This window comes from Crassostrea angulata, chromosome 8 (genome assembly GCF_025612915.1).
Source record: "Crassostrea angulata isolate pt1a10 chromosome 8, ASM2561291v2, whole genome shotgun sequence".
Taxonomy (NCBI): Eukaryota; Metazoa; Mollusca; class Bivalvia; order Ostreida; family Ostreidae; genus Magallana; species Magallana angulata.
In genome coordinates, this window is record NC_069118.1 from 48443635 (window position 1) to 48565530 (window position 121896).

The 121896-nt window shown below is 32.4% G+C and overlaps 3 protein-coding genes and 1 pseudogene across 3 annotated transcripts in view; 2 read left to right on the plus strand and 2 right to left on the minus strand.

The window, feature by feature from the left end:
* LOC128161045 (uncharacterized) overlaps positions 1–15120 on the minus strand; it is a 17233-nt gene extending 2113 nt beyond the window's left edge. The window contains exons 1-8 of the mRNA XM_052824299.1: positions 15105–15120; positions 12455–12582; positions 10228–10354; positions 7140–7294; positions 5480–5536; positions 5296–5365; positions 2413–2535; positions 1787–1858 (exon numbers count right to left, since the gene is read on the minus strand). Coding sequence (XP_052680259.1) covers positions 1787–1858; positions 2413–2535; positions 5296–5365; positions 5480–5536; positions 7140–7294; positions 10228–10354; positions 12455–12582; positions 15105–15120 — 748 coding nt within the window. The remainder of the gene's footprint in view (positions 1–1786; positions 1859–2412; positions 2536–5295; positions 5366–5479; positions 5537–7139; positions 7295–10227; positions 10355–12454; positions 12583–15104) is intronic.
* Positions 15121–19884: 4764 nt separating this feature from the next.
* Positions 19885–25600, plus strand: LOC128158857 (prostaglandin reductase 1-like). The gene is made up of 8 exons (XM_052821831.1): positions 19885–19943; positions 20692–20751; positions 21007–21174; positions 21532–21649; positions 21942–22100; positions 22683–22788; positions 23181–23299; positions 25391–25600. The coding sequence occupies exons 1-8, from the start codon at positions 19939–19941 to the stop codon at positions 25499–25501; spliced, it is 846 nt and encodes a 281-aa protein (XP_052677791.1). The 5' UTR covers positions 19885–19938; the 3' UTR covers positions 25502–25600.
* A 19849-nt stretch (positions 25601–45449) lies between these two features.
* On the plus strand, positions 45450–51327 carry LOC128161046 (ficolin-2-like; annotated as a pseudogene).
* A 9690-nt stretch (positions 51328–61017) lies between these two features.
* On the minus strand, positions 61018–117205 carry LOC128159771 (uncharacterized). Its single transcript, XM_052822960.1, has 12 exons — positions 116949–117205; positions 106575–106641; positions 95499–95609; positions 79966–80093; positions 76192–76318; positions 73989–74143; positions 69672–69728; positions 69486–69555; positions 65729–65851; positions 65126–65197; positions 62991–63091; positions 61018–62094 (listed from the first exon to the last, which is right to left on the minus strand). Exons 1-12 carry the CDS (start codon positions 117069–117071, stop codon positions 61114–61116), a joined length of 2115 nt encoding a protein of 704 aa, XP_052678920.1. The 5' UTR covers positions 117072–117205; the 3' UTR covers positions 61018–61113.
* Positions 117206–121896: the final 4691 nt, after the last annotated feature.

Genomic DNA, 121896 nt, shown 5'->3' on the forward strand with positions numbered 1-121896 from the left:
AAAGAGGAAAACTCTTGAGTGTACGTTGAAACAACAAAGTACTTTTGATCTGCGGTTCAAGATATATCTTCTGGTAAGACATTAAAACCATACGAAATTGTGTCAGTGTCTGGTCCCATGACATATATTTGATCTAGGTCAAGTTTTGTAATTGGTTTAGTTTATCTAGAAGGCATATGCTGTATGGTTGCAGACTACATGTTAAAAGGGAGTAAGCGGTTGCATAACTATTGCTACTAAACACTCCCTAACGAGCCTTTGGCCACAATGGCATAAAATGCACATGCACAGCTTTGCAAATGCTGCAATGACAGAACTCTTCTTTGATGTTGGAGAGTAAAGATGACAATTTTCAACATAATAAAGATGTTAAAAGATCACGACTACATAGAAAAAGTAATTGAATGGTCTTTGTGTAATTGTTGCTGAGGCTTCATCTGATGATATAATAAAATGATTAGTAAATGCTGAAAATACTTCCTGGAAACCAACGTAGCATACTCTTATGTTACAGAATTATAGCACAAGGTCTATATATACATGTATCATTCAGACACATATCAACATGTGTTAACCACATGATGCATTCTAGAAATGGTTAGAGAATGGTAAGTAATAATAGTATATCCAACACGCTGCTAAACAAATAGCTACTAAGTATAACGAATTAATATATACTTATTTGGTGATATTTTGCACCATTCATTGAATTCAGTCTAATGATTAACAATTCATCTGGTAATTATCAAAAATCTTATCTTATCAAAATATCTAAATGATATGATTTTGTTTTCAAATTTATAAAAAATTGGTTCAGAAATTAAACCTTATTGCATATGGAAAGTTCTTGCCTTATTTTCTTTTGATAAAATTAACAGCAAATCTAAGAAAAACGGCAGCTTATTCAATAGACAAATTAGTCATACAACCACCAATTCGGGTTTAAATATAATGACATTATGTTGCTTAAGTCAATTACAAGAATTTTAACGAAATATAAGCATATGAAAAAGAATTCTTTCCCTGAAATAAAGATATGTTCGCCATTGAAACAAGTTGCAAAATTTTTGATTCTGTGTTGTTTATTATTTCTAATTCTGCACAATGATTGACTTCTTCAAGAGTGCCTTTTTTATAACATAAAACCCACTTCACTGTTATACCACAGTAACTTTGTGACTCAAATTTAGGTGGATGTGGTATTCGGCAGATTAAATTCGCCCGCTGACAACGGGGGCGAAAGGGTGAAAATAAAACGGGGGCGATTATTTTCCTTATGCAGTATCTCGTACTTAAAAAAACACTGCTATTGAATTTCACCGTTTGTTTACCCTGGACAGTCCGATTTTGAAGGATATCAGTACTGTAACCATTAATAAAGGTTTAATATTTTTAAAAAAGCTCACTAAAATCGGACCGTCATAGCTAAAACTTTAGACTGCTAGAACAAAGGAATGACCCCACAACAGTCTTTTAATGGACTATAACTGTTTAAGTTGTCAAAACTTTTGTAGCAGTGTTATATATGTAAACAACTGTAAATGTAGAGAAAGAATCGTAAGGTTACAGTGTCTGGTTGAAACTGATGAACTATAATCATTTTCCATTGATTTGGTATGCTGATGGTTTTGATATGTAGTAAACGGTTAAAACAGAGAAACTGGTAAATGTAACCTGCATTGCTATATCTGTTGGTAATGTCATAATCCATTAAACAATTGATACCAAAACTCTCGTATATTTAAACATTCGGATTGGATGCTTCCTTTAAGCTGATGAACCATACCTGCGTTGTTTGGGGTTGTTTCGCTGCTATCTGCTGGGCTGTAGTGTCTTCGTAGTTTACAGTCAACACTATCTGTCAAATCAAAGACCACAACAAGAAAAATCATTATTAGTGTTTTATTAAATGTTATATTGCATTTCTTTCATAATTTTTAACAAAACAATAATTCATATACTTCAATTCATGTTTAAAGTTTAACATTTTTTTAATAATGAATCGAAATCTGAAGAACCAGATTTATAAATTTGTTGATAAAATTCACTCAAAACGCTTAGGATAAAAGAACATTGTAAGCTTATTAAGAAAAAAAACCATTATAAGACCAAGGTGCTAAAAAATATGATCCAGGAACAGTAACGATAGGGATCTGATTAATTTGGCGCCTTTTTTACTGTCAACTCTGACGGAAACTTGACTTCCTAAACGTCATCACACATACATGTAAAGTGTCTGTTAATATATCTTGTAACATTTCCTTGTTCCTGCTTTTAAAAAATCATTCCTTCCAACAGCATTAAACTTTTCACCCCAAAGCATTGTTGTATGATTAAAAAGAACTAATTGTATCAGCTATAGAGAGAGTTTGAATATGACAATTTACAGACAACAGAGAAATGACAAGGTACCTCTTCTGAAGAAAAAGAAACCAGTGATGGTGCCAACCACCACCAGGAGAACAGGAATACTGACGAGGGTGACCAGCTTGGACACCACCGGCTCTGGCTGACGGCTGACAGTAGCCACACAGTCTGAAAATGATCATCTGTAAACCTGTCATTAACACCTAAATTCACAAATCTTTTAATTAAAACTAGATACAACAGTCCAATCCACACCAAGCGAAAGGTGAGTTCAATTGTAGTCCTTTCTAGGGTCAACCAAAAGTTCAAGAGGGGGAAAAACATGTTCTCTTCTTTTGTGATACAATCGGGCATCCTGGGAATCCGATGTATTTTCTGTTGTTTTCATCCTTTTTCTTTTTATTGCAAAATTAATAGAAATATTTACTGTTTACAGACCCAAAAGATTACATAGGAAATGGTAACGATCCTATAAATTTTCCGCAAAGTTAGTTTGCAGGAGACATAACATTAGGTAAGGTTTAATTATTGTTGGATGTCTTTTTTCCAAACCATATTTATTGACACATGAATGTCTATAAGACTAATTATATAAAAAGAGTCTCTTCTATTCAAGGTGTCTTTCTATAATTATTTATGAACATTGATTTTTGTTGTCTTTTAAAAAATAAATGATATTTTACATCATCTTCATGTCTAAAAAACAAAACATGATACTAAGTCATTTTATATTCATTTTCTCTTTTTTTTAGCTCATTCCAGGTCAACATTTTAAGTACAAAAATTATCATCAAAAACTTGTCAAGTTAAACAGCAATGTTAAAGTTTAAAATTACAGTACTCCAAGTACTTTGATTTTCTATAGTTATTTTATATTTTTTTCTATATTTTACAATGAAGAATTTTGCTGATCGTGGGGCATTTGTTTAAATGTCAGACAAGGAAAATAAAGGTCTTTTATATATATTTCTACTAAACACCTTTCGCATATCTAGATCTTTTCATAAAATGTAGGCGGTGTTGGGTGTAAGGGGACATGAAAAACTGGCTGAATCCAAATAAATAAATCTCCATATCTGTCTCAAGGTCTTATCTACAAAAGCTTTATAAGCTTTTTTATTTTACAGCAAAATAGACAAAGATAAATTAGACAATTTAATTAATAAAACAAGTATATACTTCTACAACAGCTTAGGTCTTAATTAAGTTTTGAGGACCTAAAGGCCTGATCGAAATTTTCAATCTCTTTAATGTTCAGTGAATTGATAGTTAATATGGTTTCAGTTATATTGAGACATATTACCAGATGCCACTGATAAACAACCCCACTTTATTCTCAGGATGACTATACAATGATCATGAACTTTAAGATTATTTATAAATGTGCCAGTCTGTGTTTGTAAAAGTGATATAAGACCTGAATTGGTTAATATCAGATCTTTATGTAGTACGTACAGATCCCCAATATTCACAGATGATCCTAAACCAAGTGTTTAATACAGGAATACTGTAAATATATACTAAACATCTGGAGCTCTCGATATCCTATTTAGCAAATTTTTTTTGCCAAAAGCCTACTTCTACTAAATCGAATTTTAATTACACATTGCAAAATGTTGTGAACATATATTTTAAATGGGTAATTTTAAAAATCACATCTACACTAATTTCTTTGATAAAAATTATACACGATAAGTATACTTGCAGTACTTTATACAGAGAAAATCAATCAAATGTTCATCCATGTTTTATTTACGCCCCTTCTGCAGTTGTTGACATGAGACGAATTTTAATGACTAGGCAAATCAAATGTCTCAAATTATCTCTCTTTAAATACAATGGTGTCTGGGAGAATTCAAGATGGGGCAAAACCATGTACATGTTCAAGTAAATTTTTAAGGGCGAAAATGCCATGGGGCAAAAATAATACGGAAAGGAAATAAACGTGAATACAGTATGTTTACTATAATTGATACCTCGCTGTCCTTTATATCTGATAAATGTACCCAATAACTACACCACACTGTACAATTGGACCATCACGGCAGTTTTAATGTGTTTGGTTCATTGTATTTTTGTCCATTGTGTATTAAAAAGAAAACTAATTATATGTATTAATAAACATACTGTAATAAAGAAGTCAAATTAAAACCATCTTACTGAATCTACAATTAAAATAATATAATGTGTTGTGATGATCATGCATCAAAGAAGATTTTTCCATGAAATCCAAATTTTTTTCTGTAATAAATCATGAATTCCTGCAAATACCAGTTAATTAATTTAAAGGTACACAACAGGCTTCAATGAAAAAGAGATAAAAGAAAATTCTACAAAAGACTCATTATTCTTCTTCAGCATGTGAATGAAGATCACAAGACCTTCTAGAAATAGTCCAACTAATCAAAAAGGTAATTTTTATTTTTATCCTCGGCTATCATAACTAACACTGTGATTGTTAAGCTTTGTCAAAATCCAATTTTAATGGCATCTTAAAATCTAAAGCAATGACACAAAATATACATAAAATGTATAAAAAAGAAAAAAAAAATTCTCCTACATAGCCATCCATATAATGAAAGCAGATCGATTCTTTTATTGGTACACATTTCTTTATATTTTTATTTTGGAATGGAGGATTCTTTTTTACTAAGTTTTTATTTTTTCGATCTATTGCGGCTTAAAATACTGTTATTCTCTAATGGTTAGTACACAACTACTTGTACTCATTTTAAAAACATTTAAGAGTGTTTTAAATAAATGTATATGAACTTTTTCTATACTAAATAACTATAGTTTATAGCTAAAAACATCATATCTCCAAAAATGAAGAAAAATCTGATGGCTAATTTGTTGACCAACCAGCCTCCCTAAATCATTATAATATATGAATGTCCAGCTGCCATTACATAAGATAAAATTCTGTACCTCCAACTGCAACAGTCTTTGATGAAAAATAGTGGTCTAATAAAGCCATTTGATTGTCATATGGTCTAATCTGCAATAATAAAACAGGGTAGTTTTTTAAATAGTTTTAAAACAAAACACTGAGCAAAACTTTAAATGAATATTTTTAAAAAAAGTTAAATTAAAAATTTATCTCAATACTAACTTGAATTTTGTAATTCTTCTTACAAGGCACATTTTCAAAGGTGAAGTTTCCTAAAGGCTGAAAAAAGAAAACAATATAAAATTCATGTATATAAATATTAATAAGTGCTGACTAGTTTTTATAATGACAACTTGTTTGAATACCTTAATTAAAGTTATAATATATCTTATCAAATGACCATTGATTTTGCCTTGCTTAAATTGAAATTCATATCAGTATTCTTAAATGTTTCTGAAAATTTATTTTTTTATATTAATGTTTAATTTAATTCCTCTCAAAAAACAAGATCTATAGCTAGGGGCCTTGAAATTAATAATTTGATTCAAAGGCGATTCAAGCAACATCTAGTATATGTTAGCTTAACAGTGTAATATTCAGTGGTAATTCTACATACATAATTATATACATCTAATATAATTAATGACTTGCAAAATATAAAAAAAAAGAATAGAGGATATCTTGGGACAGAGTATAATTATAATACAACATCTATCTTTGCCATTTATTTAGTGCCAACATTGTCTTATCACCTTTCAAAAGGCTGGCATACACAATAGATTCTTTCTAAAGACTGGCATACAAAATAGATTCTTTCTAAAGACTGGCATATAAAAAAGATTCTATCTACAGTATTGAAACATCTTTCAAAGTACAAGGAGCTCAATTTAGTTCAAATGCCTAATGCAGTATAATTTTTTCTTCGATCGCTGCCATTATGAATTCACAACACATGTATGAATTAATGCAATTGTATCAGTTTGTGAAGAAATGGGCTAGATGTTTCAAAAACTATATAAAGTTTGATTAAAAATCAACTTTAAGGTGTATTAGTACCATGTGTACTGACAGATCAGTACATTAAAAAACAATAATGATGTTATGAAACTGAATACCGCTAATCATTGTTTGGTTATATACGCTACACCATGAGTTGTCTTTAATATCAAGCTGCCTGGTCAAATATCACCATGAGTTGCATAAACAAAGCAAACGTGCTAGATGTAATTAACAGTATCTTGTCAACAACAGATGAAATATTAAATAACAAATATCAATAGTCTACCTAATTTCATGCTATAATACATCATACATGCTGTTATGAAGATGGCTTAACACTTAGTCATCTGATCCCAACTCATAACTTGCTTTCTGATTCGCTGGTCAAATGACCAATCACTTATGAGTAAACAAGCAATTACTTTATTTGGCTTAAAGATATCATCTTTCAGTTAACCAGAAACTCTTTTTGCGGTCTTCATCTACTGAAAGATACATTGATATAATTATCCTTTTAGCACTGAGGAGATCAACTCTTAAGTTTGATTCGCTCAGTGAAACTTTAACATGCAGATAGCAAATGTAAAATATTTTTAAATTTCAGTTGCTTTTGACATTTAATACTCTTAAAAATACAATTTGAAATTCATAGACAAGGCCAAAGATAAATGACTTTAAGGTTAAAGATCAGAATTTAAGGTCAAATCAATTAAATCATATGTATTCATATATAGACAAGTTTGAGTACCAATCTATACGTTTGAATGGGGTTCAAGGCTATTAAATAATAAAGAAAAATATATTTTTATGTGACTCTTCTATAAATGCTCAGTTTACTGCAAGGTCAAGGTCATAATACAACAGTTACTATGGTGATACTCACTGCTGGTAGGTCTGTACTGTTTTCATGGCGATCACTGTGAAGCTGTACTTTATGGTACTCAGCCCCTGGATACAAGGGAGAGAACCAGAGGTGGACTTGATAGTTGTTGTGGCTAAGCGTCGTCCATATTCTAATCTCTGGCCTCCATGAATAACCTGGTTTTAACGGTTAAATAAAGCCAATCAGATTGTTGTTTGTTTGGACTTGCCTCGTTGAAATAACCCTTGCTGATAAAATTTTATTAGCAAAAACTACAGAACTCTTCTTTAAATGGAGATTTTAATTTTTTACTGATTTTTAATTAATTAAACTTCAAGTTTTAATACATGAAAGTATAATAATAAATCATGTTATTATATGCAGTTTATATTTTATGATTTTAAACACCTTTAACCTTGTTTTTAAAACCTTCTATAGAATTTTAATTTTGGGGGCAGTAATGCATAATGCCGCAATAACAGTCCTTCTATACTTATTAAAATGCAATTAATGGCATAAATTACTAGGTCGGGTTTTTTTTTTATCAGTTTTGAAATAAATGTTTTGTTTTAAATGCTAATAAACTCAACAGTCTTTGAATCAGAAAGAAAAAGTGAGCAAGCCACATATCTCCCCCCCCCCCTCTATTATTTGACAATGCTACACATAATGTATGGCAAGTTATGCATCAAATTCACCAAAATAATTTGATAAAGGACATAACTCGAACAAAAAATCATCAGGCTGAGCTTATGCAAAATTGCACTATCCATTCCTTCGTCTTTTTATAGGAACATAATTTTTTTGTAATATGAATATAAACACATTGTGTCCTTAATACATACAATGAAAGTTTCACTAAATTCCATGCAGCGGTTTAAGAGGAGTTGTGCTAATATAAACTGTTCATTACTAATACATTCAATATATGGCCACAACTCAAAGTTGAAAAGTGCCAAAATTCCAAAAATATAAATTTTGGAATCAAAATAATTATGGTTATATGCACAGCTACACAACTGTGTCATAAATACCTACAAAATTTCTTGAAATTCTGTGCAGGAATACATAAAAGGAATATCATTCTGCATATCTGCGTGGGGTATAATGAACACTTAATTATCAATTCTTTTGATCTTGACTGTACGAAATGTGCATCCCTGATTTTATCTCTAACCACAACTCGGTCTATTTTACTGTCTATTTATCCATAATATAGGTTAATGAGCATCTTATACAGTTCAGAGCAGTGGGACAAATAACAAGTTTTGCTGATCCAGCAGAATAATAAAAATGCAGCTTTTGAGTTTCAAATGATTAAATTAGTGCACATGCACTATAATACTTGTTATTGAGTACTTAGATACCTTCCTTATCTACCATAACTGCAGAGACCCGGACCAATTATCGTCAGGTGCAAAATATAATGCGGCATGACAATGCACTGGTTACTTAGCTACCATATACAAATCAATCTTCCTGCTTGTCTGCGGTGCCAATGGTTATCCTCCCTTTGGCAATTACACGACTAATTCAAACTTCAAATAAAAAATTAAGTTACCTGTAATTTAAATCCAAAAAGTTGTTTTGCCAGTTTAAAGGAAATAAGGTGGAAAAAAACACACAAGAATCAGATATATTTCTTTGCACTATAAGTCAAGCTTGAAGGCACTTAAAGTGTACTAAACAGGATAATTCTATTTGTCTGCATTACACCTCCATCATCCCAATACCTTCTGCTAAAACCATTAATTAGGTGTACATGTGCTATTTGGAGACATAAAAGCCAATTTAACCTTTAAAAACTTGAAGCCGCTTAATTTGACTGTCTTAATTTGTCATTTAACATTGTACATGAACAATTAGAGGTACTCCTAATTTAACTAATACCAGTCATAGCTTAATTTAGTCCTTATATTTGTGTACAATATGAGAACAATGTCTGTTCTACTGAGTCAGCTGAATTAAGAGAATTAAGGAAGAATGATTGCGATTTTGCACAATTTCATTACAATCTGGACCAAAATGTCCGTTTTTAGTTTCAGTAGGAAAACTATATCTATACTATACAACTAAATCAGGGACTGCATGAAATAATCAGACTATTTGTTTGCATGTTTCTTTTAAGCTTAGCGGTAGGTTGTTTGTGTCAAAAAAAAACTCAGACTTCGCTGTAAGCATGTATTTGATATAAGCATGTTAGCTGTAACCTTGTTTAAGGAGGCCGACTTTAGTTTGCATTGCGCATGTTTTTGTGCATTCTAATATAACACAGTTGATTTATACTTCTTATGAATTTTTTTCGATATCATTTATAAAATTGAAAATTAAACAGAATTCAGATAAAAATATTTAGATTTTTAAAGGAAATTTTTATTTTTTACATGATTTTTACGTTGTGCGGTAGGGGAGCATAGCCATTGCGCTTTTATGACGTTATGATAAAATGAAGCTTTGTAGGAGTACGTTATAAGAAATAACATAAAAGAAAAAGTAAAAATTGTACGCTGTTGAAATTTTATATACAGAATGATGCTATCCTCGAGGACGTTTTTGGAATGAATCCATTATACCAATCATCATTCGTGATAATCCAAATATATAGCAAAATTTGGTACATTTTAATATTTTGTGATGGCCCCCACTAAAAACCAGACGGTAGAATTTTGTGTTTTTTACATATAAGGTAGGAAATAATATTGCTAACCATATATAACAATTTGAGAAAAAAAGCTATTGTAGTAATTTTTTTAACTGCTTTGATGTGCGGAAAATGACAGTTTCCTATATATTCCTATAGTAAATGTACCTCTATTTTGAGATGGTCCCTAAAAAGAACCAGACGGTCGATTATCATGAACCTTCGCAAATAAACTAGAGTTGGTTTAAATTACATAAGGTTAAAAAAAAGAGTTATGCTATTGTGGTTTTTCCGCAAAAAAACCCAAATCGGCCTCCTTAAATGTATATTTACCTGGGATCAAGACCAACTCAGCAGTGATTCGTTTGCGTCGAAATAGAAATAGAAACTCAGACTTTGCTTTAAGCATGAATTTGATATAAGCATGTTAGCTGTAACATTGTTCAACAGTTACTGTAATATTTTTACCTGGGATCATGACCAGCTCAGCGGCGATTCGTTTGTGCTTCTTGCTGGGCATTGGAATGCTAGTGACGTACACAGTCACTTTGGCAATCTCTGAGGACTCCACACAGTTAAAGACGAAATCAATATCCTACAAAATAAAAAATCTGCCAGCTGACATGTTCAGCTCAACTATAGCTAGTATGATTAGAGCTTCCATCAAAGCCTTCAAGCTTCAACCATTGTTTTGAGGGGTTTAGTATGAATTTGCACTTTTGGATTCAATTTTCTGTGATAGCCCAACAGGTTATTGAAAAAATATGAGTTGATTTTCAGTCTAGTAAATGTTAATCAAAAAATTTTTTATCAGCTAGTTCACAAAACTTACACCAAAGCCACACATAAAAATCCGGCATTAACCATTCCCTCAAAAAAGAATTAAAAAACATTAGAAATCAAAAGCTTGAGCAAAACTTTACTTATTGTGAGCGCACTATCAATTGCAACAAGTTTAGTTTCAGAAATTTTAAATTTTGCAAAATAAAGCATAACAATACATCCCAAAACTGTTGTTGTTTTTACTCTCTCAATAATGACCACTAATGAAGGAGCATTAGGCCTTGCACACTTATTTTCTATTCCCTTCCTCTTTCTTCCACTCCCCGTCCATGAACCTCTCCTTCTCTCTCTCCTTCTCCTTCTCTCTCTCTCTCTCTCTCTCTCTCTCTCTCACGGCCAGATAAGCATGCATTTTTTTCTTATTCCTATGTTCTACTTTTATTGTTGTTTTTTTTTTCAAATATTCCTACAACAAAAAAATTCAGGCCAGTACTTGTGGCTTCTTGTATCAGGTATGATATAAAGACTCAAAATCTTTAATTTATTAATAACATAGCTGAAAGAGAAACAATTTTCTTTAAAAGAGTTTTATTGATTTTCCCTGATCATCAACATACATCGAATCAGATAAGAGGACCAGGTTCTAGAGCTTACAGTTATTTGATGTTCCTACTTATAAGTCTAGTTCAAAAGAATTTTTCTCTCTGAGATTTCACACCTTGATTAATAACAATATATCATTTGATTTTTTTCAAAATAATATACTGTGTTCACATGTTAGAAAGCTGTGTGTAATACATAAAAGGAATATCTGCATATTTTTATCAATCATCAAAATTTTGAGAATATGACTTGAGATCATCACGATCATGCAGCTTGTGGAAGAGAGTAATTTTTACAATGATTTAATACTGGCCTAAGAATGACTTGCAAATTTGAAGAAAAACAACCCAGAAGGGAGAATAAATGGACTGGTCACCACACCGTCTGAACAAGAACGTTTCAGTCTGATAATTTTTTTTTCCATTTCCTGAAACCACACAGTTGGATATATAATTACATGTACTGACAGTTCCAGGGAAGTGACAGCTTATATAGACCCATGGTAGGCAAACTAGTTATGATAACAGTGGGCATATTGTGGGCAAAGCGTAATAATAATTTCTGTAATTTATATCCTATCAGCTGTCCTATTATTTCCATTTTCATTAATGATATCATGCAAGTTGGAAGGAGAACTAATGCTCAAGACCCTAAATGGGTGGGAGTGTTTTCTGCAAATTACTTATTTCCTTTGCAAGGCTGTTTAATATTTTACATCAGAAAGTCTACGCATTTCACACCTAGCATCACGAAACATATTGCAATATGATTTCTGAATCGATAAAATTGAATATGCATGGCTTAAATAGAATTCATTCAACAAATGTATTTAGGTAATTGCTAATCTCACTTAACCTCATAAACTTGCATTGAATATTGATAAAATGAATTATACTGGTACAACAAATATTCCATTTTGGTTAATACTACGTCAGCTTAATGCAAGATGCAATGTGACGGTAACTTATTTGTCAGTGGTATACAGGGACTTTAAAATTTAAATCATAAGTATTAATTAAGAGACATTAGGAGACTGTAATAGAAAGATGCACAAGAAGAGAGAGAGAGGAGAGAGAGAAAGAATAGTGGGAGAAAGTCAGTGGGAGACAGAAGGACAATTGAGATAGAGGGAGAGAGAGAGCAATAGAGGAAGAAGAGTGGGATGGGATTGAGGGAGAGGCAGTTGGAAAAGGAGGGAGAAAGAGTGGGATAGAGAGGGAGATTAAAAAGGTTAAACAGTATCCAAGATATATACAGTGATTTAATTTACTGCTAATTGATGTTAATTGTTTGGTAATATAAGACTTACATGTATGTTCGGTAGCTGCGTCCAGTTTGTGCCACTGAGATTTGCAAAGAAGCAGACGGGATGTGAAATGGATGTGTCTTCTTGAACATTGACTTGGATTTGGAACCCGATCAGTTCATCTACAGAGGCTTAAAAACAAAACAAACAAAATTATTGAAGTGAAAAACAACACCTGATTCATTCTCCTGCAATCTGTAATATTCATCTTGAGACTATCGAAAGAAAAAATTCCCAAAACGCAACTTTGAATCAATATGCGTAGATGAACACCTTGGGTTTTACAATACACTGTCTGGCTGTCGTAATATTTGTTTAGGAAATCTCTGATTCCTAATGAAACCCTAGAGAGTTCATTGTTCTGAAAAACAAGTTCCCCTGTTTTTGGACTCAGTGGCAATGTATTCTCAATAGGTTATTTTATTTAAGGTAGATTCACTATAAAGATGCTCTTATTTTTTCTTCGCATGTGAATCCCCAGTGTAAAAATCATACATGATTCTGGTCAATTGTAACATTTTCTTCAAAGAAGGAAATCTGAAACTTTTGATTATTTTCTATGAAAATCATTATATTCTTTGGGTTTTTTTTTCAAAGGAAATGGAAAAAGTGTTTTGCTTGCAAATATACTGTAGATTGGCATATAATCACGATGGTTTTAATTTCACTATGTTCACAATTTAATATTTTCCCGCGAAATTAAACCCATCCTGAATACTATCATTAGTTTTCAAAAACGTTTCAATGCTTATATTCTGATCAATTGATTTTTAAGCAGTGGGAAATTAAAACCATCACGATTGGTACTTTAATAGAAATCGTGAAAATTTAACACGGTGGAATTAAAACGACTTACAGTATGTCTTTTTAGAGTTTATAATTTGCTGTCATAATCGTAAATGCATAGTCATGAGTAATAAATATCAAAGAAAAGATGTTGATAAAGAATTTTTCTGACATCTTTTATAAAGCTTTACTACATATCCTGCTACAGCTGACTTTTAAGGTCATGATCATCACAGATTATCATTATATTTCCATATTAAGATAGCTTAATTCTTTGATTTAAATGATGATGAATATTAATTTAACATTATAACGTAATAATAAAATCAGCAGACCTGAATCAGCAGAGATTGTATCTAAATTAAGATATATACCCATAAAAACATCAAAGTGATAAAATTTCAAACAAAGACAATCATTTTAATTGTCAGATGACCCAAAAAAAAGAGAAAATCAAGTTTGCCTCAGGCATTCTGATAAGAGAAAGTGAAAAATTTTTAATACTTGACATCAATCATATCAATGACATCAAATCCCATGAAAGCATTGAGTGAATACCCGTAAGAGCACCCTGTCTCCCCTTAATGCTTCCTTAAACTGAGTATCAATATTTTTTTTTCAAAATCTACAAAGATTGATGTCCTCACATATAGAAATGAAACCAGAGCACTGAGGGCAAAAATTTTTTTTCATCTTATCTGCTGTTTAATTATGATTTTATTTCTTTGAAATTCATTAACAAAGCAGTAGGAGGCAGCATCACAGATCTGAGTCATATTTGTTCTCAAAATATTTGTAATAATAATGTATCTGATGTTAAGAACCAAAGAAATACAAGAGACAATAGAATCGTATGTCGGACTTTGCCACGTAATGACAACAAACAATACATTTGGCTTGACTGCACCTGAGCAAATTCTAGACATGCAAGCAGTATCCAGACTAATAATATCCTTATTGCACCTGGTTGTTATGAAAATTCTTGTAGATTTCCTTTCTGGGTTTAATATATTAGTCCACCTGGGTTATAACAAAATTCCATGGAAATGAAGAAGCTTTCATATACCGTAAATCTGGAAATTTTTACCGTAGATAAATTTTTAGCTAATTTGCGCGTGCTCTGCATTTGCAAAAATTGTTTTCCTAAAAATTAATCAAAATTCTATATAAAAATTCGCAAAAATAAATCGACGTAAAAGTTTCCAGATTTACGGTATTGACTGCCAGTTCGATGTAGGGTTCTGTTAGTATTATGGTTGCCTATCATATCAATAAAAAAAAGGTACTTTAAAGTTTCTTAGAATTTACTGCATGTAAATTAGAATTAATAATGCATTTATTAATTATGTTCAGATTGTACATTTTATGTACATTCATTACCAAAATACGAAAAAATTTAATTTAATGCACAAATAATTCATCTATTGCCGTTATGCCTATAAACGGTATTACAGTCCCTGAAAGGTTCTACTCTCCCACTTGAACGGTGATTGAATGGTGAGTGCATGGTGAGCAAATGGTGAGCACATGCTAAATAGAATGATGAACAAAGTGGCAAAGAGCAAAGAGCGCAAGTGAACGCACGGCAAAAGCATTGCTGTTAGCGCACCGTGAGTGCACGGTGAATGCATGAAAAAATGGGAAAGAACGTTTTAGGGACTGTACGTAGAAGGAAAATGGGAAACAAACTGGATGAGTCAGATAATGCCAAAAACCTATTGTTTCATTTCTTCCAAATATATTCAGGAGAAAACAATTATCAAACAGACCAAACAAATGAGAATTACATAAAATGTGCAGAACAACAACCCTGTACAAAAGAATGGAAAGAGTTTGGGAGATATAGACGTAATCTTCACATACATACGTTCTACTTTTACCATTTTTTCATGCGTTCAACATTCATGCACTCTTGGTGCGCTAATGGCAATGCTTTTGCCGCGCGTTACCTTGCGCTCTTTCTTACACAAACACAAACAATCAACATATAAGCCTGTCTTGTGTTTGCCATCTTAAAACCAGTCTGGACAGTGAGTCCTCCTATATGACCATTAGAACAAAATCTTAGGATCTTCAACACTATAGCCATGTAAAGCCAGTATTACTATATGGATCCAGATGCTGGAAGCTCCCGAAAGTGACCTCACAAAGAAATTGAAAGTGTTTATAAATTGATGCCATAATGCTCCATATTTTAAGGTGGCTCACTACACCTTGAAATATTTTCTCAAATCAGCAGAAAATTACTTGATTATGATAGATATCATAATGGATAAGAAGTATTTAAGTCAAATAGGAAGAAAATGTGCAATTTTGGATGAAAATTACATTTTAAAAAATCTAATTCAGTAAACATGAACAAAAACTCCAGGCAGATTTGAATTCATGATCTGCGGTTCAGAAGCCCACTACAATAACCACTGAGCTACGACGATATACAACCCAATCGAATGATATAAACAATTTAATAAAACATTTAAATCACCATCTTGTGACACAGTGTCTTAAAAAGTACGCGTCTAGGTGTATAGTGATGTACCTGAAGATCGAATATATATTTCATGTAATATCTAACTATGACCTCAGAGATATGGCAGGACAGGAAGACATTGCTAAGATCTGAGAACAGGAGGGTGCATCTCTGTATGACAGAAAGACGGTTATGATTGGTTATTATATAAAAATTAACATCTCTGCGTCTTTGACGGTGGGTTCCGAGCTGATCCGGCTAGACTTATTTAATGACATATATGAAGAGAACAAAATTCAGGCATTAAAAAGAATATACACAGATTGTGTTTTGGTCAAATCAAAGTACAATTCTCTTCTAATTAAATAATGGAGATTCTTTTTGGAAGGTAAAAAAATATTGTAAAAAATTGTAAAGAGATGAATTTACTAGTGCATGAAACATTTTTTATTCATAGACAACTTTTTTCTAACTTTTTCAGTGATAAACTGATCACCATATATTAAATAAGTTTTTCATGCCATGAAAGACATTTTTTTTTAAATATAGTATATACCATGCAAAAGTTTAATTGCATCTTTAAATTGCCAAAAAACCCAAAACATAAGTGGTTTCTAGACTAAACATTCTTTACTTAATTTCAACCAAGGCTATCAAGTGACCTTGACCTTTGACCTTGAAAATGAATTAGGTTCTTCAAATTTGATCATTCTGACTACTCCTGGTTGATGGTTAAAAGGATGATATGTCAAATTTCCATTTATTTTCTCTCTAGTAATGCTTTATATCAGGTTGCTCACTGCACCTTGAAATAGTTTTTCTTGACTCAGCAAAAAATTACTTGAATATGATAGATAGCATGATGGATAAGAAATACAGAAGTCAAATACGTGAAAAAATGTGCAATTTTCGATAAACCATTATAGTTTTAAAAATTCTACTTCAGTAAATGTGAACAAATGCCCCAGGTGGATTCGAACTCATTATCTGCAGTTCACAAGCTTGATACTTTAACCGCTGAGCTATGACAATACTCATCCAAGTTGATTGGTACAAACAATTCAACAAAACCTTTATATTGCCGTCTTGTGACTAAGTGTCTTAAAAAGTATAAATCTACAGGTGTAGTCCGGTTGTTTAAGTGAAAAAAAAATCTAAGCTAATAACCTGGGACTAACATGTATAAACCACAGAAACAACAAAATGAAACAACACGAAATACATAACTACAGTTACGTCGTAGCAGTATTATCTTACAGACAAAACGAAAAATGCAATAAACAAGACGGAAAGTGTGCAGTCTGCTCCTCTGGTTCTCCGAGGATGATTACTAAGAAGGAAAAGGATATTAAACTCTAATAATGTATTCTTTCAAAGAAAACAGAAAACATTTTTTTTTTTAAACCCAAGGTTGTCGAGATAAATGAGACTGAACAGTCATACCAAGAATGCCAATGCTTGCTCTAGATCTACGCGACCCTGATCTTACACAAAAAGTTAATAACAAACAAATTGTGTAACACCAGCTTTTTTTTTACACTTTAACATTCAAGGTCACAATCTACAATCTGTGTAAAGACAAATCAACGTGACTAAAAAACAAGTGTTCCGCAACATACAATTTGAATTTTTTTAAATATCAAGTATTCTGCACAAGGTGTCATCTGAAATAATAGTCACAAATTAGTAAAGCAATGTATACCCTAAATAAGAGTGTTTCCTTACCGGTAATTCATTAAACAGCCTACTGAAACTAAGTTTACATGTCACCTGTTTGATAAGCAATTTTAATTGATGTACTGCAATTATATATATATATATATATATATATATATATATATATATATATATATATATATATATATATATATATATATATATATATATATAGAAAAATGTTTTCAGTAGACGATAACACAATAATCCATTTCTTTCAAATTTAATCCAGAGCGCTTTCGCCTGATCGGCTCTTCAGTGGATTTCAAATTATAACTTGAATAATTATAATTTGAAATCCACTGAAGAGCCGATCAGGCGAAAGCGCTCTGGATTAAATTTGAAAGAAATGGATTATTGTGTTATCGTCTACTGAAAACATTTTTCTATATCGTTACCTATACCAAGGACTTATTCGTTTTTTTATATATATATATATATATATATATATATATATATATATATATATATATATATATATATATATATATATATATATATATATATATATTTTTATTTTTACTTGTTTGTTTCAATCACATTATTATTAATAAACAAACTTTTTTTTATGATAAAAGGGACATATCAATGACAACAGATGTATCATGTAATAGTCAGAAAAAGAAGACAAGAGGCCTGTGGGCCACAACATTCACCTGAACAACCAAAGGGAAGTACAAAATTATATTGCTAATTTATAAGCTTTCAATTGTAAACTACAATACAACTGCACTTCAAAACTTCATACATTTAAACAAATAAGATTATTTATCCCTAAAAAAAATATTCATGTGATTTCATTTTAAGCTTCGTCAAGTCAGTCACCAGCTTGACATACACAAAACCAAACATGCAGAAATTCAGAGAATATTACCCTCAGAAAATATTTTAAGCATTCACATATAAATACATTGCACATATAAATTAAATGTAAATTGTATTACATTCACCTAAAAAAAAACACTAATAAATGCTAGCTAATATTCTTTTAATATAAAATTCTAAGTTTGGTCAAATTAAATTTTCCAAATGGCTTCGGAAAAAGTAAAAAAATGTAAAATATTTACTGATGAATTAATTGAAAAACATCATGATGTAGGCAGACTAAAACAGGACAAAAGTTTACTTTAAAGCTTTCAGCTCTGGTAAGCTAAAAATGACATGACACTTGTAAATGAATGGGGTTTTTTTATTTTTCTTTAAACCCCCACCCCCTCCTTCAACCCCCACTCCCAGATCTGCTGAAAATAATTAGAGCATTCATTTATTGAAGTGAAACTGAGGGACCTATATTAGAATCATTTGTTGCTGCAGAAATTTATAACATAAACATGATAAAGTTATATAGGGCTTGTACATGTTTTCATATTGAAACAAATTGCAAAACAAAGTTATACACAAAGGTTTTCAGTCTGTAAATCAATTATCATGCATTTCAATATTTCCACACTGATCATTTTTTTCCTTCATTTTATTTGGTTAATTTCACCTTGCATTTCAGCCAATCATTGATAAATGTCAGACTTAGCACAAAATAAGTTCATGAATGAAATTTACAATCCTAAAAACAATGCCAGAATTATCATCTCTATTTCTGAGTTCCTGTGACAGCAGAGTCAGCTAGCTTCCATGCTTTAAAAATGCCTTCATGCATTATTAAGACTAAGTATTCCAAACATTCACTTATAATGTCTTTTTTTTAATGGTTTTGGTTTTTATTTCTCTCTTTTTTACTTTTCTTTAAACTAATTCTTTTTTTAAATTGTGGTATTATGTCTCATCATTGATTGGAGGTTGAAGTCAAGGGGAAACCAAAGAGGTTTGGTTTTGCATGTACAAGCAATTAAGCACTTCCGTTGGCGTTCATTAAAACCTCTGATCAGCGATCCCTATCATTGCCAAGTTTTTCCAATATTTTTTCCGATCAAGCAAAAGCGCTATTTAAAATACAAAGTACAAATATATACATGTAGTTCGTTTACAGAATTTATTCGAACACGTTGACCGTTAAGCATGTATATCTTGTGAATGACCAAGTCTCTCATTATTCTTTTTTTTTTCCTTTTTTTCGGTTGGTTTCATTTCCTTTATTGCTTTAATTAATATGTTTATGTGTATCTATTAAACATAATCTAGTCATAATTGAGAAGAAGCTTTAACGATAACCCGAAATCAGGTAGTACTATTAATGCATAATATTGTGTTTCTTGAAATGATTGGACCATTAAACTTGAGAGAGAGAGAGAGAGAGAGAGAGAGAGAGAGAGAGAAAGAGAGAGACAGACAAAGAGACAGACAGACAGACAGACACAGAGTGAGAGAGAGACAGACAGACACATAGTGAGAGAGAGACAGACAGATACATAGTGAGAGATAGAGAGAGACAGAAAGAGAGAAAGAGCATGAGATACAGACAGACAGACGGAGAGGGTGCAGGCCGTTTTAATTATGATTATTTATACCTTTCGTTTCAGAGCTGTTGTGCGAAGCAGTTTATTTGACTGTTGATCCATACATGAGGTAATTTTCTTAAGTTAGACTGACATTGTTCCTCGTGGTGTGTACTTGATATTAATAAGTTGTCATCCAGCCAAAAGATTAATCAATATGTGTAAAAATATACAAATGTATTTAGGGGGTTTTTTAACACTACATTTTATTATACTTTCATGCTAAATGTTAGTGAAATCTGATTGGTTTAGACGCAGTTGATAATCCGTTCTATTACCCTCAGTGTTAGCAACACACTTAGCAACGGCTAACACAACAAATTGTTACATGCGCGTAAATTATGCGCGTACGGTTCGCCGTAGAATTCACGTTGAGCAGTACAAAATTCTCTTACGTTAAGACATTCAGTATAATAAAATAAATAGTGCCTGTTTGGGAGGATAACAGTAGAAATTGACACCCCGAAAAAACCATTGGCAACCTCCGCTTCACGTCGGTTGACAATGGTTTTTTCGGGGTGTCAACTTCAACTGTTACCCTCCGAAACAAGCACTATTTATATAATAGTGATATTTTGTTTTACACAGGAGTTTTAGTATATTGTTATTTTGTTTGCAATATCAAAATCTTTAAACAATCAGTCATGTTACAGTTTCAGTAGAGTTCAAACTTTTGATAACTAGATTTCAGGGCATTTCTTAGTAAGACATTAAATTAGTGGCCTGTGTAGTACACTGAGTATGATTTGCTAATAACATAGTATCTTCTGGAACTATAGGTTTCTTTAACTTATTTTATTCATTTAAATTTTCTACAGAGTTGGAGCTGAGACCGGAAATGCTGTAGGCAATACACTTTTCGGAGAGCAAATCGCAAAGTATGCAAAATGTGTGATCAAAATACTTCTAGCAATAAAACAGACAAACAAGTAGTTATATCACAGAAAAACCATGCATTGAACTAAATCTTACTTTCTATCAGAAAAATAAGAAAAGCTTTACAGAGAGTGGCAATGGTATGTTAAAGTTTGTTTAAAAAAAAAAGAAATAAAGAAGGAAAGAAAATAAAAGTAACTTTCATGATCGTAAAAGAAATGTGTGGGATTTTCAGCCCTTATGACATTTCTTGGTAGGGTAATTGTCAGCAAGAACGCCAAATACCCCGTGGGGTCGATCGTACGCATGCGTGCAGGATGGCGCACACACACCTTGGTAAAAGACGCAGAGAAAGAGATCTCCCGCTCAGCGGAAATGGGTGACCTCCCCTTGTCTCTCATGCTGGGAGCCATGGGTATGCCTGGGTAAAAAGAGTAATTATTTAATTCTACAATTGATATAATCATAATAACATTAATAATACACCGATGTCCTCTCACCGTGTCTTGCAATATGAATCAATGCTATTTGCCACAAAGACAAATCCAGTGTTCCAAACAAATCTTAGTATACAAGTGACGTGGTACACTTGTTTGTTAGACATCTCAACTTATTGAAGGTGCATACGATTTTTGTAGTAAATATGAAAGCAAGTATATCTCAAACGTCAATGCTTAAACGTTTAGGATTATTTTCATTCTTATATGTTGAATTAATACATGTACGTGTTTAAAAAAATTCAGTGCATATCAATGTACGAATTGTTATTTATTTCGTTGCAGCATGACGGCTTATTTTGGCTTTTTGGAACTCTGCCAACCGAAAGCAGGTGAGACGGTGGTGGTTAGCGGTGCCGCAGGGGCGGTCGGGAGCTTGGTGGGACAGATCGCAAAAATAAAGGTCACGTGTCAGTAAAATCATTAAAACTCGTTAAGACTCAATTTTCGAGAATATCAGGATGTAATCAATACCCCCAAAATCAAATTCAGAATAAAAAAATACTAATAAATTTTTATTCTATAAAGTATTGTTTCCAAACACTTTCACCATAAAAAAGCACCAAAAATACCATTCACGAAAATCGTTCATAGCGAATTTAGATGATTTACAATATACCTTGTTTATCATTTTTATTCCGACCCTCGTTGATTTATTTAAATGAATGCAACCCCCTTATCTTTGTTTTCTTCAGGGATGCAAAGTGATTGGATTCGCCGGAACTGAGGAGAAGTGTAAGTGGATCAAGGAAGAACTGGGCTTTGACTTTGCCTACAACTACAAGAAAACGGATGTCGACACGGCTCTGAAGGAAGCTGCTCCTGACAACAGCGTGGACTGCTACTTTGATAATGTATGATTTAAGGGACTGTTCGGGTATTCGTTGTCTTTGTATGTTATTGTGTATTTTTTCAATTCTGTAAATTCAAAACGCGTTAAGTTTGCAGCCGTAAAACTGGTTTTTTTTAATTCAAAACGTTTTATCAAATTACTCAACGGTAAATGCATTTCCGTGTTTACTTGAAAGAAAAGTTAGTTCTTAATGTTACTTAGTATAAAAACTTGGTCTTATTTACTTAATAAGTATTTTTATAGTTGCTCTTACAGGTCTATACGATATATCAGTTTTATTTCCATATCAAACTTTTGTATGGTTTCCCTCATTATTTTCAAAATTAAGTCCATTATACGAATTTTTATAACCGTGTTTTCAAGATAGACGTCAAAAATACATACCCTCTATCTGATCCTCGTATAGCGACAATGCAAAAAAGAAGCGGATCGAAGATTGAATATTAATCAGATTGTACATAAACCTCAATATATTTAATGTCAGAATCCTAAACTTGGATTTTCTTATAAATTAATCCTTGATTACAATTTTAATTGAATTAATATTTTTAAAATAAGAATGTTTTATTTATCTTTTTTTCAGGTTGGTGGTATGTTTACTGTTAAGGTCCTCACCCATATGAAGACATTTGGGAGAGTTTCAATTTGTGGCTCCATTTCCAATTATAACGACACCAGTGTACCAACAGGTTAGTGTATCACTGCACGAGTTATCTCTCTTCTGTTAAAATATGCCTACTATATTGATAAATATCTATATTAACTGTATGTATTTCAAACAACAAAATATCGTTTGAATTTCCTTTTGTGCTCTTTTCTTAACAGTAAAAAAACACTTGTTTAAATATATAGATAGATAATTATATTGATGTATTTCCTCTGAGAGTTTTTGACTATTAATTAATTAGACCATTTTTTAAATCAATGTGTGTTCATTTAATATTCAATACTAATGTTAATGAGCGCTGAAAGAGGATCAAATCACATTATATATAAAAGCTGGGTTTTCTGCATTCAATGCAAAGCATGATCAATTTGAATTTTTAATTTAATATTAAAATTGTTTCTTCTCTTTGAATAGGACCACTGCCTTTCTTTAGCATACTGAAGTCCCAGCTAAGAGTAGAGGGGTTCATTGTTTTAAGGTGGTATTCAAGGTGGGAAGAAGGGGAAACCGCAATGCGCCAATGGATTAAAGAGGTGAGGCTGTTTGAGGTGGAATAACAGAGTCACTAAAGTCACTAAAGTCACTGAAATTAAACAGTAAATTATTTGATTATGAAAGATATAATGATATATAATGAGCGAAATATTTGCTGTTTGGAAATTTAAAAAATGAATATCTAAACAATTCGTGCAGTAAGTAGCAACAAAAGCCCTGCGGGGTTCAAACTCGGGATGTACGGACCACAAGCCCGACACTTTGTCCACTCAGCTATGTTGTAAATGTTGCTGTCGATAAATTTTAAATAAAAAACGAATGTGATGATGTGTTATTCAATTTCACATATCAATGGTTTCACTTCACTAAATATTTAAGGCAGAGATTAGTTCTAGATATACATACTGAAAAAATTACACTTTTTCTTTCATTAGATCAAAAGAACTTCTGACAAATCACTCTAAACTTAAAATTTCAAGCATATTATATAAATAGTGCCTGTTTGTGTGGGTAAGTGTTAAAATTGACACCCCAAGAAGCCCATTGTCAAGCGACGCAAAGAGGAGGTTGACAATGGTTTTCGAGGGGTGTCAATTTCAACAGTTACCCTCCCAAACAGGCACTATTTATTTTATTATTCTGAATGTCTTAATTTAAAGAAAATTTAACTGCTCTTATATAGAAATGAAGGGAATTCTACAGCGAACCGTACGCGCATAATTTACGCGCATGTAACAATTCGTTGTGTTACCCGTTGCCAAGTGTGTTGCTAACGCTGGGGGTAATAGATCGGATTACCAACTGCGTCTTAACCAATCATATTTCAGTATTCAACATGAAAGTAAAAAAAATCTAATTTTCACATGTCGGTTATACTTCAGTAATAAAACGACTATAGATAGCAACGCGAATATCTAACGTAGTTTAAGGTGAACTTGTAAATGATGGCATTTAATTAAAAAATGCGCATATTTTACCTGTTTCTGAATAGAACCACAGCTTAGATGAAAACAGTGACGTTAAAAATTCATAATGCTTGCTTGGAAATGGAAATGTACTGCGTTCTGTGAATAGACATATTTGCATGTATCTAGGAAACATACAATCACAATGTTCAAAGGCCCTTGGACTAAAAAACATATCATTACACTTGAATACATTATGGAAACATGCCACTCATTTTCAATAACTTCTAAGGATAGAAGTGGATGCGCAAAATTGAAAAAGAACCAAAAAGCTTCTTATTTTTGCAAGAAATCATGTCTATTTGAATGCTGATATAACTTAAGACTTCTGCAGCTGATTTTTTTTTATCTTAATCTAAGATTTGAAAGAAATAATTTAAAGATTCAGAGTGTTGGGAAATTTGAAACGGCTTTTTAGATTAATGCAAACATCAGAAAGCTTAAACATAAAATCTTAATAATTAGTTTTTTTTATAAACAGATGAGATAATAATTTCAATCTGTACTTGTTTCTTTCATGGATTTTTCTTTTACTAATCAACAATTTTTAATTGTCAATGAGTCCATGACTAATTAGACAACTAAAAATTGTTAATGAGTAAAAGACAGATTTATGAGCACTGCAGTTTAGACAAAACAAAAATGACTTATCAGACCGACTTTCAGATTTACCGCCATACCTTTTATTCATCACAGAAAAACTCCGAACATCTTACCTTTAAAAACTGAATATTTCTGAAGTTATATCTTTATATCTACATCTACCGAGTATGATTCCCTCTATTTCCTACGAAAAACTTATGGTTTATTCATAGCTTTATAGAACAGCTATAGAAACTGACAGGACTGAAATCTATTTGAATCCGTTTATCGATTGGTCGAAACCTAAAGCGACCTAAGGAAAATCATGAACTGCACGAAATAATCATGAAGATGTCGGACTCAAATTCCCATAGGAGACGTTTTGACTGTTTCTTTTATCTAACACACTGATGTACATTTACAGGAATTAAGTAAAATTTACTTATATTTTTTACAATCAATTAATAATTTGTTAAAAGAAAAAATTACATAGCCAGCTAACGCTACCATCCATCCCTATTTATTCACATTTTGATATTAAATCGAAAGAAATATACATGTGTCCTGTTTATTTCCTTTCAGGGCAAAATTAAATACAAAGAACATGTGACGGAAGGATTTGAAAAGATGCCTGATGCTTTTATGGGTTTATTTGAAGGACGCAACACCGGAAAGGCTATTATAAAAATGTGATGAGACATTTTTTTAAAATAATATTGTACAGGTACAATAGTTTGTTTGTTATTTTAATAATGCACTGTAAATGACGTAATAAATATTCAATGTCCAGTAGTTCACTCCATTTAATGCTTCTATGTGGAAAGTTTTGTTTGGTTGTTTGTTTGTTTGTTTTTGTTTTGGATTTTATTTATTAATTGGATATTTTTTTTAATAAGCATTCAATGCGAAATCGGACTCAATCCCTAACTATTCAAAAGCATATTTAAATATATCTTGTTCTAGCAATAGTTAATAAAGCTTATTCGAGACTCGAAAAACGAAATTAGAAATTCAACAAATCTACAAAACCAATCATACCATATTGACTATACTCTAGCGACACCTAACTATAATCTAGCGACACCTAAATGTTGTAAACAAAGATAATGAAATTAATTCCTTTTGAAGATATTTAATAAATGTCTTTTCTGAGTCGAACGGATAATAAGCACTCCATTTTGAAATATCCATCTTTATGAGTATGTCGCAAGTTTATCGCAGTATGCAAGCAAGACATCAACCAGAAAACCTCGCCGACGAATCGATATTCAATTGGGTTTACCTTTAAAGTAAATATCTTTGACAATTTATTTTCTTCCACATAAGAACTAAAAAAAAGAAACAAAGGGATTGTCCTTTCTGAAGGACCTAGCTTCAACTACTTTCAGTTCTTAGATGTTCTATTTTATGCCGAATTTGCATATTGCCAGAGTGAATTTACTGTAACCTTCACAGGATGAACCTCTGCCATTCAGTCAACTGAAATGTGACTGAAAGGTAACTGAAAGGTGGCTGAATAGCACAGATATGCCATTCAGTCACATTGCCAGACCATTCAGTTAACATTCAGTTGACTGAATGGCAGAGATTTATCCTGTGCTTGACATAGCACAAAAGTCATATCTCTCTAGACTTTTACTCAGATTTTATGCTTCCTTTTTTGGATTTAAAAGCAATCTGTTACATTGTATGCGTTTTGAGTTCTTTTACAAAAAAGGTGAACAAATCAAGGGCTTAGACATAACCAAGAGCAGTCTAGATTGAATGGTGTTAGTTCAAGTGAGATGGAAACATGTTTTATCTTAACACGGGATTGGTCTTCAATAACATCGGATTGTGATATGCAGTCATATCTATAAACATCTTCATGGTATTTTCTTGACTTTAAGAATAAAACTAAATGCATAATACACACAGAAGTATTAATTAACTGCCAGAATGATACAATGATACAAAAACTACATTTTAAATAATTCAACTATTTTTGCGAACTGTAAATAAATTTAAAAAACTGATGAACATAGACACAAACATCTTAATTTGTTTTGCCTCGGACTAGAATGTCTCGACGTCATTGGATGAATCGCGTCACGTGGTTGCCTCATAAATTTCTTTACAGGGCAAGCGTCAAGATTTAAACGGCAACATGGCGGACGTAACGTTATCTGAGCTGATTTTTTACACAAACGTTCAACCATACCTTTAACTTTTAAGCCCCAAAATATTTAGAGTGACCTCCCTTTGCCTGAGACGTAATATTATGATCCTACAATAGCATCGAGGTTTGCACAAACGACTGACGAGGAAGGTAAAAAATTTTAGAGAATTAAGCTATGAATTTAATCGTCATATATTATCTTTTGTTTGTTTAGATATCAGACTGTAGGTCCTTGACAAAACAAAACACTTATTAGGTTCGTTACTGACTGTTTACAGAAATGTGTGGGGTCGGTAAAGTCCATAGAAGGTTTGCACAAACGACTGACGAGGAAGGTAAAAAAATTCAGAGAATTAAGCTATGAATTTAATCGTTATATATTATCTTTTGTTTGTTTAGATATCAGACTGTAGGTCCTTGACAAAACAAAACACTTATTAGGTTCGTTACTGACTGTTTACAGAAATGTGTGGGGTCGGTAAAGTCCATAGAAGGCTCGGCTCCGCCTCGCCTTCTATGGACTTTACCGACCCCACACATTTCTGTAAACAGTCAGTAACGAACCTAATAAGTAATATTAAACCATCAATCTCTTAATGATATAACAACACTGTGTTCAAATAAATATTTTGATGCTAATTCATTGCCAAAACATCAAACTTTTCAAAATATATAGCATTTTATTTCAATGAAAAATGAAACACCCCTAACCGATTTTACATGCATAAATGACATTAAGATATTGTCAAATAGTACAATTTCAGTGGTATTTTCTTTTGCTATAATCTCCATATGGAAAGCATGCCGATATACCAAAAAAAAAAATACCAAAAAATAAAATCTGATTATTCTTTTAATTTACTTGTCTGCAAAAAGATGAAAAGCATGTTAAACCATTTTTTTTAAATAAAAAAATATTGTACAAATTTAGCTAAAAAATATTGCGTTTATATTTCAAAAGAAGATATTTTCATTTCAAAGATAAAAGGAAAATCATAGGATTGTGCTTTTAAAAGAATAATTAAGTTTCAATCCAACTGTAGAATCACCCTCACTATCATAAATAAATGCGTGAAAAGAGGATGCTGGTATTTTTTCATTTTATTCCAAATGTAGCATCTTTGATTGCTAATGCATGGGAGTTCATTGCCTTTAGATTTCAGGGGGATAAAACAGTAAACTTTAAGACGTCACTACTGCATTCCAGGAGTAGTCTTTTAAGAAACTTTTCTTTGAAATATTAATCTGTTTTTCTTTTTTAATGGCAAAAAAACAAAACAAAAATCAAAAGCAATTGCTTACCATTTTTCTTTTGATGTGATGGTTTTTCAACAATTTCAAATCGTTTTAAATGTATATAATATATATTCTAAATCGATGGAAATTTTGTAATCTCGTAGAGTATACAATATCGCTGTAAATCGATAAGTCTGAGATTAAAGAGGCTGAATGATCAAGTATTTGTCCATTAGTGCAATCTTTGATTTCAGGATGTGACATTTTCTGATCGTCTTCGGCTGATTACAGTTGTGTCCATATGAGGCATCCGGTAAATTTTACTATTTATTTGCGCACACATTGCGCCTTGTACTACTTTCTTTACTATGCAATTAATAAACCAGTGCCATATATCTTTTTTATTATGTTTGTTGTATGTATGTATGTAATGCATTCGCATTACATGAACAGGACTGACCAATGATACTAAATGCTGATCGTTCCTTTAAAAGAAAAACTTCTGAAGTCATTCCGCGCCGTCACAATGTCAAAGCACGCAGTTCTATGCTAAATTTTAGAGAATTGTATAAATAGAACAAATAGGGAAAAAATGAATTATTCTAAAAAGGCAATTATTGTTGCCTTTGATTACACCAAGACTCAGTTTAGAGACAGAGACGACTTTTATGGTTTCTGGTTTTAGTCCTTTAATGTGGTAAAAAAAATCGTACTATTCAAGCTTTAAATATGAATAATTATTAAATCTGTACAAAGAGATTCCTGCTAAAGAATGTAAACTGAGAATAAAATTGCCAAAATTGATATAAAATACCTAGTTTCTTTTTATTGCCCTAATATAGGTTTTGGTTATTTTATTACTTTGATTTTTTCCAGCGCAAGATGTGTTTGCATGATACAGGTAGTAGTTTAAGTACAATACACATAGACCATAGTAATGCCGTATATTCAGTTCTTGTCAAAACTAAAAGAGATTTCAATATGTTTTCTACTTTTGCAATAACAAATAAGATTAAAGATGATACATCGCTTTAGTCAATTTGTGTGATTTATTTTCAAATTTTGGAGAAATATAATTTAAAAAAAATGTCTTCTCAATTTAAAACAATTAAATAATACTCTTAATGGGAAACACAGAGCGCTGTGCCTCTTCAAAAAACACTACAGTATAAGTGATAATGTAACATTTATGTTTTGTTATACTTTAATGTTAAATACTGAAATCTGATTGGTTTAGAGGCAGTTGATAATCCGTTCTACTATCCTCAGCGTTCGCAACACACTTAGCAACGGGTAACACAACGAATTGTTACATGCGCGTAAATCATGCGCGTACGGTTCTCCGTGGAATTCACTTCATTTCTATAAAAAAAAAGCAGCAAAAAAATCTCTAAAATTAAGACATTCAGTATAATAATATAAATAGTGCCTGTTTGGGAGGATAACAGTTGAAATTGACACCCCTCGAAAACCATTGTCAACCTCCGCTTTGCGTCGGTTGACAATGGTTTCTTTGGGGTGTCAATTTCAACTGTTACCCTCCCAAACAGGCACTATTTATATAATAGCTCTCAATATATTTTTTTTCTTAAAAAATCTGCTCAGAAACTGGCTTTGGATGGCCGAAATCAGTTTTATAGTACCATAAAGCATTTGTAGCTAATTTAAAAATCAAGGATAAAATTCATGTTGATATTAATGCAACCAACATAAAAAATGAAAATATACCCCAAAGGTGCTTTCTACACAGTCCTTTTGTCTTATCATTAGATATCCATTTTATCTTAAAGATGCAAACTGTTTTAATGATTGGATAAAATAAGTAAATCGATTTTAAACTTTCAGCATCAATGATGAATCAATCAGTTCGTATGCTTTATAAGATAAGTGTTGAGACGATTTCCCTTGTGACTTCATTTCAACATGAAATCCTTTACTAGAATCGTCAGTTTTTCTACGTGTCTCTTAATATTTACATTTGCGGAGCAAAATCTCTTACAGAATGCTTTTTCGCAGGTTCCGAACATGAACAATATTATTCCTGACACGGATCCTCTGTTTGAGGAAAAAGTTTCCTTGCTGCAATGTATGTCTCTTTGTGTGACCTTATTGCCCTGTTTATCTGTGTTTGTCGCGAAGAGAGGATCTTGTAGAGGATATCAATTATCCCATCGTCATCTTAACGGAGTAGGGTTTCTCAGTGCCGAAGGCGAAACCTATTACTACAAAGGTGAGCTTTTCGGGAAAAATGATTTTCATTTGACTTTAATTGATAATCTAAAATCGCATTTTTACTATTGGTCAATTATTTGATTAAATTCATTACGTATATTTCATAACAAAATAATTGTATTTCTTGCACGGCAAAGAATCGGGAATACGTTCTGTTAATAGATGTTTTCTAAAGTAGTGTTTTGAATTGTTTTATTTAAACATTTTATGCAATCCCGCAAGCTTTTTTATATCACAGCGTTGTTTTATTTAACAACGAATGGTGCCTGATGATATTCAACAAATTATTAAAATATTTGACTTCAATCTTCACTTTTATTGTAATGTATTGCAGAGCACAATTGTTTAACAACGGGTTATATATGGAATTCAGCACACGAATACTGCTACAAGTACCACACTAAGTGGAGAATTCCCAGTGGGGCCATTAACCGATGCTATATGGAAGATCCAAGAAGTCATCTTTTTCTTGTCGACTCAGAAAACGCGCTTGAATTCTTGCAGTAAATAATTGGTATTCAAAAGATTTTATTGCAAATATTTTTGTCTCTTGAATTTTTAATCTCTTGTGGGGCTTTTTTCTCAAGTTACATTGTAATATTCAAAGGCCAAAAAGAGCAAACTTTTGTCCTATTTTTTTTCTCAAGACCTTTATGGAACAATTGTGTACCTACAAGGAAAACGAAAAGACGGATCTTCTCCATTCCTGGACGACTTTGGAAGAAATATCACTTTTTTAATTGGAAAGAAAATGAGCCTTCAACACATGACAGAGATGTTTACATACGCACAACTGCTGCAAATTATGCACTCATGGAAGTATCAACTGGCTCAACTTATAAAAATTTCATTTTTAACATGTAACATGTAACATTTTCTAATCAAAGACCGCGATGAAAAACAGTTACATCCTTACAACGTTGAAGTTATACTCACAATAAAAAACTATTTATAATAATTAGGAATCATCGTTTTTTCCTTATAACAGTTCTTATAATCATAAGACATATCTACATAGTTGTATAAATCGCTTGATGCTTGATATTTTTATAAATCTATAAATGATTATTATAATACACAAAACCTGTAGATCACTTTTATTTACATAAAATAGACATTAGATTCTGAATAATAATACATTTAACTATAACAACACAAAACATGTAGAAACTTAGATATTATTTGTACAAAATAGATACATTTATTCAAAGGGACATTGTCACGATTTTGGTCAAAAATTATTTTTCTAGTTTTAATGTTTACAATGTTTCAGAGAGGCATTTTTAATAGGCAACCGATATTTGAGTGTCATTTGTTGAGTTATAAAAAGGTTACAGAGGTTAATACAAAGATAGACAAATAAGCTGAAATAAAGATTTTTTTTACTGGTATATTGAACCTATGTAAAAAAAAAAAAACAGGACACGAGCCTTGTTTACATGACAGAGAACTGTGAGCCCCGTATCTTGCTAATAAATCTACAAATGACTCTCAGATTTTATTTGATTATCAGATATGCATTTCTTATGCATTGTAAATACTAAAAACATAAAAATAGAATTTGATCAAAATCGTGACCATGCCCCTTTAAAGCGACTTTAACACGATATGAGCTCAAAATTTTCTAAATTTTTTTTTCAATTTTTATGTCTAGAATTGTTAATATAGATGTTTTCTATGCTTTGACAAAATTTTAAAATCAAATATCGAGTTACAAGCGAGTTACAGAGATAGAATTCTTTGTTTTTTAAAAAGAGCTCGAGTCCTGTAAATGTTTACATATTTGTTGTATTGGTATAAGTTTCAATCTAATGTTGCTGTTTAATGTGATGAAATAATTTATTAACCCATTGAATAAGTCTGCTTTGTTTCCACAAGTTATTTTGATAAGAAAATGGCAAAATTTCTTTACTTAAAAAAACAAACATAAGACTCGAGCTTTGTTTACATGACAATGACTTCGTTCATCTGTATCTCGCTTGTAACATGACTTCTAGCATTCAAATTTTGGTGAATCATTCAAAATACATAAATTATTTACTTTTTATACATAAAAATCAAAAATAACATTTTCATCTGAAATCTTGTACAGGTTCCTTTAAAAGAACTGGCAACAAAATAATGCAATATCTGGTTTAATATGGTTTCATGCTTTGTATGCTACTTGCTAATAAAACAAGTTTACCAAACATGATAACAATTATCATTTTTGTATGTATTTCATGTGAGCTGCGCAGGCCTAGCTTTTTAAACTAAATATGATAATATGATAATATAAGAAGTCGTATCATTGAAAATGAAAAAAATACTCCATTTTGACACAAGGAGCCTTCTTATAATTGTACTCAAGTGTTAATGAAATTTTCATGTATACTTAAACAGCAAAACCTAACATTTTGAATACCTGAATATTTGATGTTTGCATGTATGTGAAATATATTAAATTCATACATTTAATATCAATTAAAGCAGATTAATATAATATTTCTTGGTCATCAAATAAATAGTAATATGAGAAGATAAAAAGACTCTCTCTCTCACTCTCTCTTTCCCTCTCTCTCTCTCTCTCTCTCTCTCTCTCTCTCTCTCTCTCTCTCTCTCTGTCTCATTATATTACAATAAAACTGGAAGAATCTAAGCATATTTTATCCGATTTACAAAATAATAGTAAAAAGAAACTTTTTACCATCAACGACATCTGCTAGAATTGTTTTAACAATTTTTTTTTTTGGGGGGGGGGTGGTTTGGGGACTAAATATTTACATTACTCCTCTAACTAAAATCACGACGCCATATCATCTACTTATACAAATCAGAGCTGCCACCATTTAGGGATATTTTGTTATATCACCCCCCCCCCCTTCTCATTTGTAAACACACTTAAGTGTACTGTAAATAAACTATTTTTCCCAACGCAATTCTATTTGGCGATTTACTCAAGATGAACCGGTTCGTTGCGACTATATTTCGCGATCAAGCCCCTTTCGCACATTTTTTTATTAACAACTATATGGCAATGAGATATGGTCCGACCGAGAAATATTGCAACAACGAAGTTCTCGCGAACCTTGCGAAAATTTCTCACACGCGAATGAAAGTTGGCTCACAGTATGCTTTTATACTGTATGTGTAATTGTTGTGTCGGGTGAGTTACTAGATTCGTGGCTTGATATTGATTAACCAAAAAATAATGCAATAACTTGCCAAACAGTAAACACATTGAAGTTTGAATCTTTCGGTATTGGTATTGACATATGTTATTACAATGTTTCTGAAGTAAAACCAATCGAAAATACGTTTGTTGAAAATTGAAATCCTTGATTTATAAAAATCATTGAGAACACAGTGCTGCTATCGTGAAAAGTTGACAAAACAATCCTATTCTGTATCCTGCATCCTATCCTGCAAAAAAGCTTTATTCTATCCTATCCTATCCTATCCCATACCATCCATTTGTAGGAATAAGAGTGAAATAAAACGAAATTAAGTTCTATTGGCAAAATACTGAAAGAACTCAAGATTCCATGTACAGATTCAACTGACGTCGCAAACGTCAAACTATGACGTCATTGATAATGCACGATGTAAGCATGATTACACAGTATAAAATTTCTATATAAAACATTTTAAAGTTCAGTGTATATGCATTTCTTCCTCAAATATTTAATAAAATGATGATTTTGTAAATAATCACAAATAATTCTTTATCAGTATTAATTAAAATCTGCTATTTCAGTAAAAAGTAAGCAAATAATTACCCCAAAATAGAGTGGTCTGTTTTATGTTCTGTTACTAAAATTTTCAAAATTTGTAAAATACATAATGGCCACACTTGAGTACCTTTACAAAATTTTGCAGGCAGAAGCATTTATGCAATATCTCTCATTTTTAAAAGTTTAATTTTCAGCTATTTTTGACGACCATAGTATGTTTAATGATGCGCATGTGCTAAAGGGTGCGGCCGAAGTGAAAAAAATGCACATGCATAGAAGCAGAATATTGTGCCCTACATTATACGAAATTACAATTTGTATTATTCCAAATCTGAGTTTTGTGAAAATTTAAAGGCACACTTTGATGCTTCGTGACTCTGGCTCTTTAAACTTAAACCTGATTTGCTACAGGATGCAGGAAAGAATAGGATAGGACAGGATAGGATAGAGATTGACTTCATTATTTCTATCGAGTATCCTGTATCCTGTATCCTATTCTATCATTGTCACCTTCAGGATAGCAGCACTGTATAACACATCTTACACAGAATACTTATACATGTCTTTTGATGCATGAATTCGAAATTCGGAAAGATGGCTCCTTTCTTATGTATATTCATAGTTTGATATTATACAAATCCAAATGTTTGCAGATGACATCTTCTGGTATTTAAAATAGTTCAACCCCGTGATCTTGTCCTTGAAAAATTGAAATCTATTACAGTCTAGATAGTAGAACTTCATGGAATATTCTATAAATGCCGTGATATCATAAGAATTCGTGGTGGCTCAATGTTTGTGGTATTCGTGTATAGCCCTCTAACAAGAATTTGTATCCTTCACGAAAACAAATGATTTAGTTTACTAGCTCTGAAAACCATTCCATCCAAGAAGCAAAAACACAACAATCCACGAATATTGGTCCCCTCAAATTTAAATAAATCCATAGAAATATGTGGCAAAGTTATATCTAATCAGAATTTCATTTACGAAACACTGGGCTTTTTAAAGCCATTAGGAAATTAAAACTATTTTTGTTTGTAAAAGTAGGGAATTAAACATTCCAAAAATCACATTTTCCTTGGTATACGTGCACTGTATTTTTATATAGTTTAAAAAGTCGTCATTTTGAAGGCAAACAAGAAAAAAAACCTGAACGCTACCATTAAAGATAAAATTAGACATAACACATCATTAAACATTTTCGCTAATGAAGATTTTTTTAATCATATAAAAACCATTTTATATCAATCGAAGATTTCATCAAGATTGAAATTTCCAATCAAACAAAAAAAAAGTCTTTGATCGCCCAGCACTAGATTATTATACACATATGTACGTATTATATTAAAAAAAAAACTGTCATTCTTCTGATCCGCTAGTTTGTCAGACTAAATTGTTTTTGGTTCAATTCAGGTTTCCTTCAGAAATTGAATTGCAGATCGAAAACACTTGCACGATTGGTGTTTTAGTTTAAAAACGATACTAACGTTCATTTTATTTGGAAAAGAGTAGCCGAAGTTCTAATTCAGGCCTTATAAATTGAATATTCTTCGTACAAATATGTATGTGTCGCGATCTGTTGAAATGTTATAAGATTAACTTGAATAAAGATAGGGATGGTTCTGATGAAAAAAAGTTTTCAGAAGGCCGTTTGCAAGCATTTTGTGTGTATCTTTAAAAAATTCAAGATTCGTGCTTTAATGCACCGTAATATTAGGAACGAAGTGTACAAACAGATCGCAAAAGGTATTCAATATTCATTTGAAAAAATTAAGAAAAAGAAAATCACTCCTTCAGTATTATGAGGGGATTTCAGCTTGAAAAGGCTTAAGTTTATACATATAATTATATTTTTGATCACACACGACCGTATTTTGATCAGCTCGTTATATTAAAAGGATGGTTACATATTAGTAACTACTAGACTTTGACCCGTGCATGCACGGATTGACATTGCATATCGGACATTTACCGGCGACTGAAAAAGGCACATCGACACACCATATTATTGACATTTAAATAACAAAGCTTAAGCCTACAATAATGCTACTAATTTCACTACACTTTCCTTAGTTTGAATAATCTGTGTCTCGGGGAGGGCCCTCACTCCAATTACAATGCCTCCCATATACCCGTTATGTAGCAGAAAATTGCAAAATCGCTTTGAAACGATTTAGGAGAAAATTAATGAAGTTGCCTTGAAAAACAACCCAGTCAAATTTATTATAATAAACCTTTTTGAGACTGTAAATACCTTTCATCTAAAAATTCGAATCCAAGAAAAATGGAAGAATGCAACACTTTTTCACCAACGTACATGTATTTTCTTTGCTACAGAGACAATACACGGAACGCATTCTATAGACTTGGTCCGTAGGACAGAATTCGTTTTTACGATAAAGCATATTCTATCTTCATTCTCCTAAAACATACAATGTGAATTTTTTTGCATGTAATCAAATATTTTTTGTCATCTCGATAACAAAAGTAAGTACATGCATGTACTTACAAAAATGTTTTTGAAATTTATATTTGTTAAAATATGTTATACTTTCTCTCATAAGAAATCATTAATATATTCACAGAATATATAGCAAATTTCCCATTAAATTTGCCCGTATTTGTATTATCATCTCTGAGTTTATTCATGCAAATATGATATTGTGAAAACATAGACTAAGGATCCCGTTAACAGGAATGTATTGCGCAAGCGCAAGATTGTAAAATCCAAAAAATCCAGATGATTTCCGGGATTTTTTTAAGGAATTTTCGTTCATTATTAATTAGCGAGGCTTAACTGAGAAAAAATAAAAACAAATTGGTAATCTTCAAAGACCAATGATGTTTAAAATATATAAAACAAAAGACAGCATTTTCCCGATTTATCGGTATTAAAGACCAAAAATTTGAATCTATTATTTTAATTTAGTAGAATAGATTCTATAAAATTCATTCTGTGGCTAATTTTTTGTAGCAATTTTATTCTTATGCATATTTGTATCCATTGAAATAATTTTTTTAAACGAAGCAAGCTTTAGGGTCTACAAAGATACCGGTATGCACGTACAATAGTAAATGATGTTTTAGCCAAATCAAACTAGAAACCTATTGATTTGGTGCCTCTTAAGATCAATACAGTCACGTAATTTGTATATAAAAGACAAAATCTCTCACTCTTTCATTTTTTTTCAACATGAAACTCTGTTTTATCATTTCTAGATTATCTGTTTGCCTCGAGGCAGGTGTAATTGCTTTGCAGGGTTACCAATCTAGCGTTTTTCGGCAAGCTGTTGAAATGAACAATGTTTTACCGGAGATAGCACCTTTATTTGAGAAAACAATTCCGTTATTGCAATGCTTGATAAGTTGTATTGCTTTGCCTTCATGTCTGTCGGTGTTCGCCTCAAAGCAAGGAGAAACTTGTAAAGGATACCAGTTCCCACATCGCCATAAAACTGGGATAAATTTTCTACACGTCGAAGGAGTAACATATTATGCTAAAGGTAGGTTTTCAATAGGGAAGATGTCGAAATATTTTCAATTGCTTTTTTTTTTCTTTATTCAGATTACTTGATTTATAAAATCAAATATTGTGTAGAAAAGAAATCTATATTGTTTGAAAGATCTCAACATAATTTATATCGTACCATTCAGTTTGAATTTATATATCAGAAACATTGAAGATATTTACTTTATGTGAGAGGAAACTTTCTTTCGCGTTCATGATTTAGTCAGGATAAAGTCTAAGCGGGCTGGATTGCCGTGGTTAATTTTAGACTAAATTTATCTTCTTTGAAAGGAGAGTTCTATATTATAATATGGGAAATATATACATATACGCTAACTTTACATCTCACATACAATGAATTTTTTCTTTACTGAGTAATATTTTACTACTAAATCATAAATATTATAAAAATATCAAGTAGATATAATTCTTTATTTATCAATAATTTAACCCCCATAGATAATCCGTGAGAAAATTACAATTACAATTTTTTTTCTTTGTTGAATTAGACCATTGTTATTGAATTAGACCATGTTTTATTTTGCTTACAGAAAATGTTAACTCTTATGATTGTATGAACCCTCTGCTGTATGTTCATTTGCTTTAAAATAAAAGTATCATTCATTGATAGATTTTTTTTAAATGTATAAAATTATTTGCAACTGTGCAAGCATGCAATCAATTTTTTAAAATTTGTAATCTTAACCTTGGAGACTTTAGGTTTATTTTACGTCGCAGTTCATGAGTGTACAACGCCTGGTTACACCTGAAATCCCACACACCTGTACTGCTATAAATATCACACGTTAGGAAAGACGTGTGAGGATGCAAGCACAGAATGCAGAAAAGAAGATTCCAGAAGTCACCTGTTTCTTGTGGACTCGAACAATGCACTTTCATTTTTGCAGAATATAATTGGTATCTTTGAAATATAATTAATTTTTTTCATTTTATACGTTTTGTATTGTTATACCAATGTGCAAGAAAATATGAACTAGAAACTTTTGTGTTAGGTTTACGCATTAATTTGGGCAGTGATTCTTAAATTTAATTGTCGCAGTATTTCAACGGTTTTATCTATTTTTTAGAGAGAGAGCATCTTCTAATATCTCAGACATGCAATGTAAATGCTTTTGTTTTTTGTTTTTTTTTTTTTTATTTCTAAGTTTAAATTAAATCTTGAGTATTCTTTAGAGTAAAAAAATTTACCTACTTTTGAAGTGCTTCTTGTTCATTTGTAACAATACCTTGTATTTTTTTCTAGATATTTATCAACGGCCTATGTATCTTCAAGGAAAGAGACAAAACGAATATTCACAATTCTTTGATGACTTTGGGAAAAGAATGACATTTTTTAATTGGACGAAAGGAGAACCTAAACCAATAATAGATGCTCCCTACATTAGAACAATCAGTCGGTTTTCAGCGTTAATTGAAGTATCAAAAGGACATTTAAACCGGCATTTCATGAGTTTCATTATGTAGGATTTTTTTTCTTGATCTATATTATGTAACTTTAAAACTTAGAGAAAAATACGGTACCATCAATATCTTCCACTTATCAAGTTAATCTTTTCATTTTTGTATTAAACAAAACGACAGTTTTGCATAAAAATACAAATAGCTTAGTAATGTTATATATTTGAATATGATTATACATATATGTTGAAAATATATCTTGTTGTTTTTCATATGTATTTTGTGTCGACAAGTTTTTTAAATTGATTTAGTTCAATGTTATTTTCACTTTGGGCTTTTTTAATAATTTTTAAACAAGATGTGGAACTTTTGTCAAATCTTTAATGTAATTTATTAAAGCGTTCAACTTGATGTAAGTTTTTGGGAATATGTGTAAATAAATTTAATTAAGCTATAAATTTTATAACTTTCTTTTTCTAGATGCGCTTTTTAAGCAGTTAGTGTTGTATGTATATACGGACGTATTATATGAGTATACATTAAAAAATTAATGTTTCAAATTGTTTTTTTTTCCAAATCATTTTTAGAAATAAAGCTGAAACACATTGGTATTTGAGGATATTACGTTGTCTTACACTGAAATGAGGATTTTTTAAGCTTGTGTTACATTAAAAGTTTAATATGAGAGATTTCTAAACGTTACTAGTCTACAAATTTAAAACGTACCAGCTGTTATGGGAATATAACTTTTGATATTTTTTCTCTATTGCATTAGATGTTTGAATTTACCTTAACATCTATATATGCATGCTAGTGTTTATTTTTATGACTTGGTTAAATAGAACATTTGCAGAAAAAATCATTTTTATTAGATTTTAGATTTTAACTGTCCCACCATTAGTCCTTGCACGGATATAACATGGTCCACCACGTGCACGTGGTCACCTATTTAAATATCGAACAACGTGGCATAATAAGTTTTCTTCTACACATATTTGAAATTAGATACATGGATTGACTCATTAAACATACAGCTGCACTAATTACAATTCTGGGCTACCGTAACATAACAGCTGTTTAAATTAAAATTACACATACCTCTAGTCTAACTCTACTCACAATGCAGAATTAATATAAACCATAAAAATAGAAAAAATATACCACTTACTGGGTTGTATCTCTCTCACACAAAAAAGCCCACACAGGGATGCTGTTCCCAAGATCACAAAGCATGGGAAACGCCCAAGATATCTCAGCAAGAGTACAGACACGTCCACACAGCTTGTCGCCCAGAATACATCTTACCTCACTCTTCAAACCACTAAGCAAGTTGATTTAAAAATAAATAATACCTGTTAAACAGGTTTTCTCCAGTAGTATTACTACACCCAGTGACCACTCATGCAAGCAAAAATATATAAATAACTCAAAAGTATGGAAATACATTTCAAACAAAATTTAGATACCAGAACCAACCAAAAGTATGGTAGTATGTTTGGAACATAATTGTGACAATATTGAATTCAGTTAATGTATTCTAACAATGTTACTATAAGAAACCATCGATGTTCAAACTGCTTCAGTCGCTTAAAAGTGAAAATGTTAAAAATACATGTATCTGTAACCTTGGGAAATATACAATTATACTTTTCTACAAAATGAAGAACATTCTCCGTTATTAACTTTTGTTGTTGTTCTTTTATTTATTTCTTAACTAATTTCTTATTTATTTATACATTCTGTACTAAAATATTGTTTTGTATAGTATTTAAATGCTTATATGCATTGCAATAATTGGTCCGGTCAATTAGGCAACATTTGAATGAACACATGCTGTACAAAATTCGATTATATACAAAACAAATGTTACATTTTTAGTTATTCCTGTCCAATCAAAAGTGCACGGAATAAAGTTCCTGAATGACCTGGATAACAAAATTATTTTCATTTAAACAACATGTTATTACTAAATATGCTGAAACAATTCTTTTTTTCGGAAGCATGTCAACATGACAGACGGATTTAAACTTCTAAACGCCTGCAAACATAAAAAAATTCAGTGCTCATCCGGCACTGACTTAATTGGTATGTGTAATTGTGGTACCTACTTTTCCCGCTAAGTCAGATCAAAACAGTAACGAGTTACATTTATCTTGGTCTTTTTTATTTTTATTTTCAAAGGACGCGACAGCGTACAACTTCGGATGGACCTGTCAAATTATGCCATAGAAGGTGTAGATCTTTTTTTAAATGGTATATGCCTATTGTTGCTTTACCTGTTTTAATTGTACTTGACTTACTAGTACTAATAGTCTGACGAGGAGAAACTGAAGGAAAAGAAAGGAAAACTGTGTTGTCATCTGTTTTGTTTATGCAATCTAAAGTTAATAAAAAAGCAAATGTTTCAATCTCATTTTTTTCTGTTTCAATATTAAGATTGAAGTCAATTTTGAATAAAGTGTATGTGGCAAACACATCATTTTTACTGTACAACTGTAGCAACCCCGTGTCTCTGTTCATGCGTGGGTAGGTTAAGGGAATGTATTGGCAATTTAACGTCTTGGTTTGACTGTAACATTACAAATCGTATGTTTTCATAATTGTAGTCAAGCAGACTAAATACTTAGTTTTTCCTGTTTAAATTGATGTCGATGCAAAAAAAATTCGATACTGTAAATTCCTTATATTACGCGAGTACTTAAATCCGCGATCCTGCTGTTTTGTATCAAATCGCGAGGGATGCTTCTCGCGATTTTACGCGGATATAAATTCCTCGCGTTTAATAAGGATTTTACAGTTATTCATTAAATTTGGATAGTTCATTACTACAACCTTTCTACAGTATCATGTGATACAATGTAATTATTAATAGCCTACGTATATTCCTTAATATGAAATGAGATAGAACTACACTTCACCCCGGTTTCTAAAAATTTTAAACAATAAACAATAAACATTAACACGTGAACGCAAAACATCTCAGTTTTATCAAAACGTTTACTAGAATTTGCTGTGCTAATCCCTTTTAAAAAGTTATTTCTCCAGTTCTAAAAAATCTTCCCAAATTTATATAATTTGCACGTAAAACGGTGTATAATATCTTTCAAACACATAACACAGGAATCTAGCAGCATTTTTCCAGCTTAGCTTTGATCAAGCTATTGTATTAATTTGTGTTAAATATGAAGTTTATGGCCGAGGAATAACCGAATATTTGATCAAATTAACCTATGTTCTATTTTTCTCAAATCACACCAAAATACTGTTTATTCGCTTTCTTAGATTTCTTGTATTTTACCAATGCTCTCTAATTAAGTTTTCACGAAATTTTATTTTTAATCGTGACCTCATCTTTGTATAAATTAACATTATCTAAAATGTTATATTTATTTTCGTTTCGCAAAATCACTCTGAAATTTATACTCAAATATGATTGGCTACGGGATGCATGAAAGGATAGGAGAGTATATAATTCAACTTACGTATTTATATCGTGTATCGTACAACCTGTAACCTATCTTATCCTTTCCTTCTCAACATTCAAAATGACAGCACTGTATCTCGAGTGCCCCATATGAACACTAATCTACCACTCTTAATTCATGTGCTCCGTCATGATAACGAATTTTCCACTTTAAGCTCGTGTAATCGGACATAGAAACAAATCTTCCATCATTACCTCGTGTGTTTAAATATAGACAATAATATACTAGTCTTACCTCAAGTTCTCGTACATTGACACTAATATACCACTTTGATCGGACATGCACACCAATTTACCAGTCTTTCCTCGTCGATACATCCGACATTGATACTGATCTACCACTCTTACCTTGTGTGTTCGGACAAGGACATTAATACTGTAAATTCCTAATTAAACGCGAGGAATTAATATCCGCGTAAAATCGCGGGAAGCCCGTCTCGCGAATTTTAAAATCTCGCTTTTAATTTTCAGACATATGTAAACTACATGAAACTATGATAAAATTTCGGCATTCGCGATTTTATGTTCTCGCGATTTGATGGAAAACCGTTGAATCGCGGAATTAAGTACTCGCGTAAAATAAGGAATCTACAGTACACCACTACTACCACATGTTTTCTGACTTAGACATTGATCAAACACTCTTACTTCGTGAGTTTGAACATGGACACTAATCTACCACTTTTCCTCGTGTGTTTCGACATGGACATTAACATATCACTTTAAAATAGTGTGTTTGGAAATAGGCAATAACCTACCAACCTCACTTTGTTTGTTTGGACATGGGCACTAATTATACCACTCTTATTTCATGTGTTCGGACATGAACACAATTATTAAAATCATTCTTTTAGTTTTGAATAGAATACAATCTGTTTAAGCAGCTTCACTTTATTTCTCTATCATGCTTTGGTAAAATATAATGACAATGAAATGGTTATGTAAAACATGTTACATGTATCATGTGTTTGTTTATTAACAAACTTTGGAAATCAGTTTCATCTTGTTGTTGCCTTAAAAAAGACAAGGAAATATTTTTTTTCTTCAACTGTACATCTGGAAAATAAAATATTGTTTAACAATGTACAAACAAATGATGTAGAAGCTTTATGGATTTTTCTATATTTTAAACAGCCTTTGGAAAATATTATATATGTAAAAGAAATAAAAATAATACATGTGTAAACGTTTTGTAGTTATTTTGTAGAAAATGGGAAATTTTCGCCCCTGTTTTCTTTCACCTATACGCCCTCGATGTCAGCGGAGAATTTAAGACTGGGAAATTTAAACGAATGATTGTTTACAAAAAGTGTCTTTTTTATTGTTTGTTGGCGAATTCAAGAGTGGGCTAAGCGATTTGCAAGTGCAGAAGAGCAAAAAAAAGCACGAGGCAAAACTAGCCCTGCATACAGTCCATTAATGTGTACGTTCTACTTGGAAAAGACTGAAAAAGTATTAGGCAGGAGATACTTTGATTCTATTCTTCTCTGTTTAATATTAAGAAAAACCGAAGATTTAATGTCTACATAGTATTTGTGCGGGTTTTTCAAAAAGGGCTTTGTTCGTACCGTGTTGTCTAAACGTTGACTTCTGTACCATTTCCTTTTTACTTACTACATCAAATGAACTGGCGTTTCCGATATGTTTGATGCCTCATAAGAACTTAAAGAAGCTTAAATATAATGACGTATTTGCATTTCTCTGAAAACAAAAAGAGAAAATTTAAAAAGATATGATTTTTAATTGTACGCAAATAAAACAAGAATTACATATAAAGGAGATTACAATTAGCGTTACTGATAACGAACAAATATTTATTTGATAAGAATATAAAATATAAGTTTTTTTCACAATTTAAACCTACAATTTTTTAAGCATTTTTGAGTTGCTGGTTGTTATTTGAGGAATAAGGAATTACTGATTTTTAGTATTATGAGGTGATCAGATACGATCAAGGGAGATAAAATCTTATGAACCCTGAAGGGCTTGATGATAGATTTGATCACGCCAGACCTTGTTTGATCACCCCATAATATTCAAAGAATGATTCCTTATTACGTATATTTATATGTTTTTCAGCAATTTCACGATTAGATAATTTTTATGAAATTTATTTGACTTTCATTAAATATAATGAATTATTGATTACTATTTTATAAACATATTTGTATACTACTAACTCTTTAACATTGCCTTTTAAATTTTCTAACAGACATCAAATTAAAGCATCCTGTACCTCAAACCAAGATTTTCTAGGGAGTTCAAAATACAACTATAACTTACAATTTACTACACAATTTGAAAAAAAGGGTTGCACAAACATTTTGTAAACATGCTATCTAGCATTATCCCCGCTCGTATCTCTTTGCATAAACTGTATGCCAATAATTGCTCTCCCCACGGTCAAATAAGATCATTTATCTGTAATCAGTATTGAATTTAGACACTTTTATAAAAATATGTTCAATTTCTTTGTTTCAAATCTATCTGTCATTTCAGGGGTGGAGGGAGGTGTTTAAATTTATAGAAAGTGATATACAAGTGATGTAACAGAGAACATGTGAAAATAAATAAAACATCACATCCTGTTCACGATGGTAACTATTATTTGAACTGTATTTCCGATCTTGTAATCTTATATTCCCGATTTGTCATAGTCATTGCATGCAGACTTCTTTTTTTTTTGGACGATATAAGGCACGGGGTTCATAGGTTTGAAATTCGTTTAAACTTGCATCAGTAATATTCAAAGAGAATTCATTTGGTACTTATAGCTAGAGAAACAACACGCAGTATTCAAGAACATTATCGGAAAGTTCACTTGGTCGTACAAGAACCATTTGATTTTCTTCTCTCTGATACAAAATATAGGTAGAACTTTGTAAGAAATGTCTTTAACAAGGCTTCTGTTTTGTTTATTATCGTTATATATGAGGGTGACGTCTGCGACTGTTCACGGTGAGAGGTATATTGGTCCCGTTGTCCGTGTGATGGGGATCATTGGGCAGCAGCAGTGTGTCCGGGAATGTAGACACAGACCCAAACTTTGTCGTGGAGTCAACTACCGGAAACAGGAACTGCTGTGTGAACTCGTGTCAGTCATAAACGAAACGGAACCCAAATCTGACTATGTTAGAATTGAACTCGACCAGGTCAGTTTCTTTTTATTCTTTATTTCGTTTTCTGTCTTTCCTGATTATTTATAATACACATTGTACTTACAGCTTTACTTTTTTGGTGGATGTAATAAACCGGAATAGTAAAAACATTTATTTTTCAGCAATTTACAGTGAACTAAAAAGTTATGTAATAAAAAGTTAAATAGTTAGATAGTTATTTAATTATAAAGCATTGCAATGCTGAACTTATCACCTTTACTGTAAAGAAGTCGAGTAATAAAGTTAACATGTTTTGTATTGAGCAGCGACTTACAATTATATAATCTTTGTTGAGTTCAACTCCTTCATATCATCTGAAATTATTGAGTATCATCAAATCTTCTTAAATCCAACTTGGATATTCTTTTACATAACCTTCGTAATAGAACACTTGAAAAACAGATACAATAGATAATAAAAATATGCTAAATATATCTGTTTATGGTAATTATCACATATAAAATCAAATCATCGTGGCACTCTTGTAGACTGCGAATATCACTGATGAATGCCTGGCATGCTCAATTGATGACCTGTGTGTGACGCTCTCCAGTAATAAAGTCCACTGTATTAGAGGTCAGTTTACAAGTTGGATACCATAGTATTTCAAGAGGCAAACATTATACAGTTGTTGACTGGGGTCGATGGCAACAGTTGATCTGTCGGACCGGCTCGCAAACAGTTGCCCAAGGCCAAGACACAGTCAACAAATGTTTTGTTATACCCCTTCTAACAAATAACACGTTTTCGCGGAATGTGACGTCACCGGTCAACAGTCTTTTTTAACAGTCGATTTTAACAGTTCCAATCCAACAGTTCTAGTCCAACAGTCAAAATGCTGGACTTTTTTTCGTAAAGATTTATCATAGGATGAATCTCTGCCATTTAGTCAACTGAATGATAACTGAATGGTCTGGAAAGGTGACTGAATGGCATTTCAGATACCTTTCAGTCACCTTTCAATTCACTGAATGGCAGAAATTCATCCTGTGTGTATAGTAACTGTCTTACAGGGGTATATAACAACATACTTTATGACTTCTTCCCAAACATTAAAACCAAACCTTCTTTGACATTGTGTCTAATAATTAATAAGTATCTCTAATTGTGTACATAGGTGTTTTTCATGCATACAACTGAGGATAAACTTGTACGGTAAAAGAAATATAAAGCTGTAATCTTTTGTTCGCTTTCAATTACGATTCAGCCGATCGACAGACAAATCTATACATCGGGATAAATCTACTATACCGTATACCAGAGGTTATTTTTGTACAACTAATTTGTTTTAACAACTCATTATTATATTTTTTCTATGAATTACGCGGGTATGTTAAGGAAACTTTCAGCGATCGATGGAGTAAAAATTTCTCTGATCAATATGGCGTCACAATAAGGAGCATGATGTCATATTTTACCCAAGAAACCTGTCAATTTTATCTTTATTTCTTGTCCAAATTTTAAATCCACAGACGTAAAATGTCAACCAGAAACTAGCTATATCTTCGAATTCTCTGTACTACATAAAAAAAATGATCGTTGACTTCACAAGCATGTTTAAAAGAGAAGACCAAGATCAGGAGGCAATTCATAGGAATGCAGTGTAAACTATGCCGAAATAAGATTTATCTAAAACAAATACCCAAAATTAATATGAGTGTCAGTTGGGACATAATCAGTATGATACAGGCATTGATATTTTATTTTATCAGCAAGAGAAAAAATTTAATCAGGTGGACATTTATATGGCTTGACAGACCTTTCCTCTTTCAGTGTGTGCAGGAAAAAGCCAAACGTGTACGTACTACACTAATCCTACTATACTATACTATACCATACCATACTATTATGAATATAAAGTAGGCAAATATCAGAAGAATATGACCTAAAATACTTGAAAAATGCTGCTAAAATCCTTTGTTTCATTGTTGTTAATGAAAGTAACGTACGTAGTATTTTTTGATAAAATTGAAATGGTTGAGAGGGTTCGTGACAAATAAAGATTATTTTTTTTCATTGGATATAAAATAAGATCATATTAAATTATGCAAGCAAATAAACTTTGTGGTAGAGTTACACTTTCTGATTTTCTGTTATTCTAAAATAATGTTCTATTTTTAACTGTCACGTTATACAATTGCGCGACAGCTTCAAAAAGAAATATAATTCCCGAGAGAACACATTCACTTGAATTGTTTTCTTACAAATAAACAATTCTTCAAAAAACTACCATAATATCGAGGATCATTAAACACATAGTTGCATTAACACACCCGCGTAAAACCTAAGATTATTTGAAAAAAAAAATCCTTCGAAATTCACTGAAGGAATGAATCCAATATTTATTTGTTTTATACGATATAAAATGGTTTGTGACAGTTTACGCTTTATAAACCGCGAAGCGTTTATAAAAAAAAGAGTTAACTGTTTCAAACCCTTTTATATCGTATAAAACTAATAAATATTGAATTTATTGCTTATAATTTATTTTTTTTTTAAACTCTTCATTGTATATAAAAAGGGTTATTTGACCTTTAAAATGACGTAAAATGTACAAAATTCAAACGTCACGTCAGGCGTTTTGATACGTTCTTGACGTTAGCCTTACTATGCCGTAGGCAACATTCTTTATACGATATAAAATAATTTTTTAGCCAATCAGGAAGCGCGTTACAACCCGAATTAAATTATATACGTTTGCGACACAGCGAATTAAGATAATCGAATTAATTCAAATGTTCGGAACATGTCGATATTAATCAGTTTATCTTTAAGACAAAGTTCAAACATGATTAAAACTTTGGAATGTTCATATTTCACAATGACAATACATAAAAAATTATCTTAATAAGTAAAGATTGTAGGAGATCGAGTTGTGTTAAAAAAGGTTTCAAACATAGCTAAATGTGACTACTTACTTGCGCCTCTTCATGGCACAAGAGGTAGCCACACAATCTCTCCACCCAGACCAATCCTTTATTTTGCCATTACTGTTCTCCACAATAACTTTATTTTTTTAGCTCACATTTTGCTGTTCTTAAAATGTTAAAATGCCAATGTCGACAAAATGAATATGCACCATTTTCTTTTTTAGACAATGACATTCCAAATGACTGCACTTCTCTGCACAACATTAACTGTGGCCTACCTAGTGGACTTTATACAATAAAAATACCATTCCTAAATCACGTGACAGTTTTCTGTGACATGGAGAAAGATGGCGGTGGCTGGACAGTACGACATTAAACTATTATTATTAGGGTCTTCCGTCTTCAGCGGAAGACCCTTCTATTATTCTTCGGTTTCTTTTTCACTTTTCTTATTATTATTATTATTATTATTATTATTATTATTATTCTTTTTTTGTCTTACAAATTTTGTGCAGGCGATTTCTCAGAGATGGGACGATCGATTTCTCTCAAATTTTCAGGACTGAAGCCTCGTTATCTGAAATTTATACCGCTGAAACAGATTTTGAAAATTCACTTCCGGTCGGAAGTTATCGTCCGTTTACGATTTTAAAAAGTCAATTTTGTCGCTCAGGTTTTTCAAAAACGAGCAAAGATAGAGAGCTGAAAATTTCAGAGATGATAGATCTATCGATTTCCTGGTGCACCTCGGTATAGAGAATGTTCGCCGTCACTTCCGGTCGTCACCGGAAGCAAAATTAAAAAATGAAAATTTTCAACTTTTTATTTTTATATGTTTTTTTCAATAAGATGATAGTGACCCTTTTACTGATTCAGAATATGTAATTTGTTTCAAAATCGATCAAGGCGTTCTCGAGAAATTAAGCGTCAAAGTCCTGAAGTGAGAGTCCGAGTAGCTCAGTCGATATAGTCGTGGACATGGCCCAGGCGACCCGGGTTCAAGCCTCGAGTGCCGCAAATTTTTTTTTCATTTTTTTTGCTTAGATCAACGATTTTATCTTTGAATTGATAAGTTTAATCTAATCTATTCAAAAATCGGACGGAAGACCCACTCGTTGCTCGCAACGAGATCGAATCTAGTTATTATTATTATTATTATCATTATTATTATTTATTTAAGATTTATTTATTCATATATCATTATTATTATTATTATTATTATTATTATTATTATTTTATCCTTAATGCTGAAATGATGAAATTGAAATTTGATCACAACAAATATTGTTTTTTCAAGAGAATATTGTGTGCAGACATATCTATAGGGTATAATAATGGTATCTAAAAAGCCTCAAAATTATTTTTACAACGCTGTATTTATTAAGAAGACACATCGAAGACCTTTAAAAAAAATACGTTATTGTTTCCATTATTTTCAAGGTGTTCCAGAGACGACAAGACGGTTCTGAGGATTTTTACAGAACATGGATAGAGTACAAGAACGGATTTGGAAATTTGAGATCAGAGTTTTGGCTCGGTATTATTCTGGCTTTGTTCTAAATTCAGATTAATCAAGAAGATCGTAAATTACATTTCTTTTCAAACTAGTTGATTTTAAAAGACTGGTAAACTTTTAATTTAACGTACAAAATATATTACAAAAACAAAAGTTAACATCATTCATTTTATGTCTAGGTGAAAACATATGTAGGTTTGTTGCATATTTTATTGTGATTTTTGTCATTGAAGGAAATATAAGGATAAGCCCCATTTCACTGCTCAGTAGTTTTTGTGGGTTTTTTCCCCTCATTACTGTTATCATTACAGGTAATGACAAACTACACCACCTACTGAGTCAAGGAACATATGAGATGAGGATGAACATGGAGGACTTTGACAACCAGACGCGTTAATTCAAGTACAGTAGTTTAAACGTAGGAAACGAATCAACCAAGTACACCTTCACGGTATCAGGGTTCTCCGGGAACGTTGGTGAGAGGTTTTTTTCTATTAAATGGGTCTCAAAAATTGTGTTGACTATGCTCTGTGTTTAAAATCAAGTTTAATGCTGGAAAACATTTTTATTTCACGGTTAGGAAATTGGATCATGATAATACCCGCCCCTACAAAAAAATTCAGTTTTGTAAGCGGCAAAATTATCCGTTATCTTAAACCTAAAATATATATCAAAGTTCCTCCGATGCGTCTATTTCAGTAACACTCTTTTAACAGTGATTTTTCTATAGACCTATTGGGGAAAAAATTGCCCATCATTTTACAAATGTACATATTTACTTAGAAATAAACCCATTGTTTTACAGCGTTTATACAATTTCAAACAAGATTAAACCTAGCAGTATCAAATAAAAATACGAATTGTGTTTATGGGGGTTTTTTTCTTTGTTTTGTTTTGGGTGTTTTGGTGTTGTTTTTTTTTTTTGTTTTTTTTTTTTTATTTGTAGAAGATTGTTTTTCGACATCCACGAACAATATGAAGTTTACCACATGGGACCAGGTTAATGATGTTGTTACACAAAACTGTGCCATTACAACGAAGTCTGGATGGTGGCATAACGAAGTCTGGATGGTGGCATAAGGGTTGTCCCTGTGCAAATGTTAACGGCCTCTACTTGGCAGGGAGCAACGATTTGTACAATTCAGGGGTCACCTACGTGCCATGGCGTACCGTATACTATTCGTTGAAATCGACTGAACTCATGGTTAGGCGAGTGAAATAAGCCCCGGTAAAAGCATCTTGTGGTTTGGAATACTGGAATATGTGTAACGTGCTATATATAAAAGTGTGTGTATATATATATATATATATATATATATATATATATATATATATATATATATATATATATATATATATATATATATATATATATATATATATATATATAATTTGAATATGATTACAATTGGTTGTTCTAATATGTAATGACTTAACTAGAGCCCTTCTTGACTTTCATTTCTAACTGCTAGTTCACGTGTCATTCGTTGTAGTTGAAAAAAAAATTTCAAAGACGAGAGTAACTGCCAATTGTTTACAAGCAGAAAGTAACGATATCTCTGGTATTCTGACTTCAAACAATTCACCGCCATGTGGTCAGGTAAGGAACACACATACCCTATTTTTTTCTGATAGAGTCTTTGAAATATGCACAAAACAATTATTCTCTTTGTTGATAACTTTAACAAGAATAAGAATATATAACGGTTGGTTTACAAATATCTATAAACATGTTATTATCATATGTGCTTATACATTTATATTTCGGGAACACTGCAGACACGACCGAGTAATATACTCATCTCGGGAAACCTGCAATCTTGTTTGGTGTGTGTGATTGTGGTACCTACTTTTCCCGCTAAGTCAGCTCAGAACAGTCACGAGTTACATGTATATAACTTCTGGACTGCGTTTTACAAAAGAACTTACGACATAAGACCAAATTAATGAACACTAATTAATCACGAACTAATCAATTTTTTTAATCTATTGCCTGCAAAATATAATAACTGAAATCGAAATAGTGTAAAATAAATGGTTTTATACAAATTTTGTTCTTAAAAATTATTCCAGGAGACTAAAAATATTGATGACTTTGTCGTTAGTTCTTTTTAAAACGCAGTCCTGATTTCCAGAGGACGCAGCAACGTTTAATCGAGAAGGACTCGTCCAATTAAGCTAAAGCATGATTAAATCTGTTTCAAATGGAATATGTAAACTGTTGCTTGTCATGTTCAAATTGTAACAACAGCTACTTCGATGAAAAAAAAACTGAGGAAAAAGAAACGAAAACTGTATGTTGTCATTTTTAAATGCAATCTTATGAAAATAAAATAGTGTATGATTAGATTTTGTTTTCATTTTGTTTTTCTCAGCTACATGTATGTTAAGGGCGTCCATAAAAAATTGCAATATCTAACACAGAAAATATAAACCTTTGAATAATTTTGATATTCTATTCCAAAAATCTGTTACACAAAGCGATATTTTATTAATATACAGCTATAGATAATTTGCTATCGCATGAGCAATTTTTGAGTCTGTTGAGAATCCCCTGTCACGTGATACTGCTAAAAATAAATGAACCAGGATTAATACCCGGTACGAAAAAGCATAGCAAAGGCTTAACATAAACAAACATATTTATTTCTGTTTCTAACTTGAAAACTGAACATTTTAAATTTTAAAATGTGCTGGGAGCTTTGAATATTCAAATAAGAAGAATTATTAAATTCAACGTAAAGAGTGTATGAACAAAAATTTGCCACAGTTAACGCTTATTTTTTTTTTTTAATGCGTATCGATTTTATACAGGTCCCAGCACGTTTTGATATAATGAGGATATACTGATCACACATGTAAAATTTCAATATACTTGATTAAGCATATGCCCTTGCTCTACGGCATTTAATCTGACTTATTTCATTTTCGGCGTCATTTGCGTGAAATTCAAACGCAACACTATGCCAAAGTGACGTTAAGTTCTTCTCAAAAAACTATTCGGCCCAAAAAGCTTTAACTTATATGAAGGCATCCTCAGGTAGTGTAAATTCAAGTTTGTTCAAATCGTGGTCCCCGGGGGTAGGGAGGGGCCACAAGAGGGGGGTCGAGTTTTACATCGAAATATATAGAGAAAATCTTTAAAAATCGTCTTCTCAAAAACTATCAGGCCAGAAAAGTTCAAATTAAAGTGGAAGCATCCTCAGGTAGCGTAGATTCACGTTTGTTCAAATCATGGTCCCCGGGGGTAGGGTGGGGCCACAATGGGGGGGATCAAGTTTTGCATAGGAATATATAGAGAAAATCTTTTAAAATCTTCTTCTCAAATACTATTAGGCCCGGAAAGCTCAAATTTGAGTGGAAGCATCCTCAGATAGTATAGATTCAAGTTTGTTCAAATCATGGTCCCCGGGGGTAGGGTGGGGCCACAATTGGGGGATAAATTTTTATACAGAATACATAGAGAAAATCTTTAAAAAAATTCTTTTAAAAACTATTTGGCCAAGAAAGCTCAAATTGGCATGTAACCATCCTTAGATAATGTAGATTCAAGTTTGTTCAAATCATGATCCCTGGGGGTAGGGCAGGGCCACAATGGGGGATAAATTTTTATATTTAGAGAAAATCTTTAAAAATCTTCTTTTCAAAACTATTAGGCCAGGAAAGTCCAAATTTGAGTGGAAATTTGTTTAAATAATAGTCCAGGGATGGGTGAGGCCATAATGAGGGATGAATTTTTACATGGTAATATATATAGAGAAAATCTTTAAAAATCTTCTTTTTAAAGACTATTTGGCCAGAAAAGCTTAAACTTGTGTAGAGGCATCATTGGGTAGTGTAAATTCAAGTTGGCAAAATCACAGTCCCTAGTGGTAGGGCGGGGCCGTGATTGCAGTTTGAATTTTTACATAGGAATATATAGGAAAAAATCTTTTAAAATATTCTGGGAAAGTTTTCGGTCCAAAACTCAGTACTTAGTGTGAAAGCACAGGTTATGCAGATTTACGTTTGATGAAACCATGATTCCCTAGAGAAAAGTGGGGCAACGAAATGGGGGGGTTATATATAGGAATAGAGAAAAATCTTCTTACAGGTACAACAACAAAAGAAGCTTGGTATTTACCCAAAAAAAAGAGGTGGATAAAAATTGGCAGATTTTCAATTTTATTTTAGCAAGATCACTTAGTTGTCAAGATATTTTGATACTGTAACGCTAATTTGATCAGAATAAAGGCAATTGTTGCTCAGGTGAGCGATGTGGCCCCCGGGCCTCTTGTTTCTCAATAGGACAATCAATTAGTTGTATAACATATAAGGGCTGCTGATAGAAACCTATGGTTGCTATTTTGGTTTCAATTTCTGTTTTGACATGGTCAGTTACTAATTCTATGAAATCTTTGCTTTATTTCTTAAATTATTTCCTTGTTTAACTCATTTTTTAGCTCATTTATTATATATGTCACTTTATCTTTAATGTCAGACTTTTTCACCATTGTTCCTTTTTTTCGCTTAACTACATGTATACTGTATTGTCTTAATGAAGTCTAAATCGCCGTCTGGGGTTTGATCACTACTGCTTGTTCTAAGTTACTTGGGTTGATTTTTGTCCGAGACCGCTAAGTTTCCAAATTATGAAGGCGCCGACTTTAATTCAACTGAACCATTTTTTCCGCTTAATTTTGTCAGTCTTTAGGGTTTAATTTACAAATTTTCCCACCTTTGTTTCCTACCTTCGTCTTGTTCGCTCGATCTCCCATTGTAAGCGACTACTCACGCGTAACAAAAACAAACTAAACACTTTCTTAGCCCGCTATACGCAAAAACATTCAATCCTTTTACTCACTGCTTTGAGAAATTGATATTCTTGTAACTTTTCTCCTTTTCCGGGTATGAAAGGTCGTGAGTACCAACCTACAGTAGAATTTAGCGAAGCCAATAAATCTCCGTGTCACACCAATACCGTCACGTGACCCATCAAAGAAGCTGTGAAACGTGAGATCGCTAAGCAGCAATTCATCAATTGAAAGCATTGATTTCGAATAGCATTAAATTATTAAAAACTAACATGGTTTCTGTTGTACCAGCGTGACAGGAGTGATTGTACGTACAGTTTTAGACTTAGATTTTAGAGCATAAACAAATATATGCAATCAAGTACCTGCTTACTTACTTGGGCCTCTTCGTGTAACTAAATCGAAAATTACTCGTATCCAACAGTCAATAAATTACTTTCAAGTTCAATTGAACTCACACCATAAAAAAGGTAAAACATTAAATGAGTTTTTTTTTTATTTTATAACATATACAATTTTTTCATTCATCATGATACATGTTTTGTTTATTACAACAATGCCATAACAACAAAAATAATTTGTCATCAACAATCACAGATAATTATAATAGATAACAAAATACTTTTCACGTACATTCTAATAAGTTCCGTGCCTTCATCTTATCTTAAGCAATTAAACAGTTTAACCCTAATTCGTTTAGATAAAGTTCTTCATATAACAAATCATGCTTGCCTTTTGAAGTTCTCCAATTTTTTCTGAAGCAATATACAGTACAATCATTCAAATTCGTGGGTGCCAATTAAGTGGATTAAGTTTCTTTTGCAAATTTGCGGGAATGAAAGGACTATATTTGGTATGGTCAACTATCTGCCCCCAATTTTAACTAATTTTTAAATACTATCACATAAAAATCAAATCTTTATAAATCATTGTGCAGAGGATGCCTATCACTTTAATCTTGATTTTAGTCACCATTTCTCATTCGCTGTTTATCTATGACGTAACATAAATGACCCAATTCCAAAAACATTGCAAATAAAACATCAATATGACAAAATAAGACTATCTTCTTGACGTGATTTCTACATTATGACGTCACTGTTATGAAAACCTTTTACACACTTATTTTCAATTTAATTTCAAATATATTTCATCTCATATTTAAGCTCTTTATAAAACTTTAATTTTGGGGGCAAAAAATGCATTATACCGCACATAGTCCTTTCTAGATTGTGTCGGATTTCAGTTAGAAGGATAACTCTTTCTAAATTTGTTTTTGTCGAAGATGTAAATTAAGGTAAGGCAACCTAAGTCAGAATACTACGAACGTTTAACTACAATCAATTCTAATGATTCCACAGTATTTTCTTCATTTTACTATCAAATTTTGTTTAAAAAATCAATGTAAGCATTTTTAGCATTCAAATATGTTATTAAGTACGAAAACCTGTGTACAAAAAATATATGTATAACGATCACACTGATTCCGTTAATGAAAAATGCAGTGACGTCATACAAATAAGTGTCTATCTTTAAAAACCAAAAATAAAGTTCATTATTGTTTATACGCCAAAAAAGTCATATTCTACGCCAGTATCTCAATCATATCTACATCGTAAAAACCGTATATCCGGATTTCGTAGAGTGTTAAAATTTGCAAAAATAGGAAAGAGGTGGTACGATTTTAATTTGCTTCAGTCATTTTTTGTGATTAAAAATGTTTCTTATATATAGCAAAGAATACCGGATATAATCGCTGCGTTTTGAATATCTAACGATTTAAAAAATATCGCGAACATTAGTTCAACGCGAAAATAACCGGATATACGAATACCAGCCAAAACAACAACATGTGCTTACTAGCCATAAACCAACTCATTGTAATTTTTTCGATTCCTTTAAATACTCGTGCCCTATTCCAAATGGTGCCTTAATAGTAACATGAAGTAAATCTGATCAATCGTTGTCAAGTATAAAACTAAATTATAAAGAATCTAATTACTGTGTAAAAAACAAAATTGACTGTTCGAAGCTATTTTGCGTTGCACAACATATAACAATAAGCTTACAATTTATCATCAATTAAACCAAATTTGTATCAAAGATTTAAATTTCTTACAGCCAGTAGAGTTCCACGAAGAAAAACACATTCAAAACATAAAAAGCGATAAATTAGATTCCGAGTTTGATTTAATCATGCACTCTACGATCCCATATAAATACATATGGTCATGATTTGGGGTTTTTTTGCAGGCTTAGAAACGCCGGGGGGGGGGGCTTCAATTTTGTAGCACTTTGAATAAAACATTAAAAAGATACGTGTAAACAATATTACAAAATATGCTAACGAGGTATAGTACAGTTCGAGTGCGCATGACTTTGCGCATCTTTTTTTTCCCCCATGCAGCCGTAGTTGCAAAGTTCAAAACTTTCTTTTAATTTGTGTTTCTTTACAAAAAATAACGTTATATGTAATGTTATAAATTAAAAATTTTTGATTTCATGGCTTTGATAGGCTAAAATGCTAAAATGGCGCCAATGTTTCCCGGTGTTTTAACTATGCATTAAAATAACGAAAAAAAGTATTTTTGTTCGAGGCGGTGACGATTTTAAAATAAGGATTGACGGAGCATTAAAAGAAACATATTAGCATTTCAAAATTGTTATTTGGTTAAAAATTATTTTTTAAGTCACTATAGACCACAATATGCTAATTTTCAGATATAAAAGTCATCTTTGATATTATTCAGGACTAAGCCACGAAGTATACGTGTTTTTTTTTTTTTTATTTCACCATTTGGTGATATTTTACAATAGTTTCCATTTATTTGAAAGAAAAAGAAATCCTTATGGCAGAAATACAAAACATATGGGGAAAACGTGAAAAATTAGTGCTTTTTCAAAAAATTCACATAAGGTTCCTAAAATAAAAAGTGTTAACTTTCGAGACAACCCCCTAGGAAATCCGAAAGTTAAATAAATAATTTTTTTATCTAACAATATTTGGTACAGTAGTAAAACTATATGGCAGAATTTTTTTATTAAAATATCAAGGGTAGGTTTCGTTAATTCATAAATTCCTAAGATGAGGAAACATCAAAACGTTAACCAGGAAAAAACTTATTACAAAATTCATTTCAATTAATACTGTTCATTACAAAATGTCAAAACATAGCAAACGTGCCAAGGAAACATAGAAAATGTACAAAAAAAAAGACAAAAGAAAATGCTAGATTCTACAAGAGGTTGTATATGTGAAAATAATATATTCACAAAAAGAGACACTTACAAGAAGAATTCCTGAGGAGACAGGGGAAATATCTCAAACATCGTCACGGGGAAAACAGTAAACATTTGTACCATTGAGCAAGAAACAGAGATGTAAACTCTGCTTAGGAAATTAATGGAATCCTGGAGGAGCTATTTCTGGGTTAAAACAAGATTTCTCTTAAAGGCACTCCCAAACTACACAATATCATATACAATACTGGCAAAAATACTACATATACACAATGGACTACAAGCTTTACTTCATGCTAAGTTCCGTTTTCAAATGCATATGACTTGTATGTTTATTATGAACCCTGAATCTATTGTCATTTAGTTGTTCTGTTTAACAATTAAAAAGAATAAAAATTTTATGAAAGTAGCGTTTCAGCTAACTTAAGATAACTGTAAATCAAATAATCCTGTAATACATTGGAAAATTGATTTAAAGCATTACGTTTCGATGGAGTAAAAAATCATTAAATTGATACATTTTTAATAGACTAGCAAAATGCATTGAATATAATAAGTACAATGAACGTTTTCTTTTCTATATCGTTCGTCAATAACATTTGATTTTCAGTAACATCAAGCAGCATAACTCATTAAGCAAATGTTGAAGATAATATAATGCCCTATTACTCATCACATTTTAGAGTAATGGACAAAAAAAATGTAAAATATCGAAAGTAAAATGTTGGATTAATTATCATTTTGATAAGTTTAGTTCCACTTTTCTAATCTGCATCATAAAAACATCCTACAATTTGAAGCTTTTTTTAATATGAAACCGCGACTGGAAACATTCTTAAACATGAATGATAGTAAAAACAACAGGTTCTTTAATAGAAAAAATATTACATTCGTATGGAAAAAGCAAAACCAAAATATAATAAAAATTTTTACGCTCTTCTTTAAATTAAACATAGAATTTTTGGAACTAACTACATGTATGATAAGACTGTTTTACTTTGTTTCGTTATGTCTTCAATAAATATAAAGGTACCATGTTTTCAATAGCATATCATGTGAACTAATGTAGAAAAAAAATTTAAGAGTGATTTGAAAAATCTAAATTAGAACCGCCAAGATTAAATATCACTTATTACAAATTATACACCTGCATGCATCTTTATAATTTGAAAAAAGAATTAAAAATTATTCTCTCAAATCATTAAACAAAAGAAATAACATAAATGCGCAGAATAGATATGTGTTTTCCCTTGGACTGAAATGTCACATTTTCATTGGTTTAAACATAGCACGTGATTGCCTCATATATCTCTATATTTGTTCTGAGAAATAATATTTGGCAATATGGCCGTCATTGGTCGACGCTTCGCTTACTCATTTCGACATTTCATAGTATTTTTAACATAAACCACATGCCATAAGTTCTCAAAGTATTTGGAGTAGTTGCCCTTTGAAATTTTTTAAAATTAGAGTAGTTGCTCTTTGAATATTGACGTCACATTGTTTTGTCTGGAGCAGAACAAAATGGCAGCGTCGAAATTTGCTCAAATCTCTGCAAAGGAAAGGGAGAAAACATTTTAAATTGAATAGCAACAAAACATTGTATGTAAACATGTGTGAAGCAAGGATTTTTAAAGAGTATTTGAAAGGTGAGATTGAAAATTTTGAAATGTTTAAATGAGTTAAATTGGACGAGATGTTAGGCATCTTGTACATGGCTTCATCGCTATTTGTGAATATATACGTCGCTTGATAGTCCTCGGGAAAACAAGACACTTATTAGGCTAGTTACTGACTCACTACGGAAATAGTGAGTCAGTAACTAACCTAATAAGTAATAATATACTAGTCTGTGTAAGAAAGCTTTTCAAGTTTTAATAAGCCTTTAGCCTTTTATGTTGTAAACACAAACTCTCAATGTTTTCACAAGATATATATCAAAAATGTAAAAGTTATGGATTTCTTGTAAAAATAAGATAGGATGAGCAGCATTAGAATAAAAATTCTGCTCTTTTTAAAGAATGTTTTAAAGAGTTATAACAAAAAGTTTCAACAATGTTTAAGATAGTCTGCATGGGATTATAACATAATATAAAAATACGCAAATTTACCACGTCATAAAAAATATTCGTCATTTTAAGTAAAAGCGCCAAAATTATTCCCAAATATGCGCATTTGGAATGAAAATAATTGTTATATATGATTGCATTGGGAAACAAAAAAAAATCAAAATATATCATTAAAAATAATTGCACCAGAAAAATCTACTTTTATAAATAATTGAGCTCTGCCAAGCTACAAAATAATCATATATAATACAACCATAAAATGCAAGTTACATGTATCATTTCTTTTAATGGCAAGCATAAAAATACATGTATGCAAACCAATAACAAAATCATTAATGCCCATTTAAACAAAATTAAAAATATTCTTTAATGTCAACAAAATTCACTCTTTAACAAAAATTAAAATAACCAGTAAGAGCATGGAATGTATGTAAACCATGTGATATAAAACTTACCATACTACAGTGTATGTATCAATTGTAAGAAAACTTTGGAGAGTTATCCTTTACAAACAAATTCATTGAAATACAACATCAAAGACATACAATATAAAAAACAAAGACATTTATAAATACTGTGACAACAAAATAAAATTTAAAAGTACCTTGTCAAAAAACTTTTGATACACATCAGTTGGTGACTTCTATATATCTGAATGTATATTAATGCCCTTTTACATACAAATTATCTCAGATATATTTATGAAACATCCTTCTTTTTCAGCTTATTTCATGTTCTAAATCCAATAAAAGGTATAAAAATATTACAAATAACAATACTAAAAACTAAAATGCTCAAAAAATTCAAGACATAACTTGAATTATAAAACAAGTATTTGACATAATGCCCGAGTTTACCTCTAAAACCACCAAAATGTCATCATTTAATGACTGAACTGATAACAACCTAACTGGTAACTGCATTCCACTTCGTCAAATTTCGTTGATTAAACTCCAACATTTTTTGGCAAAGAGATTGATTGTCGACACTGTCAGTATCCGACTCCAGGGGAGGGATAAAATCTGCTACATTACCTACAGTGAAAAAGCATCGCTCCTGATCGGACTGAACCAATGAAACATATCCGCTGTCAGGGTGAATCCTGGAATTGGGAAGCGAGAATTCGCCCTCCATGTATGTGTGATGGTGGAACTGTATGTCATATGGATCAAACACCGTTTCTTTTGGGTTACGCTGCAACATTGGCCAAACTGCAGGATTAACATCAATACACCTGTTGTCCCCATGAGCTGATATATGATAGTTCATAACCGTCTCCCGATTGTTAACCAAGCGCCTTTCACTTTCATCCTCCCCAATAAATGTCTTAATGGACTCCTCTAATCTTTTGTTGGGTATGTTTCTCATTTCCATTTTATACAAATTACGGAGCGCTTCACATAAGTCCTGAGCTTCCGGCCTAGAGGAAGCAAATTCCTCATGAAGTAGAGTTTCGTCGTTATCATGTAAAAAGTTGACCAATTTACGGATTTCAGCATCTCTAATAATACATTGGACATTGCCATTCATATCAACTACATCAGACAACACAAACTGTTCTTGAATGTCTGGATTTAAAATAGTTGTCTCGATATCTGGGAAAAATGAAATAAGGATGGGCTTCCTAATTCGTTGCTGATTTGAGGCTACTGCGGTGTGGATATTATCCAAGGACGAAACACAGTTCAAGAAAGCCTGACTTTCTCTTGAAAGATTTTCATTATTATGAACATGTAAATGCCTGGGAACTTGAGATCGATTTTTCTCAAGGGCAGCATAGATTTGAATTAAGCTTTTGCTAGATATGATTGCCACTTGATAGAAGCTGTTAGATTTTAGATAATCACTTGAGAAACCTTCCATCAGGTTTTCTTCTGCAAACTGGGCCTGAAGCAACAAAAGTCTAGAGTTAAAATATTTCAATAAGTTTAATCATGCTTCAAAATCCAACATGAAGAGAACTTGAATTTGTTTTCTTAAAAGGGTACATTAACAGGTGAATTTCTACTTTAAACATTTTTCTTCTGTATTTACACGATTTTTCTTCCTTTCTTAAAACAACTTTTTATAGGCAAAGCTTATTTTCTACAACCGGTATTTCATTTCAGGGTTTGTTTTAAAAGTAATAAGACATTCTAGTACGCAAACATACACATACATATCTCTTGAAAAAAATAATTATGCAAAGAGTGGTAAATCTTGCTTAGATTAGATCAACATCAAGTAAAGAATTCAATCTGCTTTATCACATATGAGATATGAATTCCTTGTTGAGGCTTAATATGCACAGCATCTACAATTTTTCAGATAAAAAGAAATTTATATAATCTCAATCCATTCTTTAATATTTAATCGAATTTATCCCAACTAAATTGTACATGTTTTCAAATGGAAATTCAAAAGTACAAAGGAAAGGGGTGATTTTCTACATGCAGTGTAATTAATTTAGAGATAAAAAAAAAATGAAAAAAAATGACAATAACAAATTTTGTGGAAAAGATAAAGTACACAAAAATGGGATAATTATAAATCTAGCATTTTAAAAAGTGCAACTTAAGTACAAGACTTTAATCATAAAATTTCTGATGGTGGAAGATTCAAGCTATAGAATGACTGGTTCGTTTAAATTTAGGTACTCCAATTTAAAAGAAATAGCACACATACTAGATGTTGCATTTGCAGGCCATATGTTGGCCTACATCATCACATATATTTTTATCTATGTTGTTTTGAAGTATATCAGATTAGCATGGTGATTTATTTGATTTTAATTTCTATTTTACCTTGCATCCTCTGATGGCGTGTATTAGATTTTTCAAACAAAGGACAGCGTTTCTGAGCTGTAGACTGTCATCGCAAAACACAGGTAATACTATGGTACAGTCTAAAAAGGACGAATAAACAATCAAAGTAAGGAATTACCCAACACAAGAAAAACTGGCACAATTAAGCATCAAAATAAAGAGGAAAAATCTTGAGTGTTCGTTGAAACAACAATGTACTTTTGATCTGCGGTTCAAGATATATCTTCTGGTAAGACATTAAAACCATACGAAATTGTGTCAGTGTCTGGTCCCATGACATATATTTGATCTAGGTCAAGTTTTGTAATTGGTTTAGTTTATCTAGAAGGCATATGCTGTATGGTTGCAGACTACAGGTTAAAAGGGAGTAAGCGGTTGAATAATTATTGCTTCTAAACACTCCCTAACGAGCCTTTGGCTACAATGGCATAAAATGCACATGCACAGCTTTGCAAATGCTGCAATGACAGAACTCTTCTTTGATGTTGGAGAGTAAAGATGACAATTTTCAACATATGTTAAAAGATCACGACTACATAGAAAGAGTAATTGAATCGTCTTTGTGTAATGGTTGCTGAGGCTTCATCTGATGATATAATAAAATTATAAGTAAATGCTGAAAATTCTTCCTGAAAACCCACGTAGCATATACTCTTATGTTACAGAATTACAGCACAAGGTATATATATCATGTATCATTCATACACATATCAACATGTTTTAACCACATGACGCTTTCTAGAAATGGTTAGAGGATGGTAAGTAATAATAGTATATCCAACACGCTGCTAAACAAATAGCTACTAAGTATAACGAATTTATATACATGTATACTTAACGATATTTTGCACCATTCATTGAATTCAGTCTAATGATTAACAATTCACCTAGTAATTATCAAAAATCTTATCTTATCAAAATATCTATATGATTTCAATTAGTAAACAACTGTAAATGTATTCTAAGAATCGTACGTTACAATGTCTGGTTTGAACTGATGAACTGTATCATTTTCCATTGTTTTTGGTATGCTGATGGTTTTAAAGGGGCATGGTCACGATTTTGGTCAAATTCAATTTAACTATTTTTAGGGTCTTCCGTTTCCAACGGAAGACCCTCTTGTTTTTCTTCGGTTTCTTTTTATTATTATTTTATTTTTTATTTTTTTTTCTGACTCCTTCTCGGCTTTATATCTCAAAAAGTTTTCATTTGATTTCAATGAAATTTTCAGAGCTTTTGTGAAGATACCGTGCCTCAACGATGTTAAAGTTTCAGCATTTACGTCATTTCCGTTCAAATTTGGCGGCCATTTTTAAATTTGAAAAAAGTGATTTTGTCCGGAAGAAATCTCCGTAAACTTTTAAGATACCGCTTTGAAATTTTTACTGATGATAGATGTATCAATTCTATAATGTACTGGGGGGTTTAAAATTTTGTTCATTAATTTTGCTCAAAACCTGAAGCAGTTCAAATTTTTGGAAATTTTCATTTTTTTGAACAAAAAAAGACAATACTACAGTCTTATAGAAATTGCCATGGTGAATTCAAATCTGAAATCCGTTTGAAAATCCAACGATGCATTACAGAGATATCGGGGTTTAAAAATTGATTTTTCCGGAAATTTTGATTCCGCGTCCTTGGTTTAAAAAATAGCGTAATGTTCAAAGTAAAATTAATTCGTACCAAAAATAATTGTTAAGTCGTGCTTGAACACATTCGGATTTTTTTTTGTCAAGTCGTTCTTGAAACCAGAAGGGTTTTTGTTAATTCGTACTTAAAATTATTCGGATTTTGTTAAGTCGTACCAGGAATAATTCGATTTTTTTTCATCTTGTTATTTAAATTACTCTTGTTATTGGTTTAAGAGCTCTGCTTCTTACAGGAACTTCCAGCTTTACTTCCGACATTAGCGGAAGACCCACTCGTTGCTTTGCAACGAGCTTTGCTCTAGTTATTACTTACAATGCTTTAGGAATGTATTTCTAATGATCAAGATTATAACCTGCATTGCTAAGTTTGTTGGTAATCTCATAATCCATTAAACAATTGATACTTAAACTCTCATATATTTAAACAATCGGATTGGATGTTTTCTTTAAGCTGATGAACCATACCTGCGTTGTTTGGGGTTGTTTCGCTGCTATCTGCTGGGCTGTAGTGTCTTCGTAGTTTACAGTCAACACTATCTGTCATATTAAAGATCACAACAAAAAGCCAATCATTATCAGTGTTTTATTAAATGTTATGTTGCATTTTTGTCATAATTTTAAAAAAAAATTAATATTCTTCAATTCATCTTTAAAATTTTTACATTTTTAAATAACAAATCGAAATCTGAAGAACCAGATTAATAAATTTATTTGTAGATAAAAATCACTCAAAACACTTAGGATAAAATAACATTGTAAGCTTATTCAGAAAAAAAAAATACATTAAAAGACCATGGTGCTACAAATATGATCCAGGAACAGTAACGAGATTAATTTGGCGCCTTTTTTCCTGTCAACTCTGATGGAAACTTCACTTCCTAAACGTCATCATACATACATGTAAAGTGTCTGTTAATATACCTTGTAACATTTCCTTGTTCCTGCTTTTAAAAAATCATTCCTTCCAACAGCAAAGCATTGTTGTATGATTAAAAAGAACTAATTGCATCAGCTATAGAGACAGTTTGAATATGGCAATTTAGAGACAACAGAGAAATGACAAGGTACCTCTTCTGAAGAAAAAGAAACCAGTGATGGTGCCAACCACCACCAGGAGAACAGGAATACTGACGAGGGTGACCAACTTGGACACCACCGGCTCTGGCTGGCGGCTGACAGTAGCCACACAGTCTGAAAATGATCATATGTAAACCTGTCATTAACACCTTAATTCACAAATCTTTTAATTAAAACTAGATACAACAGTCCAATCTACACCAAGCAAAAGGTGAGTTGAATTGTAGTCCTTTCTAGGGTCAACCAAAAGTTCAAGAGGGGGAAAAACATGTTCTCTTCTTTTGTGATACAATCGGGCATCCTGGGAATCCAATGTATTTTCTGTTGTTTTCATCCTTTTTCTCTTTATTGCAAGAGTAATAGAAATATTTACATACTGTTTACAGACCCAAAAGATTACATAGGACATGGTAACGATCCTATAAATTTTCCGCAAAGTTAGTTTGCAAGAGACATAACATTAGGTAAGGTTTAATTATTGTTGGATGTCTTTTTTCCAAACCATATTTATTGACACATGCATGTCTATAAGACTAATTATATAAAAAGAGTCTCTTCTATAATTATCTATGAACATTGATTTTTGTTGTCTTTTTAAAAATAAATGGTATTTTACATCATCTTCATGTCTAAAAAACAAAACATGATACTAAGTCATTTTATAGTCATTTTCTCTTTTTTTTAACTCATTCCAGGTCAACATTTTAAGTACAAAAATTATCACCAAAAAACGTCAAGTTAAACAGCAATGTTAAAGTTTAAATTTACAGTACTCCAAGTACTTTGATTTTCTATTGTTATTTTATATTTTTTTCTTTATTTTACAATGAAGAATTTTGCTGATCGTAGGGTATTTGTTTAAATGTCAGACAAGGAAAATAAAGGTCTTTTATATATATTTCTACTAAACACCTTTCGCATATCTAGATCTCTTCATAAAATGTAGGCGTTGTTGGGTGTAAGGGGACATGAAAAACTGGCTGAATCCAAATAAATAAATCTCCATATCTGTCTCAAGGTCTTATCTACAAAAGCTATATTAGCTTTTTTATTTTACAGCAAAATAGACAAAGATAAAATAGAAAATTTAATTAATAAAACAAGTATATACTTCCACAACAGCTTAGGTCTTAATTAAATTTTGAGGACCTAAAGGCCTGATCGAAATTTTCAATCCCTTTAATGTTCAGTTGGATTGATAGTTAATATGGTGTCAGTTATATTGAGACATATTACCAGATGCCACTCATAAACAACCCCACTTTTTTCTCAGGATGACTATACAATGATCATGAACTTTAAGGTTATTTATAAATGTGCCAGTCTGTGTTTGTAAAAGTGATACAAGACCTGAATTGGTTAATATCAGATCTTTATGTAGTATGTACAGATCCCTAATATTCACAGATGTTCCTAAACCAAGTGTTAAATACAGAAATACTGTAAATATATACTAAACATCTGGAGCTCTCCATGTCCTATTTAGCATTTTTTTTTTTGCCAAACGCCTACTTGTACTATATCGAATTTTAATTACACATTGCAAAATGTTGTGAACATATATTTTAAATGGGTAATTTTAAAAATCAAATCTACACTAATTTCTTTGATAAAATTATACACGCTAAATATACTAGCAGTACTTTATACAGAGAAAATCAATCAAATGTTCGTCCCCGTTTTATTTTCGCTCCTTCTGCAGTTGTTGGCATGAGGCGAATTTCAATGACTAGGCAAATTCAAATGTCTCAAATTATCTCTCTTTAAATACAATGGTGTCTAAGCGAATTCAAGATGGGGCAAAACCATGTACATGTTCAAGTAAATTTTTAAGGGCGAAAATGCCATGGGGCAAAAATAATACGGAAAGAAAATAAACGTGAATACAGTATGTTTACTATAATTGATACCTCGCTGTCCTTTATTACATTTTATCTGATAAATGTACCCAATAACTACACCACACTGAGCATTTTTGCATGACCTGTAACAATTGGACCATCACGGCAGTTTTAATGTGCTTGGTTCATTGTATTCTTTTCCATTGTGTATTAAAAAGAAAACTAATTATAAGTATTAATAAACATACTGTAATAAAGAAGTCAAATTAAACCATCATACTGAATCTATAATTAAAATAATATAATGTTTTGTGATGATCGTGCATCAAAAAGATTTTTCCATGAAATCCAAATTTTTTTCTGTATTAAATCATGAATTCCTGCAAATACCAGTTAATTAATTTAAAAGTACACAACAGGCTTCAATGAAAAAGGGATAAAAGAAAATTCTACAAAAGACTCATTATTCTTCTTCAGCATGTGAATGAAGATCACAACCCCTTCTAGAAATAGTCCAACTAATCAAAAAGGTAATTTTTATTTTTATCCTCGGCTATCATAACTAACACTGTGATTGTTAAGCTTTGTCAAAATCCAATTTTAATGGCATCTTAAAATCTAAAGCAATGACACAAAATATAAATAAAATGTAAAAAAAAAAATAAAAAAAAAAAATCCTCCTACATAGCCATCTATATAATGAAAGCAGATGGATTCTTTTATTGGTACACATTTCTCTATATTTTTATTTTGGAATGGAGGATTCTTTTTTACTAAGTTTTATTTTTTCGATCTATTATGCTGCTTAAAATACTGTTATTCTCTAATGGTTAGTACACAACTACTTGTACTAATTTTAAAAACAAATATATATACCGGGGTGTGTGTATATATATATATATATATATATATATATATATATATATATATATATATATATATATATATATATATCCTTTTTCTTGGTATCGGGGATAAATAAACACAAAGAATAAGTCCAATTTTGAAACAGATTTTGAAACAAATCTACTGAAGAGCCCGGTAGGGCGAAAGTGCTATAGATAAAAGTTGTTTGAGCATTGGACTTATTTTTGTGTTTATATATATATATATATATATATATATATATATATATATATATATATATATATATATATTGAATCTCTAAAAGATTTGTGTTTGGAAGTGATTATTTCCTCTATCGATGAACACTGGCGACAGGGGAAAAAACTCTATTCATGCAAGGATTATGCTAGATCCCTTCATCAGGTGTTTTTCTTTTAAATCTAAATCATATTTGGAATGCACACTTTGAGAGTTATCATTCTTGTCAAATGGTTCAAGCACCTTAAAACCGAAAAGACATAAATAAAATATCCATGGGAGACTCTTTTGAAACAAAATTTTTTACATCATTTAGTCTCAAAGATGATGATTAAGGAAAATATGAAAATCAAGAGAGCTTGAAGATCGTGGCCATTTTTAGACTGCAATGATCTCCTTTCAAAGGAGAACTCTATATATTAAGAACATAGGGAAAAGCCAAAATTTGAAGGTAGAATACAGGAAAAGACACTAATAACAAACTGCCAGGGCTGGACAATTTTGCTTCACTTTAAATGTTATTTGTTTTATCTGTCTGCTTCACAATATGTTTAAAACCTAAGAAGAATTAATATTACATCATTATAAGCATCAATTCATTATAAGAGTGTTTACTTTAAGAGTGTTTTAAATAAATGTATATGAACTTTTTCTATACTAAATAAATATAGTTTATAGCTAAAAACATCATATCTCCAAATAATAAGGCAAATCTGATGGCTAATTTATTGACAAACCAGCCTCCTTAAATTATTATAAAATATGAATGTCCAGCTGCCACTACATAAAATAAAATTTTGTACCTCCAACTGCAACAGTCTTTGATGAAAAATAGTGGTCTAATAAAGCCATTTGATTGTCATATGGTCTAATCTGCAATAATAAAACAGAGTAGTTTTTTAAATAGTTTTAAAACAAAACACTGAGCAAAACTTTATTAATAAATGAATATTTCAAAAAGTGTTTAAATTAAAAATCTCAGTACTAACTTGAATTGTGTAATTCTTCTTACAAGGCACATTTTCAAAGGTGAAGTTTCCTAAAGGCTGAAAAAAGAAAACAATATAAAATTCATGTATATACATATTAATAAGTGCTGACTAGTTATTATAATGACAACTTGTTTGAATACCTTAATTAAAGTTATAATATAAATTATTTGATGAACAATGATTTTGCCTTGCATTTAAATTCATATCAGTATTCTTAAATGTTTCTGAAAATTTACTTTTATATTAATGTTTAATTTAATTCCTCTCAAAAAACAAGATCTATAGCTAGGGGCCTTGAAATCAATAATTTGATTCAAAGGTGATTCAAGCAACATCTAGTATATGTTAGCTTAACAGTGTAATATTCAGTGGTAATTCTACATACATTATTATATACATCTAGTATAATTAATGACTTGCAAAATATAAAAAAAAGAATTGAGGATATCTTGGGACAGAGTATAATTATAATACAACATCTATCTTTGCCATTTATTTAGTGCCAACATTGTCTTATCACCTTTCTAAAGAATGGCATATAAAATAGATTCTATCTACAGTATTGAAACATCTTTCATTTTATACAAAGTACTAGGAGCTCAATTTAGTTCAAATGCCTAATGCAGTATAAATTTTTTTATCAATCACTGCTATTATGAATTAACAACACGTATGAATTAATGCAATTATATCAGTTTGTGAAGAAATGGGCTAGATGTTTCAAAAACTATATAATGTTTGATTGAAGATCAACTTTAAGGTGTATTAGGACCATGTGTACTGACAGATCAGTACATTAAAAAACAATAATCATTTTATGAAACTGAATAATCATTGTTTGGTTATATACGCTACACCTTGAGTTGTCTTTAATATCAAGCTGCCTGGTCAAACGTCACCATGAGTTGAATAAACAAAGCAAAAGTGCTAGATGTAATTAACAGTATCTTGTCAACAAGAGATGAAATATTAATATTAAATAACAAATATCAGTAGTCTACCTAATTTCATGCTATAATACATCGTACATGCTGTTATGAAGATGGCTTAACACTTAGTCATCTGTTCCCAACTCATAACTTGCTTTCTGATTCGCTGGTTAAATGACCAATCACTTATGAGTAAACAAGCAATTACTTTATTTGGCTTAAAGATATCATCTTTCAGTTAACCAGAAACTCTTTTTGCGGTCTTCATCTACAGAAAGATACACTGATATATTATCCTTTCAGCACTGAGGAGATCAACACTTAAGTTTGATTAGCTCAGTGAAATTTGAACATGCAGATAGCAATTGTAAAATATTTTTAAATTTCAGCTGCTTTTGACATTTAATGTTCTTAAAAATACAATTTGAAATTCATAGACAAGGCCAATGATAAATGACTTTAAAGTTAAAGATCAAAGTCTAAGGTCAAATCAAATCATATGTATTCATAATTATATAGACAAGTTTGAGTCCAAATCTGTAAGTTTGAGTGAGGTTCAAGGCTATTAAATATGTCACCGAGGGGAAAGGGCACTATAGGAAAAGGGGAATTAACTTGAATAGGCCCAACCCAAGAGACAGGGGGTCAGCCTAGTCAATAGGCTTAAATTGACCTCTAAGTCGAATATGCATAGAGCTATAACTCGAAGGCAGGTTTCACAATTTATTGATTAAGTGATTTTAATTAACTTATAAAATATCAACAATAATCAAATAGAATAAAGTCAAAAGAACAGGATAAAAATAATTATTTCTTAAAAAGCCAAATGAGTCAGGTTTGAATTTAGCTCAATGTTGCTTAGTCTACTGACGGACTGGTGGACAGTCAACTAGATAGTCAGTGTGAAGACATAAGCAACATGAGATAGTGGCCGAAAGTGTCTGACTGAAATTAAGCTCGATGTTGCTTAGTCTTACTGACAGACTGATGGACAGTCAACTAGATAGTCAGTATGAAGACATAAGCAACATGAGGTAGCGGCCGAAATGAGTCAGATTGAAATTTAGCTCAATGTTGCTTAGTCTTACTGACAGACTGGTGGACAGTCAACTAGATAGTCAGTATAAAGACATAAGCAACATGAGGTAGCGGCCAAAAGTTTCTGACTGAATTGAATAAATTTCTAACTGTATTTATATTCTAAAATATAATTAATGAAAGTGAGGCACAGTACTCATGATAATTACTCAGAACAATTACATTGACTAATTGGGGATAATTAGGAGAGTAGACTGACCCTCGCTAATTAATTGTCATCTGGCATGAGTTAACTCTAAAACACGTTACTCAAAATTACACACCATGACATATTCCCCCCTGCTCGAAAATGTTTGTCCTCAAACATAAAATTTACAAGTGAAAGTAGATATATGCAGTCTGACATGTCTGTGAAAAAATAAAATAACATATGCTATACAGAAACATGAATGCGAATACGCAACATTGTATAAATATAACCTTCGGAAAGAAATTTATGGCATGAAAGAGAAATAAATAATTATTGTAACTAATAAGTTTAAATCATGTACATGTAAATATAAGGAATAATATGTGTGCACTCATACTATTTCTTAGATCTACTGTGTACTTTTAAAAAAGTGTGTTTTACAAGAGTAGAATGAAATTTAAGCAGATGAATTTCTTTGCAATTGGTCAGGCATGATTAAAATTACATTACACAAACAATAAACATGATATTATATCAAAAGTTCCACGATGACATGAATTTTTATAATCATTGAGGGATGCACAGTTACTTCCAGCATAACTTCTCCAAGAACAGGATGGACTTCTCCACAGACACCAACAGCACTAGTTATGGAGGAATCTTGTATTTCTCCATTGTATTGTAATTGCTGTAATTGGTGTTGACTTATACAGCTAATGGAAGCTCCACTGTCAACCAAGCACTTAATGGGTGTATTCTGTAGTTTGGCTTCGACAAAGTTCCTCCCCATGGCTGCAGTGAACTGTAATTCTGGTGTCCCTTGGGTCATGCAGGAAAGTTGAGAACATCTCCTCTTCTGACATAACCATCCCTGGGAAACCTTTCTTCGTCCCATGACTGACTTCAAGTTTAGAGCTAGTCTGAAACTATAAGAGAGTAGTCAGTATCATGGAAGCCGAGTTGGACTGAAATTTGCACTTCATTTACATTTCTCTAAGCAATTAACATAGAAGTCAGAGATGAAATGAACTTGAATTATCTACACAGTGTACATTTTTATTTCTCACACAATTGAAAGTGGAAAAATATCAACAAAGTTGTACTTATCTTTCAGTAGTGTAGCTCCCGTTTGGATAGGTCTGGCTCTATTTCATCTCCATCATGGAAGTACCTTTATACACTAAAATTATCCTGCCTATTGACTGTGCCTTCTAGCTATAGCATAAAGCAACTATGCATACCCGGATTCTCCACCACATCTGTCACCGAGGGGAAAGGGCACTATAGGAAAAGGGGAATTAACTTGTATGGGCCCAACCCAAGAGACAGGGGGTCAGCCTAGTCAATAGGCTTAAATTGACCTCTAAGTCGAATATGCATAGAGCTATAACTCGAAGGCAGGTTTCACAATTTATTGATTAAGTGATTTTAATTAACTTATAAAATATCAACAATAATCAAATAGAATAAAGTCAAAAGAACAGGATAAAAATAATTATTTCTTAAAAAGCCAAATGAGTCAGGTTTGAATTTAGCTCAATGTTGCTTAGTCTACTGACGGACTGGTGGACAGTCAACTAGATAGTCAGTGTGAAGACATAAGCAACATAAGATAGTGGCCGAAAGTGTCTGACTTAAATTTAGCTCGATGTTGCTTAGTCTTACTGACAGACTGATGGACAGTCAACTAGATAGTCAGTATGAAGACATAAGCAACATGAGGTAGCGGCCGAAATGAGTCAGATTGAAATTTAGCTCAATGTTGCTTAGTCTTACTGACAGACTGGTGGACAGTCAACTAGATAGTCAGTATAAAGACATAAGCAACATGAGGTAGCGGCCAAAAGTTTCTGACTGAATTGAATAAATTTCTAACTGTATTTATATTCTAAAATATAATTAATGAAAGTGAGGCACAGTACTCATGATAATTACTCAGAACAATTACATTGACTAATTGGGGATAATTAGGAGAGTAGACTGACCCTCGCTAATTAATTGTCATCTGGCATGAGTTAACTCTAAAACACGTTACTCAAAATTACACACCATGACAAATAATATAGAAAAATTTTTTTTTTTGTGACTCTTCTATAAATGCTCAGTTTACTGCAAGGTCAAAGGTCATGATACAACAGTTGCCATGGTGATACTCACTGCTGGTAGGTCTGTACTGTTTTCATGGCGATCACTGTGAAGCTGTACTTTATGGTACTCAGCCCCTGGATACAAGGGAGAGAACCAGAGGTGGACTTGATAGCTGTTGTGGCTAAGCGTCGTCCATATCCTAATCTCTGGCTTCCATGAATAACCTGGTTATAAAGGTTTAATAAGGACAAAATAAGATTGTTGTTTATTTGGACTTGCCTCCCGTCTCTTTGAAATAACCCCCGCTGATAAAATCTTAATAGCAAAAAATAAAGAACTCTATTTTAAATGGAGATTTTAATTTTCTAACCAATTTTTTAATTAATTAAACTTCAAGTTTCAATATCATAAACTGCATCTTGACCAATCAGATTTTAAGTATTTCTAACATGAAAGTATAATTATGATAAATCATGTTATTATATGCAGTTTATATTTTATGATTTTAAACACCTTAACCTTGTTTTTAAAGCCTTCTATAGAATTTTAATTTGGGGGGCAAGCAATGCATAATGCCGCAATAACAGTCCTTCTATACTTATAAAAATGCAATTAATGGCATAAATTACAGTAGCTGGTTTTTTTGTTTAAAAACCCACTGTTTTGAAATAAATGTTCTGTTTTAAATGCTAATAAACTCAACAGTCCTTGAATCAGAAAGAAAAAGTAAGCAAGCCACAACCCCCCCCCCCCCCCCCCCCATTATTTGACAATGCTACACAGTATGTATGGCAAGTTATGCATCAAATTCACCAAAATAATTTGATAAAGGACATAACTCAAACAAAAAATCACCAGGCTGAGCTTATGCAAAATTGCACTACATAATTTTTTTTGTAATATGCATATATACACATTGTGTCCTAAATACCTACTAGTACAAAGTTTCACTTAATTCCATGCAGCAGTTTAAGAGGAGTTGCGCTAATATAAACTGTTCATTACTAATACATTCAATATATGGCCACAACTCAAAGTTGAACAGTGCCAAAATTCTCAAAAATATAAATTTTGGAATCAAAATAATTCTGGTAATATGCACAGCTACACAATTGTGTCATAAATACCTCAAAGTTTCTTGAAATTCTGTGCAGGAATATATAAAAGGAATATCATTCTGCATATCTGCGTGGGGAATAATGAACACTTAATTATCATTTCTTTTGATCTTGACTGTACGAAATGTGCATCCCTGATTTTATCTCTAACCACAATTCGGTCTATTTTACCGTCAATTTATCCATAATATAGATTAATAAACATCCTATACAGTTCAGAGCAGTGGGACAAATAACAAGATTTGCTGATCCAGCAGAATCACAAAAATGTAGATATTGAGATTCAAATGATTAAATTAGTGCACATGCACTATAATACTTGTTATTGAGTACTTAGATACCTTCCTTATCTACTTTAACTGTAGAGATCGGCGAATTTGCCCGGACCAATTATTGTCAGGTGCAAAATATAATGCTGTATTGCACTGGTTACTAAGCTACCACATACAAGTAAATCTTCCTGCTTGTCTGCGGTGCCAATGGTTATCCTCCCTTTGGCAATTACACGACTAATTCAAACTTCAAATAAAAAATATTTACCTGTAATTTAAATTCTAAAATGTTGTTTTGCCAGTTTAAGGGAATTAAGGTGAAAAAAACCCACAAGAATCAGATATATTTCTTTGCACTATAAGTCAAGCTTGAAGGCACTTAAAGCGAACTAAACAGGATACTTCTATCTGTCTGCATTACACCTCCATCATCCCAATACCTTCTGCTAAAACCATTAATTAGGTGTACATGTGCTTTTTGGAGTCATAAAAGCCAATTTAACCTTTAAAAACTTGAAGCCACTTAATTTGACTGTCTTAATTTGTCATTTAACATTGTACATGAACAATTAGAGGAACTCCTAATTTAACTTATAACAGTCATAGCTTAATTTAATCCTTATATTTGTGTGCAATATGAGAACAATGTCTGTTCTACTGAGTCAGCTGAGTCAAAAATGAAACTCAGACTTTGCTTTAGCATATATTTGATATAAGCATGTTAGCTGTGACCTTGTTTAACTGTATATTTACCTGGGATTAAGACCAACTCAGCAGTGATTCGTTTGCGTCGAAATAGAAACTCAGACTTTGCTTTAAGCATGAATTTGATATAAGCATGTTAGCTGTAACCTTGTTCAACTGTTACTGTAATATTTTTACCTGGGATCATGACCAGCTCAGCGGCGATTCGTTTGTGCTTCTTGCTGGGCATTGGGATGCTAGTGACGTACACAGTCACTTTGGCAATCTCTGAGGACTCCACGCAGTTAAAGACGAAATCAATATCCTACAAAATAAAAAATCTGCCAGCTGACATGTTCAGCTCAACTATAGCTAGTCTGATTAGAGCTTCCATCAAAGCCTTCAAGCTTCAACCATTGTTTTAAAGGGTTTAGTATGAATTTGCACTTTTGGATTCCATCTTCTGTGAAAGCCCAACAGGTTATTGATAAAAGATGAGTTGATTTTCAGTCTAGTAAATGTATATCAAATAGTTGTTTATCAGCTAAGTTCACAAAACTTAACCCAAAGCCACACTAAAATCCTGCACAAAACATTCCTTCAAAAAAAAACAATTGAAAACCATTAAAAATCTAAAAATTGAGCAAAACTTTACTTAGAGTGAGAGTACTGTCAATTGCAATAAGTTTAGTTTCAGGAATTTTAAATTTTGCAAAATAAAGCATAACAATACATCCCAAAGCTGTTGTTGTTTTTACTCTCTCAATAATGACCGCTGATTAAGGAGCATGAGGCCTTGCACATTAATTTTCTATTCCCTCCCTCTTTCTTCCACTCTCCTTCCATGAACCTCTCCTCTCTCTCTCTCTCTCTCTCTCTCTCTCTCTCTGTCTCTCTCTCTCTCTCTCTCTCTCTCAGCCAGACAAGCATGCGTTTTTATTATTCCTATGTTCTACTTTTATTGCTGTTTTTTTTCAAATATTTCTACAACAAAAAAATTCAGCCAAAAAAAAAAAACAGGTCATTAACAGAGGTGCTTTAGTGCTTGTGGGTTCTTGTATCAGGTATGATATAAAGACTCAAAAGCTTTACTTTATCAATAACATAGCTGAAAGAGAAACAATTTTCTTTAAAAGAGTTTTATTGATTCTCCCTGATCTTTCAACATACATTGAATCAAATAAGAGGACCAGGTGCTTATAATAGAGCTTGCAGTTATTTGATGTTAATTCCACCTAAAACCGACTGCACACTTCATTCACTCAGTGTGGTCCCCATTTAGATTTTATAGATTATAGGTTTTGGTTCAATGATATACATGTGTATGCAAAGCAATAATAAGATTCTACGTAAAAGTCTAGTTCAAAAGAGTTTTTCTCTCTGAGATTTCACACCTTGATTATTAACATATCATTTTATATTTTTCAAAATAATAGACTTTGTTCAGATGTGAGAAATCTGGATGTAATACACAAAAGGAATATCTTCATATTTTTATCGATTATTAAAATTTTGAGAATATGACTTTAGATCATCACAATCATGCAGCTAGTGGAAGAGGGTGATTCTTACAAACAATTCTTTAATAATACTGGCCTAAGAATGACTTGCAAATTTGAAGAAAAAAAACCCAGGAGGGAGAATAAATGGACTTATTACCGGTATCACACCGTCTGAACAAGAACGTTTCAGTCTGATAATTGTTTTTCCATTTCCTGAAACTGCACAGTTGGATATATTTCCAGATATAATAATTACATGTACTAACATCTCCAGGGAGGTGACAGCTTATATAGACCCATGGTAGGCAAAATAGTTATTGATTTGGAATCCATGACAGTGGACATATTGTGGGCAAAGGGTAACTAGAGGTACTGTGAGCAAGCTCACAATTGATACCCCCTGCTAAGAAAAAAATCATAAGACGTGTATTTTTGCTATTATAGAAAATATTGGATGAATCTATTTCACTGTCCATTTTCTATAAATAACAACTGCTCTATTTTTTAAAACTGTTAACGCTAATATGAGTAAGCAAACCAATTTCCATCCTTTAATTCCATTTTCTTTTAAGTTAACTGTTAATGCATGAGGATATTTGCATCCTTATGCTAACAACCATGACTCGAATCAAAAGAAATCCACATGTCAAGCAGCCATTTAATATTTAAACATTTTAAATTATTGGTATACTGAGCCCAATTATTTCCCAAAAAAATTTTTCCGCAAATTTTTTGGCAAAAAAATTTTTTTATCGGGGCAGGCCATTTTCAGAGAGACTGGAATGAGAATCTAAAAATAATTTTATGTGGCCTGAGACAAGCAAGCTTTGTGTCAAATTTGAGCTTCTAATATTTCCCTTAATACATGACATGAAGGAATTAAGCATTTTTGAAACAATGACCTTGAACTTCCTCAATTAACTTTGGGTCAAGGTCATGACACACCCTCAGGTTTAAGCGATCTTTATGTGAATAAGGAACTTCAATATTTGTCCATAAGAAAGATATGGAAGGGACCTGAATTTTGCCCTTTTCTGCCAGTGACCTTGACCTTACCCAAATAACCGTGGGTCTAGGTCATGACACACCCTTTGGTCATAAGCACTCTTTGTGTGAAGTACGAACTTCCAATGTTTCTCCATAAGAAAGATATGAACTGGACATGAATTTTGCACTTTTTCTGCCAGTGACCTTGACCTTGCCCGAATGACCTTGGGTCAATGTCATGACACACCCTTCGTTGTGAAGTAAGAACTTCAAATGTTTCTCCATAAGAAAGATATGGACCGGACACGAATTTTGCATTTTTCCTGCCAGTGACCTTGACCTTGCCTGAATGACCTTCAGTCAAGGTCAAGACACACCTTTGGGTCATAAGCAATCTTTGTGTGAAGTAGGAACTTCTAATGTTTCTCCAAAGGAAAGATATGGACCGGACACGATTGCACAGACAGATGGACAGACGGACAAGGTGATTCCTATATACCCCCCCCCCCCCCAAACCTCATTTGCGGGGGGTATAATAATAATTTCTGTAATTTATATCCTATCAACTGTCCTATTATTTCCATTTTCATAAATGATATCATACAAGTTGGAAGGAAAACTAATGCTCAAGGCTCTAAATGGGTGGGAGTGTTTTCTGCAAATTAGTTATTTCCTTTGCAAGGCTGTTTAATATTTTACATCAGAAAGTCTACGCATTTCACACCTAGCATCACGAAACATATTGCAATATGATTTCTGAATCAATAAAATTGAATATGCATGGCTTAAATAGAGATCATTCAACAAATGTATTTAGGTAATTGCTAATCTCACGTAACCTCATAAACTTGCATTGAATATTGATGAAATGAATTATACTGGTACAACAAATATTCCATTTTGGTTAATACTGAGCTTAATGCAAGATGCAATGTGACAGTAACTTATTTGCCAGTGGTATACAGGGACTTTAAAATTTAAATCATAAGTATTAAGAGACATTAGGAGACTGTAATAGAAAGATGCACAAGGAGAGAGAGAGAGAGAGAGAGAGAGAGAGAGAGAGACAGAGAGAGAGAGAGAGAGAGAGAGAGAGAGAGAGAGAGAGAAAGAGAGATGGGAGAAAGAGGGGAGAGAGAGAGAGAGAGAGAGAGAGAGAGAGAGAGAGAGAGAGAGAGCAAAAGGGGAAGACATAAGGAGAAATAACATAGAAAGATCCACAAGAAGAGGGAGAGGAGAGAGAAAGAAAGAATAGTGGGAGAAAGTCAGTGGGAGACAGAAGGAGGACAACTGAGATAGAGGGAGAGAGATAGCAATAGAGGAAGAAAAGAGTGGGATGGGATTGAGGAAGAGGCAGTTGGAAAAGGAGGGAGAAAGAGTTGGATAGAGAGGGAGATTAAAAAGGTTAAACATCATCCAAGATATCTACAGTGACTTATTTTACTGCTAATTGATGTTAATTGTTTGGTAATATAAGACTTACATGTATGTTCGGTAGCCGCGTCCAGTTTGTGCCACTGAGATTTGCAAAGAAGCAGACGGGATGTGAAATGGATGTGTCTTCTTGAACATTGACTTGGATTTGGAACCCGGTCAGTTCGTCTACAGAGGCTTAAAAACAAAACAAACAAAATTATTGAAGTAAAAAACAACACCTGATTCATTCTCCTGCAATCTGTGATATTCATCTTGAGACTATCGAAAAAAAAATTTCACAAAACGCAACTTTGAATCAATATGCGTGGATGAACACCTTGGGTTTTACAATACACTGTCTGGCTGTCGTAATATTTGTTTAGGAAATCTCTGATTCCTAATGAAACCCTAGAGAGTTCATTGTTCTGAAAAACATTAGTTCCCCTGTTTTTGGACTCAGTGCCAATATATTCTCAATAGGTTATTTTATTTAAGGTAGATTCACAAAAAAGATGCTCTTATTTTTTCTTCGCATGTCAATCCCCAGTGTAAAAATCATACATGATTCTGGTCAATTGTAACATTGTCTTCAAAGAAGGAAATCTGAAACTTTTGATTATTTTCTATGAAAATCATTATATTCTTTGGGGTTTTTTTTTCAAAGGAAATGGAAAAAGTGTTTTGCTTGCAAATATACTGTAGATTGGCATATTAATCACGATGGTTTTAATTTCACTATGTTCGCAATTTAATATTTTCCCGCGAAATTAAAGCCATCGTGAATACTATCATTAGTTTTCAAAAACGTTTCAATGCTTATATTCTGATCAATTGATTTTTAAGCAGTGGGAAATTAAAACCATCGTGATTGGTACTTTAATAGAAATCGTGAAAATTTAACACTGTGGAATTAAAACGACTTAGAGTATGTCTTTTTAGAGTTTATAATTTGCTGTCATAATCATAAATGCATAGTTATGAGTAATAAGTATCAAAGAAAAGATGTTGATGAAGAATTTTTCTGACATCTTTTATAAAGCTTTACTATACTGCTACAGCTGACTTTTGAGGTCATGATCATCACAGATTATCATTATATTTCCATAAGATACTTTAATTCTTTGATTTAAGTGATGATGAATATTAATATTACATTATAACGTAATAATAAAATCAGCAGACCTGAATGACAGCAGAGATTGTATCTAAATTAAGATATATACCCATAAAAACATCAAAGTGATAAAATTTCAAACAAAGACAATCATTTTAATTGTCAGATGACAAACAAGAGGCCCATGGGCCACATCGCTCACCTGAGGAACAATAGGTATGATAAAATCAGCTTAATGGAGTCATAATACAAACTATCTGGACAATGTACAATAATACATGTAGATCCTGTATAAATAAAATCCATTTACCCCTGGATATTCTTATGTTTATAATCATTAGTCCCCTTTCTGACAGGATGATTTTATAGTCATATCATATGTTGAGTATTGCAGTTCTCAAAAAGATCCTTAACAATAGTTTATATATCGGATATAAACGTACATCAAACTCTGATCCTTCTCGTGAGGCCAAAGAATTGTCCTGGGGCCAAAGTCTTAATAATTATAAAGAATCATCTGGCTGATTAGTTTCTGAGAAGATTTTTAAAGATTTACCCTATATATTCCTTTGTTAAACTTTGACCCCCCATTGTGGCCCCACCCTACCCCTGAGGATCATGATTTCCACAACCTTGAATCTACACAACCTGAGGATGCTTTCACACAAGTTTCAGCTTTCCTGGCTGATTAGTTTCTGAGAAGAAGATTTTTAAAGATTTACTCTATATAATCATATGTTAAACTTTGATCCCCCATTGTGGCCCCAACCTACCCCCAGGGGTTATTATTTTCACAACTTTGAATCTACACTACCTGAGGATGCTTCCACACAAGTTTCAGCTTTGCCGGCTGATTAGTTTCTGAGAAGAAGATTTTTAAAGATTTACTCTATATATTCATATGTTAAACTTCGATCCCCCATTGTGGCCCCACCCTACCCCCGGGGGTCATGATTTTCACAACTTTGAATTTACACTACCTGAGGATGCATCCACACAAGTGTCAGCTTTACTGGCTGATTTGTTTCTGAGAAGCAGATTTTTAAAGATATACTGTATATTTTCCTATGTAAACTTTCGATCCCCCATTGTGGCCCCACCCTACCCCCGGGGGTCATGATTTTCACAACTATGAATCTACACTACCTTAGGATGCATCCACACAAGTGTCAGCTTTCCTGGCTGATTAGTTTCTGAGAAGAAGATTTTTAAAGATATACTGTATATATTCCTATGTAAAACTTCGACCCCCCCCCCCCCCCATTGTGGCCCCACCCTCAGGTGAGCTAAAAAGATTAAGTTTACAATACAATAAGTTGTTTAAGTTGGTTTCTGGAAGAACAGACTTTGAACATTTTCTTAATAAATATTGACAAATTTTTTACTTTTTTAATCTTTAGTTTTTAAGATCTGTTAAGATCATTAATCTACCATTACGCAAAAGAAAATGCCAAATTACCGATAGAAGGAATTGTATTTCAGTACCCCTACATCAGATTTTGCTTAATTTGCGCAGGTAAACAGTTAACTGTTTGATTTACCGAAGTATCTGTTTGAATTGATACGTAAAAATCACGAAATACCTGTAGACGATAGTTTCCAGGTTTAAAAGCGTAAATAATGAAAACGAAACGAAAATCCGAACAAGCTAACACCAACACACTTGTTTGATCCTTGTTGGAACAATTAGAAAATTAATCAATAAACAATAAAAACAGAGGGTAATGCACTTTAGTACGTTGTTAATGCATCAGATTTAATCATTTTCGCAGGTAAACATTTACCGAAGTCTATGTTCCAAATACAAGGCGATTGTTTCCCAAGTTAAAAAGCAAAATGAAACGAAAAAATGAAAACAAACTAAAACCAACATCACAAGTGAAAATGACAACGCGTTGAAATATTTAACCTCAATTTACTTCACAATAATCGGCACCAATGTTATTTCCATGTTTCATAGATTATATTCGCACGTGAACTGTTGCACAACAAACTGCCAGCTTCAAACAAAGAACCTCGTTTTCGAGATGCGGTAGACTGGCGATGCCTGTCATAAGACCAGTCTATCGCAATGAATTGCCAGTCTACGATATATGGAATAACGAGCCATTCTTTATAAGTATTTTCGCAATTATCTCAAATTTGGAACAGAAATCGCCTATAATTTTTGCAATTTATATTTTCCTTTCCCTAAGGATGATTTATGCTAAATTACGTTAAGATTAACTCGGTAGTTCTGGAGAAGAAGATTTTTAAAAATGCACCCCCCTTTTTCTACAGTTTCAAGGTTTTCTCCGCTTTGAATACAGATCGGACTTTTATTTCTGCAATTTATATTCGCCCTCCCATAAGGATGCTTTGTGCCAAATTTGGTTGAAATTGGATAAGCGGTTTTAGAGAAGAAGTTCAAAATGTAAAAAGTTTACAGACGGACAGACGGACAGACGGACAGACAGACGGACAGACGGACGGACAGACGGACGACGGACAAAATGTGATCAGAATAGCTCACTTGAGCTTTCAGCTCAGGTGAGCTAAAAAAAGAGAAAATCAAGTTTGCCTCAGGCATTCTGATAAGAGAAAGTGAAAATTTTTTAATACTTGACATCAATCATATCAATGACATCAAACCCCATGAAAGCATTGAGTGAATACCCGTAAGAGCACCCTGTCTCCCCTTAATGCTTCCTTAAACTGTGTATCAATATTTTTTTCAGAATCTACAAGTATTGATGCCCCTACGAATAGAAATGAAACCAGAGCACTAAGGGCTAAAAAATTATTTCATTTTTTTCAGAATTTACAAGCATTGATGCCCCCCACTAATAGAAATGAAATCAGATCAGCACTGAGGGCTAAAATATTATTTCATTTTTTTCAGAATTTACAAGAATTGATGCCCCCACTAATAGAAATGAAATCAGATATGCAATGAGGGCTAAAAAATTATTTCATCTTATCTGCTGTTTAATTATGATTTTATTTCTTTCAAATTCATTAACAAAGCAGTAGGAGGCAGCATCACAGATCTGAGTCATATTTGTTCTCAAAATATTTGTAATAATAATGTATCTGATGTTAAGAACCAAAGAAATACAAGAGACAATAGAATCGTATGTCGGACTTTGCCACGTAATGACAACAAACAATACATTTGGCTTGACTGCACCTGAGCAAATTCTAGACATGCAAGCAGTATCCAGACTAATAATATCCTTATTGCACCTGGTTGTTATGAAAATTCTTGTAGATTTCCTTTCTGGGTTTAATATTAGTCCACCTGGGTTATAACAAAATTCCATGGAAATGAAGAAGCTTTCATATACCGTAAATCTGGAAATTTTTACCGTAGATAAATTTTTAGCTAATTTGCGCGTGCTCTGCATTCGCAAAAATTGTTTTCCTAAAAATTAATCAAAATTCTTTATAAAAATTCGCAAAAATAAATCGACGTAAAAGTTTCCAGATTTACGGTATTGACTGCCAGTTCGATGTAGGGTTCTGTTAGTATTATGGTTGCCTATCATATCAATAAAAAAAAGGTACTTTAAAGTTTCTTAGAATTTACTGCATGTAAATTAGAATTAATAATGCATTTATTAATCATGTTCAGATTGTACATTTTATGTACATTCATTACCAAAATACGAAAAAATTTAATTTAATGCACAAATAATTCATCTATTGCCGTTATGCCTATAAACGGTATTACAGTCCCTGAAAGGTTCTACTCTCCCACTTGAACGGTGATTGAATGGTGAGTGCATGGTGAGCAAATGGTGAGCACATGCTAAATAGAATGATGAACAAAGTGGCAAAGAGCAAAGAGCGCAAGTGAACGCAAGGCAAAAGCATTGCTGTTAGCGCACCGTGAGTGCACGGTGAATGCATGAAAAAATGGGAAAGAACGTTTTAGGGACTGTACGTAGAAGGAAAATGGGAAACAAACTGGATGAGTCAGATAATGCCAAAAACCTATTGTTTCATTTCTTCCAAATATATTCAGGAGAAAACAATTATCAAACAGACCAAACAAATGAGAATTACATAAAATGTGCAGAACAGCAACCCTGTACAAAAGAATGGAAAGAGTTTGGGAGATATGGACGTAATCTTCACATACATACGTTCTACTTTTACCATTTTTTCATGCGTTCAACATTCATGCACTCTTGGTGCGCTAATGGCAATGCTTTTGCCGTGCGTTACCTTGCGCTCTTTCTTACACAAACACAAACAATCAACATATAAGCCTGTCTTGTGTTTGCCATCTTAAAACCAGTCTGGACAGTGAGTCCTCCTATATGACCATTAGAACAAAATCTTAGGATCTTCAACACTATAGCCATGTAAAGCCAGTATTACTATATGGATCCAGATGCTGGAAGCTCCCGAAAGTGACCTCACAAAGAAATTGAAAGTGTTTATAAATTGATGCCATAATGCTCCATATTTTAAGGTGGCTCACTACACCTTGAAATATTTTCTCAAATCAGCAGAAAATTACTTGATTATGATAGATATCATAATGGATAAGAAGTATTTAAGTCAAATAGGAAGAAAATGTGCAATTTTGGATGAAAATTACATTTTAAAAAATTTAATTCAGTAAACATGAACAAAAACTCCAGGCAGATTTGAATTCATGATCTGCGGTTCAGAAGCCCACTACAATAACCACTGAGCTACGACGATATACAACCCAATCGAATGATATAAACAATTTAATAAAACATTTAAATCACCATCTTGTGACACAGTGTCTTAAAAAGTACACGTCTAGGTGTATAGTGATGTACCTTAAGATCGAATATATATTTCATGTAATATCTAACTATGACCTCAGAGATATGGCAGGACAGGAAGACATTGCTAAGATCTGAGAACAGGAGGGTGCATCTCTGTATGACAGAAAGACGGTTCTGATTGGTTATTATATAAAAATTAACATCTCTGCGTCTTTGACGGTGGGTTCCGAGCTGATCCGGCTAGACTTATTTAATGACATATATGAAGAGAACAAAATTCAGGCATTAAAAAGAATACTCACAGATTGTGTTTTGGTCAAATCAAAGTACAATTCTCTTCTAATTAAATAATGGAGATTCTTTTTGGAAGGTAAAAAAATATTGTAAAAAATTGTAAAGAGATGAATTTACTAGTGCATGAAACATTTTTTATTCATAGACAACTTTTTTCTAACTTTTTCAGTGATAAACTGATCACCATATATTAAATAAGTTTTTCATGCCATGAAAGACATTTTTTTTTTAAATATAGTATATACCATGCAAAAGTTTAATTGCATCTTTAAATTGCCAAAAAACCCAAAACATAAGTGGTTTCTAGACTAAACATTCTTTACTTAATTTCAACCAAGGCTATCAAGTGACCTTGACCTTTGACCTTGAAAATGAATTAGGTTCTTTAAATTTGATCATTCTGACTACTCCTGGTTGATGGTTAAAAGGATGATATGTCAAATTTCCATTTATTTTCTCTCTAGTAATGCTTTATATCAGGTTGCTCACTGCACCTTGAAATAGTTTTTCTTGACTCAGCAAAAAATTACTTGAATATGATAGATAGCATGATGGATAAGAAATACAGAAGTCAAATAGGCGAAAAAATGTGCAGTTTTCGATAAACAATTATAGTTTTCAAAATTCTACTTCAGTAAATGTGAACAAATGCCCCAGGTGGATTCGAACTCATTATCTGCAGTTCACAAGCTTGATACTTTAACCGCTGAGCTATGACAATACTCATCCAAGTTGATTGGTACAAACAATTCAACAAAACCTTTATATTGCCGTCTTGTGACTAAGTGTCTTAAAAAGTATAAATCTACAGGTGTAGTCCGGTTGTTTAAGTGAAAAAAAAATCTAAGCTAATAATCTGGGACTAACATGTATAAACCACAGAAACAACAAAATGAAACAACACAAAATACATAACTACAGTTACGTCGTAGCAGTATTATCTTACAGACAAAACGAAAAATGCAATAAACAAGACGGAAAGTGTGCAGTCTGCTCCTCTGGTTCTCCGAGGATGATTACTAAGAACGAAAAGGATATTAAACTCTAATAATGTATTCTTTCAAAGAAAACAGAAAACATTTTTTTTTTTAAACCCAAGGTTGTCGAGATAAATGAGACTGAACAGTCATACCAAGAATGCCAATGCTTGCTCTAGATCTACGCGACCCTGATCTTACACAAAAAGTTAATAACAAACAAATTGTGTAACACCAGCTTTTTTTTTTTACACTTTAACATTCAAGGTCACAATCTACAATCTGTGTATAGACAAATCAACGTGACTAAAAAACAAGTGTTCCGCAACATACAATTTGAATTTTTTTAAATATCAAGTTTTCTGCATATGGTGTCATCAGAAATAACAGTCACAAATTAGTAAATTAAAAGCAATGTATACCCTAAATAAGAGTGTTACCTTAATTCATTAAACAGTAATAGCCCACTGAAACTAAGTTTACATGTCACCTGTTTGATAAGCAATTTTAATTGATGTACTGCAATTATATATATATATATATATATATATATATATATATATATATATATATATATATATATATATATATATATATATATTTTTACCTGTTTATTTCAATCACATTATTATCAATAAACAAACTTTTTTCAACATGTGAATACACCTTATGATAAAAGGGACATATCAATGACAACAGATGTATCATGTAATAGTCAGAAAAAGAAGACAAGAGGCCTGTTGGCCACAACATTTACCTGAACAACCAAAGGGAAGTACAAAATTATATTGCTAATTTATAAGCTTTCAATTGTAAAATACAATACAACTGCACTTCAAAACTTCATACATATAAACAAATAAGATTATTTATCCCTAAAAAAAATATTCACGTGATTTCATTTTAAGCTTCGTCGAGTCAGTCACCAGCTTGACATACACAAAACCAAACATGCAGCAATTCAGAGAATATTATACCCTCAGAAAATATTTTAAGCATTCACATATAAATACATTGCACATATAAATTAAATGTAAATTGTATTACATTCACCTAAAAAAAAAAAACGCTAATAAATGCTAGCTAATATTCTTTTAATATAAAATTCTAAGTTTGGTCAAATAAAATTTTCCAAATGGTTTCGGAAAAAGTAAAAAAATGTAAAATATTTACTGATGAATTAATTGAAAGACATTATGATGTAGGCAGACTAAAACAGGACAAAAGCTTACTTTAAAGCTTTCAGCTCTGGTAAGCTAAAAATGACATGACACTTGTAAATGAATGGGTTTTTCTTTAAACCCCCATCCCCTCCTTCAACCCCCACTCCCAGATCTGCTGAAAATAATTAGAGCATTCATTTATTGAAGTGAAACTGAGGGACCTGATATATTAGAATCTTTTGTTGCTGCAGAAATTTATAACATAAACATGATAAAGTTATATAGGGCTTGTACATGCTTTCATATTGAAACAAATTGCAAAACAAAGTTATACACAAAGGTTTTCAGTCTGTAAATCAATTATCATGCATTTCCATATTTCCACACTGATCATTTTTTTCCTTCATTTTATTTGGTTAATTTCACCTTGCATTTCAGCCAATCATTGATAAATGTCAGACTTAGCACAAAATAAGTTCATGAATGAAATTTACAATCCTAAAAACAATGCCAGAATTATCATCTCTATTTCTGAGTTCCTGTGACAGCAGAGTCAGCTAGCTTCCATGCTTTAAAAATGCCTTCATGCATTATTAAGACTAAGTATTCCAAACATTCACTTATAATGTCTTTTTTTTAATGGTTTTGGTTTTTATTTCTCTCTTTTTTACTTTTCTTTAAACTAATTCTTTTTTTAAATTGTGGTATTATGTCTCATCATTGATTGGAGGTTGAAGTCAAGGGGAAACCAAAGAGGTTTGGTTTTGCATGTACAAGCAATAAAGCACTTCCGTTGGCGTTCATTAAAACCTCTGATCAGCGATCCCTATCATTGCCAAGTTTTTCCAATATTTTTTCCAATCAAGTACTCCTTAAAATGCACTTCCTTGTCAAATTATGTCCAGGTAAGTAAAGCCTGCCATCCATCAAGTTCCTGAGCGTTTCCAAGCAACGAGAAAAGTGAACAAATAACACCAGTCTATTTTTAGGTTGTGTTATTGTACATTAACCTAAACCTTATTCAACGATTCCATTGAATTTGATAAACATAGTCATTAAATGCAGCATATCAATACTCATAACCAAGCCTTTAAAAGGGCATATCATCGATGACAGTGATAATAGGACTGTCACCTGAGATTAATTGATCAGCACAAGGAAGATTGAGTTTACAGCCATGCATTGTGCATTTACAACATAATACAGTTACAATCCATTCATCATCATATTGACAAATATGTAGATTTTACAGAACTTAAACTTTATTACTCCATTTCACAATAAATTAATTTCAAAGCAGTATTTTCATGATTATAATACCTAAAGCCCACTGTTTGAATGAAAAGGGCAGAATGGATGCTCATGATTGGCCATTTTCATACTTTTCTTATCTCCTCCATAAAAAGATATTAATGTTAAGGCCATTCTTAAAAAAAAGTTTGTTTCAAACTTGAAGTTTAACTAATTAAAAATGAGTAAAAAATAAAACTTTCCATATTAAAAAAAAAGTTTCTATTTTTTGCCAAAAAATATTTCATAAGCGGTACTTTGATTTAATACGTAATTATTACGCCAATTAACATTTATTATTATGATAAATTAATTATACCTTAAATTTTAAAGTTCAATATATGGTCATTTGACAATAATAACTTGTTTAATCTGCATGCATGATGGTACAACAACTCAAAGTTGTTTGTATTTAGAGAGATAAATTACTGTCATTATATTACGATCGTTAACCAACTGTCTCACTCAGTCTCACAGGAAACTGCATCATGCAGCAGCCTCGAGTACTCAAAAACAACTTAGGTTATACTGAAAAACAACTTTTCTGTAATAAAATATTAAAGTCAAGATTTCTGAATGATAATTAACCTGAGTTTTACATTTTCTATAATTCAGAACTGAAATTTTTAATATATGTATCAAATGAATATATCAAATTATGACAATTTTTCAATGTACATTAGAAGATATCATTTGAATTCACCTGGCACTAAAATAAAACCTTAAAAACCAGTCAAAGTTCTGTCAATTAAATGACTTAAACGGAATCTGAATAACATCTTATTAGTTGATTAAGACTAATATTAATTTGGTCAAGTGAACAATTCCTACTTAAATTTTGATTAATACAGTTATTAATCTTTGGTATCTTTAACACCGATATCTAATATGGATATAATGTTGAAGTAATTTGTATGTACCAACCATGCACTTATACTTTAAATATTTAACCCTTGATTTCCCAACAATTTTAAGCAGTCCCATCTAAGTTCAAGATAACAAAGTTTGACTGTACTTATAAATTGATACATGTTCTTATATTAATTTGGTCATGAGTGTAAATTAAGTTCTTTGAGTGATATGTCAAGTGTGAGAAAATTCCAATGAAAAACACAGAAAACAGGAGAGAAAAAAACATAATACAGCTGGCTTTCAACTTGACATCCCTAATTTCAATGAAATATTAATTTGTAGGGTGTTAAAAATCACTAAATGAGATACAAAAGTCAATAAAAATGTTACATAGTTACCGTATAACTGGTTTTTAATGCGGGTGCAAATTTTTGCGATTTGATTCTGAAATAGGCATATTTATTTTTGGCGATTTTAATTTTTGCGATTTCACTTTGACACTAAAGTCTATTTTTATTGAATTTTATTACTATTAGCTTTTTTTCAACGTAATAGGTCCGCCATTACAAGATAGAAGCTGCTCGTCATGGGCACGGACAATTCCCTCCGCAACGGCAATGCAGATTGCTGTGTTAATAACTGCCCCCGATTTCCTTAATGAACGAATGTAAGTTTGCACGTCGGAATCCAGTTCGTTACCGAGTAAAACTTTTTTACCCCGCTTGCACGGATTCAATTCAGAAATTTCACAGTTCTCGCGGTCTGAAAAATCAAGTTTACGTTTTCGAGATTTGAGCTCCTTGTTGTATTTATCACGTAAATTTCTTACAGTACTTTCACGTAGTCCTGGAAACTTTGTCTGAAAACGTTTAATGGTCGACGAAGGTCCATGTACACAAGCGTAGTGTCCTATCTCAGTTCTCTCGCTCGGTGAAAAAGTCATGCACTTTCCTCTCGGAGTTTTTGGTGTATCAAGAACATCGACCACTTTCTCATTACATTCAGTAATTTTCTAGGCGACATTAATTCACTTAAAGGTCCGGTAGGGTCAGGAAACTTACTTAAAGGCCTCAAATATTTCAACAGCGCCATTTTGCAGGCAAAGCGTGAAGTTTACGCTAACTACGGGGTATTCACTGACCAATTATTGATACCTGTATTACGCAACGAAGCGTGAATTCGGACTCTATGAAGAGGCCTCACAAGGGGTATTTTTATGGGGATATTTTATGACGATTTTTTTGCGATTTAATTTTTTGCGATTAAGACTTGATCGCAGAATTTCGCAAGAAATAGCACCCCGTAGAAAAATCCAGTTATACGGTACTTAATAAACCACAAGCCATTTATGAATTTTTCATTATGACAGATCATATTGAAACTCAAACTAAAACGTTAAAGGACTCGTGATTGACATTACAAAAACTTCAAGGTGATTGAAAAATGACTTAAATGTCACTGAAAAACAAACTGAAGGTTACTGATCGACATCTTTAATTTTTCTGGATAACAACATCCAAGATATGCATTACCGTACATCGTTTTTTCTCAATTGGTTTCTTTTTTATTACTACTGCATCAAGAAGTTGCAGGGAACCAATCATTTGTTTAGTAAAAGTATGGATTTTTTTCTGATCTAAAAACACATTTTAGCTGTACAACTGCTGCATAAACGACATACACATGACAATAAAACCTATTCTTTCTGCGTTCATTTGAGAGACTGCATGATTCTTAAGACTGTTGAGAGACTGCATGATTCTTAAGACTGATCAAAGCTAAAAAAAAAAAAAAAAATCAAAAGAATTAACTTGAAACAAGATACTTTTCAAGAGCACAACAATCAAAGAGATAAATTTGATCTTTTTCATAGGTTATTGCTCGCATTATTATCTGCAACTTTGGTGGGTGTAGTGAAATGGGGTAAAATAAAAAAAAACCCATCTAAATGGAGTAACGAAAATTAAATGAAAAAGCATGATGTAAGTTCTGGAAACTCATAAAAATCAAAGCAGTGGTTTCAGGGGGTTAAGTTAACTACAAAATAACCAATTTTACATGGTTACAAATGAAGTTAATGGTCAATAGCAAAAGCAGTCGCATACTATCTGCACACAATAATTGCTGCAGCAACAGAGAAACGCCCAAGAAAAATGAATTCTGTCAATGTTTTACAGCTAAAAGACCAGTTTTGTTTTCAAATGGTCCTCTATTATTTTGTGCAATATAATAATTCCACATTTACTGATCCTACTTTACATGTACCTGATCTAACAAATGTTAGATGTTTCAAGTATACAAATTTTACAAGCAGGTATGGAAAATTATATAAGCTATGTGGTAACTAATTTATGAAAGTAATAATGATATAAAATTAATGTTCGCGCCAGGTACTAGCAGTATTAAGTTGGTAAATATATAATTTCACACATCCTTTGAACCCTTAAATATAGTATTACCTAAAAAAAAAATTCAATGTATATCCAATTAATTTAGTTTTAAAGAAAACTCTCAAATTATATAAACTAAATAATGTAATTTAGGTTGTTATAGACTCTTACGGGAAATTTTCCCTGATTAAGCGGTAAGCTCGATTAAGTATTTAAATTATTGCTTATTTTTTGGATGTTGTCAGTCCTACAACAAACGCAGGCTGTGCTATTAAATAACACACGTTAGTGACGACATAAAAAAATAAGCATTCAATGCTTGTATTTCTATTCATATTGATGTTTATTTGTGTGAGGTATACATGTGTCATTGCTTTAGAGCCACTATATAGTACGCTCTTAGTCAGGGACATGAAACTTACATGGAACAGCCGATTATTAATTAACATGTTAATTAACATGTTATTTAGCTCGCTTCACAACTAACATATAAGGCCTTTGGTGAGAGAAATTTTTTTTTTAATTCATTTATGATCGAGTGACTCAGGTGACTTAAATTGATAACAATTACGATTATGTCCTTGTTGAATTTTTAAGAAAATCACAAAAATAAAAAATGTAATATTCTCTATAGATGATGGACAAAGCACATCCCCCAGCCACCAACAATAGACAAGGTGCAACGATAAAAGGACTCGGATGACCTTAAAATAATGTCTTACCTGGTAATCTGAGTGCTTTCAAATGATGTTCTTTTTCTGATATATTTTTTTCAGGTGTTTACAGATGAAAGCCAGATTTAAAATGTATATCAATCATTTTTGAAATCATTAGATGTATTTGTTGTCTAAAGTCATTCGTATTTGCAGCAACAGCTGCATTAGTGATTTACATGGTTTAATCCCAGGATAAACTCCTATTCATGCAAAAGTATAAAGCAACTGAGGACAAACATTTAGAGTCATTTCTCAATTTTAGATCAATATCCATGAAAATTAATATTCTTATTTATTTGCATTGAATTCTGTTATGGTGTTAAAATATATTTATATTTTCCTTATCAAAATTAGCAAGCAAAGTAAATTTAGTCATCAAATATATATTTTCAATTGAGAATATAGTTAATATCCAAACAAGTGAAAAGCTGTCAATGTGACAGCAAACCAACTATAGTTTTCTGTAATGTGAACTGCATGACCATAATCCGTTAATTTATGTGAACTGCATCCATAATCCTAAATTTCAACACTGGATTGATAAACACTATCTATCCAGTGAAAACATGGAGGACCCAGTTACCAAAAATCAAAATTCAAGTAATATGCACATCCCTGATATATATACAATTGATCTGCAAAACATTAACTTCCCGTCTTAAAAACTGTAGGAGGAGTTATCCGTACAATATTGGTATCCTTTTGGCACCTGCCTGACCACCCTGATCCCCCCATTTTCAGTACCATTTCAATAACCATATTTTTCCTTTGGAAAACATGTTTAATGAAATAAATATATATTGTTCTGGAATTTAACACTGTTGAAATCTTTACAGTGTGGGGATAAAAAACGAGAGAAAAATTGGTAATTATAAACATGGAAGATAAAATTGCATCTGACCTTAAAAACCCCTGAACTTGTCAAGGCTATATGTACCGTATATAGTGATACCATATCTATTACTTTGTAACCCCAGAAAAAAAAACCCAATGCATTAATAAGATGTCATATGATAACCTGTGGAAGCAATTAATTTTTCATTCCTTTTTCATGATCAAATTCAAATATACCTCATTGACTAAGGTCAATAAACTCTACATTTTGTGTAGCTACTTCATCATTCAGTTTCACTTTGGTATCTCGAACATCAATATCTCGAATACCACACATATCTAGATGTATGTCTGTCAATCTGATCCTGGTCATTTTTATTATATGTGATTAAAAAAAACCATGCTATGTTGAACACAGAAATCTTGAATACCCACTTATTTCAAAGTAAATTTATGGTCCCAGTCACTCAAGAACATGTGTTATCTCGGAGTCTAGTCAATTATTCGCCTCAATTGCAGGGTCCCTAGTTCGATTCTTAGTCCAGCCCTATATTTTCATTGTCACTCTATTATGCCGATTTTCCAGTCAATTGAACAGATCATGGTGCTAACTTACAGTCATGTGGTGCTAACTTACAATCATGTGGTGCTAACTTACAGTCATGTGGTGCTACTTTTCAGTCATATGGTGCTAACTTACAATCATATGGTGCTAACTTACAGTCATGTGGTGCTAATTTACAGTCATGCGGTGGTAATTTACAGTCATGTGGTGCTAACTTACAGTCATGCTATGGTTCTGTAATCATGTTGTATTTGGCGTGTTCGATATTTTGCGGGAAATGGTTTTTTAACAAGTTGGCGTGGATTTGAATTAGCGCATTCTTGAATGTGCCTATTCTTCTACATGTATGTATGTCATTAAGCAATGTACTTGCTTTAGTGGAAGCCGCATTCCACCAAAAATGCTAAATAGAATACACAGCTAAATGTAATACATTTACAGTAATTTACAGTCATACAGTGGTAATCTACTGTCATACAGTGGTAATCTACTGTCATATGGCGCTTAATTATAATCATGCGGTGCTAACTTACAGTCATGCGGTGGTAATTGACAGTCATGTGGTGCTAACTTACAGTCATGTGGTGCTAACTAAGTCATGTGGTGGTAATTTACAGTCATGCAGTGGTAATTTACAGTCATGTGGTGCTAACTTACAGTCATGTGGTGGTTTCCATCGAAAGTCTGCCACCATCAATTTTCCATTCTCCTTGCGGTTCACCTGAGCTCGGAGATCTCGAGCCGAGCCTGGCCATTTCTCACTCTTCCCTAAGTAAGCAAGAATAAAACAATGTGAAAAATGTTAGTTTCAAGTTTCTTTTTATAGACTTAGTAGGTAAATAAATCTATGTGAACTAAACATTCTTCAGCCAATTAATATTTATAATTAAGAAAAGACAAGATAACAATTAGTTTCTCTTAATAGAATTGGGTTGATTTTTTTTATTCAAGATTTCTTATCAATAAATAATCAACTTGAGTTATATATACCATTATACCTTACAGTTTGTTCAAATTCTAAAATGACCCCTGCCAATTAAAATTTTTACAAACAATGTCAGGTATATGTACTAGTTAACTCTTGAATTTTTATGCATCAATGAGATAATAAAGTCACATTAGTATTGGGAACATCCTGTTTATCAAAAACATTAAAGATTTCATCTGTCATTTGCATACATGCATGCAGTATTTTAAGCAGAGAGGAGTTATCACAATTGAATGTACTTTTTGATTTTTTTTTTTTAATTTAAGCTGTAGCCAAAAAAATATTATCCAGTCGTCTACTGAGTGACCTTGAAATTATAATGCCGTTCAATATTACATAGGCGATACGAAGATTTAATGCCTTGTTATGCTTGTTTTAATAGAGCCCGTGACACAGATTACGCAATGAATGCTGTACATTTATGTTGCAATCTTGCATCTTTTTGCTTTCATGGAATTTTATCTTAATCCCTGTTTAAGCTTCAACTGGGGATTTGAATAACAAAAGCAGACCAAAAGTTCAATGTCAGATTAAAAAAAAAAAGATATAGAATTTCAAGTTTTTTAAGCATGCATAATTGATTAGTTTTCTCACAGTGTCAAATAAAAAAAAAAACGATGCATAGATAAGTTTCCTTTTGTATGGAATGAATCCTTAAATGTCAGAGAAAAAGAAGATAAAATTTGAGTCATAGGAAACTAAATCTTTTTTTAATATTATAAATTAGTACATGTAATAACATAAAATAAAATTGACTATGACTTGACCTGAACAAGTTGTATTATTTATCACTTAGTATAAGTTAATTTGCCATGCCCTGGCAAACGACCTCGTGTCAAGGTTATCAGACATGACCCATTAGAACAAAAATCTCAGGTTTCTTCTTCAAAAAGTTACAGGTTCAAAGACTAATGTTGATGATTGACACCTTAAACCTGATGTCCAAGAAGCTTGGGTGACACAAAGTGGAAAGGACTTGTTGAGGATCATTTTTAACCTTGAACTAGGATGTCCTTGGATGAAACAAAAGCAGAGACTTCACTTGATTTATATTGGGTAAAATGACCTTGGATAACACAAAAGGGTTAATTTACCTTGACCAGTTTAATGACCTTTAAAGACACAAAAGGAACAACTTAATGATGCCATAATTATTTTACTTTGACTTATAGGTTCAATGACCTTGGGTCATGACTATGATCTCTAAGGCCTTGATCAACCTTTGTGGTATAAATGCACTTCTAGCTAGCTCTTATGTGACCTCTTTTTAAAGGTTATAGTAACTGCGTGGACTTGAATGTGTGAAGGGTGTCCAGACAAACTGATTTATAGGCAATTTGTTTGACTGCAATCAGATTAAATAAAAACATGTACTCAGAGTGTACATGGTGAATTCACCTTATTCTCACCCAAACTTCTGTTATAACTTAAGACCATGTTTTATTATATAAGCAATGGGCAATGTATAAATACAGCTCATTCCTCCTTTCCTTTGGTGCCATGACAACCCCTGGAAATAACAGGTTAATTCCTGCAAGGTGAAGAACCTGGTGTGATCTTTAAGAGCAAACTGATTATTTAAGGAGGGAGGAATGTAGTAGTTGGGACTATATGGACCGTGGATATTGGCCTGGGTAGCTCAGTGGTAGAGCTCCTGGCAAGAGTTGAAGGGGTCCCTGGTTCAAATCCTGGTCTTTCCCCTATATTTTCATTGTACTCATTGCTTATTCTTCCTTTCCTGTTCGATGTCAAATATGCAGACAAAATATTGTTGATTAAATTACAGCTTTCGAGATTCTTCAGAATAATGCCATCAATTTGTCCCACCCTAACCCTTTCTCCCACAATGCATCCATATGTCATCAGTCAAATCATTCAATTTGAATGAACACATTTATTTACAACTGTATATGTACTGATCTGTTCTATAAAATTTTTGCCAAATGACAAATCAACAGTAAAAGACATTATGTAATTCATATTCAGTTTTTGCAATGAATGCACCAGAAAACGTGGGGGCTGGTGTCTGTATGTTGTAAGGTGTAATTGTGATTTGATCTGGGTTTTTTTAAAGTTAAATAATGCAGCAACAGGCTAATTCATACACCATTTAAACTGAATCTATATAGGCATTGCACTTTTACCTAAAACATCAGTCAGATCTAAATTTCATGTAACCATGCACTGAATTAACAACTTCTTTTTAAGTCTGATTTCAGTGAATTAATCATTATTAAATATTTACATCTACCAAGTATAATCTCCTCTATTTCTTATGGAAAGTTAAAGTTGATTCATAGCTGTATAGAAACAGCCAGACTGAAATCTACATGCCCTGTTTATGGATTGGTCGAAATCTACAGCGGCTGAAACTGACAAAAGTGAAATTGACACGCCCTGTATATCATTTGGTCTTAAACTACAGTGACCTACAATATAAGTAAAATCACGGACTCCTGGAAATAATCTTGATGAAGCCAGACTCAAAGTCTCACAGGAAACAATTTGGCTGATTCTCTTAGCTAATGTATTAATGTACGTTAATAGTAATTTAATAATTTTTGCTAACTTTTCATAATCAATTTATTAATTAGTTAAAAGAAAGATGATAATATAAACAATAAAATGCTTTCTTTGATAATTCATGCGGGTTATGAAGGTAGCGATCATAGCAGGAAAAATTCACATAACCCGTTAACGTGGGTTGTGTATCTTTCCTGTAATGTTGCTACCTTCACATCCAGGATGAATCACCAAAGAAAGCATTTTATTGTTTGAATAAAAAACTCAAAAACTTCACAAACTGGCGGGGCACCAATGTAATAAAAGACGAGGAATGACCACAAGTATAGGTTCAAAATCTGAACTCATTCACGGCTTAGCTTAGTATTGGTAGACCATTAAATGGTTTTTTAAGGGTCTTGAGCTTGAGTATAACTCCGGACATTCCTCCTCTTCTATAATAGAACATTTTCTCATTATATGACATAGGCTCATTCATGGTAATATAAAAAAATATGTGCAAAGTTAAGTAATTTTGTAAATTTTACATTCATTTATCTCTTATGATATCATATTTAAGAAATTTCACTCCAACAAAATTGAATGCATGCATAGCTAACTCTTGATCAAGTGGTACTTTCATTAGAATGAACAAGATATCTGTGAGCCAATGCTCACTAGTGATACCCCCGCTCTGATATGAATATGCATAATAAGCAAAGTCGACATTTAACAGAAAGCTGGCATCCCATTGGTACAGAAATATATTCCACAATATGGCATGCCTAAACAAATAGTGTGTTAAAATTTCAAGCATCTGCGATAAATAGCTGCTGAGAAATCTTTGACGAATTTTGTTTGAAAATTTTGGCTAAAAAATAAACAAAGCAATTATTTAACAGAAAGCTGACTTCCGATTGGTACATAAATATGTCCCACGATATGGCATGCCTATACAAATATTGTGTAAAATTTCAAGCATCTGCGATAAATAGTTGCTGAGAAATCTTTGACGAAAATTTGTTTGAAAATTTTGGTTAAAAAATAAGCAAAATCGTCATTTAACAGGAAGTTGATGTCCAATCCGTACAAAAATACATCCCGCGATATGGCATGCCTTAACAAACACTGTGTAAAAATTTCAAGCATCTGCGATAAATAGTTGCTGAGATAAATGCGACAGACGGACAGACAGACGGACGGACAGACTGACGGACAGACAGACAAGCAGACACACAAGGGTAAAACAGTATACTCCCTCTCCTTCGGAGCGGGGGTATAATAATTCAACCAATAGTCGATAAAAAATCTTTGTAATTTTCAAAAACTTAACAGTTATTTTCGAGCACTTTTCTAAGATAAATATTGTATTAAAATTCATGAGCATGCACTTTGGGCAGCTGCATGTTTTCAAACACTTAAATATTATGATGGCTCATTCATGAAGAATTCTTCCCTTCCTTAAAATTTTTTAGATCAACAATTGTTCGATTTTATTGAAGTGCAAAGTGTTTTCCTATGAATATTTTCTCTGTAAGCGAATTTCCTGGCACTAAATTTTTCATATATCAGATATAATACTAGTAGACTAATTGTTCTCGAACAATTAGAGGTCTTTCCACCTCATTGTTTTCTATGTTTGAAATAAGATTGCTTCAATAGAATAAACTATTTTTTCTGCGTTACTTCATAAAAAAAGTGTCAAACGATTAAGTTTTCAATTTTTTAATGCTTGACCTTGACCTTTGACCTTCATGTCATTTTCATCTGACAAGGTAGACGCTTCAATACCAAATGGTCCGATGTATCTATGATTATTGATTCAAAAGTAATTTGTGTTTCTTTATTGAATGTTCGAAACCTTCAGGGGCAATAACTGCTAGAAAGGGACTTTGGACCCTGTCGGTATGAATAGATTGGAGAAGCGTCTAAGTATACTGAATACATTAGTAAAAGTTTCAAGTCTCTATCTCTAATGGTTAATGAGGAGTTGCGATAACAAGCATTTTGTACAATAGGGGCAATAACTCCATAATTGTTACATGGTAAGGGTCAAAGGGTTATATTTTGAAATGTCTTAAGATGTCCTACTACATCCATGAAAAAGCTTTTCTATACCATCCTAAACAAAAGAGATACAAAAACTCATTAATTAAGAGAGTTTCAAATGACCTTGACCTTTGACCTTTACGTTATTTTGTTCCGCCAAGGTAGATGCTTCCATCCAAAGTGGTCCGAAGTCTCTATGATAAGTAATAAAAAAGTTTGAAGTGATTTTATGGAAATGTAAATACTTTCAGGGGCAATAACTTCTAGATGTGGACCTCAGATCCTTTCGGTATGAATAGATTGAAGAACCGTCTATGTGTATTGAAGACATTGGTAAAAGTTTCAAGTCTCTATCTCTTATGGTTTCAGAGGAGTAGCGATAACAAACATTTCGTACAATAGGGGCAATAACTTTGTGTTTATTCAAAGGTATGAGCCGAAGGGCTATATTTTAAAATGTCTTAAGATGTCCTAATACATCCATGAAAAAGTTTTTTCTCTACCACCCTTAACAAAAGAGATCTAAAAACTCATTAATTAACAGATTTCTAAATGACCTTGACCTTTGACCTTTATGTTATTTTGTTCGGCCAAGGTAGACGCTTCCATCCCAAGTGGTCCGAAGTCTCTATGATAAATAATAAAAAAGTTGGAAGTGGTTTTATGGAAATTCAAATACTTTCAGGGGCAATAACTGATAGAAGGGGGTCTCGGATCCATTCGGTATTAGTAGATTGAAGAACCCTCTAGGTGTACTGAAGACATTGGTAAAAGTTTTAAGTATCTATCTCTTATGGTTTCAGAGGAGTAGCGATAACAAGCTTTTCGTACACAAGGGCAATAACTTTGTAAGTTCTGGGAGTTATCAAGCAAAGGGTCATTTGGTACCATAACTTTTAATGGCCAATAACATAAAGAAAAAATTGTTTCAATATCTCTTGAAACAAAAAAGCTGTCCCTGGAAAAAAAGAGAAGAAAAAAAATAATAAACTAGCAGACTAATTGTTCTCGAACAATTAGAGGTCTTTCCACCTCTTTGTTTTTTTTGTTTGACATAAGATTGCTTCGATAGAATACAGTATTTCTCTGCGTTACTTCATAAAAAGTGTCAAACGATTAAATTTGCAATTTTTTATTGCTTGACCTTGACCTTTGTCCTTTATGTCATTTTGATCTGACAAGGTAGACGCTTCAATACCAAGTGTTCCGATCTATCTATGATTATTGATTCAAAAGTTATTTGTGTTTTTATTGATTGTTCAAACTTTCAGGGGCAATAACTGCTATAAAAGGGACTTTGGACCCTTTCGGTATGATAGATTGAACGAGCGTCTAAGTGTACTGAATACATTATTAAAAGTTTCAAGTCTCTACCTCTAACGGTTAATGAGGGGTAGCGATAACAAGCATTTTGTACAATAGGGGCAATAACTCTATAATTGTTACATGGTAAGGGTCAAAGGGTGATATTTTGAAATGCCTTAAGATGTCCTACTACATCCATGAAAAAGTTTTTCTCTACCATCCTAAACAAAAGAGACACAAAAACTCATTAATTAAGAGATTTCCAAATGATTTTGACCTTTGACCTTTATGTCATTTTGTTCGGCCAAGGTAGATGCTTCCATCCCAAGTGGTCTGAAGTCTCTATAATAAGTAATGAAAAAGTTGGAAGTGATTTTATAAAAATGTAAATACTTTCAGGGGCAATAACTTCTAGAAGGGGGGCTCAGATCCTTTTGGTATGAATAAATTGAAGAACCCTCTAAGTGTACTGAAGACATTGGTAAAAGTTCCAAGTTTCTATCTCTTATGGTTTTAGAGGAGTAGCGATAACAAGCTTTACGTACAATAAGGGCAATAACTCTGTAACTATTTAAAAGAAGGAGCCAAGGGGATATATTTTAAAATGTCTTAAGATGTCCTATTACATCCATAAAAAAGTTTTTCTTTACAACACTAAACAAAAGAGATCTAAAAACTCATTAATTAAGAGATTTGCAGATGACCTTGACCTTTATGTCATTTTGTTCGGCCAAGGTAGACGCTTCCATCCCAAGTGGTCCGAAGTCTCTATGATAAATAATAAAAAAGTTGGAGGTGATTTTATAGAAATTTAAATACTTTCAAGGGCAATAACTGCTAGAAGGGGGCCTCAAATCCTTTCGGTATGAATAAATTGAAAAACCCTCTAAGTGTACTGAAGACATTGGTAAAAGTTCCAAGTTTCTATCTCTTATGGTTTCAGAGGAGTAGGGAAAACAAGCTTTTCGTACAATAAGGGCAATAACTCTGTTATTATATAAAATAAGGAGCCAAGGGGTTATATTTCAAAATGTCTTAAGATGTCCTATTACATCCATAAAAAAGTTTTTCTCTACCACCCTAAACAGAAGAGTTCTAAAAACTCATTAATTAACGGATTTCTAAATGACCTTGACATTTGACCTTTATGTTTTTTTGGTCGGCCAAGGTAGACGCTTCCATCCCGGGTGGTCCGAAGTCTCTATGATAAATAATAAAAAAGTTGAAAGTGATTTAATGGAAATTCAAATACTTTCAGGGGCAATAACTGATAGAACGGGGTCTCGGATCTTTTCGGTATTAGTAGATTGAAGAACCCTCTAAGTGTACTGAAGACATTGGTAAAAGTTTCAGGTCTCTTTCTTTTATAGTTTCAGAGGAGTAGCGATAACACGCTTTTCGTAAACAAGGGCAATAACTTTGTAAGTTCTGGGGGTTATCAGGAACAGGGTCATTTGGTATTATAACTTTAAATGGTCAATTACATGAAGAAAAAATTGTTTCAATATGTCTTATAATAAAAAAGGTGTCCCTTGGAAAATAGAAAAGAAAAATAATAAGAATAAAAAACATAAAGAAAACAAAAGGTCTTTCACCTGAAAGGTGGAAAGACCTAAAAACATAAGAAAAACTAGAGCAAAGCTCGTTGCAAAGCAACGAGTGGGTCTTCCGTTATTGTCGGAAGTAAAGCTTGAAGTTCCTGTCAGAAGCAGAGCTCTTAAACCAATAACAAGAGTAACTAAAATAAAAAGATGAAAAAAATCGAATTATTCCTGGTACGACTTAATAAAATACGAATGATTTTAAGTGCGACTTAACAAAAACCTTTCCGATTTTAAGAACGACTTAACAAAAAAAATCCGAATGTGTTCAAGTACGACTTAACAATTATTTTTGGTACGAGTTAATTTTACTTTGAACATTACGCTATTTTTTAAACCAAGGACGCGGAATGAAAATTTCCGGAAAAATCGATATTTAAACCCCAATAACTTGTTAAAATGTTAAAATTGAGAAACATGAAAATTCAAAAAAATTGGTTTTGCTTCCGGTTTCGACCGGAAGTGTTCGAATTGAGTTTCCAGCCTTATGTCATAAGTAAAACGGTAGTTCTACCTACTCTGTAAATCTCATAGCTTTATCTTAAATCGAAAATGAGAAAAGCTCCGGACAAAATCACTTTTTAAAACGTGAAAAACGTCAATACCTGACGAATTTGATGACGTCATCAAATACTTTTGTCATATCATAGAGATCTTTTAGATATACATTAAATCTGTAAATTTCAAAACAATCGATGCAAGCGTTTTTGAAATATTTGAGTTGGAAAAAAAATAAAAAGAATAATAATAATAAGAATAAGAAAAACTAGAGCAAAGCTCGTTGCAAAGCAACGAGTGGGTCTTCCGTTCATGTCGGAAGTAAAGCTGGAAGTCCTGTAAGAAGCAGAGCTCTTAAACCAATAACAAAAGAAACTAAAATAAAAAGATGAAAAAATCGAATTATTCCTGGTACGACTTAACAAAATCCGAATGATTTTAAGTACGACTTAACAAAAACCTTTCCGATTTCAAGAACTACTTGACAAAAAAATCCGAATGTGTTACAGTACGACTTAACAATTAATTTTTAGGTACAAGTTAATTTAACCAAGAACTTGATACTACTTTCTTAACCAAAAAAGCGGAATCAAAATTTCCGGAAAAATCAATTTTTAAACCCCGATATCTCTGTAATCCATCATCCGATTTTCAAACGGCTTTCAGTGTTAGATTCAGCTTAACAAGCTCTACAAAACACATTTTCATTTTTGATTCGATCAGAAAATTCATTTTTTCGAAAAATTTGTTTCACTTCCGGTTTCGACCGGAAGTGACAAAATACATTTTTTCGGTCAAATGCCATAAGTAAATCCGCAGATTTACAATCACAGAAAGTTTCAAGTCTTTATAAACAACCGTTTACGAGAAAAGTCATGGACAAAATCATTTTTTGAAAATTTTTAAAATTACGTAACTAGAAAACGGAAGTGATTTTATGATTGAAACTTTAAAAGCTTTAAGGGACAAGCATTTAACATAATCCCTGAAAATTTCTTGCAAATCGGTTTAACAGTTTTTGAGATATAAAGCAAAAAAGAAGTCAGAAGGAAAAACAAGAAGAATAATAATAATAAAAAAAAACAATAGAATAACAAGAGGGTCTTCCGTTGAAAACGGAAGACCCTAACAAAAGGTCTTTCACCTGAAAGGTGGAAAGACCTAATTAATTAATACTTATGTTCTAGTAATAAACAAACTGAATTGAAAAAAGGAATCAATTATATTTTCATCTACAGTAAAACATGGTTATAGTGAAGTTCAACATGCTTATAATGAATTGACACTTACAACAACGTGATTTTCATTTCCTGTGAATTTATTACATGTTGTAAATTTTATGGATATAACAAACTGCCCTAATAACAAATCAAAATTGTCCGTCCCTGGCACTTTGTTATAAGCGTGTTTTACAGTGCTTGTAGATCAAAGCACATATATTCATTGGGTTGAAATTTCATTGTTTTTAAACCACATAAAATTTCGTTAGGATTTAATTTCGTCATATGGTAATCTCTAATAGTGATACACTATCCAATGATATGAAGTCAGACTTCTGACGGTTAATGATATAATTTTAACAAACTACATAACCGTCCATAATAAAATTTTATCATTAATAATGGTCAGGGTTATGACCACATATAATTGCAACTTAATTTATATTCTACTACAGTTATCGCCGAGATCAAAAAGATGCCGCGGACATTATTCTCCAATATACCACGAACGTCATCAGTAAATTATCAGATCAGATATACCTATTTGTCTCGCACTGATCATGAAAGTACAACTTCAAACCGTCAAAATTTTTAAAACCATGTCAATTTCACGTGTTAGTTCCAGTCAAAACGATGTGTATTGCCTCAACTGTTTATTTTTAAGAGATCAATGCGGCTGTTACTAACACCTCCCTAGCATTTTTTCACTGCATGTTTTTACATAAAATATATATCGTGTAGTAGTAATAATCGTATTAAATTGCCCTTATAATATTAGGAACATGATTTAAAGATATTTTATAAATAAGATAAGAGTATTAAAAATCCAAAGAAATTTCTGTCGTCTGCATGTGATTCCTTTGATCGATACACATGTAAACATTACCAACAAAACCATTGGGGTTACACGGAACAGCCGTCAAAATGACCTAGATCGTCTCTCTATAGGAGAAACGATCTGTAGAAATACTGGGCTGTTAGTAGAATAGAAATAAAGTTCTAGTTATCGTGAATGTTGCAGGATAACCTCATCGGTCTCGAAATGTTGTTTGAATATAAAAGCCTCGGCTAACGCCTCGGCTTTTATATTTCAAAACAACATTTCTCGACCTCGGAGGTTATTCTGCAACATTCACGAAAACTCGTACTTTATTTCTTAAATATTGGTGGATTCTGTATCATTAGAGGTAGCAACATAGGTGTTTTAATTAATACACTGAAGAAAGAATTGATTAGTCGATTTTACGCAGATGGAAATTGTTGTATATTAGCAGCTAGGTTAAGAATTTTGAATTTTAGAGTTTTAATAATTCAACATTGTGATTCAGATAATGCAAGAAAAATTTCAACATAAAATGTCAGTGAAATCAAATATGATTGTGAAAAGTTTAAATGCAAGACTACTTTTAAAATTTACCACCATGGGAAAAATAAAACAGAAATCATTTCATGGTGAACTTCGACGCGTAGATAAAACAACAGGTTTATTTGTCATAATTTTAGTACTGTAACAAAGAAATGATACCCAGAGGTAATTATCAAACAATAAAATTATTAAACATGAACTTACAGATATCCTTGTCGTATCCTGGGAAACAATTAAAATTCATCTGCTGCATACGACATCTGACATCGTTCTGCAAGAAATCAATAACAGAGAGGGTTGTAAAATTAATTACTGTGGTTTCATCAATATTCGCTGAATACCAATTTTCGTGGATTTTGTTGTTAAGTTGATCCATGAAATTAAATGTTCATTGAAGTGCAATTTCTATTAACATTTTGTATTGGTAGGGTCACTGGCCACGAACTTAATTACATATCCTTGAAACTGTGATTTTCACTTTATCCATGAAAATTGATGCCCTTAAATATTAATGAAACCACAGTATGTGATACCATGTTATTTAACGATAAAAAATAAAGCAAGCAATACTTGGTGATGAATTAAAGGTGTATTACAGTAAAAACATAATGATACAGTTTAATGATATTTCATGGATTCAAATGAATCTATGATTCAGAATTATAACACAAAAAGGTTAATTTTCTTATAATGATTCACTGAAGATGCTTAATATGTAAATGCGTGACATTAGGGACATATACAAAATCCAGTCAAGAAGCCCAGGGGCCACAGTGCTCACCTTGGCTACATTAAACAATCAATTATGATTACACTATCATTTATATATAGCTTGACAATTTACTTATAGTAGAATTTTGCACAAAAAAATCTTCTGATTTTCATCCACATATTTCTATGGTAAATATTTAACCACTTTTGTTGCTTAAGTATTTGTGAGATGATTTTTCTCTGAAATTTTAACCCTCCTCCTAGTAGACTTACTTTTTTCAGGAAATCATTATTTGATCAATTACCTTTATCTGCACAACATGTGCTTTCACACATTTAGTTTCATCTATAATGGCTGAATGCTTGCCAGCAGATGTTTAGCGAATTTTTTATACATCTTCTGATCCCTCACCCCTAGGGATCATAACCTTAGTTAAAACAAACTTGAATCTGCATAACATGAGGTTGTTCATGATTTATCTTTATGTCTAACTATGAAACCTAACCCCAGAGATCTTGATTTGAAAAAAACATGAATATACACTATCTGAGGATGCTTCAACACAAGTTTAAGCTTTTCTGACCAATTGTTTTTTGAGAAAAACATTTTTGAAAATTTTCTCTATATACTCCTATGTAAAATTTCATTCCCCAATAGCGGCTCCACCCCACCCAATTGTCTACCTGAGGATGCATCCACACAAGTTTGAGCTTTTCTAGCCAAATGGTTTTTAAGGTGAAGATTTTTAAAGGTTTTTTTCCATAAATTCCTATTTAAAAATTCAACCCGTACCCTACAACCAGGGATCTTGAATTGAAATAACTTGAATCTACACTATCCGAGGATGGTTCGACACAAGTTTGAGCTTTTCTGGCCAAATGATTATGAGAAGAAGATTTTAAAGATTTTCTCTGTATATAAAATATTCCAATGCAAAAATTTGCTCCCTCATTGTGGCCCCACCCTAACCATGGGACCATAATTTGAACAAACTTGACTCTACACTACCTGAGGATGTGTCCACACAAGTTTGAGTTTTTTCAGTCAAATAGTTTTGAAAAGACAACTTTTGAACAATACAAACAAAGATCATGTCAAATAAGTCTGACATTTTCCCAACGAACAGTAAATCTTTCAGGATGACAATGCGATCGTACACACACTGCCATTTTGTGCAAATAATTATAATTGCATCATACTGTAGTATTTTGTTTTTTATAAAAATCATTGATTTCCCATATTTGACCAAAATTAATGATCAAATCATACATCATGTTTAATTAAAAAGGTAACTCAGCAGATTACCCATAATTTATACAAACAATAAATGTCATTTATTGATTCATTTCTAATTTGGTAACACCAATAACTTTTAACAAAGACAGTTCTATACTGAAAGCAATTTTATAACATTAAGTCTAATACACTGTAACTGCCTATCAGTACATTCAGTTCTTTGATTATTCAAAAGACCCATAGGGTTACTAGTTCTTGGCTGTTCTCTCCATCTGTTCTTTTGTGGATTCATCAAGCTACAAAAAAATTACCATTTTTCTAACAACAATTGATGGATATATCTATAGGCCTATATATATTCTCATTGTAAGATATCAATCTTCAAACTCATATTATTACCTGGCTGTATATTAGATAAACTTTCAATCTATAAGTTTTTTTAATACTATAGTCTCATCCTCATAATTATCCCTGCCCTTTGCAGTGATTCCTTGTTTAAAATACCAGCTCTCCTGGCATGTTTGATTTTTATCTTTAAGTAATTCAAGTTAATTTTTAACCATAATTAATGCACTCAGCAATTTGATTCCTAATTTTAAGATTTTTTCATGAAGCTAATTAAAGTCCTTGATTTTTATAGCCCGGCCTGTTGCTAGAACTGTATAAAACACAACTTTATAGTTACTGTAAACATATATTTTATTTGGTGTGTACATTATTTGGCGGAAAATAGTTTTTTTAAACAAATTGGCATGGATTTGAATTAATGTATTCCTGCATGTGGCTATTCTTATACATATATGTATGGCATTTAGCGATGTACTTGATTTACCGCAAGACGCAGTCCGCCAAAAACGCTAAATAGAATGCAAAGGCAAATGTAATATGTTTGCAGTATAGTCCATATAAACTTGATTTTGCTTGGAATTATAGTCCCTTTATAAAACTTGTTGCATTTGAACTTTATTTCTTTTTAAACCTATTGCTATGAATAAATCCCTTCTTCACCTGTTGCTATAGAAACCAATTTCTTGAATATTGCGTATAAATATAATCATGTCAATCCCTTGCTTGTTCTGCTGCTGAAACTTAATCCTTTTTAATAATCTCTATTGCTGTAGTACATGTCTTATAAGACTTTAAAATAAAGTATTTTTAATGACTCTGCATGACTGTCTGAAAATCCCTTTTGAAACCTGTTGCTAAGTACAAAAGCTTTTTTTATTTAAGGCAACAGAAACTAATGCTTGAGTCTTGAGAGTAAGTATATACTCTTTCAAAAGCCCCTTTTACAAAAATCAATAGAATTCTTCTCAGTTATACTGTGTGTCTAGTTAATATGATGCAACTGGCTGTACAAAACACTGTCAGCCTGGTGATTAGAAGAAAATTTCAAACAGAAATCAAATTACATCATGTTGCCACACAATCTACTGCCATGAAATGGACCTTTGTCTTTCAGCGAAGCCCCTGGTATGACCTAACAACTTAAAACATCTTTGAAATAGTCAATATTCTTTAGACAATTACAATTCATGTCTTGATTAATGGAATATTTTCAATTATATTATTTCATGTACTGTACAGAATTAACATATACCAATTTAAAAAGCTTCAGAATTCTTTCATTTTCGAAACTTTGCAATTTTTTTTTTTAATCGATCAACCTTAGTCTACAATGTTCTTTAATTTTTTTCCGATTTGATCTGCTTCAAATTTTAATTTCTTTCTGTACAAGTCCCAATTTTTCCACTCCCAGTTCACAGTCCCCATTAAGAGAGTTTTAGCCTTGAAGCAGGCCAAAAAAAAAAACTGTTTTATAGCTTCATCATTTCCACAGAGTATATCGTAACTATGCTATCGCAGATAAAAATCCAATTTTTTTTTTCTCAATGGAATTAAAAATTGGGTATCTTTCAGCAATGCATTGACGCAGTAATCAGGTTCAATTATGTGTCAATCGCAGTCAATTTTAATGACATCACACGTTGTCTGCCCACGAATTGTGTCAGGTTGGTTTCAGAATTAACCTAATGCTACCCCTTCCAGGCTTATATTTCAGATCTGCATCTAAAAATACCAAATTGGGACCCCAGACAAGTTTTATTATGGTTCTTAATACGAACAATTTCAGTACAAGAGAAATTGTACACTATATGCTAATTGCAACCTGTCTCAGAAAATCTAATATGCCATTCAGGTTTTATATAGCAACTTACAAAACTGGAGTCAAAATGTGATCCATCAAGAGACATTTTTTATGACATGTAGAGATGTTAATGACAAAAAAATATATCATATGACAAGTTATATTATTATTCTCTAATCTATATACCATATAAATAGAAAGAAGGATCGACCAATATAGTTCATGGTTTTTATTGAGTTTCAAATTTAGAGATGTCTAGTGTTAATTTGCATCTTAATTGTTACAAGTAAGATATAATTTGATTATTAGAACCCTTGGAAGTTGCATAATTTGATAGTACTGTAAATTCCTAATCATAAGCAAGGAATTAAAATTGCAAGAAGCAGATCTTGCCGATTTTAAAAATTTCACTTTATATTATGATAAAAAATTTGGATTTCGCGATTTGATGAAAACAATTAAATCGCAGAATTAAGTATTGTCTCGCATAAAATAAGGACTCTACAGTACTGCTGGGTTGAATCATATTGTAGCAGGTACCCAGCTATAGATTCAGTCCAATACCATCAATATTTTAATAAAGAATCAATCATAATTTGATGTTTTCATATACTCTCTCGTAAACCGTATGAATTTCATATCATTAGTATCAATATCTTTTAATAAGGATTGAATCAGTTTTCACTCCAAGGTGAACTTAAAAAATGATAACAATAAGTATCAGTTCAACTCAGCAAATACAGTACTGTTGGAATTGGTGATTATAGACTTCACAGGGGCTCAATCAGTTTTTGTGAATGTATCCCTGACAACCAAGAAGTAGCATCTCACAAATTGCGAAACACAGTTTTATTGCATAATACATGTATACATGTATACATGTATACATACATACAATCAAGCAAATTCACAGAGTTACAATGTACATTGCCACTGACCATAAAAAAAAAACAATTAATTTGAATGATTCCAGTTCTTGTAATATTAGTGCAGAAAGTTAGTATGTACACACAATTTGTCAATAAGGACCATGTATAATCTAATCACACTATGAAACTGTGCAAATATGAGGCTAAATGACCTGAAAAATGCGTTCAGTATAAGAACTGGTTTTTGTTATTGCTAAAAAATTACCGATGGAAGTGTTATTCCCAGCAAGAATGAAGTCTCTTGATGTTATAATAAAAGGATCGAGTCTGAATGCCTGGATCTTCACAACAGAATAACATCATTGCATGACTGTTCCACATAAAAATCAAGGATAGTAGGCGGTTTTGAATTATTCGCAATAAAAAGTTAACTTTGCGTTACCCTATTGTGTTACCCACCGGGTAAACGACTTCTCTCATTAATGAAGCAAGTGAGACAGCTTGGACTGGCTGACAAAATTGACATTTAAAAACAGAGAGAGCTCAAGAGTACCCAGGAAGAAAGATTGCCAGAAAAAGGGAGGATTTTATGATTTTGAATGAAAGAGAGAGAGCAAGCATGCTATAGACTCTGAGATGATATTCTAAAAGTTAATAATTTTGTCAGAGAGAGAGAGAGAGAGAGAGAGAGAGAGAGAGAGTGCTGTATAGACTCTGAGATGATGTTCTTAAAGTTAATAATATTCTCTGAGAGAGGGAGAGAGAGAACCTTTGATCTCCATTGGAAATTTTCCTCCCTACACACAAAATTTAATGACGGCCCATTGCTCCATGATGTCCATTGGCGTTAACGTTTTTGACTCATTTTTCAAGCGTTGGTCATCCATATTTGGTGATAAAATGGTCAGAAATTCTTCAATTGAAACTTTCACAAAATGACCTTCATATGTTATTGTGATGTCATATGAAATATGATTTATTTCTATGCGCTTAAACGGTAAATTATGGTGCATTTAAAAAAACAAATCTTTACATATTTCTTAAAAATACGTCAAGATTAAATCTGAAATAAGTTTCATTGGTATCACGCAAACAATACTAGTCTGCTCACAATCGAACGTAAGTGTCCACAAACTTTTTTAACAACCATCGTACAGCACGATTATCAAAACACTTTTGTATGTGCTGCACCAAGGCTGGTACGATTGTTTACTCATTTTCAAATACTGTGTTTTCATCCACATTCGTTGAATACCATTCTTTGTGGTTTTCATGTTGACTTGAGCCATGAAATGAAATGTTCATGAATTGAAGTGCAATTTCTAATAACATATTGAATACATGGGAAAATTAATTGGCCAAGACTTGACCAATCCTTAAAACTGTGATTTTTTACAAAATTGATGCCCTCGATGCCAAAGCAACTCAAATTCATTCCGGACCAAATCATTTCAATTAAATGAAGCTTCTAGATATTTAAATCTATAAGCATTAATCTCAAGTTGATGGCCAAGAACTTACGAATCCTTAAAACTGTGATTTTCACCAAACCCACAAAAATGGATGTCGTCATAGGTTGAAGAAACCATAGTCTGTACTTTAATATGTCCAGGATTATAACCTTTAGCTTCCAAGGCTCTTGTTAGTCCTAAATGGCATCTTAATTCTGGACCAAATTTAACTTGGATTCAATGAAGCATTCAGAAAAAAAACTTTTAAGAATCAATCTCAGCTTGTCTTACATTTTACATCCAATAAGCCATTTAATACATTTATTGTGTAACATCATGTGTTTAAGTTATCAATTGAAGTTTCAAAGTTAACAGAGATGTTAATTTTTTTTTAGACAAATGCCATGCATTACCATATAATCAATGGTTAATGCATCTTGGAATAGACTTGGGATGGTTGATTTTGTGTTTGTTTTTGACACATTTTCGAAGTCGTCGAGATCTAGCAGGAACTAAAATGTTTGCACTTTTCACAAATCTGAATCTTTTTAATGTACATGTATTCAAACCCTTTAAAGTGTGTAAACTTTGTATTTTTTTTTAAAACAAAGGTATGCAAATACTGATCAATAAGACTTCAATACAAATCAGTGACTATCAAAATGGAAAAAGCAGTTTATTACTGATTTGTAAACATTAATGCCCCTTCAACTGACTGCACTGTATATCTAAGGGTTTATCAAACTGATATTTTAAAGTAGTTCTATTGAAAATCAAACAATGACTTTTCAAATCTTGTATTAAAACACCAGTTTCTTCAATCTACAATTTTTATCCCACTTTTATATTGCCATAGCCGGCTTGAGATCTGTAAACATATTCAAATTTTAAAGCTAAAATTTATTCAATTTATTGTCCTTTACTAAATATTGGATTACAGAGAGAGAGAGAGAGAGAGAGAGAGAGAGAGAGAGAGAGAGAGAGAGAGAGAGATGATTCAAGGGAGAATAAACACAAATGAGTATTTCAGACAAAGAAATTATCAGAGACACACAGATAAGAGTAACAATAAGCATTAGAGACCGAGCATTTTTTTCTGAGAGAGAGAGAGAGAGAGAGAGAAATATTTACTGTAGTCATAGACAGAGACATAGAAAAAATAGTGTTGTGACACAAAGAACTAAGGTTTCAGATGAGAAAAATGTTCATGTGGGGAAAAAATCGATACACATATCTGTGTTGTTTAGACTTTTAGAATTTCTAACCTTTTGGTGATCTTTGGTTAAGCACTTAAAATTGACTCAGATTATGGTTTCCTTGGCATCCAATTAGAGACATCGGCATCATTTACATCAGCAATCCACCCTTTTATCCACAATCACATCAAAAATACTAAGCCATATTGGCCCTTTTAAATGCAAAATAAATCTAAATGGGCTTTTCAATATATAAAAAAGTCACCTTTCTCATTATCACGTTATCTTTATAGAGTGATAGACTGCAGCAACGGTTGAAAACAAATTTCATTTGTTTTAAATAGGGCCTATATTCTATTCTAAATACTTTCCCTGATCAATGTGTTTTCAATGCTTTTTACTTATATGGATGCCAGAAAAATACTGCGTTTTTTTATCAGGCACTGTGAATTAGCATTGTTTTTTAATGTGGGGCATCCAAACCCATCATGAAAATCTTGACAAGCAAAAAAAAAAAGTTATTTCACTTCAATTTTTTACATTGTTCCCTAAGAAGGAGGGGGGGGGGGGGGGGCAACTTCATGCTTATTCACTATTTACATGTAAAATTTATGAAAATGTTTGAAGAGGGCCAATTCAATGGTAAATATCGTTCTAAATTGATTCCAAAATCATGTCAACAAGCATTCTGAGAGTATTGCATAAGCAATACACGTCCCCTACCGGTTTGTATTATTCTATGAAAGCTTCCAAGCACACAACTATTTCAGAGCTATTGTAAACGAGATGTCATGCTTTAATCAGAGATTAAAGAACAGAGGAAATTAAAACTATATAGTTGATATAGAAATTAAATAGGAAATAGGTAAACTAATACTCTTTATTTCATCTCCTGTAATTTCGCCAAGTCTATTCTGTATTCGCTGGTAAAAATTTGTGAAAACAATGCACTGTTATGCACAATATCATTTCCTACCGTCTTCTGTACCCCGAATCAAACCAAACAGTTAAACAGCCCAAACCGACAACGAACCCGATTGTAATAATAATACAAAAAAAACCTGCCGATTAAATTTACAACACAGTGCTTGACACTATTTTATAGAATTCATTTGTTTGTTAGAAATGATAAAAGGAATGGTACAGGAAAAGGAATGGTACAAGTAACGCACGATATTATTACTGACTACATACTGGCCTCGTTTATTCAATACACACCGAACCCGATAACGAACCCGAACATTAAAAAATTGGAATATAAAAAATTAATTTTCTCGAAAATATGTCAATCAGACGCTACAAAAGTGTAAACTTGATCTGTAGTTTGACATTTTGAAGCTGTTCAGCAAGTTTCATATTATTCCTCAAATGCATAAAGAAAAAAAGTGTGGAAAACTGAAGTGGGACAGACAGACGGACTGACGGACGGACAGACAGACGGACAGACGGACGGATGGACAGACGGACTGACGGATGCAGAGGAAAGCTATAGTCCCCTACCGGTTTCACCGGTAGGGGACTAATAACACGTATACCTCTTCACTGTGCAGGCTTATTTAATCTACATTATAGCATGATAGTAAGTCACAGATATACAAGGGTATTGACAGACCATTCATATTTTTTATAAATAAATCAGAATATTGGTAATAATTCATTTCAAATCAATAGGTCAATCTAATTTAAACTAAGTTCATTCTTTTTTATATATATAGTATGTATACTGCATTGTTCTAAAATAAGAGCCATGAATAGACCTTGTATGAGATGATATAGATGATTAAAACAAATGTTTAAAAACAGCACAAATATGGGCGTTAAATCTACTAGCCACAGTTAATATTTAGAACAAAGTGTCTTTATATATCATATATATAATTATATAATATGTATTACAGGCATATATATTGTTTTTCAAAATGGAAAAAGCCAGATAAATAGATCAGCTATGGGCAAATTGGCTTATTTCATTTTTGTATATAAAAAATAAGTACAACTCATTCTTTTTTTTTCATTTGAAGACCCCAAGCTATAGACACTTTCAGAATCATTGAATGATTTGTAAATTTTTTCCCCATTTCCCAATTTCTTTTTGTCTTTTTGAAGAAGGAAATTGTTTTGTTGAAGATTGTACAAAAATATATCTACTTCTTAAAAAAAAAAAGATTACAAGTATTTGAATCGATGTCTCATAGACATGATAGATGGTGTTTCATTTTAACTTACCAACTGCAGTCTTTAAAATTCTACGCTTTTACTATAATAAATATATCAATAAGATAACAAATACCGCTGTAATCAGATACGTTCTATAATATTATCAATTTAAACCAGCACCCAGCATCTTGATCATTGGATTTCTTTAATAAAAACTTTCTCATATCAATGGCCAGTCTTTGTCAAACAAATAAAGATTACAGTTTGTGAGTTTTATATGTGATTTCATGAAAATAAATCAATGTGAAATATGTAGAGATTAAAACTTTATTAGATCTGTTTTTATGGAGTGCAAGACTTTTAAAATAATCTGAGGCACATATATTAAATATTGATCTATTTAAAAATTCTGTATGATGATTCATCAAATAGCTTTTCATTTTCATTTCAAGTCAAAATTGTTCTGAAGATTTTTTTAACCATCAATGGCTATATTTGATTTATACTAAAGTAAAATTTTAAACACTCTCTCTCTCTCTCTCTCTCTCTCTCTCTCTCTCTGAAGCTGAAAACGTTTTAAGGATTTGGTTTCTTCATCATAACATTCAAAACATATTTTAATTAAAAATATGCGTTATCAAAAAATTTTAATCATTTTTTTCATTTTCTTAAACTCACAATTAAAATTGATTTGTAAGCATAGCGCCAGGTGGCGGGTTCGTTCATCGTACAATACACCAGCCTGTCATGCACCCATTATGTACATAATCAGTTTGTTTACTATCGCTCGGTTGCCCACACTACTTACCCTATCAGAGCAAATCCGGCACCTGTCCATGTTAAATCGGAAGCAATACACCGAGGGTAAACTCCAGTTACACACACAGACAACGATCAGGATTAGGAAGGGGCGCCATTCTCGCTTCAACATCCTCTCACTGCATCTATGGCTCCAGCGTCATGGCGTTCGCGAAGCTTACTGTAGGCTCCACCGCTTAGCTGTATCTGTTTTATCTGTGTCACATTACAAATATATAGGGCAGACAGCGCTGTGTACACCTGACATTACGATTGATCTCTTCGGAACTTCGGAAACGATCGGAGTTTTTTAAAAACGTCGCCTGCATGCCTCTCTCTCTCTCTCTCTCTCTCTCTCTCTCTCTCTCTCTCTCTCTCTCTCTCTCTCTCTCTCTCTCTCTCTTTCTGAGCTTTGATAGAAAATTCCATTTTTGGTATTTTACGTTTGTCTGATGGCCGGGAAGGGGGGTGGGGCAGGGAGAGGTGGGGCACCTTCCAAGGCCTTTATAAAATCCGGTGGGTAATGAACTTTAAATTGTCTCTATAATAAAAATACCTAGCCAGTTCATTTGAAATCATATCTTAAGATCTTTGGTGACACCTTTTAAACTATGTAATTTCGCAAGATGGCCAGCTAAATGTTATCGTCGGATAAATCAAGATGAATATGTTAACAAAATGTGGTGATTACAACTGCAGAACGGGTATACCTATACACTGAAAGCTTTGTATAGAATTTGATGGGTGGATAGGATTTCAATACTGAATTCGGTCGACGTGATAAATTTCTACAATAATATACAATAACCCCCTTCTCTCTCTCTCTCTCTCTCTCTCTCTCTCTCTCTCTCTCTCTCCTCAATGCACATAGCATTAGCTAGGGGTCGGGGCTCCCTGCCCTACCCCAACACACACCTTTTCTGACTGCATGCAATAATTTTTCCTAAATTAATTATAGATATATATGCATGGACCCTACCTTGTTTTAGGGAACATGTAAAATAATTAAAGGCTGATTAACCTATTAAAAAGAAAACTAGATTTCGGATAAGCCCCCACCCCTCCCCTACTTTCAAAAACAATGCTACGTTCTCTCTCTCTCTCTCTCTCTCTCTCTCTCTCTCTCTCTCTCTCTCTCTCTCTCTCTCTCTCTCAAATTAACCCTTGTCACACTTGGTCTGTGTCCTCAAGGCGATCCTGCTGCGTCCTGAAAAATGCAGAACGCCGAGGTGCACGCTGTAGAGTCTTATACAGCGTTGCAACAACGCAGCGGCATCTTCGCTTGTTGCGGTATAAAGGATCGCCTAGAACGCAATGCGACGGTGCGCACTTTGAGCATGCACAAAGCACACGCCTTTGCACTGCCTTCCGCTGATAAACACGCAGCAGAAACGAACTGGGGTCGCCGTGACATCGCAGTAAGGTCTACAACAGCGCCATTTGAGCTCCTTAGAGCTCAAGAAACAGTATAGACGCAGTGTTAAGTCGTCTGCACTTGCACAGAGACCTATCGGAGTTCTTTGGAAGTGTCACTGTGTCTCTGTTGGCATTGCGATTTCAATGCGCATTAATTTGCAGCGTTTGAACGTATTAGCGTTCCCACAACGTCCACAAAGAGCTGGCTGTTATTGCGATATAATCCCACTCCTTTGTCAAATTGACGTTTCTGCTACGTCTGTTAGTGTTTATAATGCGGCTTCACCGGTGTTTCTAGTGCGTCAATTGTCAACCAGCTCACAAGAACTTGAGCAATGGCTATTGTTTTGCCTCGGACTAGAATGTCGCGACGTCATTGGATGAAACGCGTCACGTGGCTGCCTTACAAATTTCTTTAAAAGGCAAGCGTCAAAATTTATAGCGCAACATGGCGGACGTAACGTTATTTGAACTGATTTTCAACACAAACGTTTGTTTACATATCAAACTTTAGGTCCTCGACAAAACAAAACACTTATTAGGTTTGTTACTGACTGTTTAAAGAAATTTGTGGGGTCGGTAAAGTCCATAGAAGGCTCGGCTCCGCCTCGCCTTCTATGGACTTTACCGACCCCACAAATTTCTTTAAACAGTCAGTAACAAACCTAATAAGTAATATTGTGATACCGCTAACCATATAGTGTTCTTAAATTTGATGTGGATGACATTGTAGAGAATTGAATTTGCGAATGTTAAAGGACCTTTTACCTACCCCGATTCATGTCATTTTTCTGATGACACTAGTCCCTCTGTTTCCTATTTACAAATAATGGTTATTTTTTGTGGATCCATCTTTCGACCTCTCTATTATTCACAAATTATTTCAAAAGCTATTTCATCAAAATTCGAATAACACACACAAAAACAATGTTTCTATCATTTACCAGTAATTAAATTCAAAATTCCTGTTTGAATCGCGAATACACTGGTACAGAATGGAATTGATATATATATATATATATATATATATATATATATATATATATATATATATATATATATATATATATATATATATATATATATATATATATATATATCCCTGAGTAAAGAACGTCTTGTTCACGCAGTCGTCAGCGCGCCGTGAACGCGATATGAGGTTGCTTGCAAAGAGTTAACATGGCGTGGTAAAATTTCTGGAATCGACATGTAATCGTGTCGGTTATCGTCTTATATGGTCCTATGCTCGATTTATAATGTGCGGTGTACACTTAAACGATAGTGGGCTCGATTTATGTGCGGTATACATTAGTACATGTATATATTCGATAGTGGGCTCGATTTATGTGCGGTATATACATGTAATTGTTCGCATGATAATTTGCTCGACTTATGTGCGGAATCTGCTTATATGGTAATATTGTACCTAGTGTAATAATTTTGTATTAACTGCCCCCCCCCCCCCCCCCGGAAAATTCTAAATTTACAACATGACATCGGCATTTAGCTCATCCACTTATAGTCAACAAACGCTTGATTCGTGTTATGTCGGCATTATGCTCATCCACTTACCAAAGCACTCGATTCTTGTTGATATTTGTCTCTGCAGCATGCTGATCGACATGTAGACTGTATCCACTCATGATCATTAGGTATTTGGTGTAGCTGGTAGAAGGTTTAGTTGATGTGCAATTTACCTTCATCCGCAAATAGGATGTCGATCGACTTATCTCAGAAATAGAAACAAATGCTCTTGAATACGTCGACAAAACGCTTTATCTTTTGAGTGTTTTCAAAATAAGATTCATAGATCTAATGTGACGCTAAACTAGTTTCAACTGAAGTCACGTTGTCTCGTGCTGATTGATGAAAGCCAATGATCAGAGATGCTTACTGAATAAAAGTTCATGTTTTTCTAATAAAATGATGAAAATTACGAGAAACTAATTGGTATTGCTCCAATTTAATTTTCAAATGAATTAAATGATCAGATTAAACAAATTGGGGGGGGGGGGTGGATAAAATTACAAAAAATTGCCGATCAAATCGTCACCACGCCACTTATATACGGAAAGGATTCCTATCTTCAAATTTTGTTAACTAAGCAAAATTAACTTAAAATATCGTAAAGATTATTCCACCATGACGTGTTTAAAATTTCAACCAATAAGGAATGAGAGAAGCAATATGATTTTTTTTATCGGTGAATTTTCCTCCTTTAAAAAATTAGTGTAAACATTAGCGACATAATCCACAGGCACCTGGCGTTATATATTTTTCTCATAATAAAGATATACCGTCTACCTAATAAGTTTATAGACGAATTTTCAAGATTCAAAGTATTTGTCTTTTTGTATATCAATATTATATGATATATATTTTCCTTTCTTCTAAATTTATATGCATGTCAATTATATATTGTAAGTAGTATAGTTAAGGAGAAGAAGTAGAAAGTTGTTAAAACTTGTTTCTGATCCTTTTGAGCAATCAATAAAATATGTTCAAAACATAACGAGAAAAGCATATATAACGTCAGGTGCCTCATCTTCGCTAGCCAAGGGTTTTCGGTCCGCTTTGCTCCCCATAAACCCTTGGCGGATTTCATTATGAAAACTCGGTGACAAGCTCCGCTTTATGATTGGCTGCAGCTGCGAGTAGCTGATCCAATCACAGTGCATGTAAATATAAACTTTAAAAGAAAACACATGTGGGATCTTTGGTAAAACATTCGGTGCTTTTAACAATTTGAGACACAAGTTCTCGAGTACAGTGCTTCTCCAACGATGGTCTACCAAATCGCTTTAAAACCTATCTATTTTACTGGGATTGAACATGTAGTTCTACAAACTTGTCAAGGCTCGCGTGATCAGCATGGGGAGTAAACATGGCGAATTTAGAAGTTGCCTATCCCGTTAGTATATATACGTTCCTGCTTATTTTTATTGCTTTTAAAGATTCAATTATCTTCGTTTTATTTAATTTCGTTGGTCCGCAATATTAACGACAGCGATACCTGGTTTTAGGACATGAAAGCTTTCATATGAATCGGCGACTTTCTCACTCCCGGTCCGTACAAAACACAATGAATAAAACATTCTGTGCTTTCCCTTGGTTATTACTTACTTCGTATTTAACATGTTTAATAGCATCGTTAATTATGTTCCGACATTCGGTAGCCTAGTCAACATGTTTTTAAGTTGTATTAATACCGTAGTGTATATATAACCCGTTGTTTAATTCGATTAAAATGAAATATGCAAGGGGCGCAACTCAAGTTGCTCGCTAGATAGCGCCACCACGTCACCGAGTTTTCGTAATGAAATCCGCCAAGGGTTTACGGGGAGCAAAGTGGACCGAAAATCCTTGGCTAGCGAAGATGCAGGTGCCTGTGCCCTAATCCTACGAATTTATAAGAAACATAGCTTACAAGTGTTGTGTGTGTTTGTGGGGGGGGGGGGGGGGGGGAGGAGGGGGGTTGTAGTTATATATGGGTGGCACCCTTAAAAATCCATACCCGTGACCAAAGAAACCAATTACATCTC

Excerpts from the sequence above, each read along its gene's own strand:
- LOC128158857 (XM_052821831.1), top strand. Across the intron at positions 21,175-21,531 it reads GGAGCCATGGGTATGCCTGG|CATGACGGCTTATTTTGGCT; the intron begins GTAAAAAGAGTA and ends ATTTCGTTGCAG. Across the intron at positions 23,300-25,390 it reads TGCGCCAATGGATTAAAGAG|GGCAAAATTAAATACAAAGA; the intron begins GTGAGGCTGTTT and ends ATTTCCTTTCAG.
- LOC128159771 (XM_052822960.1), bottom strand. The coding sequence starts at position 117,071 with ATGTTGAAGCGAGAATGGCGCCCCTTCCTAATCCTGATCGTTGTCTGT. Across the intron at positions 106,642-116,948 it reads GCCGGATTTGCTCTGATAGG|AACGATGTCAGATGTCGTAT; the intron begins GTAAGTAGTGTG and ends GATTTCTTGCAG. Across the intron at positions 74,144-76,191 it reads TGAGCTGGTCATGATCCCAG|GTTATTCATGGAAGCCAGAG; the intron begins GTAAAAATATTA and ends CTTTATAACCAG.